This window comes from Staurois parvus, unplaced genomic scaffold, assembly GCF_062004578.1.
Source record: "Staurois parvus isolate SC_StPar_1 unplaced genomic scaffold, SC_StPar_1.0 ptg000455l, whole genome shotgun sequence".
Lineage (NCBI taxonomy): Eukaryota > Metazoa > Chordata > Amphibia > Anura > Ranidae > Staurois > Staurois parvus.
In genome coordinates, this window is record NW_028318251.1 from 505,677 (window position 1) to 628,041 (window position 122,365).

At 47.1% G+C, this 122,365-nt stretch overlaps 1 protein-coding gene across 1 annotated transcript; it reads right to left on the reverse strand.

Moving 5' to 3' along the window:
- Window positions 1-43,291: 43,291 nt before the first annotated feature.
- On the reverse strand, window positions 43,292-120,051 carry LOC149452916 (switch-associated protein 70-like; the record flags this gene model as incomplete). Its single annotated transcript, XM_089688817.1, has 11 exons — window positions 43,292-43,961; window positions 45,213-45,309; window positions 45,837-46,035; window positions 49,664-49,830; window positions 52,033-52,140; window positions 53,780-53,961; window positions 57,983-58,091; window positions 72,789-72,935; window positions 74,680-74,907; window positions 99,214-99,387; window positions 119,911-120,051. Coding segments are annotated over 11 exons (1,665 nt in total), but the record flags the coding sequence as incomplete, so codon positions are not given.
- Between the last annotated feature and the right edge of the window lie 2,314 nt (window positions 120,052-122,365).

Sequence of the window (122,365 nt, forward strand, 5' to 3'; positions counted from 1 at the left end):
GGCGCGCTGACCCATAATGCATTCCTTAATGACATGTGATCGCATTAGCCAATCAGCAGCCAGCCAGCCAGCCAGCACTGTGTAATGGTCGAGCTATAAATAGCGGCCATTTTAGAATTCTCCATTTGCCTCCAGTCATTCAACAGAGGCAGACCGCTCTGTATTAGGGACAGAGTTAGGGCCACAGAAACGTTACTTGGGGACAGAGAAACGTTACTTAGGGACAGAGAACCATTACTCAGGGACACAGAATTGTTAATGAGGGCCACAGAATCGTTACTTAGGGCCAAAGAAACGCTAGTTAGGGCCACAGAATTGTTACTCAGGGACAGACACAGAATTGTTACTGAGGGCCACAGAACTGTTACTTAGGGCCACAGAAACGTTATTAGGGCCACAGAATTGTTACTCAGGGACAGACAGAATTGTTACTGAGTGCCAGAGAATTGTTACTTAGGGCCACAGAAACGTTAGGGCCACAGAATTGTTACTCAGGGACAGACAGAATTGTTACTGAGGGCCAGAGAATTGTTACTTAGGGCCACAGAAACGTTAGTTAGGGCCACAGAATTGTTACTCAGGGACAGACACAGAATTGTTACAGAGGGCCACAGAACTGTTACTTAGGGCCACAGAAACGTTAGTTAGGGCCACAGAATTGTTACTCAGGGACAGACACAGAATTGTTACTGAGGGCCACAGAACTGTTACTTAGGGCCACAGAAACTTTATTAGGGCCACAGAATTGTTACTCAGGGACAGACAGAATTGTTACTGAGTGCCAGAGAATTGTTACTTAGGGCCACAGAAACGTTAGTTAGGGCCACAGAATTGTTACTCAGGGACAGACACAGAATTGTTACTGAGGGCCACAGAACTGTTACTTAGGGCCACAGAAACGTTAGTTAGGGCCACAGAATTGTTACTCAGGGACAGACAAAGAATTGTTACTGAGGGCCACAGAACTGTTACTTAGGGCCACAGAAACGTTAGGGCCACAGAATTGTTACTCAGGGACAGACACAGAATTGTTACTGAGGGCCACAGAATTGTTACTTAGGGCCACAGAAACGTTACTCAGGGACACAGAATTGTTACTGAGGGCCACAGAACTGTTACTTAGGGCCACAGAAACGTTAGTTAGGGCCACAGAATTGTTACTCAGGGACAGACACAGAATTGTTACTGAGGGCCACAGAATTGTTACTTAGGGCCACAGAAACGTTACTCAGGGACACAGAATTGTTACTGAGGGCCACAGAACCGTTACTTAGGGCCACAGAATTGTTACTCAGGGACAGACACAGAATTGTTACTCAGGGACACAGAATTGTTACTGAGGGCCACAGAACCGTTACTTAGGGCCACAGAAACGTTACTCAGGGACACAGAATTGTTACTGAGGGCCACATAACCGTTACTTAAGGCCACAGAAACGTTACTCAGGGACACAGAATTGTTACTGAGGGCTACATAACCGTTACTTAGGGCCACAGAATTGTTACTCAGGGACAGACACAGAATTGTTACTGAGGGACACAGAATTGTTACTGAGGGCCACAGAACCGTTACTTAGGGCCACAGAATTGTTACTCAGGGACACAGAATTGTTACTGAGGGCCACAGAACTGTTACTTAGGGCCACAGAATTGTTACTCGGACAGACACAGAATTGTTACTCAGGGACACAGAATTGTTACTGAGGGCCACAGAACCGTTACTTAGGGCCACAGAAACGTTAATCAGGGACACAGAATTGTTACTGAGGGCCACAGAACCGTTACTTAGGGCCACAGAATTGTTACTCAGGGACACAGAATTGTTACTGAGGGCCACAGAACTGTTACTGAGGGCCCTAGAATTGTTACTCGGACAGACACAGAATTGTTACTCAGGGACACAGAATTGTTACTGAGGGACACAGAACCGTTACTTACGGCCACATAAACGTTAATCAGGGACACAGAATTGTTACTGAGGGCCACAGAACCGTTACTTAGGGCCACAGAATTGTTACTCAGGGACAGACACAGAATTGTTACTGAGGGACACAGAATTGTTACTGAGGGCCACAGAACCGTTACTTAGGGCCACAGAAACGTTAATCAGGGACACAGAATTGTTACTGAGGGCCACAGAACCGTTACTTAGGGCCACGTAAACGTTAATCAGGGACAGACACAGAATTGTTACTGAGGGACACAGAATTATTACTGAGGGCCACAGAACCGTTACTTAGGGCCACAGAATTGTTACTCAGGGACACAGAATTGTTACAGAGGGCCACAGAACCGTTACTTAGGGCCACAGAATTGTTACTCAGGGACACAGAATTGTTACTGAGGGCCACAGAACTGTTACTTAGGGCCACAGAATTGTTACTCGGACAGACACAGAATTGTTACTCAGGGCCACAGAATTGTTACTGAGGGCCACAGAACCGCTATTAGGGCCACATAAACGTTAATCAGGGACACAGAATTGTTACTGAGGGCCACAGAACCGTTACTTAGGGCCACAGAATTGTTACTCAGGGACAGACACAGAATTGTTTCTTGAGGGACACAGAATTATTACTGAGGGCCACAGAACCGTTACTTAGTGCCACAGAAACGTTAATCAGGGACACAGAATTGTTACTGAGGGCCACAGAACCGTTACTTAGGGCCACATAAACGTTAATCAGGGACAGACACAGAATTGTTACTGAGGGACACAGAATTGTTACTGAGGGCCACAGAACCGTTACTTAGGGCCACAGAATTGTTACTCAGGGACACAGAATTGTTACTGAGGGCCACAGAACCGTTACTTAGGGCCACAGAATTGTTACTCAGGGACAGACACAGAATTGTTACTCAGGGACACAGAATTGTTACTCAGGGACACAGAATCGTTGAATTAAAGAGTATGTCAGACAACATGCAGAGGACTGGCAGAGGAGGCAATGTTTTAGGAGCGAGCAGACGTGGCAGCAGAGGAAGGGGTCGAGGCAGCACTATTCGCAGCCAGAGGCCAGTGCTCCCGGTGTCATCCAGCGGTCGTGTCTCCACCGACAACCCTGCCGTCATCGATTGGTTGGCTCGGTCGTCTTCCTCTTCCCAGGTCACCTCTGACACCTACAGCCAACGGTGGGTGGGTACGTCAGACACAACCGTTAGTTGGCATGGCCCGGGAGCAAGCCCACTGAAATCACGTGTCCTCTACCTGCCCCTGTCCTTTGCTGTTCCCTCACCAAGCGAAGTATCGCATGCTGTGGGCTCAGCCCCACTGTACAGTGAGGAAGAGCTAACAGAGGGCGGTCAGGAACGGGGGGAGACATCCGCCTTTTCAGCAGCCAGGCGAACAAGTACTGGCGAGGAGAGTGGCTCGGTAGCCGGTCTAGAGACAGGTCTGTCTCCTGACCCAGACGCAGTCGAGGGGGCTAGTAGTGAGGCGGAGACCCTACTTGATGATGAGGAGGTTGATCGCACTTGGCTGCCTCGTCGTCATCAGGTAATTTCTTCCGCATCATCAGGAGAAGAGGGTGCCAGCTTGGCAGCGAGCGAAACAGTCGGTGGGTTGCCCAGGAGGCAGCAGGGTCGCATCAGTGTCAGTGGAGCCAAACGGCCACGGAGTAGAGCACCAGCTCCACTGCAGCCTACCACCACGGCCAGTAGTGGTGCCGGTGCGCACGGAAGAAGTAGCAGTCAGCCAGTGAGGAGTAGCGGGGGCAAAGTTTCCTACTCGGTGGTGTGGCAATTTTTCGTCAAGCCGCCCGAGGAAGTAAACGTAGCCGTATGTCGACTATGTGGCCAGAAATGCAAGCGTGGCCAGGGGGCCCATGCTGGGACTACAGCGTTGCGTCAGCATATGCAGCGTCACCATTCGGTGGCCTGGGAAAACCGTGATAAAGATACGGCGGTTCTGCCTGCCCCAGCCCCCGCTCCGTTACTTGCTCCGTCACCCGACGTCGTCAATCGCCCTCTATCAGCCAGTCAAGGCTCCAACACCTCTGCTGAGGGGAGTTGTCGCTCGTTGCCATCTTCCGCTCGTTCAGATGCTCCTTCTCCTGCTACTCCTCTTCTCGGATTCCGTCAGCAGTCTTTCTTGGAATCCGTTTCCAAGAGACAACAGTTTGCGAGCACGCACCCGACGGTGCAAAAGCTGAACGTCCTCCTGTCCAAGTTGCTGGTGCTGCAGTCCCTCCCTTTCCAACTGGTGGACTCAGCACCTTTCCGAGAAATGATGGCTTGTGCCGCGCCGCGGTGGAGAGTGCCAAGCCGTCATTTCTTCGCCAAAAAGGCAGTGCCAGCCCTGCATTCACATGTAGAAGAGATGGTGGGCCAGTCTTTGAGCATGTCGGTCTCTGCCAAAGTGCACGGCAGCGCCGACGTGTGGAGCTGTAACTACGGTCAGGGACAGTACATGTCATTTACGGCACACTGGGTGAACGTGGTGCCGGCACAGCCGCACCAGCAACTTGGACAGGTCACGACGCTTTTGCCTCCACGTTTGCACGTCCTTGGTCCAGCAAAGATGTCCGACTCTACCACCTCTTCTTCCGCCGTGTCCTCAGCCGCCACCCCCGTGCCAAGTCCCATTACCCGACCGGCATATCACATGTGCAGGGCGCAACGGTGTCACGCTGTGCTGCACCTGGTATGCCTTGGCGAACGTAGTCACACAGGGGAGGAACTTCTGAGTGTAATGAACAGAGAAATCGACAGATGGCTGTCTCCGCGCAAACTGAAAATCGGAACCATGTTGACCGACAACGGAAAGAACATGGTGTCTGCTCTGCGTCAAGGAAGGTTGTGCCATGCGCCATGCATGGCTCACGTGTTCAATCTGGTTGTCAAGCGGTTCCTAAAATCCACCATCCCACTGCAAGACATCCTTAAAATGTCACGTAAACTTTGCATGCATTTCAGCCATTCCTACACCGCAAAGCACACCCTCATTGAGCTGCAGCGGCAGAACGGAATTCCACATCATCGCCTGATCTGCGACGTTGCAACAAGGTGGAATTCAACCCTACACATGTTAGACCGCCTTTACGAGCAGCGAAAGGCCATCACCGATTTCCTGATGTTACAAGTGGATAAAGGTACTCCCCTGTGTAACTTCGATGTCAGCCATTGGCAGCTCATGCGTGACACCTGCCGCTTGCTCAGGCCCTTTGAGGAGGCCACGCTATTCGTGAGTCGGCAGGACTATGGGATGAACGACGTCATTCCTCTGTTGCACGTCCTTGAACAAATGCTGTTAACAATGGCTGGTCAGGGTGCGGTAGACGTGGCGCACAGATCTCAACGCCACATGACCCCTGTGGGGCCAGGACAGGAAGAAGAGGAGGAGGTAGAGGAGGACATTTGTGCTCAGGAATTATTGAGTGAAATGGGTGGTTTTTCCACTCAGCGGACAGGAGTGGAGGAGCAGGAGCATCTGGGAGAGGAGGAGGAGGAGGAGACAGAGGACTCAGACGCACCGTGGCAGTATGCTGTGGAGATGGAGGCAGGGAGTCCCTCGCATTCCTTGGCGCAAATGGCCCATAGCATGCTCGGTTGCTTGCGTAGCGACAGGAGAATAATAACCATCAGACAGAGGGATGACTTTTGGCTGTCCACCTTGTTGGACCCTCGCTATCGTTCCAAAATGGTGGCCTTTTTCACACCTGCTGAGAGGGAGGCCAAAATTACGTACTATAAAAACCACCTATGTAGTCAGTTGGTCTCTGCCTTTGTGCGCCAACGTCCATCCTCAGACACTGTGGGCCCTGTGCACTCGCGTTCCGCTGCCATGGCAGCAGGGGAGGGGTGGGGTGGTAGGAGCAGTGGCAGCTCCACCAGCAGCGGCTGCCTCAGTCTGCAGTCGATGATGAGTAGCTTTCTTCACCAGCGCAGTGAGGAAACTACTAACCAGCCGCAGCAGCAGCAGCAGCATCAGGTGGACCTGGAGCAGGAGCTCAAACAACAGGCTTGGGCCTACTTGGACAGCACCCTGCCAACCGAGGTAGACAATCCCCTTGACTACTGGGCAACGAAACTTGACCTTTGGCCCCAACTAGCTGAATTTGCCCTTGAAAGGCTGTCATGCCCGGCCAGTAGCGTGGCATCGGAGCGCGTGTTTAGTGCGGCAGGAGGTATTGTAACTCCGCGGAGGACACGACTGTCCACCCAAAGTGTGGAGAGACTCACGTTTGTGAAAATGAATCAGGCGTGGATTAGTCTGGATTTCAAACCACCAGTTCCTGACACAACTGACTAAATCCGCCATGAATCATGCCACAAACATGTGCCACTTTCAGGTCTCCTCACACACTGCTGGTGTGTTCCATTTTTTGTCATAGGGTGCTGGCAGATTACGGGCCTCCCATTGCTGCTGTCTCCATCGCCACACTCTGCCATGTGCCACATTCAGGTCTCTTCACACTGCTGGTGTGTTGAATTTTTTGACATAGGGTGCTGGCAGATTACGGGCCTCCCATAGCTGCTGCCAGGCCCCTAATCTGCCATGGGCCCCTGTACCGCCTCCTCATGCTGCTGCCTGGTCCACAGTCTCTCATGCCATGTGCCACTTTCCGGTCTCCTCACACTGCTGGTGTGTTGAATTTTTTGACATAGGGTGCTGGCAGATTACGGGCCTCCCATAGCTGCTGCCAGGCCCCTAATCTGCCATGGGCCCCTATACCGCCTCCTCATGCTGCTGCCAAGTCCAGAGTCTGTCATGGGTCCCTGTACGGCCTCCCATTGCGGCTGTCTCCATCGCCACACTCTGCCATGTGCCACATTCAGGTCTCTTCACACTGCTGGTGTGTTGAATTTTTTGACATAGGGTGCTGGCAGATTACGGGCCTCCCATAGCTGCTGCCAGGCCCCTAATCTGCCATGGGCCCCTATATACCGCCTCCTCATGCTGCTGCCAAGTCCAGAGTCTGTCATGGGTCCCTGTACGGCCTCCCATTGCTGCTGTCTCCATCGCCACACTCTGCCATGTGCCACTTTCAGGTCTCCTCACACACTGCTGTTGTGTTCAATTTTTTGACATAGGGTGCTGGCAGATTACGGGCCTCCCATAGCTGCTGCAAGGCCCCTAATCTGCCATGGGCCCCTATACCGCCTCCTCATGCTGCTGCCAAGTCCAGAGTCTGTCATGGGTCCCTGTACGGCCTCCCATTGCTGCTGTCTCCATCGCCACACTCTGCCATGTGCCACATTCAGGTCTCTTCACACTGCTGGTGTGTTGAATTTTTTGACATAGGGTGCTGGCAGATTACGGGCCTCCCATAGCTGCTGCCAGGCCCCTAATCTGCCATGGGCCCCTATACCGCCTCCTCATGCTGCTGCCAAGTCCAGAGTCTGTCATGGGTCCCTGTACGGCCTCCCATTGCTGCTGTCTCCATCGCCACACTCTGCCATGTGCCACTTTCAGGTCTCCTCACACACTGCTGTTGTGTTCAATTTTTTGACATAGGGTGCTGGCAGATTACGGGCCTCCCATAGCTGCTGCCAGGCCCCTAATCTGCCATGGGCCCCTATACCGCCTCCTCATGCTGCTGCCAAGTCAAGAGTCTGTCATGGGTCCCTGTACGGCCTCCCATTGCTGCTGTCTCCATCGCCACACTCTGCCATGTGCCACATTCAGGTCTCTTCACACTGCTGGTGTGTTGAATTTTTTGACATAGGGTGCTGGCAGATTACGGGCCTCCCATAGCTGCTGCCAGGCCCCTAATCTGCCATGGGCCCCTATATACCACCTCCTCATGCTGCTGCCAAGTCCAGAGTCTGTCATGGGTCCCTGTACGGCCTCCCATTGCTGCTGTCTCCATCGCCACACTCTGCCATGTGCCACTTTCAGGTCTCCTCACACACTGCTGTTGTGTTCAATTTTTTGACATAGGGTGCTGGCAGATTACGGGCCTCCTATAGCTGCTGCCAGGCCCCTAATCTGCCATGGGCCCCTATACCGCCTCCTCATGCTGCTGCCAAGTCCAGAGTCTGTCATGGGTCCCTGTACGGCCTCCCATTGCTGCTGTCTCCATCGCCACACTCTGCCATGTGCCACATTCAGGTCTCTTCACACTGCTGGTGTGTTGAATTTTTTGACATAGGGTGCTGGCAGATTACGGGCCTCCCATAGCTGCTGCCAGGCCCCTAATCTGCCATGGGCCCCTATATACTGCCTCCTCATGCTGCTGCCAAGTCCAGAGTCTCTCATGGGTCCCTGTACGGCCTCCCATTGCTGCTGCCAGGAGGCAGCAGGGTCGCAGCAGTGTCAGTGGAGCCAAACGGCCACGGAGTAGAGCACCAGCTCCACTGCAGCCTACCACCACGGCCAGTAGTGGTGCCGGTGTGCACGGAGGAAGTAGCAGTCAGCCAGTGAGGAGTAGCGGGGGCAAAGTTTCCTACTCGGCGGTGTGGCAATTTTTCGTCAAGCCGCCCGAGGAAGTAAACGTAGCCGTATGTCGACTATGTGGCCAGAAAGTCAAGCGTGGCCAGGGGGCCCATGTTGGGACTACAGCGTTGCGTCAGCATATGCAGCGTCGCCATTCGGTGGCCTGGGAAAACCGTGATAAGGATACGGCGGTTCTGCCTTCCCCAGCCCAGGGTTCCATTTTGTCATAGGGTGCTGGCAGATTACAGGCCTCCCATAGGTGCCGCCAGGCCCCAAATCGGCCATGGGCCCCCGTACCGCCTGGTCACGCTGCTGCTGAGCGCACAGTGTGACCTGGGTCCCTGTACGGCCTCCCATTGCTCCCACTCTGCCATGTGTCACTTTGAGGTCTCCTCACACTCCTGCGGTTTTCCATTTTGTCATAGGTTGCTGTCAGATTACAGGCCTTCCATAGGTGCCACCAGGCCCCAAATCGGCCATGGGCCCCCGTACCGCCTGGTCACGCTGCTGCTGAGCCCACAGTGTGACCTGGGTCCCTGTACGGCCTCCCATTGCTCCCACTCTGCCATGTGCCACTTTGAGGTCTCCTCACACTCCTGCGGTTTTCCATTTTGTCATAGGTTGCTAGCAGATTACAGGCCTCCCATAGGTGCCGCCAGGCCCCAAATCGGCCATGGGCCCCCGTACCGCCTGGTCACGCTGCTGCTGGTCCCACAGTGTGACCTGGGTCCCTGTACGGCCTCCCATTGCTTCCACTCTGCCATGTGCCACTTTCAGGTCTCCTCACACTCCTGCGGTTTTCCATTTTGTCATAGGTTGCTGGCAGATTACAGGCCTTCCATAGGTGCCGCCAGGCCCCAAATCGGCCATGGGCCCCCGTACCGCCTGGTCACGCTGCTGCTGGTCCCACAGTGTGACCTGGGTCCCTGTACGGCCTCCCATTGCTCCCACTCTGCCATGTGCCACTTTGAGGTCTCCTCACACTCCTGCGGTTTTCCATTTTGTCATAGGTTGCTGGCAGATTACAGGCCTCCCATAGGTGCCGCCAGGCCCCAAATCGGCCATGGGCCCCCGTACCGCCTGGTCACGCTGCTGCTGAGCCCACAGTGTGACCTGGGTCCCTGTACCGCCTCCCATTGCTCCCACTCTGCCATGTGCCACTTTGAGGTCTCCTCACACTCCTGCGGTTTTCCATTTTGTCATAGGTTGCTGGCAGATTACAGGCCTTCCATAGGTGCCGCCAGGCCCCAAATCGGCCATGGGCCCCCGTACCGCCTGGTCACGCTGCTGCTGAGCCCACAGTGTGACCTGGGTCCCTGTACGGCCTCCCATTGCTCCCACTCTGCCATGTGCCACTTTGAGGTCTCCTCACACTCCTGCGGTTTTCCATTTTGTCATAGGTTGCTGGCAGATTACAGGCCTTCCATAGGTGCCACCAGGCCCCAATTCGGCCATGGGCCCCCGTACCGCCTGGTCACGCTGCTGCTGAGCCCACAGTGTGACCTGGGTCCCTGTACAGCCTCCCATTGCTCCCACTCTGCCATGTGCCACTTTCAGGTCTCCTCACACTCCTGCGGTTTTCCATTTTGTCATAGGTTGCTGGCAGATTACAGGCCTTCCATAGGTGCCGCCAGGCCCCAAATCGGTCATGGGCCCCCGTACCGCCTGGTCACGCTGCTGCTGCTCCCACAGTGTGACCTGGGTCCCTGTACGGCCTCCCATTGCTCCCACTCTGCCATGTGCCACTTTGAGGTCTCCTCACACTGCTGGTGTGTTCAATTTTTTGACATAGGGTGCTGGCAGATTACGGGCCTCCTATTGCTGCTGCCAGGCACGTAATCTGCCATGGGCCCCCGTACCGACTCCTCATGCTGTGACGTTGCAACAAGGTGGAATTCAACCCTACATATGTTAGACCGCCTTTACGAACAGCGAAAGGCCATCACAGATTTCCTGATGTTAAAAGCGGATAAAGGTACTCCCTGTGTAACTTAGATGTCAGCCATTGGCAGCTCATGCGTGACACCTGCGCTTGCTCAGGCCCTTTGAGGAGGCCACGCTATTCGTGATTCGGCAGGACTATGGGATGAACGAGGTCAAATCTGCCATGGGCCCCCGTACCGCCTGGTCACGCTGCTGCTGAGCCCACAGTGTGACCTGGGTCCCTGTACCGCCTCCCATTGCTCCCACTCTGCCATGTGCCACTTTGAGGTCTCCTCACACTGCTGGTGTGTTCAATTTTTTGACATAGGGTGCTGGCAGATTACGGGCCTCCCATTGCTGCTGCCAGGCACGTAATCTGCCATGGGCCCCCGTACCGACTCCTCATGCTGTGACGTTGCAACAAGGTGGAATTCAACCCTACATATGTTAGACCGCCTTTACGAACAGCGAAAGGCCATCACAGATTTCCTCATGTTAAAAGCGGATAAAGGTACTCCCTGTGTAACTTAGATGTCAGCCATTGGCAGCTCATGCGTGACACCTGCGCTTGCTCAGGCCCTTTGAGGAGGCCACGCTATTCGTGAGTCGGCAGGACTATGGGATGAACGAGGTCAAATCTGCCATGGGCCCCCGTACCGCCTGGTCACGCTGCTGCTGGTCCCACAGTGTGACCTGGGTCCCTGTACCGCCTCCCATTGCTCCCACTCTACCATGTGCCACTTTCAGGTCTCCTCACACTCCTGCTGGTTTCCATTTTGTCATAGGTTGCTGTATGGCCTCCCATTGCTGCTGCCTCCACCGCCACACTGTGGCTCCACACTCTGGTTTTGGCCCCGTGACTGACCAAATGAGTGAAGTGTGCGGTGATTCTAAGATCGACGGCACTCATCTGCATGTCATACTGACTGACAGTATTATTTCTCTTCCCCAGCAGACTCCAAGGGCATTTAAATTAAAGGTACAGTGTTCTGCACTAATATTAAGTCTCTCTGAAGCCTAGAAACACCCTTTTTTAAGTTAAATTCACAGCGAATATATTCGACTCGAATCGAATATTGTCCACGAATTCGCCGAATCAGTCGAATCGAATTTTTGAATACTTCGCTCATCTCTAATAAACATCCGTCTTAATCTCCCGTAGCGCAGACGGGTCATAAGTTGTCTATTTGAAGTGTGAATTACCCTGAGACAAAAGATCACATTATAGCAGTTGAATGAACTAGACCAATAAAAGTACTGATTATGATAGGTAGTCTAGAGAATTATAGTGGATGCTGCTCTAATGAGTAGGGATTACTCAAATAATGGGACTATGAAGCGTAGTACAATATATCATCTGAAGGCGTGCAGTTCTTCTGTGTCCGTAGCCGGGAAATGTACAGTCAGGTCCATAAATATTGGGACATCGACACAATTCTAACATTTTTAGCTCTATACACCACCACAATGGATTTGAGATGAAATGAACAAGATGTGCTTTAACTGCAGACTGTCAGCTTTAATTTGAGGGTATTTACATCCAAATCAGGTGAACGGTGTAGGAATTACAACAGTTTGCATATGTGCCTCCCACTTGTTAAGGGACCAAAAGTAATGGGACAATTGGCTTCTCAGCTGTTCCATGGCCAGGTGTGTGTTATTTACTCATTATCCCAATTACAGTGAGCAGATAAAAGGTCTAGAGTTCATTTCAAGTGTGCTATTTGCATTTGGAATCTGTTGCTGTCAACTCTCAAGATGAGATCCAAAGAGCTGTCACTATCAGTGAAGCAAGCCATCATTAGGCTGAAAAAACAAAATAAACCCATCAGAGAGATAGCAAAAACATTACGCGTGGCCAAAACAACTGTTTGGAACATTCTTAAAAAGAAGGAACACACCGGTGAGCTCAGCAACACCAAAAGACCCGGAAGACCACGGAAAACAACTGTGGTGGATGACCGAAGAATTCTTTCCCTGGTGAAGAAAACACCCTTCACAACAGTTGGCCAGATCAAGAACACTCTCCAGGAGGTGGGTGTATGTGTGTCAAAGTCAACAATCAAGAGAAGACTTCACCAGAGTGACTACAGAGGGTTCACCACAAGATGGAAACCATTGGTGAGCTTCAAAAGCAGGAAGGCCAGATTAGAGTTTGCCAAACGACATCTAAAAAAGCCTTCACAGTTCTGGAACAACATCCTATGGACAGATGAGACCAAGATCAACTTGTACCAGAGTGATGGGAAGAGAAGAGTATGGAGAAGGAAAGGAACTGCTCATGATCCTAAGCATACCACCTCATCAGTGAAGCATGGTGGTGGTAGTGTCATGGCGTGGGCATGTATGGCTGCCAATGGAACTGGTTCTCTTGTATTTATTGATGATGTGACTGCTGACAAAAGCAGCCGGATGAATTGTGAAGTGTTTCGGGCCATATTATCTGCTCATATTCAGCCAAATGCTTCAGAACTCATTGGACGCCGCTTCACAGTGCAGATGGACAATGACCCAAAGCAGACTGCAAAAGCAACCAAAGAGTTTTTTAAGGGAAAGAAGTGGAATGTTATGCAATGGCCAAGTCAATCACCTGACCTGAATTCGATTGAGCATGCATTTCACTTGCTGAAGACAAAACTGAAGGGAAAATGCCCCAAGAACAAGCAGGAACTGAAGACAGTTGCAGTAGAGGCCTGGCAGAGCATCACCAGGGGGATGAAACCCAGCGTCTGGTGATGTCTATGCGTTCCAGACTTCAGGTTGTAATTGACTGCAAAGGATTTGCAACCAAGTATTAAAAAGTGAAAGTTTGATTTATGATTATTATTCTGTCCCATTACTTTTGGTCCCTTAACAAGTGGGAGGCACATATGCAAACTGTTGTAATTCCTACACCGTTCACCTGATTTGGATGTAAATACCCTCAAATTAAAGCTGACAGTCTGCAGTTAAAGCACATCTTGTTCGTTTCATTTCAAATCCATTGTGGTGGTGTATAGAGCCAAAAATGTTAGAATTGTGTCAATGTCCCAATATTTATGGACCTGACTGTAGGGTTCTTATTGTGAAAGACAATCATACCTATATGTGAAAGGACACTCTGTCCCTCATAAAAGATATAGTTACTTGTAGAAGAAAAAGGTGTAAAGGAAAGAAGGAAAGGAAAAGAGAAAGGTGCATCAGGTGAAAAGAAGTGGGAAGAGTAGCATCATAGAGGGAAGGGGAGAAAAAAAAAAAAAGGGCAGGGGGGGGGGGGGTGGAGGGGGTCAAATAATAAATAGTGGCTGTTAACCAATCATATCATGGAGCATTATTTATGGTAACGTAGATTATACCTTTATGTAAGATATAGTCTGGGTAGACTAAGTCTATGGAGCAATTCTAGAGGTGAGAGCTCTAAAGGTTTTTTGTGTCCTTGGATCTTGTCTCATTCATTCATAGAAAGACGATAAATACTGATGTTTCCAACAAGCCCAAGTCTTCCTGCATCTCTCGGGGTGTTCTTTTGCCACTGAAATCGGTTATTTTATTTATTTGTCTTTTTATTTATTTATTACCATTTCTTAAATTTGTTTATTTTTGTTATTACATTTTTTAAAAATTATTTATTACTTTTTTTAGGAGCCCCATTGGGGGGCTTTGGTGAAAAGGACCCGATGTTCCACCTTTGGGACCGAGAAAGGAGATTGAGGACACGGTCCTCAATCTATATCTCCGCAGCCTCAGCTGCATAGAATGAATGAACGGGAATAGCTCTGTACAGAGTCGGTGGTCAGTACCAATCATTGGCTCTGCATTCAGAAAAGTAGGGGCCAGTAAATGACACATTTACCGGCCTCTTCGCCGACTCCAACCTGACAGATTCCCCGCCACAGCAGCAGGTGGGAGAGGGAAGGGGGGAACCCGCAGAGCTGCAGGAGCAGAGGGGGGAGTGTAGAGCATGAAGGGTGGAGAGAACGGGGGGGATAAGAGCACTGGGGTGGTGAGCAGAGGGTTCGGAGAGCACGGGGGGCCAAAGAGCACAAGGGGCAGAGAGCCACAGACATATGCAAGAGAGACATGTGCAAGAAAAGCATAAAGTCATGTGACCAAGTGCCAGTGCAAACTCAATGGTGTGCAAATATCTAAAGTGTCTTTTTGCCACCCCTGGGGCACCACTCCCAAGGGGTACATCACCGAGAAAACCTTGTGCCTCCTAACCCCTGGCCAGACAAATACAGCCTATCCCTACTTGTCACCATCAGAGCTTAATACCTTTCTGGTATGCTGCATGTCCAAGTGAAACATTCGTGTGTGCACCTGCCGCACCCCACAATGCACTTGTAGGGAACTGTTATTTTATACACTAGTTGTGGTTTGTTTACATTCATATACAGCCACTACCATAGAGGTCCCATTACAGACAAGTCCCTAGGTGTGCTTCCTGCCCCTGCAAGGAGGTCAAGAAACCCCAGGATGTTATATAGTTTGTTTTTCCAGGAAGTATCAGGCAGAGGGTGTCAGCCTGCCATGTGCTATGTATCTGGGGAGAACTGTATGGTGATTCTGTGATTAATGATCCAGATTAACAAGGCTGCTATCTATCTAGTTGTTACTGAAGCAGATTAGGTCTGCCTCTGTTATATTTCAACTTCTGTATTGGAACCCTAATATCTCTGTAAGAGAGAGATTTGTGGTTCATTATCATTATTCTATTTACACTGCAGAATCCTTATAGTTGTCTATATATATATATAGATCCGTGTTTTCACCTGCATAAGACTGTCAGGTGAACTTTCTGTTAATTGTAGTGTATCTTTGCAGCCTCTTTGATTAAAGCCATAGCACCCTTATTGGTCTGGATCTCTCTTTAGCTAGAATTAGCATAGGGAGCGTTGGATAGATTAGGCTAGAGGTAGGTTAGGCATCCGACGGCCACTTAGACAGATAGAGGCCCGGTTGCAGTGACAGCCCAGTTTAGGGATAGGGACTAAGAGTGAGGATAGATAGGGCATTTTATCCTTTTAGGTGATGCATCGCTGATCTTCAGACAAGCCGTGCAATCATCCGCATAGAACGTGTTACTTGGACGCCATCACAGCATCTAAAGTGGAAGCGTGCATCTTATTGACTCTCACCTCTCCAGGGGCCCCTGCACCCGGACTGCGCTATAACCCATGGTTGGAGGTATTCTGTATACCACATGCACATATACCCGGGTATAATTGCAACCTCCCAATTTATGGTAAATTGTAATTCCTGAATGTTATTCTTATGCATCCTGTTTTATGTGGCTGCTTTATATAAACTTTGCATTAATCTCATACAGGTGGGTGACATGTTTTCATGTTAGAAATATAAGCTGGGGGCATTAATACTGCTATGTATAGTTACTTTAAGTTGTCTACCTGTTACATTCCTAGAAAGGGGTGAGTCTCCTCAATTGCAGAATCCCTATTCTAGGTGGAGGCACTGCCATTTGTATTATCACAACCCCCTCTTCCATATAGCGAAGGCTCAGGATTGCCTACTCATATACAGGTTAGCGCCATAGCTTGTTTGGTGTGGGCCATTTCACATAACCCCCCCCAAAACAGGGCTACATTTGGAGGCACTGCTGAGAGCGAAGTGGGTTTAATAGTCAGTCATGGAGGAGCAACACGAAGAAAAGTGGCGCCCTCAACCTACTCTTAGAAGGAGGTACCTTCCCTCTGTCCCACAAAACGTCAGTGTAAAAGAAGAACAAATGCCAGTTAACTATTCTTATCAGGAAGATGTCAATATTCCACAATCTAATGAGAATGCTGTTGGCACTTTAAATCAACTGACTGAGATGCTAGCACAAGGGTTACAGGCGGCACATTATAGAAAGCTAAAAGTGTTCTCTGGTAATGTTCCTGTACCACAAGGAGAAGAAGCTTTCGAAGTTTGGAAAGAGCACACCCTTCAATGCTTGAAAGAATGGTCCTGCTCAGAGGAAGGCAAGCGTCAGCGTGTTATGGAAAGTCTGCGATCTCCAGCGGCAGAACTAATCCGCTTGTATCGAGATACCCATGAGGGGGTAAGTGCAACAGACTATATACAAGTACTGTCTGACCATTTTGAACCATACTATGACCTTGAACAGATGGTTGCTGACTATCGTATGACCCGTCAGAAAGAAGGAGAGAGTGTTTCCACTTTTATTAATCGATTGCAGTTACTGTTGTCACGTCTGGTGTATCACACTGCTATACATCCTGATGCAGTGAATTCAATGAGAACTAGTCAATTAGTACGGGGGTTGTTACCTCATCATCCTCTCGCACAGCTCCTCAAAGTGAAGTTATCTGATGATATTCTTCCTCTTCATGGACTAATGAAGTTAGTGAAGAAATTGGAAGCTGATATTCAGTTCAGCACCCCTAAGAAAGTGAAACAACCTTTTAAAGAGGACCTCCCTTCTCGTCCTGTTCAAAATGATCAACCTGAATTCACTTGGTCCAAGTCTTCCATTAACAAGCCCGTTGCATTACACAGAGGGAGAGACTCTAGAAGGTGCTTCAGGTGTGGTCAGACGGGCCATTCAGCTAGACAATGTAATGACGATTATGAGGGAACGGTGCAAAGTGTGTCATTCCCTGTACAAAAGCACAAAGGATGACTGAAATATTCAAAGATCAAAACAGCCTATCATAGGCTCCAAGTCCATTGTTAACGTTACTGTCAACGGACTTAAAACTTCAGCTTTGTTTGACACTGGGTCTCAAGTTACCCTTATCTATCGTTCCTTCTATCAGAAGCATTTGAGCAACACACCACTTCAATCTACTGGACAGATGAAGTTGTGGGGGTTGAACTCTAAGTCATACCCTGTTGATGGAAGCCTGCGCATAATTGTTACTGTACCTGGTTTAGAGGACAAAGGTTTTCCTCCCATGGAGATCACTGCACTTGTGTGTCCCGACACTGGGGACTCCAATGCCGCTCCTGTGATATTAGGTACTAATTGTAAAGCAGTACACTGTGCTTTTCAGAAGTTTCTTGAAGGAGGTCGAACTGCTTCTTTTGATCAAATTGAACTGTCTTCTGATCTTAAAGAGCTTTGTAATGTCCTCTCTGTTGGCTATCAACACGGAGTGGTGTATCACATCGGTAGGCATGCAGTGGAAATTCCTCCAGGGGGAGAGAGAATACTAAGGGTTGCTTCCAGCATTGCTCCTGAGCTACTTGGAGATGGCAGTTACATCCTTATGGAAACACCTGAAGAGATGATCAACAAAGAGGGGTGGCAGGTGATTCCTGAAAGGAAAGACTGGAGGGCCAGAGTGGACCTATCTACAGTTGTGACTGTGAGAAACTGTTCACCTTACCCCGTTGTAATTGATCCTTACCAAAAGGTAGCCCATTGCTATCCTGTCTTTGGTGTTAACCCCTATGCTGAAGTGTGCAAAGTGCAAGTTGAAGGTACCGCTCCTACTGTTGAATTTGATCTGACTGATCCAAACTTATCAGAGCTCTGGGTTCACAGATTGACACAGCAGTTATCAGGATTACCAGAAGTATTTTCTATGGATGAAATGGATGTAGGCTGTGCCAAAAGTGCTCAACACACTTTCAGGCTAACAGATGCCACTCCCTTCCGGGAAAGGCCCAGAAGGATAGCTCCAAAGGATGTTTTTTTTTTTAATTTAAATATTTATTTGTTTTCAAATGTAGCAATATAAATATCTCCAACACAAGATGTAATAAAATACAACATAACAAATTTCTTCTAAAAACACTTATTGCATATCATTTTCTCCCCTTAACCCCCATCCCTCAACCCCTCCTCCCTCCCATCCCTCTTCAATAAACCCCTAACATCTGTCCAATTCCCATCTTTATTCTTATTCACGGAGTAGCTTCTTTCCTCTTTGCTCTAAATTCCTCCCATTTCTTCCATTTTGTATAATAAACCTCCATCTTATCCTCCTGTATATAATACAGTTTCTCCATTCTAACAATCTGATCCACTCTGGCTATCCAATCATCTACCTCCGGTGCCTCCACTTTACGCCAGAACCTAGGTATCAATCCTTTAGCTGCATTTAAGTAGCACTCTATACCCATATTCTTAAATGTTTTCATTGATATTTCTGTGATATGAAAAAGGCATGTCTCAGGGTCCAAACCAATCTCAATTTCAGTGATATTCCTAATTTGATTTATAACCTTCCTCCAGTAAACTTGTATTTTTGGGCATCCCCACCACACGTGATACGTTGTGCCCTCCTCTCCACATTCTCGCCAACACCCAGGTTGTTTCTCACCACTCATTTTGTGCTCTACCCTAAGAGTGATATACCACCTACTTAAACATTTTTAGTTCAATTCCACCTCCCGCATGCTAACATTTCCATGTACCATTCTGTATATTTTTCTTTGTGTATGTTCCTCCCACTCCACCCCCAAATCCCTTTCCCATTTTTCTATATATCTTAATTTTACCTTACTATCTAAATCAGTAAGAATTTTATATGTTTTAGCAATGTTGTGTTTCCCATCACCTCGAACTTCAAAAAATTTCTCAAATAAATTCCAATCTTTTCTAATTCTAAGGGGCTTCGTCAATTTCGCCACGAATTGTTTTAATTGATTATACCTCCATATATCTATTTTAGTGAAAATCCCTCCCTCTTCCCTTTTCAAATCCTCTAGTGTTCTTAAGTTTACCCCCTCCATTACGTCTCTCAACTGAGCATCCTCTTTCTTAGTCCATTTACCCGTAATTTCCTCTTTACCTGGGGGGAAAAACTCTGAATTTCTTAATGGCATTAACAGTGAGTTAAAATCCCAATTCCTCTGTTTGTGCAATCTATCCCATTCTTTCAAAACAATCCTAGTGTATGGACTTGTGCTCTCAGCTAATTCTCTAAACTGTGTTGACACCCAAACAATCCCACTCAAATCTTTCCCACTAAGTGTATTTTCTATTGTGACCCAATTTTTACTCTTTATATTATGTTTCCAGTCAAAAATTCTTGATAGGATCACTGCTCTATAATATCTTTTGAGATCCGGCATTCCTACCCCACCCTTTTCTTTATTTCTACTAAGCACTTCATATGATACTCTAGGTTTTTTATTTTTCCATATATATCTTGTTACCATTTGCTTAATTGTTCTAAAGTATGTCCCTGGGAGTTTAATGGGAATCATTTGGAGTTTATACAAAACCTTAGGGAGAATTACCATTTTTATTAGGTTAATACGACCTAACCACGAAGGATTCCCTCCTCCGATTTTCTTCAATTCCTCCCTAATTTCATTTAGCAATGGTATATAATTTGCTTTATAGAGATTTTTCTGTGAAGAAGTAAGTTTTACTCCCAAATATTTTATTTCTCTATCTTTCCATATAAAGGGGAACTCTCTCTGTATCATTTCTTTTTCGCTCTTTGGAAGGTTTATATTTAATATCTCTGTTTTACTCGGATTAATTTTTAGGTTTGCCAATTCCCCATATTCCTTCAATGTTTTCATTAGGTTAGGAAACGTTATCCTAGGGTTACTGATATAGAACAGTAGGTCATCCGCAAATGCAGCAACCTTATGCTCTATCTTTCCTACATTAATTCCCTTTATATCTATATTTTTCCTGATTGTTAATAGCAAGGGTTCCAATGATAAAACAAACAACAATGGGGATAATGGGCAACCCTGTCTAGTTCCATTTGTCATTAGAAAAGGCTCTGATCTCTCTCCATTTACCATTATCATCGCGGACGGTCCTTCATACAGTCTTCCAATCCATCTCCTCATCCTGTTACCCAGTCCCAAGGCCTCTAGCGTATTCATCATAAAACTCCAATTAACCCTGTCAAACGCCTTCTCCGCGTCTATTGAGAGCAACAGTACTGGGTTTTTTCCCGTTCGACTTTTCTGAATAAGCATCAGGGATCTCAACCCATTATCTCGACCCTCCCTTCCTCTAACGAAACCCACCTGATCCCCATGTATCCAATCTGGCATCAGATCCTTCAACCTATTCGCTAAAACCTTTGCATACAACTTCGTATCTGTGTTCAGCAATGATATCGGTCTATAACTTGAGCACTGGGAGATATCTTTACCTTCCTTATGTATCAAAACCACCTGGGCCTGTAGGGATTCCTGTCTCATCTCCATCTCTCCTCCCAACGCATCCATATATCTCTTTAGTTTAGGTAATAGTAAGTCACTATATTTTTTATAGTATCTCGCGGTATACCCATCTGGGCCCGGACTTTTCCCAGATTTAAAGCTTTTTAATGCTATTTTTAGTTCTTCCTGTGAGATTTCAGATTCTAAGGAGTTTAATAAATCTTCGCTTACTTTTGGTAATCCTGCTTTTCTTAGATATTCTCTTCTTTTCTCCTCATTTACCTTTTTGTTCTTATCTGTAGGGTCGTTGGGGGCAATATTATATAGTTTACTATAGTAATCCTTGAAAACTTTTGCAATTTCTTTAGTTGAATGGACTAATTCTCCTCTGAAATTTCTTATTTTATCTATATAATTTCTATTTTTTTCCTTCCTCAGAGTTCTCATCAAATATTTACCCGGTCTATCTCCCCTCCTATATCTTTCTCCCGTGATCTTATGAAAAATTCTCGTTTTTTCTTCCTCCAATACTTTCTCTAATTCTTCCCTCTTTTTTTTCATTCTTTCTGCTATTTCTTTCGTTATATTACTTTTATATAGGAGTTCCAATTCAGCTATTTCCTTTAAAATCTCACTAATCATTTCTCTCCTTTCCTTTTTTTCTTAGCCCCAATCGCAATTAGGATTCCTCTAATGTATACTTTATGCGCCTCCCACACTGTAGCCCTTGACACATCTCCCGTTTCATTCTCCTCAAAAAATCTCCCTATCTCCTCCCTGATTTTCCGTTCAGTATCTTGATCCATGAGAAGTGCCTCGTTCAGCCTCCATGTCAGTCCTCCCGCCAACCTCCCTCCCCATCTTAATTTTAATGCAACGGGGGCATGATCCGAGAGGGTCATTACTTCTATCTTAACACTAGACAAATCTTCGATGAGACGATGATCTATCAATATATAATCTAATCTGGAGTATGTTTTATGAGTGTGTGAATAAAAGGTGTAGTCTCTATTTCTGTTATTTACTATTCTCCAGCTATCCACCAATTGGCTTTCTCTCATCACCTCCTTCAAAACTCTCATCGACTTATTTCCCTCTCTCGGCACTGTAGAAGTTGTGTCTATTTGTGCATCCATACATAGGTTGAAGTCTCCTGCCACTATTAAATATCCCTTAGAGAAATCCATCAATTTCTTCAGAACCCCTTTCAAAAACATCTCTGGTTTTCTGTTAGGGCAGTATATATTTGCTAGCGTACACTCAATATCTTGCAATTTGCCTTTCAAAAATAGAAACCTCCCATCCGGATCGGTATTCCTATCTTCTAATTCAAACCTAACATTTTTTGCAAATCCTATAGCCACCCCCTTCGCTCTCTTAATTGGAGAATCTGCATAATACCAAACCGGATGGTATCTAGATTTCAACTTAAGATTTTTTTTTAGCTCAAAATGCATTTCTTGCAAGAATACTACTGAGGCCGCTCTGTGCTGTAGTTCTCTAAATAACCTAAATCTTTTACTTGGGCAGTTCAGCCCATTTACATTGTGAGTTATAAACTGTATTTCCTCCATCTTTTGTTTATTTGTCATCTTTCTATTTTACCATCTCCTTTCCTCTTCCATTTCCCTCTATCTCTTCTTTTATGGCAGATGTCAGTTTTAAAAACCCCTCTCCCCCCTCCCCTTCCAATTCCCACCCTCCCTTCCACTTTAGGCCTATAACTTGCCTTCCCCCCTCCTCCTCCCTCCCACCCACCCATTTTAGGCTTGTAGTTTGCCTATAAATCTGTTGAGGATCTAAACCCTTCATAGATTTTATACCTTGGGGTTGAGCTCCTCCCATGGACGGCCTCTCCCACCTCCCACCCCCCCAGATGCCCCTTGTCTATTTCATAAACTCAAGATGATTCCACTAAGATGTACTTCCTTCGGGCGAACAGGAAGTAGGAAGAAAGAGAAAGAAAAAGGGAGAGAAAAAAAAAAAAAAAAAAATTTCCTCCTCTATCTTTCCCTCCCAATTAACTGCCAGTCTTCACTTACTCTGGCCCCACTATCTCCCATCTCCTCCTCCCAACCCGAAATTTCTATAGTTTGCAAATCAAGTCTATTACAAAAGTCTCTTAAATCCTCAGGAAATCTCAGGTAGGCTGTGACTCCATTCTTCCATCCGATTAGACACTCAGGAATACCCCATCTATAGTGCACATTTTGTTTTTTCATTTGCTCTAACAGGGGTTTCAAAGATCTTCTTCTCCTAAGTGTCTCTGTTGTCAAATCTGCAAATATCTGTACATTTATTTCTCCATATTTAATATTTGATCTTCCCTTAATCTTTCTCCATATCTCTTCTTTATCACACATCTTTTGGAATTGGACAATTATGTCTCTGGGTTTCTTTTCTCCATTTCCATTTCCATGTTGGATCCTTCCAATTCTAAAAACCTCTTCCAGATTCACCTGTTCTGTTTCTGGTCTATCTCTTATGGAGTTTAAGATTTTACAGATATAGTCTCTCACTTCCTCTTCCTTCACGGACTCCGGGATACCTTTTACCCTAAAGTTCTTCCTTCTTTCCCTGTTTTCCTGTACTTCCATCCTATACAACAGTCTTTTTTGCTCTTTCTTAATATCTTTTGTCCTTTTTTCTAAACCAGAGATAGATTGGGCGTGATTTTTAATTCTTTCCTCTGTCTCCTCCATCCGCAATAGTAGCTGCCCTAAATCACTCCGTATGATTGTCAGTTCTTGTTTTATTGTTTTTTCTAGACTTTTGAACATATCTGCCATCTTTTTCTTATTTGGTACCTGTACTTCACTTTCCAGATTTTTCCTCTCCACATTCTCTAATATTTGTTGGCTATTATGCTTTATTCCCAGGGAGAGTCTAGGGCTAGCTTCCAAGCTCATTTCCAGCTCTCTTTTATCACCGATATCTTGAGATCTTTCTGGGGTCACATTACCTTGAGACGTATATTTTTTTATCGTTTTTATATTTTTATCCCTACTTGGGACCCCTTTAACCCACTACTTTTAACATTTTTATTCTTCATCTCTTCTGTGGGTTTTATTCAATTAAATACAGGAACCACCTTGGTTTAACAGCTACAGACCAGGTATCTAGGTTTCAACATATGCTTATTTTTCACTTTCCCACTGTGCTCTCCTTTTTCTTGCAGGGCTGTTAGTTATTTTTATACTTATACTTAATCTTCCCCAGGGAGTCTACCCCTCTTTGAACATACAGTCACTATATAATTACAGCTTGCTAGGTCGTGCTGCTCACACTCACCCTCTAGTTGCTTTTCTTCTGGTGAGGCAGCCACGAGCCACCAGCTGCTATCTTCAGCTTCCCACTGCTCTCTTCAGGGGGACTCCTCTGGATCTTCTTCCTCAGACCCCTACTCCCCTGTGTACAAGCTCAACACACACGGGGAGCGGGTCATCCACCACACGAGTGTCCTCTCCTGCAGGTTTTGCATGTGGGGAGCAAGAGGGGGGGGGAGAGCGAGCCGGCGTCTTCACTCTCACTTCAGATACCGGCCGGCTTTCTCCCCTTCCCAGCAATGCCCCGCGGCTCTCCACGTGTCTATCCGCTTCGTGACTCCCCGCTCTCCCAGCAGCCCCGCACGCCAGTCCGGACCTCCTGCAGCAAGCCCCGCCGTCCAGCACACCCTCCTCTCTCCACTCCCGGGCCGCCGGACCCGCTCCAGAGCCGTCGCTCGTGGGTAAGTCCCCAGATCTCTCTTATGCTGGCATCTGGGGTGGTGTAGGTGATTCGGAGAGCACCCGCTCCGTGCTCTCCTACGCCGCCATGACAAGGCTCCCCCCCCCCCCCTCCGCTCCAAAGGATGTTGATGAGCTCAGACAGACCTTACATCAGATGAAAGATCAGGGGATCATTGCGGATAGTAAAAGTCCCTATGCTTCACCTATTGTTGTGGTAAGAAAGAAGTGTGGATCTATTCGCCTATGTGTGGACTATCGAACCCTGAATTGAAGGACAATACCTGATCAGTATACACTACCCAGGATAGAAGAGGCTTTGGAAGCTCTGAATGGAAATCAGTGGTTCACAGTTCTTGATTTGCGGTCAGGGTACTATCAGGTTCCAATGGCTCCTGAAGACCAAGAGAAAACAGCCTTCATATGTCCTTTGGGCTTCTATCAGTTTACAAGGCATAAGGGGTGCACCAGCAACATTTCAAAGATTAATGGAACGCGTTTTGGGTGATTTAGTGCCACGAGAGTGTCTCGTGTACCTCGATGACATTATTGTATTTGGAGCTTCATTGGAGGAACATAAAGAACATCTCATGCGAGTGTTGCATCGTCTAAAGGAGGAAGGGCTGAAGTTGTCTGCAGACAAGTGTAAGTTCTGCCGTTCATCTGTTACCTATGTAGGCCACATTGTTTCTGCTGAAGGAGTGGCCACAGATCCTGCCAAAGTTGAAGCAGTTGTGAATTGGCCACGACCTCAGAATATCACAGTTACGTTCATTCCCTGGATTCTGTGGTTATTACCGCAGATTTGTAGAAGGATATTCCAAAGTGGCCAAGTCCCTACATGACTTGTTGAAGACTGATTTGAGCAGTCAAGAAAAACAGAAGAAATCCACCAAAAATCCTTTTGGCGATAAGTGGACTTCAGCCTGTGAGGATGCCTTCATTCAGTTAAAGAAGAAGTTAACAGAGGCACCCGTTCTGGCCTATGCTAATGCTCGAAAGCCGTATGTTCTCCATGTAGATGCTAGCTTTGAAGGACTGGGTGGAGTGTTGCACCAGGAGTATCCAGCTGGGTTGCGACCCATCGCCTTCATCAGCCGAAGCCTCACAGTTAGCGAGCGCAATTACCCAATTCACAAGTTGGAATTCTTAGCTCTCAAATGGGCTATTGTCGATAAGTTACATGATTATCTTTATGGAGCAGCTTTCGAAGTAAGAACGGATAACAATCCTTTGACATATGTCTTAACCACAGCAAAACTAGATGCCACTGGACATCGCTGGTTGGCTGCCCTATCAAATTATCAATTCACCTTGAAATACAAACCTGGTCCAAAGAACATTGGTGCAGATGCGTTATCCAGACGCCCTGGGTTACCGCCTGTCTCTGAAGACAATGAATGGGAGGAAGTCCCTGGTCCTGGTGTTGGAGCACTATGTTCTATGGCTGCAGTAGTGGATGATAACGTGGCTTTCTCAGAGATGCGGCTCATAGACTCCATAGGAAGTGGACCTGATGCTGTACCAGACATGTTTGCTTACCCAGCAGCCCTAGGCTCATTTGAGAACTGTTCTATATCTCCTCAGCGGATGATTAAGAGACAAAAGGCTGACCCTTTGATTGGACCTTTATATAGAGCAGTTAGTATTAATGATCCAGAGATATTGAAGAAAACCTTGCCTGCTGAATGTAGCTCATTTCTGAGAGACTGGGATAAATTCAGGATTGAAAAGGGCCTACTCTACCGTGTGACTCTGTATCATGACCACCCCGGGATACGTCAACTGGTTCTCCCTTATTGTTTTCGAAAGATGGTTTTCAGAAGTCTACATGATCATCATGGTCATTTGGGGCCTGAGAAGACCTATGGCTTGATTCAGGACCGCTTTTATTGGCTCAGAATGAGAGAAACTGTGACTAGCCTTTGTAGAAGGTGCCTCCGTTGTCTGAGACGAAAAACCCTCCCAGTTCGAGCTGCCCCAATGGGACATTTACAGAGTTCAGGCCCCATGGATTTGGTCTGTATCAATTTTCTATGCATTGACAATGATTCAAGAGGAATTGGGAACGTGTTGGTAGTAACTGATCACTACACCCGGTATGCACAAGCTTTTCCTACCAAGGATCAAAAGGCAGTGACAGTCGCCAGAGTGCTTTGGGAGAAGTATTTCATCCACTATGGCTTACCCCACAGATTGCATTCGGATCAGGGAAGAGACTTTGAGAGCAGACTAGTTAAGGAATTACTTCAACTGCTCAACATCCATAAAAGCCGGACTACCCCTTATCACCCTGAAGGTGATGCTCTCCCTGAGAGATTTAACAGAACTTTGCTTGATATGTTAGGTACTCTACAGGTTGATGATAAACGCACTTGGAGTCGTAAAGTTGAAGCCATGGTTCATGCTTACAATAGCACAAGACATGAGACTACGGGATTCTCCCCTTATTTCTTAATGTTTGGAAGGGAGCCTAGACTGCCAATAGACCTCTTGCTAGGGGTCTCCACTGATGGTGTCGATCATCAAAGTCACTATCAGTATGTAGCTCGTCTGAAAGATACCCTTAAGTCAGCTTAACGTTTGGCTGAAGAAAATACTGCCAAGATAAATGAGGGGAACAAAAGGAGGTTTGATCGTCGTGTGAGATACAGAGAATTGAAACCTGGTGACCAGGTACTGCTTAGAAACTTGGGCCCTTCTGGGAAGCATAAATTAGCTGACCGATGGAGGAATGAGATTTTTACAGTGGTGAGCAAATTACCTGGAATTCCTGTGTACAAAATAAAGGGACCAGAAGGTAGAGTAAAAGCTTGGCATCGAAACCATTTGCTCCCTATTCCTCAAATCGCTGATGATGATGACTCAGAAGATACTGTGGGAAGGGACTCCCCACAACCTCAGGCTAACATTACAACTGACCCTCCTGACTCTAATGAGAGTGACTGGACTGTAGTTCCTGAGATTCAGAGCCCAACAGCTTCTGCTCTTCCAAGAGAGTCACTGAACCCTAGATCTCCAGAGTTTGTGCCTGAGTCAGTGAGTACGCCTAACCAAGGATCTAGTTCTACTCCACAATCAGTGCCATCTCTTCCCATGACACAAAGCCCTCATTCAGTACCTGAAAATCAGGGATTACCTCATAGGGAAGTGCGTAGAGGAGGAAGGGTTAGACATCCACCACCTGTTTTGACTTATGATACTTTGGGAGATCCCAGCATCATTTCTCAGCCCCATCTATACCATGCCTGGGTAGGGGCAGTATCTAATCTGGTCAATATGCTACCTGTATTTGCATCACCTGGCATGTATTTATACTAATCTGTTGTTTTCTTTAGCAAACCATTGTAATGGAGAGAGGACAACGTTGTGTACTTGAAATTGAATTTCTTTATTGTATATAATGTGAGCTTCCTTTGACGGGACGTAAAGGTTTCACCAGGGGGAGAGTGTAGGGAACTGTTATTTTATACACTAGTTGTGGTTTGTTTACATTCATATACAGCCACTACCATAGAGGTCCCATTACAGACAAGTCCCTAGGTGTGCTTCCTGCCCCTGCAAGGAGGTCAAGAAACCCCAGGATGTTATATAGTTTGTTTTTCCAGGAAGTATCAGGCAGAGGGTGTCAGCCTGCCATATGCTGTGTATCTGGGGAGAACTGTATGGGGATTCTGTGAGTAATGATCCAGATTAACAAGGCTGCTATCTATCTAGTTGTTAGTGAAGCAGATTAGGTCTGCCTCTGTTATATTTCAAGTTCTGTATTGGAACCCTAATATCTCTGTAAGAGAGAGAGTTGTGGTTCATTATCATTATTCTATTTACACTGCAGAATCCTTATAGTTGTCTATATATATATATAGATCAGTGTTTTCACCTGCATAAGACTGTCAGGTGAACTTTCTGTTAATTGTAGTGTATCTTTGCAGCCTCTTTGCTTAAAGCTATAACATCCTTATTGGTCTGGATCTCCTTTAGCTAGGATTAGCATAGGGAGCGTTGGATAGATTAGGCTAGAGGTAGGTTAGGCATCCGACGGCCACTTAGACAGATAGAGGCCCGGTTGCAGTGACAGCCCAGTTTAGGGATAGGGACTAAGAGTGAGGATAGATAGGGCATTTTATCCTTTTAGGTGATGCATCGCTGATCTTCAGACAAGCCGTGCAATCATCCGCATAGAACGTGTTACTTGGACGCCATCACAGCATCGAAAGTGGAAGCGTGCATCTTATTGACTCTCACCTCTCCAGGGGCCCCTGCAACCGGACTGCGCTATAACCCATGGTTGGAGGTATTCTGTATACTACATGCACATACAGTCAGGTCCATAAATATTGGGACATCAACACAATTCTAACATTTTTGGCTCTATACACCACCACAATGGATTTGAAATGAAACGAGCAAGATGTGCTTTAACTGGAGACTCTCAGCTTTAATTTGAGGGTATTTACATCCAAATCAGGTGAACGGTGTAGGAATTACAACAGTTTGCATATGTGCCTCCCACTTATTAAGGGGTCAAAAGTAATGGGACAATTGGCTTCTCAGCTCTTCCATGGCCAGGTGTGTGTTATTCCCTCATTATCCCAATTACAATGAGCAGATAAAAGGTCCAGAGTTCATTTCAAGTGTGCTATTTGCATTTGGAATCTGTTGCTGTCAACTCTCAAGATGAGATCCAAAGAGCTGTCACTATCAGTGAAGCAAGCCATCATTAGGCTGAAAAAACAAAACAAACCAATCAGAGAGATAGCAAAAACATTAGGCGGCCAAAACAACTGTTTGGAACATTCTTAAAAAGAAGGAACGCACCGGTGAGCTCAGCAACACCAAAAGACCCGGAAGACCACGGAAAACAACTGTGGTGGATGACCAAAGAATTCTTTCCCTGGTGAAGAAAATACCCTTCACAACAGTTGGCCGGATCAAGAACACTCTCCAGGAGGTAGGTGTATGTGTGTCAAAGTCAACAATCAAGAGAAGACTTCACCAGAGTGAATACAGAGGGTTCACCACAAGATGTAAACCATTGGTGAGCCTCAAAAACAGGAAGGCCAGATTAGAATTTGCCAAACGACATCTAAAAAAGCCTTCACAGTTCTGGAACAACATCCTATGGAGAGATGAGACCAAGATCAACTTGTACCAGAGTGATGGGAAGACAAGAGTATGGAGAAGGAACTGCTCATGATCCTAAGCAGACCACCTCATCAGTGAAGCATGGTGGTGGTAGTGTCATGGCGTGGGCATGTATGGCTGCCAATGGAACTGGTTCTCTTGTATTTATTGATGATGTGACTGCTGACAAAAGCAGCCGGATGAATTCTGAAGTGTTTCGGGAATATTATCTGCTCATATTCAGCCAAATTCTTCAGAACTCATTGGACGCTTCACAGTGCAGATGGACAATGACCCAAAGCATACTGCAAAAGCAACCAAAGCGTTTTTTAAGGGAAAGAAGTGGAATGTTCTGCAATGGCCAAGTCCATCACCTGACCTGAATCAGATTGAGCATTTCACTTGCTGAAGACAAAACTGAAGGGAAAATGCCCCAAGAACAAGCAGGAACTGAAGACAGTTGCAGTAGAGGCCTGGCAGAGCATCACCAGGGATGACACCCAGCGTCTGGTGATGTCTATGCGTTCCACACTTCAGGCTGTCATTGACTGCAAAGGATTTGCAACCAAGTATTAAAAAGTGAAAGTTTGATTTATGATTATTATTCTGTCCCATTACTTTTGGTTCCTTAACAAGTGGGAGGCACATATGCAAACTGTTGTAATTCCTACACCGTTCACCTGATTTGGATGTAAATAGCCTCAAATTAAAGCTGACAGTCTGCAGTTAAAGCACATCTTGTTCGTTTCATTTCAAATCCATTGTGGTGTATAGAGCCAAAAATGTTAGAATTGTGTAGATGTCCCAATATTTATGGACCTGACTGTATACCCGGGTATAATTGCAACCTCCCAATTTATGGTAAATTGTAATTCCTGAATGTTATTCTTATGCATCCTGTTTTATGTGGCTGCTTTATATAAACTTTGCATTAATCTCATACAGGTGTGGTGACATGTTTTCATGTTAGAAATATAAGCTGGGTGCATTAATACTGCTATGTATAGTTACTGTAAGTTGTCTACCTGTTACATTCCTAGAAAGGGGTGAGTCTCCTCAATTGCAGGATCCCTATTCTAGGTGGAGGCACTGCCATTTGTATTAACACAACCCCCTCTTCCATATAGCGAAGGCTCAGGATTGCCTACTCATATACAGGTTAGCGCCATAGCTTGTTTGGTGTGGGACATTTCACATAACCCCCCCCAAAACAGGGCTACACACTGCACCCTGACAAAGCATTGTGATTGGCCAAAGCAATGCACCTGACCACAGGTCAGGTGCCATGCTTTGGTCAATCACGGTGCATGATGATGTCACAAAGGGGCAGGTATGACCCCACCCCTTTGTGACGTCATGACAGTAATTAGGAACTGTCATCGGGTGTACAGCTGTCGGACATCCAGTAGCCAGCGTTGAGAGCAGAACGGGTTTCTTTTCCCTTTTTTTCGGTCGGCGGTGGCGGCGGGCATCGTGAATAACGTTGGATCTACTTCGGGGGACATTTTGCTGATTTTTGTTTTTAATAAAGGACTTGTCAAAGACTGTCTGCTGTCACTTTTTACACTACACTTTTTTTTAATAATGAATAGCTGTACATTGCTTTGGTCAATCACAGCGCATGATGGCGTCACAAGGTGCGGGGGACCCGGGGGAACCAGATCCTGGTCACTGTGATAGCCTGAGATTAACTATCACAGTGAATATTCACCTTATTATTATTATTATACAGTATTTATATAGCGCCAAAAGGTTTGCTCATCGCTGTACAATATAGTGGGGGACAGAACATGAGACAATACAGTAACAATACATGAGGGGTTCGAGGGCCCTGGTCTTTCGAGCTTACAATCTAGGAGGGAGGGGATAGTGGTACAGGAGGAAGTGGCTGTGGGGGATGGAGTGGTGGGAGGAGAGAAGGAGATCAGCTGTTAGGTGAGGGCGGGGTAGGCTTCCCTGAAGAGATGGGTTTTCAGGGTGCACCTAAAGGTGAGGAGAGTAGGTGACAGTCTGATGGATTGGGGTAGGGAGTTCCAGAGGATGGGGGAAGTCCTGGAGGTGGGCATGGGAGGAGGAGACCAGGGAGCTAGAGAGTAGGAGGTCTTGTGAGGAGCGAAGAGTACGGGTTAGGTGGTATTTGGGTATCAGGTCGGTGAGGTAGTTTGGGGCAGCGTAATGAATGGCTTTGTATGTCTGTGTTAGTAGTTTGAATTTAATGCGTTGGGCAATCGGGAGCCAGTGGAGGGAATGACAGAGGGGGGTGGAGGACACTGAGTGGAGGCCAGTGGAGGGATGGGCAGAGGGGGGTGGAGGACACTGAGTGGAGGCCAGTGGAGGGAATGACAGAGGGGGGTGGAGGACACTGAGTGGAGGCCAGTGGAGGGAATGACAGAGGGGGGTGGAGGACACTGAGTGGAGTCCAGTGGAGGGAATGACAGAGAGGGGTGGAGGACACTGAGTGGAGGCCAGTGGAGGGAATGACAGAGGGGGGTGGCAGATGCGGAGCGTTTGGTGAGGTGGATGAGTCTGGCCGCTGAGTTCAGGATTGACAGGAGCGGGGATAGTCTGTGATGAGGTAGGCCGGTGAGGAGGGAGTTGCAGTAGTCCAGACGTGGGATAATAAGGGAGTGAACGAGTTGTTTAGTAGTGTCTGGGGTTAGGAACAAACGTATCTTGGAGATGTTGTGGAGGTGGAGCCTGCTTGAATTTGCCAGCGATTGGACATGGGGTTGGAAGGACAGATTGGAGAGTGACAGCTAGTGACCCTATAGCCTGACCTTGTGGTGTTACTCCTCTGGGAAGAGGTATGGTAACACTGTATAGAAATGCCCGTAGAAAAAAGAAAGAAGAAATGGCGCAGGGCATACATGACTAGGCCCAGAGTGGGGAAGGAGGAACAGAAAGGGTTAAGGCAGATCCAAGGGGTTTGTTTTGATAGTGGGGGTATTTGGTTGGTGGAAGGTTGAGAGTAGGTGGGGTTTCCTGCACCTTAGGGTGGGGAGTTTCAGTGAGGGGGCGTCAGTTGAGCTGGAAGTCAGGAGTGAGAGCTTCCCTCCTGCCCACCCTGTTTTTGGTGAGTATTGGGTCCCTCCAGGTAAAGGGGGGTTATGTTGGTTCCTGGGTGGTTGTAGATCTTTGGAGGCGGTTCTTATCTTGGAAGGTAAAAACAATGGTGTGGGACCCATCGGTGGTATGGGATGCCCGGGGACATTTCCAGTTAACCAAGGTTTAACTGGAAGGTGGTGGTGCTGCACTGCGGACGGGATGGTTGTCTCCGAGCTGGTTGGTTGCGGCTGGAGGCCTAGTGTATATGGTTGTCCGCAGGTGCATTTCGGATTGTTTGGGGTGCCTTCGAAGACCAACAACAATTCTTTGGGTTTCTGTTATAAGGAATGGTTGGTGTATTTAAATTTGTGTTGTTAATAAACGGCCATGTTGGCCATTTACTCCAAAAATTGGTGACATGTGTTTTGTAAGTATAATGGGTTAAGGGGAAAGGGGGGTTTGTACGGAACGGTCATGGTGGTAATGGGGAGTGGACAAGCCTATCTCTGGTGCAATAGTCATGCTCTGGTAACAGTGTGTTAAAAAAAAATTGTAAAAGAAAAATGTTTTTATAAAATTATTACTATTTTTTAACCTACTGTCACCAGTCATGTCCTGACATTTGGGGGGATTTGTACTGTCCATCAGTGATGATCCCGGGCTTGGTGGTTCCCAGCCCACAGCAGTCATTCCTGTGTACATTCAGCACGTGGAACGCCTGGTCCTGGATCATCGATCTTGAAATTGCACAAGACGAATCTTTCTGTGGAAACGATGAACGTAATAATGAGGAATGAAGCCGGCTGTCCTAGGATGGGTCAGGCTGACAAATCTTTCTATGCTGAAGCTGTCAAGGCATTAATTACACGCTGGGATAAATGTAGCAGGGGAGTATTTAAAAAAAATGAATGCAGTTTCCACTCCATTAAATTTGTTCTTTCATTATATAAACTCAAAAGTCCCGGTTTGACTTGAACGCCCCTCGTTAGGTGAACAATATTGTACTATTGACAAGCAGAGGATAGCAGGCACCTTTAGGCCAATACAGAAAAGAAATGGCGCAGTATTAAAAACACAAACGCCTCCATCCAGATTACCAGATCTATTTGTACCCTGTTCTGTTACAAGAGACTTTAACAAATAACACGTGTGTTCATTTTCAGGAGATAACCCAATTTATAGAGAAGATGGAACAAGCTTTTTATTAACTGAATCTGTAATATTTATGGAACAAACCTGACCGGGATCTTCGATGTACAACAAATCCCGTGCTGGAGTCCTGGACACATCATAGACTATAAAGTTGGATTGTGAAAAACATTTTGTTATTTGTGGTTTGGCGTTACTACCCATTAGCTGACACTCGGATTGCTACACACGGCCAAAAACACTTCATTTAAGAACACCGGGCCTGTGTAGTGCGCTCTGTCCTTCTGCCCCATTGTTGGTCCTCATTATAACTCGCTGGCACTTGTAGCTATAATTGCTGCTGTAAAAAAAACAAAAATAACAATTTGTCCGACACAGCCACCCCTCTGCCCAAGTATACCACGTCCTCTGCCACCCCTCTGTCCAAGTATACCACATCCACCGCCACCCCTCTGTCCAAGTATACCACGTCCACCGCCACCCCTCTGTCCAAGTATACCACATCCACCGCCACTCCTCGGTCCAAGTATACTACGTCCTCCGCCACCCCTCTGTCCAAATATACCACATCCACAGCCACCCCTCTGTCCAAGTATACCACATCCACGTCCACCCCTCTGTCCAAGTATACCACATCCTCTGCCACCCTTTTGTCCAAGTATACCTCATCCTCTGCCACCCCTCTGTCCAAGTATACCACGTCCTCCACCACCCCTCTGTCCAAGTACCACGTCCACCGCCACTCCTCTGTCCAAGTATACCACATCCTCTGCCACCCCTCTGTCCAAATATACCACATCCACGTCCAAGGTTTTGCTCACCTCCTCATAAAAAGAAATCAGATTAGTTAGACAACTTCTGTCTTTCATGATTCCATGCTGTCTGTTGCTTAAAATATTTCTTTCCAGCAAGAACTCATCTATGTGGTCTGCTATTAACTACTTGCCGACCGCAGATAGCTGAATGACGGCTGCACTGCCGCCGGCCAGTTCTGGGAGGGCGTCATATGACGTCCCCCCAGAACGCGCTCTCCTGCTCGCCCCCGAGGGCGCGCACCCGGTGATCTCCATGATCGCTGTGTCCTACAGACACAGCTGATCACGTGATGTGGTAAAAGGCCAATCACAGCGGCCTTTTGCCACGTGATCAACCGTGTCCAATGACACGCTGATTACAGGGAAATGCAATTGCCGGTTGTCGGCTGCACTTTCCTCACGCTGTCAGAGCACGAGAAAAGTACTGCAGAGAACCGGCAGTTGTCAGAGCGGGGATCGGCACCGATTATCGGGGCACTGATGATCAGTGCCCCGATGATCGGTGCCCAGCAGTGCCACCCACAAGTTCCGCCCACCTGTGCCCAGCAGTGCACCCACCTGTGCCACCCAGCAGTGCACCCACCTGTGCCACCCTGCAGTGTCACACACCTGTGCCCAGAAGTGCCACCTACCTGTGCCCACCAGTGCCCATCAGTGCTGCCAGTCAGTGCCACCAGTCAGTGCCCAGCGGTTGTGCCAGTCAGTGCCCAGCGGTTGTGCCAGTCAGTGCCACCTATCTGTGCTGTCTATCAGTACCCATCATCAGTGTCGCCTATCCATGACACCTCAGTGCTGCCTATCTCTGCCATCTCATTAGTGCTGCCTATCAGTGCTGCCTATCCGTGACACCTCATTAGTGCTGCCTATCAGTGCTGCCTATCCGTGACACCTCAGTGCTGCCTATCAGTGCCGCCGATCTGTGCCATCTCATTAGTGCTGCCTATCAGTGCCCTTCAGTGTTGCCTATCAGTGCCGCCTATCAGTGCCCATCAGTGCTGCCTCATCAACGCACATCAGTGAAGGAGAAAAATTACCTGTTTGAAAAATTTTATAATAGAAACAAAGAAACTTTTTTTTTTCTTAAATTGTTTGCACTTTTTTTGTTTATAGCGCAAAAAGTAAAGCGCCCAGCGGGGAGTAAATACCACCAAAAGAAATCTCTATTTGTGAGAAAAAAATGATAACAATTTCATATGGGTACAATGTTGCATGACCGCGCAATTGTCAATCAAAGTGCGACAGCGCTGAAAGCTGAAAATTGGCCTGGTAAGGAAGGGGTATAAGTGCCTGGTAGGCAAGTGGTTAAACTCTCCAGTATCTTCCCAACTATACATTTGTTTAAATTTATTTATATATTTTAAAAATATTTTTTTCAATATAGGCACCACATTGGCCTTACGCCAATGCAGTGGTACTATGCCAGTCATTAAAGAGTGGGTGTGTGCCATCCGGTCCAGGGGCTTTATTCATCTTTATTCTATCTAAGTGTTTTTGGATCATATCAGTTGTGAGCCAATGTGGATCATCTGGAGCTGTGTCAGTACCACCCCCCATTATGGACAAGAGCCCCCCCATGCTCCTTTGTATACACAGAGCTGAAGAAGGGATTTAATAAATTTGCCTTCTCTTTGGCCCCAGTCACCCCCTCTAGATGATTTTGTAATATATATTTGAAGAATTTTTGGGGTTGGTTCTGCTATCCTTTGCAATCTGTCATTCGTTTTCAATTGTTGGGGCCTTGACTTCCTTTTTATATATTCTTTGTAATGTGTAAACGATGATCGCGTTCCTTCATTTTTATATTTAATAAAAGCTCTTTTCTTATTATTTATAGCTTTTTTAACTTTGGCCGTAAGCCACATAGGTTTGGTTTGTTAGCCTTTTAAACGTGTTGCCCGTAGGAACATACTTTACAGAGTGTTCACATACAGGTTTATATAAGAACTCCTATTTCTGTGTTGTGTTCATTGATGCCAATATTCCCTCCCAGTCTTGGAGAGCAGCTCTCAGCCTTGGAAAATTAGCTCTCTTAAAATTGAGCGTTTTTATTTTTCCCGTATATGCTTGATATGTACAGCTAACAATAAATGAAACCATGTTATGGTCGCTGCTATCCTGATGTTCTTTTATATGGATATTCGTAATAAGCTCTGCATGGTTTTAGATTACAAAAAATGGCCGCTGCCCCAGTCTATAACTGGCCTTCACAGCAAAGAGCACATGGAAATGCGACGCATGTCAAGCAACAGAAGAGAAAAATTCCCAGCTCAACTTGCCAACCAGCCTTCAAACAAATCGAATTAACATGTCTAACAGTATGTGTTAAAAACGTGGGTTTAGTTAGCACAGATTTGCAAATACATGTGTAAGCTACAGAGCCGCGTCATGGCAACCCGATATTCTGTAGTTCCTAAGGCTGGCCATACATTATACTATTTTTTTGAGAATTTTGTTTTAGATTTACCAAAAACCATATAATATGAGGTCAAACCTAAACACTATCAATTGTATCCAATTAGGCAGGCCCTTGCACTACATAGTTGAAGGTAAATCTAAAGGAAATTGGACAGAAAATTGTATAGTGTATGGCCAGCCTAGCTCTGCAAATTTTCAGAGCCTACAAAGTATAGGTACAGGAGTGCACTGGACACCCAGCATGCAGCACAATGGCAGCTAAGGTGTCCAGAGCGCCCCCTAACCAACAATTCAACAGTACAAATAATGGCCACTGCCCCAAGCTATAACTGGCCTTAAAATCAAGGAGCACATGGAAGGGCGATGCATGTCAAACAACAAAAGAGAAAAATTCCAAGCTCAACTTGCCAAACAGCCTGCAAACAAACCGAATGCTATAGTCCAGTATATACGGCAGTGTAAAGTGCAGTGGGGGGAGTGCTCCTATAGTCCAGTATATACGGCAGTGTATAGGATAGTGGTGGGGGTGCTCCTATACTCCAGTATATAAGGCAGTGTATAGGATAGAGGTGGGAGTGCTCCTATAGTCCAGTATATAAGGCAGTGTATAGGATAGTGGTGGGAGTGCTCCTATAGTCCAGTATATACGGCAGTGTATAGTATAGTGGTGGGAGTGCTCCTATACTCCAGTATATAAGGCAGTGTACAGGACAGTGGTGGGAGTGCTACTCTACTCCACTATATACACGGGTGTGTAATGTACAGTGGTGGGAATGCTCCTATAGTCCAATATATATGGCAGGGTACTGTACAGTGGTGGGAGTGCTCCCGTAGTCTACTATATCAGGCAGCATACAGTACAGTTTTGGGAGTGCTCCTATATCCCAGTATATACGGCAGTATAGCGTACCATGGTGAGAGTGCTCCTATAGTCCAGTAAATAGGGCAGTGTAAAGGACAGTGGAGGGAGTGCTACTATACTCCAGTTTATACAGCAGTGTACAGTATAGTGGTGGCAGTGCTCCTATAGTCCAGTATATACGGCAGTGTACAGGACAATGGTGGGAGTGCTCCTATAGTCCAGTATTTACGGCAGCGTACAAGACAGTGGTGGGGGTGCTCCTATACTCCAATATATATGGTAGTGTACAAGACAGAGGTGGGAGTGCTGCTATACTCCAGTATACACAGCAGTGTAAAGGACAGTGATGGGAGTGCTCCTATACTACAGTATATACGGCAGTGTAGAAGACAGTGGTTGGAGTGCTCCTATACTCCAAAATATATGGTAGCGTACAAGAGAGTGGTGGGAGTGCTCCTATACTCCAATATATACGGTAGTGTACAAAACAGTGGTTGGAGTGCTCCTATACTCCAATATATATGGCAGTGTACAAGACAGTGGTGGGAGTGCTCTTATACTTCAGTATATACGGCAATGTAAAAGACAGTGGAGAGCGTGCTCCTATTCGCCAATATATACGGCAGTGTACAAGACAGTGGTGGGAGTGCTCCTATACTCCAGTATATACAAGACAGTGGTGGAAGTGTTCCTATACTACAGTATATACGGCAGTGTAAAGGACAGTGGTGGGAGTGCTCCTATACTACAGTATATACGGCTTCGTACAGGCCAGTGGTGGGAGTGCTCCTATACTACAGTATATACGGCTTCGTACAGGCCAGTGGTGGGAGTGTTCCTATACTACAGTATATACGGCTTCGTACAGGCCAGTGGTGGGAGTGCTCCTATACTACGGTATATACGGCTTCGTACAGGACAGTGGTGGGAGTGCTCCTATACTCCAGTATATACAGCATTCTACAGGACAGTGGTGGGAGTGCTCTTTTAGTCCAGTATATACGGCAGTGTACAGGACAGTGGTGGGATAGCTCCTATAGTCCAGTATATACGGCAGTGTACAGGACAGTGGTGGGATAGCTCCTATAGTCCAGTATATACGGCAGTGTACAGGACAGTGGTGGGAGTGCTCCTATAGTCCAGTATATACGGCAGTGTACAGGACAGTGGTGGGAGTGCTCCTATATTCCAGTATATACGGCAGTGTACAATACAGTGGTGGGAGTGCTCCTATAGTCCAGTATATACGGCAGTGTACAATACAGTGGTGGGAGTGCTCCTATAGTCCAGTATATACGGCAGTGTACAGGACAGTGGTGGGATAGCTCCTATAGTCCAGTATATACGGCAGTGTACAGGACAGTGGTGGGAGTGCTCCTATAGTCCAGTATATACGGCAGTGTACAGGACAGTGGTGGGAGTGCTCCTATATTCCAGTATATACGGCAGTGTACAGGACAGTGGTGGAAGTGCTCCTATAGTCCAGTATATACGGCAGTGTACAGGACAGTGGTGGGAGTGCTCCTATAGTCCAGTATATACGGCAGTGTACAGGACAGGGGGGGGAGTGCTCCTATAGTCCAGTATATACGGCAGTGTACAGGACAGTGGTGGGAGTGCTCCTATAGTCCAGTATATACGGCAGTGTACAGGACAGTGGTGGGAGTGCTCCTATAGTCCAGTATATACGGCAGTGTACAGGACAGTGGTGGGAGTGCTCCTATAGTCCAGTATATACTGCAGTGTACAGGACAGTGGTGGGAGTGCTCCTATAGTCCAGTATATACTGCAGTGTACAGGACAGTGGTGGGAGTGCTCCTATAGTCCAGTATATACTGCAGTGTACAGGACAGTGGTGGGAGTGCTCCTATAGTCCAGTATATACGGCAGTGTACAGGACAGTGGTGGGAGTGCTCCTATAGTCCAGTATATATGGCAGTGTACAGGACAGTGGTGGGAGTGCTCCTATATTCCAGTATATACGGCAGTGTACAATACAGTGGTGGGAGTGCTCCTATAGTCCAGTATATACGGCAGTGTACAATACAGTGGTGGGAGTGCTCCTATAGTCCAGTATATACGGCAGTGTACAATACAGTGGTGGGAGTGCTCCTATAGTCCAGTATATACTGCAGTGTACAGGACAGTGGTGGGAGTGCTCCTATAGTCCAGTATATATGGCAGTGTACAGGACAGTGGTGGGAGTGCTCCTATACTCCAGTATATACAGCATTCTACAGGACAGTGGTGGGAGTGCTCCTATACTCCAGTATATACGGCAGTGTACAGGACAGTGGTGGGAGTGCTCCTATAGTCCAGTATATACGGCAGTGTACAATACAGGCTCTCGGTGGTGTCTCTGGTACTGGCACAGCTGCTTATATCTGCCTTGAGAATCTCACAAGAAGGAAGTTTCTCATTCTAGCCCTTAACAATGTCATTAGTTGGTGGTAAAGCAGCACAAAGCGCTTTGACTTTCCTCATCACGGCGTTTGGTTGTTGTATTTTGTTGCCTTTTACATGAGAGTGACTTTATTTGGAGAGCAGCCTTCAGGATTTGTTCCTTTGTTCAGCAGGCTTGGACCCAAGTGGTAGTTGTGTGGAAGTGTCACAGCGGAACGCCCCGGGACGACACTTGTATGGTTTACCGCACAGGAGTCATTCCTATGAATTATGAATGTATTCAGTATAGTGAGTGATTGTGATATGCAGAGTGAGGTCACGGATAATGTTCGGGTAGAAATCTTTCTTCAGTAATCTGATATTCTGGATGTAAAGGGGCAATACAACCCAATTATCGCCCCGTATATTTTATAACTTTTGGTCAGATGTGACATTGCTGAATTGTACGTATTTCAAACAGAACATGTTGGTGGTGATCGAGATCTCATGGATCTTCCAATTAGCCATAAGGCAATGGACATTGAAAATTCCTCCAATGATGATGTCTCCGTCCAGAACATATTCATGGTGATACAATCTGGAGGGCGCAAGATTTTGGTAAAGTAGAGACAATAGAAGAGTAAAACGCTATACAAGGCATAAGAGCGCACAACATGACTTTCACAGATTTCCATTGACAGATACGTGTCCACATCTGCAAAAGATGCAAAGACTGGAGAACCTTGTGTAGATGTGGACACGTTGTATCTGTGAATGTAAAAGACTGGAGAACCTTGTGTAGATGTGGACACGTTGTATCTGTGAATGTAGAAGACTGGAGAACCTTCTGAAGATGTGGACATGTTGGATCTGTGAATGTAAAAGACTTGAGAACCTCACGTTAATGTGACCATGTTGTATCTGTCTATGTAGAAAACTGGAGAACCTTGTGTAGATGTGGACACGTATCTGTGAATGTAAAAGACTGGAGAACCTTGTGTAGATGTGGACACGTTGTATCTGTGAATGTAGAAGACTGGAGAACCTTGTGTAGATGTGGACACGTATCTGTGAATGTAAAAGACTGGAGAACCTTGTGTAGATGTGGACACGTTGTATCTGTGAATGTAGAAGACTGGAGAACCTTCTGAAGATGTGGACACGTTGTATCTGTGAATGTAAAAGACTGGAGAACCTTGTGTAGATGTGGACACGTTGTATCTGTGAATGTAAAAGACTGGAGAACCTTGTGTAGATGTGGACACATATCTGTGAATGTAGAAGACTGGAGAACCTTGTGTAGATGTGGACACATATCTGTGAATGTAGAAGACTGGAGAACCTCACGTTGATGTGACCATGTTGTATTTGTCAATGTAAAAGACTGGAGAACCTTCTGAAGATGTGGACATGTATCTGTGAATGTAAAAGACTGGAGAACCTCATGTTGATGTGATCATGTTGTATCTGTCAATGTAAAAGACTGAAGAAGCTTGTGTAGAAGTAAACACGTTGTATCTGTGAATGTAGAAGACTGGAGAACCTTGTATACATGTGGACATATTGTATCTGTCAGTGTAAAAGACTGGAGAACCTTGTGTAGATGTGGACAAGTTGTGCCCAGACTAGTCCAACCATATGGGAGAAGACAGGCTGACAGCTACCCATGTAACCTCATCCTCCAGCACACTATCTGCCCGGAGGGGCTCTGCTCAGCTTCGGCTACCTTCTCTGTTATCTGCCATCACTGCAGATGCCTGCCATGAGGGATCTGCCAATATGCCTGGGGCTGCTGAGCCCTGTGGTCCCACAACACACAGCCTGCTGCATGGCTAGGAACGACACAGACAGCTAGCAAGGTGTGGGAGAGTGCTTCTGTCCTGATGCCATAATACCGCTACAAACCTGTGTCCTGGAACCTTCCTCATGTGGGGAAATTGCTGGGGCTGTCAATCATCCCTGAAGATACCAACCAGGGACTCGGCCAAGAATGGACTCTTTCCTGTTCAGGTGTGTTGGGCAGCCACAACCCTGTAGTTAGGGACTAGGAATGTTAGGAAAAGACTGCACTTTATGCTGAACAGTTATCTTACATTACTCATGTAAAAGGTTTAAAGCTTTGTCATGCCTGGTCTGAAGCTACTTAAAGGGGTGCATGGTGGTAATGGAATGCAGAAGAACGTTTCAGCCAGACAGTGAGAGAGGTACCGGCAGGGTTGATGGGTCTCATGTGTAGTGAGGGGAATGGTTCAGAGCCTACCCTCTGAGCGGTTGTTGCCCCAGCAGCCAGGACTGGACCTGCATGACGGAGTTATTTATGCGTGCTCATGGGGTGCATGCTGGTTCCCGGCGGGACCCGCTCTGTCAATGGCTTGCATGGCAGAGGATGTTGAATGGAACTAGTAAGTGGAAAGAAAAGGAAAACCCATTGATTGTTTGCATGGCAGAGGATGGTGAATGGAACTCGAAAGTGGAAAGAAAAAAAAAACATTGATGGCTTGAATGGCAGAGGATGGTAAATGGAACTCATAAGTGGAGAGAAAAAAAACATCAAAGGCTTGCATGGGAGAGGATGGTGGATGGAACTTGTAAGCAGAGAGGAAAAAAACCCATGGATGGCTTGCACGGCAGAGGATGGTGAATGGAACTCATAAATGGAGAGAAAAAAAAAAATTATCAATGGCTTGCATGGCAAAGGATAGTAAAAGGAACTTGTAAGTGGAAAGAAAAAACAATAGATGGTTTACATGGCAGGGGACTGTAAATGGAACTCTTAAGTGGAAAGGAAAAACCCATTAATTGCTTGGATGACAGAGGATGGTGAATGGAACTTGTAAGTGGAGAGAAAAAAAAAACAAAAAAAAAAACTATCAATGGCTCGCATGGCAGAGGATGGTGAATGAAACTCGTAAATACAAAGAAAAAAAACATCATTGGCGTTCATGGCAGAGGATTCTGAATGGAACTCATAAGTAGAAAGAAAAGACCCATCCATGGCTTGCATGGCACAGGATGGTGAATAGGCCTCGTAAGTGGAGAGAAAAAAAATCTATCAATGGTCTGCATGGCAGAGGATACTAAAAGGAACTCATAAGTGTAAAGAAAAACCCATCGATGTCTCGCATGGCAGAGGATGGTGAATGGAACTTGTAAGTAGAAAAAAAAAACCCCATTGATGGCTCAGATGGCAAAGGATGGTGACTGGAACTCGTAAATAGAAAGAAAAATCCCATCCATGGCTTGCATGGCAGAGGATGGTGGATGGAACTCGTCAGAGGAGAGAAAAAACCCCATCAATGGCTTATGTGACAGAGATGCCTACACCACGCAAGCCATTGGTGGGTTTTATTCTCTCTACTTACAGAAAAAGGAAACAAAAAACTTTACAAATGTTTAATTTTTGCAAATTACTTTTTATGTAACAGTTGTTGAGACATACCCAACTCTCTGAATGGGTCCAACAACATACCTCTACTCCTATTGTCACATGAGACTCATTTCACAAATATTTCTATCTCACGTTCCAGTTTCAAATAAAAAAAATGAACATAGGAAAGTATGAACATGTCCCAAAATTGCAACGCCAAAAATGAAACGGATTCCCCGGCCTATTCTAGGACATATAATCGTTAAAGGGTTTAGTATGGACATCTGTTCTGTCCTGGACACGACTCGCCATCCGTAGGATCATCCTTTTGGGTTGTTAGATGTTTATCCAGCAGGTTCTTCTTGTTTTTGTTGGAAGTTCTTTCTCGTTTTTGAAAAGTCTAGAAGTTCTTCGGATTACAGTAGCTCACCGGTGTTTTGTTATCTCCCTTTTTGAAGTAGACACAACTTGGGAATACAAAATAAAAAATATTTCAAATAACGCACGCACAAACTCTCCCGCTGTTGCAAGCTGATTTTGGGGCCGCGGTCCTATCTGGTGGTCCACGTTTGGACGGACGCTCTAGTCCGCGCTGGTGTTCTTCTTTTCTTGCCAGTTCTTCTCTCTCTCCTCAAGTTCACCTTGGGTGAAAGAAGCCGGTCCCCAGTTTGTGATGAACACGGGATTTTTAGAACCTGAAAAGGTGACAGGATTTCAAGAATGCATCAATGTATTTAGATGAACAGCAATCCAGATATTCCCAGATGGAATGAGAACGGGTCAGGGCTCTCAAATCTGGAATTTCAGAGTTTGGTGGATATCAGAGATTATAACCCCCTGAAAATTAAATGGCTCAGTGATCTCTGTACAGCGCTGCGGTATATGTCAGAGCTATATAAATGTATCATAATAGTGTGTGACTGTGGGGGAGGGGACATTAGAGTGTAAGCTCCTCTGGTACAGAGACTGATGTGACTGTGGGGGAGGGGACATTAGAGTGTAAGCTCCTTTGGTACAGAAACTGATGTGACTGTGGGGGAGGGGACATTAGAGGGTAAGCTCCTCTGGTACAGAGACTGATGTGACTGTGGGGGAGAAGACATTAGAGTGTAAGCTCCTCTGGTACAGAGACTGATGTGACTGTGGGGAGGGGACATTAGAGTGTAAGCTCCTCTGGTACAGAGACTGATGTGACTGTGGGGGTGGGGACATTAGAGTGTAAGCTCCTCTGGTACAGAGACTGATGTGACTGGGGGGAGGGGACATTAGAGCTTAAGCTCCTCTGGTACAGAGACTGATGTGACTGTGGGGGAGGGGACATTAGAGTGTAAGCTCCTCTGGTACAGAGACCGATGGGACTGTGGGGGAGGGGACATTAGAGTGTAAGCTCCTCTGGTGCAGAGACCGATGGGACTGTGGGGGAGGGGACATTAGAGTGTAAGCTCCTCTGGTACAAAGACTGATGGGACTGTGGGGGCGGGACATTAGAATGTAAGCTCTTTTGGTACAGAGAATGATGTGACTGTGGGGGAGGGGACATTAGAGTGTAAGCCCCTCTGATACAAAGACTAATGTGACTGTGGGGGAGGGGACATTAGAGCGTAAGCTCCTCTGGTACAGAGACTGATGTGACTGGGGGGAGGGAACATTAGAGCGTAAGCTCCTCTGGTACAGAGACTGATGTGACTGGGGGGAGGGGACATTAGAGCGTAAGCTCCTCTGGTACAGAGACTGATGGGACCGGCTCAGTGATCTCTGTACAGCGCAGCGGTATATGTCAGAGCTATATACATGTATAATAACAGTAGCGTGTGATTGGTCTGGGGACAATAAAGTGTAAGAAACTATCATGACTCTAAATACTATGGAGACGTATTTTTCTATATAACTGAATAAAAGAGAATGTCTTTTTCCGGCCACATTGTAGCACAGCAGTTATTCCATACCTGGCTGTATCAGTCGGATTAGGCCTTCATGTTGCGCCACTTTGTCCTTCCAGCTCCTTGTCTTACTCGTCGCAACTTCCAGATTATCTTTAATTTGCTGTCATGGAATAAAAGAAATGTGAATTTTAGTTGTAAAGTGGCATTGTACATTCCAAACATAACAAATGTATAAGATGGTGAACTAAAGTCAGTAAACATTTCATAGATATGGATTCCTGACATTTCAGAATGCTATCAGCCTGGCAATCACTTTTATTTAGTTTTTGATATTACAGAGAGTGGACTAAATCTCTGCCAGATTGTATTGGTGAACATGGCTGCGGGGGGACAATTTCCTCTCATTTCCTGTGTGGCTGCTGAGACAGGAAGTTTAGGGAAATGTCCCAAAAAGTAACAGACAACAGTAGAACCTGGCAGAGGCTCTAACCCTTTCCTGCTGAATCTGAAACTAAACAAAAATTGGCTTAACCTCTACTTTAATTGGGGGCAACCTTAAACTTGAGTCAACAGAAAACACAGATACAGGTCCTGAACCTCATCAGAGTTTAGGGATGGAATCTTGAATGGATCTAGGTTGACCCCAGGTTGACAGGCCCACGCCTACAATGGATCGCTCCCAGTCACCTGGTATTGCTCCAGGGCTGCCATCCTCTCCTTCTCCAGCTGTTCCAGTTGCTGCATAGCCTCCTCTAGCGCTATCTCCTTCATCTCCCGGATAGTCTCCAGTTCCTTCTTCTCAGCTTCCGTCATCTTGATAGCAAGCTCCTGCTCCTGGTGGAGTTTCTCCAGCATGGCTCGCTTGGCTGCTTCCTCTTCCAGGAGTCTGGAAATTACACAGGTATATAGTCAACGAAGACATGAAAATACTCAGGTCTGTTTAGCCCAACCGTTCACAAATTGCAGGTTGTCATCCAGAGGTAGGCCTAACCCCAGCCCCATACATACACATGCCCCCCATACTAACTTTGTCTCTCACCCCATACATGCACATGCCCTCCAATACTAACTACTGTCTCGAAAAAACTCTTCTTTCTCGAATTCAAGAATAACAAGCATTCAGGCCAAACATTTACAGATGCTTTCTTATACCAAGTTGCCAGAATTCATTACAACTTCAGACTAAAGCAGGTCTAAATTCGTAAAGTAAACCAAAGGCCATACTCATACTATTAGATCTTTCTGCAAGCTTTGATACAGTTATCCACCTGTTCCTTCCACTTCTTCCTCGAAAAAGCCACTTTTTTAAAACTCAAAATCTCTGCTCTTTCCTGGTTCTCCTCCTGCCTATTTAAGTGCTCCTTCAGTGTCACCTACAACTTTATCCTCTCCTCATCCTCCTTCTGTAGAGGTCCCCAAAGGCTCTGTACTTGGATACCTTCTATCCTCCTCCCTTTATCAGTTGACTACACCTCCCTTGGTCAGTTGATAACCTTCCATGGCTTCCAATGAAATCTCTATGCAGATGACACCCGAACCTATCTCTCTACTTCTCAGCCCACAACCTACTACTCTACCTCCTCTCCTCCTCTTGTCGTAGGGGTCCCCCAGGTTTTGTCCTTGAACCGCTTCTACTACCTATCTACACTTTTAGGCGATCCCTGAAAATCCATCTAAACTTCTTGTCTTGTGATTGTACTACCTTCCATGATTGTAGCCATATTAGTGTACTTGGAAGGCCTAAATTCATAAAGTAAACCAAAGGCTATACTCATACCATTAGATCTTTCTGCAAGCTTTGATACAGTTGGCCACCTGCTCCTCCTCGAAAAATCCACTTCTTTAAACCTCAAAATCTCTGCTCTTTCCCAGTTCTCCTCCTGCCTATTTAAGTGCTCCTTCAGTGTCACCTACAACTTTATCCTCTCCTCATCCTCCTTCTGTAGAGGTCCTCCAAGGCTCTGTACCTCCTATCATCCTCCCATGGTCAGTTGATAACCTTCCATAGCTTCCAATGCAATCTCTATGCAGATGACACCCAAACCTATCTCTACTTCTCAGCTCACAACCTACTACTCTACCTCCTCCTCTCCTCTTCCCGTAGGGATTCCCCAGGTTTTGTACTTGAACAGCTTCTACTCCCTATCTACACTTTTGGCCAATCACTGAAAATCCATCTAAACTTCTTGTCTTGTGATACCTTCCATCATGTCTGAGGTGATTGTAGCCATATTCGTGTACTTGGAAGGCCTAAATTCATAAAGTAAACCAAAGGCTATACTCATATAATTAGACTTTTCTGCAAGCTTTGGTACAGTTGGCCATCTGCTTCTCTTCAAAAATTCCACTTCTTTGACCTCAAAATCTCAGTTTTTTCCTGGTTCTCCTTCTGCCTATTTAAGTGCTCCTTTGGTGTCACCTACAACTTTATCCTCTCCTCATTCTCCTTCTGTGGAGGTCCCCAAAGGCTTTGTACTCCCTTGGTCAGCTGACTACACCTCTTCTTTTGGTCAGTAGATAGCCTTTCATAGCTTCCAATACAATCTTTATGCTGAAGACAACAAAACTATCTCTTTACTCTTTGTAGTACTACCTTCTACTGTGTTTGAGGGGATTGTAGCCATATTAGTGCACTTGCAAGGCCTAGATTTTTAAAGTAAACCAAAGGCCCTACTCATGCTATAAGACCTTTCTACTAGCTTTGATACATTTGGCCACCTGCTTCTCCTCGAAAAGCTCCACTACTTTGACCTCAAAAACCCTGCCCTTTCCTGGTTCTCCTCTTGCCTATCTAGGTGCTCCTACAATGTTGCCTACTTTATCCCCTTCTCTCTTATCCTGATCCTCTTTCTGTGGGGGCCCTCTAAGGCTTTGTCCTAGGACACCTTCTATTCTCTATCTACACCTCCTCCCTCGGTCAGTTGACTGCACCTCCTCTTTTGGTCAGTTGATAGCCATTCATAGCTTCCAATACCATCTCTATGCTGGAAACACCCAAACCTATCTCTTTACTCCTCAGCTCACAACCTACAACTCTACCTCCTCCTTTCCTCTTCCTCTTCCCATAGGTGTCCCCAAGGCTCTGTCCTTGGACACCTTCTTTTCTCTATCTACATCTCCTCCCTTGGTCAGTTTTATAACCTTTCATAGCTTCCAATAACATGTCTATGCTGATGACACCCAAACCTATCTCTCTACTCTTTAGCTCACAACCTACAACTCTACCTCCTCCTCTCGTCTTCCTTTTTCTGTAGGGGGTCCCCCAGGTTCTGTCCTTAAACCACTTCTATTCTTTATCTACACTTCCTCCCTTGGTCAGTTGATAACAGTTCATAGTTTCTAATACCATCTCTATGCTGACAGCACCCAAACCTATCTCTCTACTCCTTGGCTCACAACCTACAACTCTACCTCCCCCTCCCCTCTTCCATTTTCCATAGGGGTCCCCAAGGTTCTGTCCTCGGCCACCTTCTTTTCTCTAGCTGCATTTCCTCCCTTAGTCAGTTGATAACTTTTCATAGCTTTCAATGACATCTCTAGGCTGACGACACCCAAACCTCTCTACTCCTCAACTCACAACCTACATCTCTACCTCCTCCTCCTCTCCTCCTTTTCCCATAGGGGTGCCCCAGGCTCTGTCCTCAGACCACTTCTGTTCTCGATCTACACCTCCTCCTATGGTCAGTTGGTAACCTCCAATTGCTTCCAATACCTTCTCTATGATCTCTGCTCTCTCTACTCCTCACATTACCTTTTCAGTCTCCTTAATCCCTCTCTGATAATTCTCTGCCAATTCCTCCACAAATTTTCTCACCCAACCAGGGGCGGACTGACAACTCATGGGGCCCCCGGGCAATAGGGGATCATGGGGACCCTGTGTACTCGCCCACACCCAAAAAAGCCTATGAAAAAGCCAATGAAAGGTACCAGGGGCATCTCATGGGGCCCCCTACTGACCCCGGGCACTGCACCCAACACATACAATTCAAAATCCTAACAAAAACATACAAGGCTGTCCACTGCTGTCCGATGTTCTGAAATATATCACCAACCCTATCTCAGAATAACACCCAAACTGACCTCCTGTTCTCTAGCTCCCTTGTCACCTCCTCCTCCATACTCACTTCCAGGACGTCTCGAGCCCTTTCCAACCTATGGAACCCTCTACCCCAATCAGTCCAACTATCTCCCACTCCCTGAAAACTCTTCTAACCTTCTTGTTTTGTAACTGTACCACCTTCCATCATGCTTGAGGTGACTGTGGCCATCTTAGTGCACTTCCAACACAACGACTTGCACTAACAGTCAGATTTTCAGGACAAGTATTTGGGGTATTTGGGGAATTTCTGGCATGGCATGGTCAGCGGGTATTTTTTTTGCAGTTATTGAAATATAACAAAATGCTTTAAATAATACATAAAGCGGAACACAGGAGAAAGAAGGAAAGGAGAGAGACGCTCCTCTTTAGGGTTTACACACTTCAGTCCTTTTTTGGTTTTATTCGGCGCCCTCACCTGGCCTGTAAGAGCCGCGCACTCTCCTCTTCAAGTCGAGCTTGTTTCTCATCATCTAGCGCCTCCTGCAGTCGATGATACATTTGTTCCAGCTCTCGCACCCTCTTCAAATACTGCTCTAATTCTGAGGACTTCTGTGCTACCTGTTCTTCCATTTGTTGCCGAATCTACGGATAGACGAATAATAGATAGAGGTTCATTCTTTGCAACCTGCTGATCCGGGTTCTGAGCCATTTCAGGATAGAGAAAGGCTAAAAAGAAGACTACCTGCAATGTATTCAATAAGTATTGTAACCTGTGGTGGACACTGGGTATGCTACACACGCCCAAAAGTACACAAGGTATGTGTAGCACACCCTGTGCTCCTGCCCCACTGCCCCCCCCCTTGCACTTGCCTGCCAGCAATTCACACCTTTCAAAATGACTGTCATTAGTTGTGTTCTAAGTGCTTCTGCTGTAATAGCTGCTGCTGCCAAAAAACAGCCACCTGACAATGTATTGTTTAGGCGTGAGATAGAAAGACACAAAGTAGTTATAAACATTGATGAGAGAGAAGATAGATACAAAGTAACATTGTTTATAAACATTGATCAGACGGGAGATAGAGAGATACAAAGTAACAATGTTTATAAACATAGATCAGATGGGAGATAGAGAGATACAAAGTAACATTGTTTATAAACATCGATCAGATGAGAGATACAAAGTAACATTGTTTATAAACATCGATCAGATGGGAGATGGAGATACAAAGTAACATTGTTTATAAACATCGATCAGACAGGAGATAGAGAGATACAAAGTAACATTGTTTATAAACATTGATCAGACAGGAAATAGAGAGATACAAAGTAACATTGTTTATAAACATCGATCAGACGGGAGATAGAGAGATACAAAGTAACATTGTTTATAAACATCGATCAGACGGGAGATAGAGAGATACAAAGTAACATTGTTTATAAACATCGATCAGACGGGGGATGGAGAGATACAAAGTAACATTGTTTATAAACATCGATAAGACCGGAGATAGAAAGATACAAAGTAACATTGTTTATAAACATTTGGTTTGTGTTGAGCAAATCCACATCGAACATGCCAAGTGCACGCCTGTGAAATCACAAAAAAAAAACTATGGTACCCAAAATTCTCCATAGGTGATGCTTTAAATCCTTGACAGGTTATAATTTTAGAATGAACTGTGATTTATGGCCCTGGAATTATTGCTCTCACTCTAACATTTGTGACGATACCTCATGTGTGGTGCAATTGATTGATTTTATTTATTTATTACAGGTACTTATATAGCGCCATCAATTTACACAGCACTTTTAGATACCCGCATGGAAGAAAAATATATTTTAAATATATTTTAAAAATATTCTTCCCAAATATATTGGCATATATTTGAAATACTACAATTTTGGCCGTATTCAATATATATATATATACTGTATGTTGAAATGCGCTTTTTATATATTACACACTATATAAAAAATATTTTTAAAAATATACTCTTCAGATTTTTTTTAACATATAAAAAAGTAATTTTAACATACATATTTGTAAATGCATTCCAATAAATGTATTTTTAAAGACATACCGTATATCTGAAAATTTATTTTTACAAATATTTTTCATATATTTTGTAATATATAAAAAACGCATTTCAACATATTATATATATATATATATATATATATATATATTTTTTTTTTTTTTTTTAAATATATTGAATACGGCCAAAATTGTAGTATTTCAAATATATATGTCCACATATTTGGGTAGAATATTTTAAAAATATATTTAAAATATATTTTTCTTCCATGTGGGTATATACTGTATTTTGTATTCCCATCAGTCCCCGCCCCCGAGGGGTGTACAATCTAAGGTCCCTAACTCACATTCATACATACACATACTAGGGACAATGTAGACAGGAGCCAATTAACCTACCAGCATGTCTTTGTAGTGTGGGAGGAAACCAGAGTACCAGGAGGAAACCCACGCAGGCACAGGGAGAACATGCAAACTCCAGTCAGGTGGTGCCGTGGTTGGGATTCCAACCAACAACCCGAGTACTGCCAGGCAGAAGTGCTAACCACTCAGCCCCTGTGCTGCCCATAATTGATGCTTACATACATGTTTCTGTACACTGTACTTTATTGGGGTGTATGGAGGTATTATTTATTTATGCTTTTTTTATTTTTGTTATTATATTTATTTATTTTGTATCTTTTTTTTTTTTTTGCACACGGTAGCCTGCATTTATTATCGAGTAAATTCAAGTTGCGGTCCCATGTGAACTGCTTCAGTTCTGCCGGACGGGAACGTATATTATAGAATGTTCACCTTCCAGTAATTACCATTTGCTCCCGTTCCAGCTCCTCTCTGAAGCGATCCTGTAACTCCATGTGCGTCTCGTGGCGTTTTTTCTCCTCTTGGGTGGCCCGGGCAGCGGCTTCCCTTAGTTGCTGCCCAAAGAAAAAAAAAAACACAGATCTAGAACGTATATACATTCTAAAGAAACAATATTGTATTCTAGAAAGAAAGCAGTTTATACCGTATTTATGTTAGTTTAAAAAAAGTGCATCGCTTACAATGTGAATAATAACTACAATTATATAAATCAACAAAAAAAAAACCTCTATGATACAAATGATCGAATTCAGGTGCAGAAAAACGGGGTGCAAAAGTCATGGAATGTGATAACAATCGTCAATCGCAGGAAATGTTCTTGTACATCCCAGTGCAGCCTTTTCCACCCCACGAGATGTGAAATGTCCTTGGGTGCAATCATAAACGTCTGCCCACTTCCAAGATGGCCGCGAGCATCCGCGCATGCCTGGTGACGTCCGGCCTAGCTGGGTCGAGAAAGGGCGGACGTCACCACGCATGCGCAGACGTCACCACGCATGCACGGACATCACCACCCCTGGGGTCCCTGCAGACACTAATTTGTGATTCCTGTTTTGTACCTTTATAGCAGTGATCTCTAGCAGTCTCTTGTAATAGGTTTCCAGTCTATGACTGTTTCCTGAAGCATGTCCCCAGTCTTCAACAACTCCTAGAACATGCTCAGTCTCTGAAAGTCACCTACAGCATGTTCATAGTCACTGATAATCTCCTGTATTATGTCTGCAGTCTCTGACTGTCTCCTGTACCATGTCTGCAGTCTCTAACCATCTCCTGTACCATGTCTGCAGTATCTGACTGTCTCCTGTACTATGTCTGCAGTCTCTGACCATCTCCTGTACTGTGTCCGCAGTCTCTGGTCATCTCCTGTACTATGTCAGCTGTCTCTGACCATCTCCTGTACTATGTCAGCTGTCTCTGACCATCTCCTGTACTATGTCCGCAGTCTCTGGTCATCTCCTGTACTATGCCCGCAGTCTCTGACCATCTCCTGTACTATGTCTGCAGTCTCTGGTCATCTCTTGTACTATGTCTGCAGTCTCTGACCATCTCCTGTACTATGTCCGCAGTCTCTGACCATCTCTTGTACTACGTCTGCAGTCTCTAACCGTCTCCTGTACTATGTCCGCAGTCTCTGATCATCTCCTGTACTGTGTCCGCAGTCTCTGGTCATCTCCTGTACTGTGTCCGCAGTCTCTGGTCATCTCCTGTACTATGTCTGCAGTCTCTGACCATCTCCTGCACTGTGTCTGCAGTCTCTGGTCATCTCCTGTACTGTGTCTGCAGTCTCTGACCATCTCCTGTACTATGTCCGCAGTCTCTGACCATCTCCTGTACTGTGTCTGCAGTCTCTGACCATCCCATGTACCATGTCTGCAGTCTCTGAGCACGCATTGTTTGGTCCTCATATCAAGCTGATTTTTATATTGGCCCGGAGATGCCAATGAAAGCTGCAGATTTCAAAAAACCTGAAAGGCCTTTAAAAGGACGCTGACATGTTAAAGGTTACTTTAGAGGTCGGGTTCTTCTATCTGCTGTAAAATAATAGGATACCATTGAGGGGAAAAATTATTTTTTTTATGCATTGGCAAACGTGGGGCGAGTTCTGGACCAATGTGACGGTCAACTTTCCAATAATGACTTCTCCTGATCCCCCCACCTGGTATAGGTAACCAGTTATCTCTGCCCCACCCTCACCATCCTCATCATCTCCAGCTCCTGGTGCTTTGTCTCGTTGGACATCTGGAGGTCTTTCATCTTCTGCTGTAGCTCTTCCTGCTCTGCCTGTAGTTTTTGCCGAATCGCCTTTCGTTTCTGCCGTGCGTCCTTGTGTGGGGAGGGGATCCCCATCTTTCGGAGATTCACCACCGTCTGGATGGCTGTAGAGGAACACAACGCAGATCTTACAGGTAGGCAGAGAAGACAGAAAGATGGTAGCTTCTACTGCACGCTTCTTTTGAAGGTTCATGCTCTGGGGATGTCACCTGCAAATTACAGGACCTGGAGCAAGCAGTGCATTTTGTGACCTCCAACTCCTCCTTGGCACATGCTTGTTCCTGTAATAACAGCCCCCCCAGGCTTCAAAAAGGCCCTGAAATACATTGTGTGACCTAAGGTCCTGCCTGACCACTACAACAATATGAGCTTGACCATCCTGAGTCAAATCCATGGCCAATAATGTAGACTCACCCCTCGTCCTCATGGCTTTAATGGCCTCCATGTTTCTTGGAAGGTTTTACACAAGATTTTGGAGGGTGTCTGTGTGGGCCCCTGACTGTCACAGTTATATGAGTTTGTTGGACATCCTATTTCAGGGCCATTATTTTCGGGTTGCCCCCCCTTCCTCCACGGTCATTAATGTGGAGTTGCCCCACTCCCTCCATGGTCATTAATATGGGGTTGTCCTTCTCCCTCTATGGCCAATAATATGGAGTTGCCCTTCTCTCTTTATGACCAATAATATAGAGTTGCCCCTCTCCCTCTATGGCCAATAATATGGAGTTGCCCCACTCCGTCCATGGCCATTAATATGGAGTTGCCCCCCTCCCTGCATGGCCATTAATGTGGAGTTACCCCACTCCCTGCATGGCCATTAATGTGAGGTTGCCCCACTCCCTTCATGGCCATGAAAATGGAGTTGCCCCACTCCCTGCATGGCCATTAATATGGAGTTGCCCCACTCCCTGCATGGCCATTAATATGGAGTTGCCCCACTCCCTGCATGGCCATTAATATGGAGTTGCCCCACTTCCTGCATGGTCATTAATATGGAGTTGCTCTCCTCCCTCTATGGCCATTAATATGGAGTTGCCCCACTTCCTGCATGGCCATTAATATGGAGTTGCCCCACTCCCTGCATGGCCATTAATGTGGAGTTACCCCACTCCCTGCATGGCTATTAATGTGAGGTTAGCCCACTCCCTTCATGGCCATTAATATGGAGTTGCCCCACTCCCTGCATGGCCATTAATATGGAGTTGCCCCACTTCCTGCACGGCCATTAATATGGAGTTACCCCACTCCCTGCATGGCCATTAATATGGAGTTGCCCCACTCCCTGCATGGCCATTAATATGGAGTTGCCCCACTTCCTGCATGGTCATTAATATGGAGTTGCTCTCCTCCCTCTATGGCCATTAATATGGAGTTGGCCCACTTCCTGCCTGGTCTTTAATGTGAAGTTGCCCCACTCCCTCCATGACCAATAATATGGAGTTGCCTCCCCCTGTTGAGGTTATAACATCCTCCACTCTTCCTGGAGGGCCTTCTACAAGATTTTGGAGGGTGTCTGTGGGAATTTGTGTCCATTTGTGAGGTCAGGGACTGACACTGGATGAGAAGAGCCGGCTCACACCTTGGGCCCCATGTTGGGTGCCAAACAAAAAAGACTTGGCTTACAGTCAGTGTTGTAATTCATCCTTTAGGTGTTCAGTAGGTTGAGGTCGGGGATCTGTTTATGACACTCAAGTTCCTCCCCCAACCTGAACAGACCAAATCTTTACTGAGATGGCTTTGTACACAGGAAAGGAAGGTGTGAAAATCACGGAGTTCCACTTTAAATGACATTGCTGTCTAGTACTTCTGTTATGACCCCCTGTGCTCTCTCCTGGCCCCCCTGTCCTCTCTTCTGGCCCCCTCGTGCTCTCTCCTGGCCCCCCCGTGCTCTCTCCTGGTCCCCCCCGTGCTCTCTCCTGGTCCCTCCGTGCTCTCTCCTGGCCCCCCTGTCCTCTCTCCTGGCCCCTCTGTGCTCTCTCCTGGCCCCCCTGTCCTCTCTCCTGGCCCCTCTGTGCTCTCTCCTGGCCCCTCTGTGCTCTCTCCTGGCCCCTCTCCTGGTCCCTCTGTGCTCTCTCCTGGTCCCTCTGTGCTCTCTCCTGCTCCCTCTGTGCGCTCTCCTGGTCCCTCTGTGCGCTCTCCTGGTCCCTCTGTGCGCTCTCCTGTCCCTCTGTGCGCTCTCCTGGTCCCTCTGTGCTCTCCCCTGGTCCCCCTGTGCTCTCCCCTGGTCCCTCTGTGCTCTCTCCTGGCCCCTCTGTGCTCTCTCCTGGCCCCCCTGTGCTCTCTCCTGGCCCCCCTGTGCTCTCTCCTGGTCCCCCTGTGCTCTCTCCTGGCCCCTCTGTGCTCTCTCCTGGTCCCTCTGTGCGCTCTCCTGGTCCCTCTGTGCGCTCTCCTGGTCCCTCTGTGCTCTCTCCTGGTCCCTCTGTGCTCTCTCCTGGTCCCTCTGTGCTCTCTCCTGGCCCCCCTGTGCTCTCCCCTGGTCCCCTGTGCTCTCCCCTGGTCCCTCTGTGCTCTCTCCTGGCCCCTCTGTGCTCTCTCCTGGCCCCCTGTGCTCTCTCCTGGCCCCCCTGTGCTCTCTCCTGATCCCCCTGTGCTCTCTCCTGGTCCCCCTGTGCTCTCTCCTGGCCCCCCTGTGCTCTCTCCTGCCCCCCTGTGCTCTCTCCTGATCCCTCTGTGCTCTCTCCTGGTCCCTCTGTGCTCTCTCCTGGCCCCTCTGTGCTCTCTCCTGCCCCCCTGTGCTCTCTCCTGATCCCTCTGTGCTCTCTCCTGATCCCTCTGTGCTCTCTCCTGATCCCTCTGTGCTCTCTCCTGCCCCCGTGCTCTCTCCTGGCCCCCCTGTGCTCTCTCCTGCCCCCCTGTGCTCTCTCTTGATCCCTCTGTGCTCTCTCCTGCCCCCCTGTGCTCTCTCCTGATCCCTCTGTCCTCTCTCCTGGCCCCTCTGTGCTCTCTCCTGATCCCTCTGTGCTCTCTCCTGGCCCCTCTGTGCTCTCTCCTGCCCCCCTGTGCTCTCTCCTGATCCCTCTGTGCTCTCTCCTGCCCCCTGTGCTCTCTCCTGATCCCTCTGTGCTCTCTCCTGGCCCCTCTGTGTGCTCTCTTGGTCCCTCTGTGCTCTCTCCTGGTCCCTCTGTGCTCTCTCCTGGCCCCCCTGTGCTCTCTCCTGCCCCCCTGTGCTCTCTCCTGATCCCTCTGTGCTCTCTCCTGCCCCCCCTGTGCTCTCTCCTGATCCCTCTGTGCTCTCTCCTGGTCCCTCTGTGCTCTCTCCTGGCCCCCCTGTCCTCTCTCCCGGTCCCTCTGTGCTCTCTCCTGGCTTCCCTCTTCCCCCCCCCCGCAGCTCTCCCGCCGGCTGCTACAGGAGATCTGTCAAGATGTAGCATGGGGAAAGGACCAGTAAATATGTCATTTACTGGTCTCCTCCTTGTCTGAATGGACAGTCAGTGATCGGAACCAATCACTGACTCTGTTCATTCATAACTGAAGTGTAGTAAACTGTGTTTTGATGCTTCATTTTATGAATGAATGGGAAGATGTATACAGAGCTAATTCCGTCCATTCATTCTGTGCTGCTGAGGCTGCAGAGATGGATGGGCTGTGTCCTCAATCTCCTTTCTCTGTCTCAAAGGTGAGATGTCAGGGATCTGTTTAGACTCCTGATATCCTACCAAAGCCCCCATCGGGGCTCCTAAAAAAAAAAATTGTAAAAAAAAAATAAATAAATAAAATCATTAAAAATAAATAAATATATAATAGTAAAAAAAAAAAATGGTATAAGAAAAAAAACTACTGACACCAGTAGGGGAACCTCAGGGGTCGCAAAGGTCTTACAACCGAGCCACCAGACTCCAAGGGAAGGGCTCCCGGGCTCTGTCTAAAATGCCCGTCCGGGCCTGATAACGGGACCCGGGGAAATAAATAATCTTGAAGATGTCTTCCACTTTTATAAAACAACAAATACTTAAATCTTCGGTGGATGGAGATTATTTATAAATGGATGGGGGTTGTCTTGTGCACAACCTTTGTAAGGTGCCGCAGTGTTTGTCAGTACCGGCACGTAGGTACTCATGGGCACCCCGGGAACTGCACACCCGCACCTTTATAAATGGGTTCCCCATCGAATGATTTGTAACTCACCCTGAATCCACTCCTGTTTCTTCTTTTTATCAGAGGCGCTGATTTCATAACTCTTCTCTACGCATTTCACAAGGAAAAGGCACTTCTTCCCGTCTCTGTCCGCTAGAGACTGAAAACAAAAGAATACAGAGTCAGCTAGAAGTAAACACTTCCTCAGTCACTTTATGGCTCCGCCCCCTACCCATCTCCGAGCGCCGACCCTTGGCTCCACCCCCTACCCATCTCCGAGCGCCGACCCTTGGTTCCACCCCCTACCCATCTCCGAGCGCCGACCCTTGGTTCCACCCCCTACCCATCTCCGAGCGCCGACCCTTGGTTCCACCCCCTACCCACCTTCCAGCCAGCCGCAATAGACCCCCCCAGCAACAATAAACTCCTGCAACAAAAAAACACCCCAGCAAAAATTGATCTCCCAGCTGCCAGCATCAATAGACCCTTCCCTCAATAGTAGATCCCTTCCAGCAACAAATGACCCCCCCCAGCAAAATAAGCCCCCCTCCAGCAACAATAGATCACCATCTGCAATACTAGACCTCCCCAGCAGCAATAGACTGCCACGTGAAAAGAGATCCCCTCCAGCAACAATAGATCTCCCCGGCAGCAATAGACTGCTACGAAAAATATATCCCCTCCAGCAACAATGGATCCCCCGGCAGCCAGCATCAACAGACCCTTCCCTCAATAGTAGATCCCTTCCAGCAACAATTGACCTCCCCCCAGCAAAGTAAGCCCCCTCCAGCAACAACAGATCCCCATCAGCAGCAATAGACTTCCCCAGCAGCAATAGACTGCCACGTAGAATTAGATCCCCTACAGCAACAATAGATCCCCCAGCAGCAAGCATCAATAGACCCTTCCCTCAATAGTAGATCCCTTACAGCAACAATTTACCTCCCCCCAGCAAAGTAAGCCCCCCCTCCAGCAACAACTGATCCCCATCAGCAACAACAGACCTCCCCAGCAGCAATAGACTGCTACGCAAAAAGAGATCCCCTCCAGCAACAATAGATCCCCCCAGCCAGCAGCAATGGACCCTTCCCTCAATGGTAGATTTCTTCAAAAAACAATTGACCCCACAGCAAAGTAAGCTCCACTTCAGCAACAATAGATCCCCATGACCAACACTAAACCTCCCCAGCAGCAATAGACTGCCATGTAAAAAGAGATCCTCTCCAGCAACAATAGATTCCCCAAGCAGCCAGCGTCAATAGACCCCCCTACAAAGTAAGCCCCCTCCAAAAACAATAGATCCCCATCATCAACACTAGACCTCCTCAGCAGCAATAGACGGCCATGAAAAAATAGATCCTATCCAGCAACAATAGATCTCCCAGCAGTCAGCATAATTAGACCCTTCCCTCAATAGTAGATCTCTTCCAGCAACAATTGACCTCTCCCTAGCAAAGTAAGCACCCCTCCAGCAACAATAGATCCCCATCAGCAGCAATACACCTCCCCAGAAGCAATAGACTGCCATGTAAAAAGAGATCCCCTCCAGCAACAATAGATCCCCCAGCAGTCAGCATCAATAGACCCTCCAGCACCCCTTGCCATTATGTACAGTACCTTGAGTATGTGCCCCCACACTCCTTTTGGGAATATATATATACACACACACAACACAACACACATTCAGATAGATTTTTATCCAGTACATCCATTGCCCATGAATGTACCAAATCAAATGTTCCTCTATAGGTCATAAAAAAAAGAAAAAAAGAATGGCTTTGGAAAATACCCCATTATGGCCACTAGATGGCATGGAGGATCACGACAGATAAATATGTATTTCCGATGTCATCCTGCAATATTCTCTGACACCGCTCTTTATGAATAAATAACAATTGACCTGTACAGGAACTAGCCCGAGGACATTCGGTTATGACCTATTCACAAAGACAGAGCGCACCCTTGGTCTCCATTGACAAAAAGCAGCGCTGCAACAACACTGCAACTGCAGCCAATGAGGAGGCAGCAGAACACAGAGACAAGCAGCAGAGGGCGCTGTCACGACTCGCGGTCGCCGCCACCAACAGGCGACAATCGCACAGCCGCGACTAACAGTAGTACGTCACGCCCACGGCGTCAGACCCCAGACCTTCTCACCAAACTCGTGACCGAAGGGCCGGCCGATCCAAAACCGCGGTGTGACGCGCGTAACAAGGCCCCACCCAGCTGCACCCTACACAGCGATTGCCCAGCTAATGGACTACAATCGGTGCCTGCAGCCTGGATGCGCTTGTTACTGGGTCAGGTTAGTTACGCAACTAACCCTTCTACTGCCACCACCACTTTTGTCGGAGACTGGGAAACTCCCGTTACTAAATATACACTATAATGATTGAAATATTGATCTATATAGCACGGCCCGCGGACCTGTTATACAGAGATATAACCACAGTAGCGTCTCTTCAAAGGCAGGGATTCGTGAATTGCAAGTAAGCGCTTAGAAACAGTTTAACACTTTCAGAAAGAAAGATTTATTACTAAAAGCGTTGGATGCAAAATAAATATGTACAAAGAGATATCACAAAAATATATATATGTATATATAGACACAGCAAACATAGAATAGCGAGAAAATACAGGGTAAGTTACTTGCCTTGCCTGGTTTTAGCAAATTCAAGTAGTGAGCAGAAAGCTTCTTTGATCTCCCCTTGTTACGATGTTGCTGGGAGATCCCTGTGTGTGTGTGTGTGTGTGTGTGACAAACTCTAACTCTCTTAAAAGGGTTCCTCTCAGGGGCAGGGAGGGGGGCTCTGACTACACGTTTTGGGAGTAGTCATTGGGGAACTCTAAACTAACTACAACTCATCCCCCATGATATGAAACATACAGTGCAGTTTTCTTATCTTGATTAAGATGGGGGAGGAAATACTTACAACCTTTATGACTGCTGGACGCAGGATGTCTTAACCTGGTTGACCCACACCATTTGCCAGGAGATAAAGTCTGCCTACAGGAATGCAGGGGGGATGTGAGGATTCCAGGAAGACCTCAAATACACAGACAGAACACGAAAACCAGGGTTGAGGGGGAACTCCGCTCCAATTCTGATGAGCAAGTTTGCCACAGGCGCCACCAACCAAGTATCTATAGACAAGTGTCCTGATATATAGAGTACACTTAGATGGTGGCGCCCTCTGCTGCTGATTCCTGGATGTGTATTGGGTGACTGAGGACCTGATATAGGAGCGGCAACAACCATCCAATGGGGGCCGTCAGGGAATAAAAAGCTATTTTATATCTACATACAGCCGTGGCCAAAAATCTTGTCTCCCCCCCCCCCCCCCCCCCCCCCCCCGGCATTTCTGTCAGATATCGCACCACTTCACCCAGAAAGTTGCTGCAATGACAAATGTTTTGGCGTTCTCATGTTTATTTCCTGTGTTTGTATTGATATGACATAAAAAAGCGGAGTAACAAAAAGTCAAATCTGACCCATTCCACCCAAAATGGACAAAAGTATTGGCACCTTCTCAAAATTGTAGGAAATAATTACATTCCAGGTTTGTGATGGAGAAACTAAATGTATTCTCTAGAGAAGAGGAGATGATATGATCTCCATGTATAATACATAAGGGGGGGATATGATCTCCATGTATAATACATAAGGGGGGGATGTGATCTCCATGTATAATACATAAGGGGGGATATGATCTCCATGTATAATACATAAGGGGGGATATGATCTCCATGTATAATACATAAGGGGGATATGATCTCCATGTATAATACATAAGGGGGGATATGATCACCATGGATAATACATAAGGGGGGGGATATGATCTCCATGTATATTACATAAGGGGGGATATGATCTCCATGTATAATACATAAGGGGGGGATGTGATCTCCATGTATAATACATAAGGGGGGGATATGATCTCCATGTATAATACATAAGGGGGGATATGATCTCCATGTATAATACATAAGGGGGGATATGATCTCCATGTATAATACATAAGGGGGATATGATCTCCATGTATAATACATAAGGGGGGATATGATCTCCATGTATAATACATAAGGGGGGATAAGATCACCATGTATAATACATAAGGGGGGGATATGATCACCATGTATAATACATAAGGGGGGGGGGGATATGATCTCCATGTATAATAGTATAACACACAGACCTAGGACGTCCGGCGAGAAGGACGTGCGTCGGCGAGCTCCTGCTCCCCTGGCCCCAATCCGCTGCCATCTGGGCAGCAGCGGACCCTAACGGGGGCCCCACGATCCTTCAGTCCCTGCTCATCAGCCAGGTAAGGCCACTGGACCTTTTTCCCGGACCTCCGGGACTTGCGGCCTACCCGGCACCCGAAGCCGCGGCCTCGATTTCTGGCGCGGCCGACCCGGATCGCCGGGCATCAGCCCAGGCCGCCGCTGCTCTGTTCCCCGGTCCCCGCCGATCAGCCAGCCTCCCCAGGGCCCCCCTCACTGGCCCTGGGTCCATCCCGACCACCGGGTACCAGCTCGCCCGGAGCAGCCACGTGCTCATCAGCTCCGGTGCCCCCGCGCCCGATCCGCTGCCATCCGGGCCCCTGAGCCTGCTGCCGATGTCCCCACCAACTCCTTGAAGGGGACACAGACACTCCGTCCCTCCAGCGGAGCTCCGGCGGTCCGAAGCGGCTTGAGGCCTACCACGGCACCCGAAGCCGCGGTGTTTCCTGCCGGCCGTGGCTGGAATCGCAGCGGGACGCCTCCGCTCCTCCGGGGAAGCTACCACCACCACCAACGGTCCTCCTAACATAGGAGGGATCCACCTCCACCCCGACGCTCCAGGACATCAGGTACTCCACCAGGGGCACCCACTACCCATCAGGGAGCCCAACCACCATCCCACCGCCAGCCACCAGGGACACACTCAGGGATCCCACCATCCACCGGAAACCCTAACCACCAGGGACCCTTAACCACTATCCCTCCAGGGATCGCTACTAACCCACCAGGGATAGCACGGCCACCATCCCACCAGGGATCCCCTGCCCTCCACCCCACCTGGGACTACCAGCCACCTCCCACGGCGTTTCGGACACTGCTTCGCCATCCCTGACCAGCACCCCCCCACCCACCCCGAACCCTTCCTGCACCCCGCTCACCCCAACATGCCGCCCGCGCTCCTCCTCCTCGTCCTCCTCTCCTCCGTCCCTAAAACTGCCTTCCTCTACCCACCCACCCCCGCTAAGCAGCTCTATATCGCCCCCTCACTTCTCCCCTCTCCCCACTATGGCACCCACCACCTCCTCCTGCTACTCCACTTCCCCGCTGACCCACTTGCCAGCACTTTCAGACCCAAGCGCTCCTACACCTCCCGTTCCCACGCCACCTTCCTCACCCTCCTCCTTCTCATATCAGCTGGGGACATCTCCCCAAACCCTGGCCCCTCACCACCTCACCCGCCCCTAGAGCCCCCCCTGCTCACACCAGCCGACGCGACCCCCTCAACCTCATACATGTACCCCTCCTCCCCATATCTATCCCCCCTCTCTCGGTTGCACTCCTGAATGCCCGTTCGGTCTGCAATAAGCTTACCGCCATCCATGACCTCTTCATCTCCCGCTCCCTCAACCTCCTAGCAGTCACCGAAACTTGGGTACAGGCCACCGACTCCACCTCCCCTGCGGCACTCACTCATGGAGGTCTCATCTGGACCCATTCACCAAGACTGAGCGATCGCAGAGGTGGTGGTGTCGGCCTGCTCCTATCACCGCTGAGCACCTTCCAGGTCCTCCCTAACCCCCCCTCCCTAACCTTCTCCTCCTTCGAGGCTCACTGCATCCGACTCTTCTCACCCACCCCCCTAAGGATCGCAGTGATCTACAGACCTCCCGGATCCATAGCCCGCTTCCTGGATGACTTCGCCGCCTGGCTCCCCTTCTTCCTCTCCTCTGAGCTACCGACCATCATCCTCGGGGACTTCAACATCCCCATCAACGACAACACCCCAGCTACCTCCCAACTCCTCCACCTAACCTCCTCCTTCGCACTCACACAGCACACTCAATCCTCCACCCACTTCGGAGGGAACACCCTGGACCTTGTCTTCTCCCACCTCTGTACCCTCAACCAGTTCTCGAACACCCCCTTCCCTCTCTCCGACCACCACCTCATCACCTTCTCCATCTCCCCTTCCCCCAACTCCCCCCCTCAAAAACGCCAAACCATCACCAGCCGCAACCTCCGCAACCTGAACCCGGCCCCCCTCCACTCTGCCGCCGACTGCCTACACGACAGCATCCTCTCACTGTCATGTCCTGACATAGCCACCACCTTGTACAATGACTCACTGTCAGCTGCCCTAGACTCTCTGGCACCCCTTACCACACGCATCATCAAACCCAGACCGCTTCAACCCTGGCAGACCGACAGCACTAAACGCCTCAAACGTCGCAGTCGCGCACTGGAGAGACTATGGCGCAAAACCAGATCCCCTCACGCATTCTCCCTCTACAAATCTGCATTTCTTATCTACACCTCCTCCCTCCACGCCGCCAAGCAGGCCTACTTTGTTAACCTAATAAACACCCTCTCCTCCTCCCCCCGCCGACTCTTCTCCACCTTCAACTCCCTGCTCTCCCCCCCCCCTCCTCCACTCAGTACCTCTCTCACCGCCCACGAGATTGCCACCCATTTCCACAACAAGATTGACGCTATCCGTAAGGACATCGTCAACTTGCAATCTACCTCCCCACCTAGCCTCCTCGCCCCCGTCACCCCTTCATCTCCCCCCTCCTCTGCCCTCACAACCGCACTGCCCCCCTCCTCTCCCAATGCCCCGCCCACCATAACCCCCCCCGCACTGCACTCCCTCAGCCCTGTCACTACTGAGGAAGTCGCCAAAGTCCTCTCAAAAGCCCGCCTCACTACCTGCCCCCTGGACCCTATCCCCTCTCAACTCCTCCGGTCACCCCCCTCTTCCCTCATCCGCTCCCTCACCCACATCTTCAATCTCTCCCTCTCTACTGGCGTATTCCCCTCCCCCCTAAAGCATGCGCATATCACCCCCATCCTCAAAAAGCCCTCCCTGGATCCCGCGGACCCCAACAACCTCAGACCCATCTCCCTGCTGCCACTCACCTCCAAGCTCCTTGAACGCATAGTCTACGATCGCCTAAGCGCCCACCTTACAGACAATAACCTCCTTGACCCTCTACAGTCCGGCTTCCGTCCCCTACACTCCACTGAAACTGCCCTCCTCAAAATCACTAACGACCTACTCAACGCCAAAGCCAAGGGCGACTACTCTGTCCTCCTTCTCCTGGACCTCTCTGTGGCCTTCGACACAGTTGACCACCCCCTCCTCCTTAATAAACTACTCTCCCTTGGCATCGGAGATACTGCTCTCTCCTGGTTCTCATCCTACCTATCCCGACGCTCCTTCAGTGTCACCTACAATGGTGCCACCTCCCCCTCCCTCCCCCTCTCTATGGGGTCCCCCAGGGCTCTGTCCTTGGACCCCTTCTCTTCTCCATCTACACCTCCTCCCTGGGCAAACTCATACAATCTCACGGCTTCAACTATCACCTCTATGCTGACGACACCCAAATCTACCTCTCCACCCCTCACCTCACCCCCACTATCTCCGCCCGCATCACTCACCTCCTAAATGACATCTCAGACTGGATGTCGCTACATTTCCTCAAGCTCAACCCCTCCAAAACCGAGCTTCTCGTCTTCCCCCCTGCCAACACCCCCCCCCCCCCATCCTATCCATCATCACCAACAACTCCACTATCACTCCCGCCCCGCAAGCCAAAGTCCTTGGCGTCATTCTTGACGCGAACCTCTCCCTCCAACCACATGTCAAATCACTCACAAACACATGCAGGCTCCATCTTCGTAACATTGCCAAGATACGTACCTTCCTTACCCCAGACACCACTAAACTACTCGTACACTCCCTCATCATCTCACGCCTTGACTACTGCAACTCCCTCCTCACTGGCCTACCCAAGTGCAGGCTCTCCCCGCTCCAGACCATCCTGAACTCAGCTGCCAGACTCATCCACCTCACCACCCGCTCCACCTCTGCCACCCCCCTCTGCCTCTCCCTCCACTGGCTCCACCCCCCTCTGCCTATCCCTCCACTGGCTCCACCCCCCTCTGCCTCTCCCTCCACTGGCTCCCGATTGCCCAACGCATCAAATTTAAACTCCTAACCCTGACCTACAAAGCCGTTCACAACACTGCCCCTGACTACCTCACCAACCTGATCACCAAGTACCACCCTACCCGTACCCTTCGCTCCTCACAGGACCTCCTTCTATCCTGCTCCCTGGTCTCCTCCTCCCATGCACGACTGCAGGACTTCTCCAGGTCCTCCCCCATCCTCTGGAACTCACTGCCCCAATCCATCAGACTGTCGCCTTCCCTATTCACGTTCAGGCGCTCCCTCAAAACCCATCTCTTCAGGGAAGCCTACCCCACCCTCACCTAACGGCCATCCTCCCTCATTCCTCCCACCACTTCATCCCCCTCAGCCACTTCCTACTGTACCTTTACCCCCTCCCTCCTAGATTGTAAGCTCGTAAGAGTAGGGCCCTCTTACCCCTCGTACGTTGTTTGTTGTTGTTGTACTGTGCCATGTATTGTCCCCCCTATTGTACAGCGCTGAGCAAACCCTTTGGCGCTATATAAACTCGTAGTAATAATAATAATAATACATAAGGGGGGTATGATCTCCATGTATAATACATAAGGGGGGGTATGATCTCCATGTATAATACATAAGGGGGGGTATGATCTCCATGTATAATACATAAGGGGGATATGATCTCCATGTATAATACAAAAGGGGGGGATATGATCTCCATGTATAATACAAAAGGGGGGGATATGATCTCCATGTATAATACATAAGGGGGGGATATGATCTCAATGTATAATACATAAGGGGGGGTATGATCTCCATGTATAATACATAAGGGGGGATATGATCTCCATGTATAATACATAAGGGGGGGTATGATCTCCATGTATAATACATAAGGGGGGATATGATCTCCATGTATAATACATAAGGGGGGATATGATCTCCATGTATAATACATAAGGGGGGGTATGATCTCCATGTATAATACATAAGGGGGATATAATCTCCATGTATAATACAAAAGGGGGGGATATGATCTCCATGTATAATACATAAGGGGGGGATATGATCTCAATGTATAATACATAAGGGGGGGTATGATCTCCATGTATAATACATAAGGGGGGATATGATCTCCATGTATAATACATAAGGGGGGGGTATGATCTCCATGTATAATACATAAGGGGGATATAATCTCCATGTATAATACAAAAGGGGGGGATATGATCTCCATGTATAATACATAAGGGGGGATATGATCTCAATGTATAATACATAAGGGGGGGTATGATCTCCATGTATAATACATAAGGGGGGGTATGATCTCCATGTATAATACATAAGGGGGGATATGATCTCCATGTATAATACATAAGGGGGGGTATGATCTCCATGTATAATACATAAGGGGGGATATGATCTCCATGTATAATACATAAGGGGGGATATGATCTCCATGTATAATACATAAGGGGGGGTATGATCTCCATGTATAATACATAAGGGGGATATAATCTCCATGTATAATACAAAAGGGGGGGATATGATCTCCATGTATAATACATAAGGGGGGGATATGATCTCAATGTATAATACATAAGGGGGGGTATGATCTCCATGTATAATACATAAGGGGGGATATGATCTCCATGTATAATACATAAGGGGGGATATGATCTCCATGTATAATACATAAGGGGGGGATATGATCTCCATGTATAATACATAAGGGGGATATGATCTCCATGTATAATACAAGGGGGGGATATGATCTCCATGTATAATACATAAGGGGGATATGATCACCATGTATAATACATAAGGGGGGGATATGATCTCCATGTATAATACATAAGGGGGGATATGATCTCCATGTATAATACATAAGGGGGGATATGATCTCCATGTATAAAACATAAGGGGGGATATGATCTCCATGTATAATACATAAGGGGGGATATGATCTCCATGTATAATACATAAGGGGGATATGATCACCATGTATAATACATAAGGGGGATATGATCTCCATGTATAATACATAAGGGGGGGATATGATCTCCATGTATAATACATAAGGGGGAATATGATCTCCATGTATAATACATAAGGGGGGATATGATCTCCATGTATAATACATAAGGAGGGGATATGATCTCCATGTATAATACATAAGGGGGGATATGATCACCATGTATAATACATAAGGGGGGATATGATCTCCATGTATAATACATAAGGGGGAATATGATCTCCATGTATAATACATAAGGGGGAATATGATCTCCATGTATAATACATAAGGGGGGATATGATCTCCATGTATAATACATAAGGGGGGATATGATCTCCATGTATAATACATAAGGGGGGGCTATGACCTCCATGTATAATACATAAGGGGGGGATATGATCTCAATGTATAATACATAAGGGGGGGTATGATCTCCATGTATAATACATAAGGGGGGATATGATCTCCATGTATAATACATAAGGGGGGGATATGATCTCCATGTATAATACATAAGGGGGGATATGATCTCCATGTATAATACATAAGGGGGGATATGATCTCCATGTATAATACATAAGGGGGGATATGATCTCCATGTATAATACATAAGGGGGGGATATGATCTCCATGTATAATACATAAGGGGGGATATGATCTCCATGTATAATACATAAGGGGGGATATGATATCCATGTATAATACATAAGGGGGGATATGATCTCCATGTATAATACATAAGGGGGGATATTATCTCCATGTATAATACATAAGGGGGGATATGATCTCCATGTATAATACTTAAGGGGAGATATGATCTCCATGTATAATACATAAGGGGGGGATATGATCTCCATGTATAATACATAAGGGGGGGATATGATCTCCATGTATAATACATAAGGGGGATATGATCTCCATGTATAATACAAGGGGGGGATATGATCTCCATGTATAATACATAAGGGGGATATGATCTCCATGTATAAAACATAAGGGGGATATGATCTCCATGTATAAAACATAAGGGGAATATGATCTCCATGTATAATACATAAGGGGGGATATGATCTCCATGTATAATACATAAGGGGGGATATGACCTCCATGTATAATACATAAGGGGGATGTGATCTCCATGTATAATACATAAGGGGGATGTGATCTCCATGTATATTACATTAGGGGGGATATGATCTCCATGTATAATACATAAGGGAGGATATGATCTCCATGTATAATACATAAGGGGGGATATGATCACCATGTATAATACATAAGGGGGGATATGATCTCCATCTATAATACATAAGGGGGGATATGATCTCCATGTATAATACATAAGGGGGGGATATAATCTCCATGTATAATACATAAGGGGGGATATGATCTCCATGTATAATACATAAGGGGGATATGATCCCCATGTATAATACATAAGGGGGATATGATCCCCATGTATAATACATAAGGGGGGATATGATCCCCATGTATAATACATAAGGGGGGGATATGATCTCCATGTATAATACATAAGGGGGGATAGGATCACCATGTATAATACATAAGGGGGGATATGATCTCCATGTATAATACATAAGGGGGGATATGATCTCCATGTATAATACATAAGGGGGGATATGATCTCCATGTATAATACATAAGGGGGATATGATCTCCATGTATAATACATAAGGGGGGGATATGATCTCCATGTATAATACATAAGGGGGGGATATGATCTCCATGTATAATACATAAGGGGGGATATGATCTCCATGTATAATACATAAGGGGGGATAGGATCACCATGTATAATACATAAGGGGGGATATGATCTCCATGTATAATACATAAGGGGGGATATGATCACCATGTATAATACATAAGGGGGGATATGATCTCCATGTATAATACATAAGGGGGGATATGATCTCCATGTATAATACATAAGGGGGGGATATGATCTCCATGTATAATACATAAGGGGGGATATGATCTCCATGTATAATACATAAGGGGGGATATGATCTCCATGTATAATACATAAGGGGGATATGATCCCCATGTATAATACATAAGGGGGGATAGGATCCCCATGTATAATACATAAGGGGGGATAGGATCACCATGTATAATACATAAGGGGGGATATGATCTCCATGTATAATACATAAGGGGGGATATGATCCCCATGTATAATACATAAGGGGGGATATGATCTTCATGTATAATACATAATGGGGATATGATATCCATGTATAATACATAAGGGGGGATATGATCCCCATGTATAATACATAAGGGGGGATATGATATCCATGTATAATACATAAGGGGGGATATGATATCCATGTATAATACATAAGGGGGGATATGATCTCCATGTATAATACATAAGGGGGGATATGATCTCCATGTATAATACATAAGGGGGGATATGATCCCCATGTATAATACATAAGGGGGGATATGATCTCCATGTATAATACATAAGGGGGGATATGATCACCATGTATAATACATAAGGGGGATATGATCTCCATGTATAATACATAAGGGGGATATGATATCCATGTATAATACATAAGGGGGGATATGATCACCATGTATAATACATAAGGGGGATATGATCACCATGTATAATACATAAGGGGGATATGATATCCATGTATAATACATAAGGGGGGATATGATCTCCATGTATAATACATAAGGGGGATATGATCTCCATGTATAATACATAAGGGGGGATATGATCTCCATGTATAATATATAAGGGGGGGATATGATCTCCATGTATAATACATAAGGGGGGGATATGATCTCCATGTATAATACATAAGGGGGATATGATCACCATGTATAATACATAAGGGGGGATATGATCTCCATGTATAATACATAAGGGGGGATATGATCTCCATGTATAATACATAAGGGGGATATGATCTCCATGTATAATACATAAGGGGGGATATGATCTCCATGTATAATACATAAGGGGGGATATGATCACCATGTATAATACATAAGGGGGGGATATGATCTCCATGTATAATGCATAAGGGGGGGTATGATCACCATGTATAATACATAAGGGGGGATATGATCTCCATGTATAATACCTAAGGGGGATATGATCTCCATGTATAATACATAAGGGGGGATATGATCTCCATGTATAATACATAAGGGGGGATATGATCTCCATGTATAATACATAAGGGGGGATATGATCTCCATGTATAATACATAAGGGGGGATATGATCTCCATGTATAATACATAAGGGGGGGATATGATCTCTATGTATGCTTTCTGAAATACATCAATGAGAAAACATACCGCATTTTTGCCACTAGATGGTGCTGATGACCATAGAAATGAATCTATTACAGGTAATACGGGAACATTTGTCCAGCCGGCAGGAAGACGATTTATAAAAAGACCCCTAAATATTTCCCTTAACAATTCCTCGGTGTAATGTAATCTTCAGGGCCGATTCACACTATAGAAATGCAGTCCACATGCGCGTTTTTGACGCATTCTAGTTAATTTCCCCCTCTCTCTCTTTTTCAATTTAAATAGGGACATGTGCATTCCAGTGCATTTTTGGTGTGTTTTACCGCGTTCCAGTGCAGTTCTGTGCAGAAAAAAAGGAAAGCTGCTCCACTTTTTTTTCTGCATCTGGAACTGCGAGCACTGATGTGAACTATGACACTGACAACCATATCGCAAGAAAAAAAGCACCTGAACACATGTTGTGTAAACTGGCTCTTAATGCAGGCCATAGACGGGACGAAAACCAGCCGTTTTTTGGAAAAAAAAAAAAAAAAACGAAAAAAATCGGTCGTTCAATAGGCTGACGTTTCCACCAACGGTAAAAAAAAAAAAAATCGGACGATTTTTGTCCCGTCTACGGCCGGCAGTTAATGACTTCTGTCCCTGCAGAGAGCTCCGCTATTAGATTGGACATGAAAGTATTGCGGTTACAACATTGTATCCATTTGTATCCATTTCGGATACAGATGTTTTTATTCGGATAAAAAATAGATACATTGTTGCAACTGCAATACTTTCATGTCAGATATAATAGTGGACTGGAATTCTTATTTTTCTTCTCTTCTTCTTCTCCTTTTTCTTCTTCCTTTTCTCCTCCTTCTCCTTCTTCCAGGTCACGGCTCATGCGCAGATTTTATATCAGTAAAACGATTGGCCAATTTGCCCATCATTGCCGGGAAAATCGGCCGATTGCCAAAATTGGCAGATTTTTTTCCAACTTTACCAATAACAAAAGTGCCAAAATCCTAAAAAACGGCCGACCAATTAACACACTAACAGTGCGAAAATCGGCTGATTTTTTTCTTTCGACCTCGACCCGTCTATGGCCGGCATAAGTATATAACAAAAAGCCAAAAGGTATTTTTTGGCAAGGGAAACGCCGGGGCGGTGTTTGTTGTTGTTGTTTTTTGAGGTTTTTTTGCTGGCTGTGTCCCTACAGAGGAGGTTTACCTGTATTTACTAACAGGGACACACAAAAATAAACACGTATGTCTAGTAGTGTAGGGGAGGTAGGAGTGTGCTTTCTTTTTTTGTTTTTCTTTTATGTTTTTCATTTCTGTCCATGCCTTCCTTATTATTCTCTGCAGTGCTGTTTGAAGGGAAAGGTGATGGCCGTATTACCTCCACGCAGCAGTTTGAATCCAGGATGACGTCTCCCTTTTTGTCCTTTAGATCCTCGCTGACATAATAGGACAGGACGTTCGGTTTCAGGACGAACCAGCGCTCCGTCCAGTTTTTCCTCTTGTGGCCTTTCTTCCACAGATAGCCCTGCAGAGACAACCAACATGGCTTTAGCACCCACCATCCCGGGCAGGAGATTCAGAGCAAAGAAAACGAGAAATTCCAGCAAATATATAAGGACGGCTCTGTGATATCACCTCAGCAGGGGCGGACTGACAACTCTTGGGGCCCCCGGGCAATAGGGGATCATGGGGCCCCTGTGGCCCCGCACACTCAAACCACACCCAAAAAAGTCTATGAAAGGTACCAGAGGCATCTCATGGGGCCCCCTACTGATCCCGGGCCCTCGAGCAGTGCCTGAGTGCCCAAATGGTCAGTCCGCCCCTGCGCCTCAGTAATGCTGTCAGTCCCGAGCACACTGACAGGACGAATATGAACGAACTACCTGTGGACACTCGAAGAACTTACTCCAAGTACACAGAGCCTGAGTGGCACATCCTGTCCTTCTACCCCGCTGTTCAGTCGCAGGCAAGTCCTGGCTGTCAAAATGACAGCCAGGAGTCACTCTGTAAATACAGAAGTTGTAATAGCTGCTGCACAGCACAGACCATGTGACACAGTGTTTGTAAACATTGTTCATCTGCCTGAACGAGAGATACAAAGTAACATTGTTTATAAATATTGATCAAACGAGACATAAAGAGATATAAAATAACATTGTTTATAAACATCAAACGGAATAGAGATACAAAGTAACATTGTTTATAAACATTGATCAGACGGGAGATAGAGAGATACAAAGTAACATTGTTTATAAACATCGATCAGATGGGAGGTAGAGAGATACAAAGTAACATTGTTTATAAACATCGATCAGATGGGAGATTGAGAGATACAAAGTAACATTGTTTATAAACATCGATCAGACGGGAGATAGAGAGATACAAAGTAACATTGTTTATAAACATCGATCAGACGGGAGATAGAGAGATACAAAGTAACATTGTGTATGAACATTGATTAGACCAGAGATAGAGATACAAAGTAACATTGTTTATAAACATCGATCAGACGGGGGATAGAGAGATACAAAGTAACATTGTTTATAAACATCGATCAGACGGGAAATAGAGAGATACAAAGTAACATTGTTTATAAACATCGATCAGATGGGAGATAGAGAGATACAAAGTAACATTGTTTATAAACATCGATCAGAAAAGAATAGAACAGAAAAATAAAAAAAAGGAGTAGAATAAAATGGAATAGAAAATAAAAAAACAGAATAGAATAAAATAGAAAGAATATAGCTGTCTTCAGAAATTTGAATTTTGAAAATAGTTTATAAAAGAATAGAATAGAGAATAAAGGAACAGAATAGAAGAGAATATAATAGATTTGAACAGAATAGAATAAAATAGAAAAAATATAACTGTCTTCCGAACTTCGAATTTCAAATGGAATAGAACCAGCTGAATGAATTTGGATCGATTCAAAATTTTCAATTCGAACTCGATTCAAATAGTTTGAATCAACTGGAAAAATTTAAATCTGGTCGAAAATGAATAAATAAACCGAAATTAGTAACTTAACAAATTGATCCGCAATTAAACTAAACAAAAGTTTTCGTTTTGTACCCGTCTACTGCTTGCATCAGGACTGAGGGCTCTTGAGAGGAGTGCTGAGGCAGGCTGCTGCGATGTGTTCAGAAAGCTATGTACAGCACCCCTGCCGGCCCCTCCCACCAGCCATGATCTGGCCGCATTGCATAGAGAAGCACAGAGACACAGTGATGACATCAGTGGGTCTAAAATAGGTTGAGTTTCCTTACCTGTTTGAGAACATCGAGCACGAGCTCACTGAAGACTTCGTTGATGGCCATGGACACGGTGGTGAAGTCGGTGCCTTTACTGAACTGCCCGCTTCCAATCAGATCGATGAGCTCCCAGATGGACAGACCACTCGGCTTATTGTGGAGGCCGATTTTATAGTCTTCAAACAGAGCCTGCTGCCAGCCGCTGCCCATCGCCTCCGCCAGTTTCTTCAGAAAATACTCCATCTGAAAAGAGACATCGAATATTGAAAGCAGTTCTAAAAGGGTTTTCAAATGCCTCACTACCGGCATCTGCCCACCACCATCCCTGAACACTTACCTGGCTCCGGCGCCATCCTGCCTGCAGCGCAGCTCCCCTCACTTTTTGCTTTTACAGGAGGCACCGAGGGCAGCAGGGACCATAGGTTCCCGCTACTGTCAGTCAAATCCTGCGAGGAGGGAGTGGGGGCGTGGTCAAGCTGGGCTGTGTGTCTATATAGATGCACACAGCCCGGCTCATGAGGTCCTTAGAACGGGACTCGATAAGAAGGAGGAGCATACAGCGCTGGTGGGGGACTTACAGAGGAGGAGGTAAGTGACCTCACAGACTAGGTAAGTATTGTACCTTTTTTATTCCTTTAGAGTCTCTATATTGGACGTCAGATTTATGTGTTTGTGATAAATGTAAAATGCTGTGTGATGTGTCCGTTATTTCCTCGCCCTAAGATCAACACTCTCCCCGTGACAACGACTTCATCGACTTTCTGAAGTTCAAGCCAAGCTATGTCAATCCCTTTTCTTCAGAACAACTGACATGTTTCAAGGGACAAGCCCTCTTTTTAAGATCCCTAATGCGTTTCAAGGGACAAGCCCTCTTCTTCTAAACAGCTGACAGGTTTCAAGGGACAAGCCCTCTTCTTCAGACCATCTGACACGTTTCAAGGGACAAGCCCTCTTCTTCAGACCATCTGACACGTTTCAAGGGACAAACCCTCTTCTTCAGTGCTCTGAGAAAGAGGGCCTATCCCTTTAAATGAGTCAGCTGGCAAGTCTGCCACCGATTCTTGTAGCCATTGACTGTTAACTCTGGAAAGCCTCCAAAGAAGGAAGAAGAACCATTCACCATATTAAAAGCCTCGTAACAATTCACTGTGTCATCCAAACTGACCACTCCATCTAAGGTACAGACCCGTCTAAGGTACAGACCATTCAAAGGTACAGACCCATCAAAGGTACAGACCCATCAAAGGTACAGACCCATCAAAGGTACAGACCCCTCTAAGGTACAGACCCCTCTAAGGTACAGACCCATCTAAGGTACAGACCCATCTAAGGTACAGACCCCTCTAAGGTACAGACCCCTCTAAGGTACAGACCCCTCTAAGGTACAGACCCCTCTAAGGTACAGACCCCTCTAAGGTACAGACCCATCTAAAGGTACAGACCATCTAAGGTACAGACCCTTCCAAGGTACAGACCCATCTAAGGTACAGACCATCTAAGGTACAGACCTCTCTAAGGAACAGACCCATCTAAGGTACAGACCATCTAAGGTACAGACCCCTCTAAGGTACAGACCCATCTAAGGTACAGACCCATCTAAGGTACAGACCCATCTAAGGTACAGACCATCTAAGGTACAGACCCCTCTAAGGTACAGACCCATCTAAGGTACAGACCATCTAAGGTACAGACCCATCTAAGGTATAAGACCCATCTAAGGTACAGACCCCTCTAAGGTACAGACCCCTCTAAGGTACAGACCCATCTAAGGTACAGACCCATCTAAGGTACAGACCCTCTAACGCATTTCACTTGGTCAGGAGCTTACCCATGGGGGAAGTCACTACTCTATGAGTCCTTGACCAAGTGAAATGCACTAGGGGGTCTTCCCTCTCGCCCACCCCTTGTCCCGGCCCTGATTACATCCACATCAATACTTTACAATACCAATACCAGTGAGATTATCCTACGGGTCCAGCGCTACTTTTCCACTTTCCTCTACTATTTATATTGGATTGATATGGGGAAGTCCTTATGTTTTTTTTCTTTTTTCTCTACAACTTTTTGGGATGTAGGTGGGCCGTGCGTAACAATATTTGTAATGGTTTTGCACAGAGCAGCCCTGATCCTCCTCTTCTCGGGTCCCCCCGCTGACTCTCCTGGCTCCTCCCCACTGCTGAGTGCCCCCATAGCAAGCCGCTTGCTATAGGACTACTTGTGCATGCTCACTCCTGAGCTGGCTCAATGTGTCCATAGACACACAGAGCACTGCTCAGCCCCCTCCTCACTGGCTGTGAATGACAGCTATGGGAGCCAATGGCTGAGGAGAGAACCGAGGGAGCCACTGCTCTTGTGCACATTGCTGGATCAAGATCAGGCTCAGGTTGGGGGCATAGAAAGCATGAAGGTAAAAAAACCTTCAGCCTTTGCAACCACTTTAAATTAACCAGACCAAAAACCAGTGGGAAATTCCTCATAATTGTGCAACAGATACGGCCAGAGACATGACCACAAATTGTAAACACGAGAGGTGATGAAAGACGACTGAGAGAGGGGAAAGCGCTGCTTCAGCATCTTTGTCAATGAAGGCCATTTCCTCAGATTTTGTGGATTCTTCAGCAGACAGATCTCATGATGAAGACCACGCGGGACCTTCCTCTCCTCCCCTTCTATTATTTATAAGATCAAGCCCCTAGGCATGCAGACTGCTTCTACAAACATTGGTGGAAGAATGGGTCGCTCTCAGGAGCTCAGTGACTCCAAGCGTGGTCCCGTGATAGGTGGCCACCTGGGCAATAAGTCCATCCGGGACATTTCCTGGCTACTAAATATTCCACGCTCAACTGTTAGTGGGATTATAACAAAGTGGAAGCAACTGGGAACAACAGCCACTCAGCCACCAAGTGGTAGGCCACGTCACATGACAGGGGTCAGCGCATGCTGAAGCGCACAGTGCGCAGAAGTCACCAACTTTCTGCAGAGTCAATAGCTAAAGACCTCCAAACTTGGTGTGGCCTTCAGATGAGCCCAACAACAGTGCGTAGAGAGCCTCATGGAATGGGTTTCCATGGCCGAGCAGCTGCATCCAAGCCTTCCATCACCAAGTGCAATGCAAAGCGTCGGATGCCATGGTGTAAAGCACGCCGCCACTGGACTCTAGAGCAGAGGAGAAGTGTTCTCTGGAGAGACCAATCACGCTTCTCTGTCTGGCAATCCAATGGGTGTGTCTGGGTTTTGCAATTGCCAGGAGAATGGTACTTGTCTGACTGCATTGTGCCAAGTGTGAAGTTTGGTGGAGGGGGGATTATGGAGTGGGGTTGTTTTTCAGGGGTTGGGCTTGGCCCCCTAGTTCCAGTGAAGAGAACTCTTAAGGCACCAAGACCTTTTGGACAATTTCATGCTCCCAACTTTGTGGGAAGAGTTTGGGGATGGCCCCTTCCTGTTCCAACATGACTGCGCACCAGTGCACAAAGCAAGGTCCATACAGACATGGAGGTGACGAAAGACAACAGCGAGAGGGGAAAGCGCTGCTTCAGCATCTTTGTCAATGAAGGCCATTTCATTGTCAGACAGATCTCATGAAGAAGACAGATAAACACGGGTCCTTCCTCTCCTCCCCTTCCGTTATTTACAGAATAGAACAAGTGTATCATCCGAGGCCGGAGAACGGCTCAGATTGTGTCTGAGGAGTGATAGCACTAGAGTCAACCTGCAGACAATGTAAGTTCCTTTACCTGTGGTCAGGTATGATACCTGGTACACACACTAAAGGACCCCGCCATCAACAGCTATTGATATAAATACTACCAAAGATACAAAGATACACATACAAAATGCTTATTAGGACCATGAAAAATATTAAGTATTAAAAACATTTTAAAAAGAAAAAAGACCCTTGTTCCATTATTGCACCACCATTATTATTCCACCATTATTGTTTCCTATAGTAAAAGATTCCGGGAGTCTCACTTAAAGTGGAACTTTAGTCAGGAACTTAGGTGCTTCTAGATCACTTCAGGCTGGCCCCTTATGCAGGTATAAAACATTACAAACAAGTGCCTATACTGTTTACAGTCCAGTAATACACGGCCTCACCCTGCTCTGCACATGCTCAGTTGCTCTCTATTCTCGGCACTGTGCCTAAAATCAGAGCCACTAGAGGCCAACCAGCTGACAGCTTTAAAGGAAAAGTTCACCTTTGGGAACATGTAAGATGGTTGAACTGGATCAGGGGCGAACTGACCATTTGGGAACTCAGGCACCGCCTGAGGGCCCGGGGTCAGAAAGGGGCCCCATGAGTGCCCCTGGTACCTTTCATAGGCTTTTTTGGGTGTGGTATGAGTGTGGGCGAGGACACAGGGGCCCCATGATCCCCTATTGCCTGGGGGCCCCATGAGTTGTCAGTCCGCCCCTGGATGGACTTTTGTCTTTTTTCAGCCAGACTAACTATGTAACTATGTATGTACATGTTCCACCTGTTTTTAGGGTGGAACGTATAATATGTCTCCATAGCTGCAGCCACACTTGAAATCACTGAGCTCCTGAGAGCGACCCATTCTTTCACCAATGTTTGCAGAAGCCGTCTGCATGCCTAGGGGCTTGATTGTATACACCTGTGTCCATGGAGGGGATTGGAACACCTGAATCACATGATCTGGAGGGGATTGGAACACCTGAATCACATGATCGGGAGGGGATTGGAACATCTGAATCACATGATCGGGAGGGGATTGGAACACCTGAATCCCATGATCGGGAGGGGATTGGAACACCTGAATCCCATGATTGGGAGGGGATTGGAACACCTGAATCACATGATATGGAGGGGATTGGAGCACCTGAATCACATGATTGGGAGGGGATTGGAACACCTGAATCACATGATTGGGAGGGGATTGGAACACCTGAATCACATGATTGGGAGGGGATTGGAACACCTGAATCACATGATTGGGAGGGGAACACCTGAATCACATGATTGGGAGGGGATCGGAACACCTGAATCACATGATATGGAGGGGATTGGAACACCTGAATCCAAGGATTTGGAGGGCTGGCCCAACACTTTTGGCAATATATAGATATATATACACACAATATTGCCTCCTCCTCCTCCTATTAGGTGGCATATACCATATAGGACTTCTTGGACAGGATTGTCTAAGCCACGCTCCTCTGAGGAAGTCCCTCAATGGATGAAACGCGTCCGGACAGTTTCCTATTTCAGTGACAATTCAAATTTTAGAGATTCATTGAAAGTTGCGCAAATGTACTAAAAGCTTCCAGCTTGGCTTACATGTATCCTGTTGTGAAGTTGGCTCTTTGGGTTGTGTGACCTCACAATGTAGATAGGAGATCTCTTTACTAACTGCCATATTGCGGGTGCAACATGAAAATGTAGTTTCTACAGTTCCTTCCCTTAAACGTTTTATTTAATACATACACTATTTTGACAAAAGTATTGAGCCCGCCCTCCAAATCATTGGATTCAGGTGTTCCGATCCCGTCCATGGCCACAGGTGTATCAGATCAAGCACCTAGGAGTCTCTAGAGCAGTGGAGACGTGTTCTCTGGAGGGACCAATCACGCTTCCCTGTCTGGCAATCCGATGGATGTGTCTGGGTTTGGCGGTTGGCTGGAGAACGGTACTTGCCTGACTGCACTGTGCCAAGTGTAAAGTTTGGTGGAGGGGGGATTATGGTGTGGGGTTGTTTTTCAGGGGTTGGACTTGGCCCCCTAGTTCCAGTGAAGGGAACTCTTAAGGCGACATTTTGGACAATTTCATGCTCCCAACTTTGTGGGAGGAGTTTGGAGATGGCCCCTTCCTGTTCCAACATGACTGCCCACCAGTGCACAAGGCAAGGTCCATAAAGACATGGAGGAGCCAGTTTGGGGTGGAGGAACTTGACTGTCCTGCACAGAGTCCTGACCTCAACCCCATAGAACACCTTTGGGATGAATTAGAGCGAAGACTGCGAGCCAGGCCCCTCCTCCCCACGACATCAGTGCCTGACCTGACAAATGTGCTTCTGGAAGAATGGTCCAACCTTCCCATAGACACCCTCCTAAACCTTGTGGACGGCCTTCCCAGAAGCGTTGAAGCTGTTATAGCTGCAAAGGGTGGGGCCAACTCAATATTGAACCCTACGGACTAAGACTGGGAGGGGCCATTAAAGGTCATGTGTGTGGAAAGGGCGGGGCCAACTCAATATTGAACCCTACGGACTAAGACTGGGAGGACATTAGAGGTCATGTGTGTGGAAAGGGCGGTGTGAGGGACCGCCGGGCGGCACCACTAGCACTCCACTGGTCAGGCGTGCCCAGAGCGCGGAGTCTAAGCCCCAGGGTACTTGTTCACCAGGGCCCCTGATGGTGGGGATGGACTTGTAGTACCCCGAGACCAGGTCGCCTCTACTGAGCACACCTGTCAGTGGTAGGGGTGTTCGCCAGGGGCTCCAACCAGGGAGAGCCAGATGTGAGGAGGTCGGGTGACCCCGATGGGATGGATGGATGGATGGCTGAGCAAGTGCGTAGTCAGACAGGCCGAGTCGGTAATGTAGAGGACGGTAGGGTACAAGGGAGCAGGCAGAGAATCATCGGGTCACACGCCAGGTCAGCAACAGGAGGTCAGATCTAATGAGGGGCATCCAGGGAGAGAGGTCAGGCAAGCAAGGGTCTGGGCAGGAGAAATCAGCAGGTCAATAAACAATCCGGGTCAATAAACTTACTAGGCACAGGTTCAGAATCACAGGATACAGGTAAGACCAGAAGGCAACGAAATGACAGCTCAGGGACCTTTAAATATCCCGCCCTGCGCTGCCATTGGTGCCCAGCGGGCGGCCGCGGCTTCTACTGCGCATGCGCGAACTCAAACGCCGCGGCCGGCCCGGACCTAGTGCCCGTGTACAGGGTGGAGCAGTGCGCCTGCGCCGGGACCATCGCGGCAGGGATCGAGGAGATCCCTGACAGGCGGGCCCAACTCAATACTGAACCCTACGGACCAAGACTGGGAGGACATTAAAGGTCATGTGTGTGGAAAGGCCAGCGGCCCAATACTACAGGCAATATAGTGTATATATATTACAGGAGCCAATCAGGACAGACTGTTCGTTCTGTGTTTTGCATACAGTATATTGAGGACACGTTTCTAGAGGTTCTCTCTCTATAAGTTTCTGTCTGCTCTTATCTGATCTTTATGTAACGAAGATCTGAAGAAAAGAGGAAACCAATGAAGAGGAAACAGATGGGAATACGGGTTACATCAGCCCGATACCAAACTGAAGACGTGTCAGAGCGCCAGCTGAGTCAGGGTGGCAGTTAGTAACCGATCATCGGAGTGTAATTACAGATCTCTTACTTTAAAGAGTAACTCCACTTTTGTGGAGAACCCCCCCCCCCCCCGAGTGATCTATGTACATTGCAGGGATTTTAGCAAACTTTGTTGCCGAGTCCTTCCTTTTGTTATTCTGAAGAAATAGCTGTGTGCTCCCATGTGCAAAGTCAATGGGAATGGGAGTGACTTCATTATTATCAAGCAGTTGTTGCACTTACAGGGTTCTAATGAGGAAAGTGGCGGGGTCTGCATCCCTTCAGAAGTAATCAACCCTTGGGGAGTATCTCACCAAAACTGAATATTTTTGTAGCAGAGGATGCCTAAAATCTGACTTTTATCTTAGTGCAGGCTTCTGGGAAAATCAGAAAGCCAATCACACAAGTGATGGGGATATGGGAGCTCAATGGTGGGGTTATGGGAACCCAATGATGACATTATGGGAACCCTACAAATTGGGTATGGTAACCCAATGATGGGGTTCTGGGAACCCAATGATTGTATTATAGGAAACCAACAATGGCGTTATGGGAACCCAACAATGGGATTATGGGAACTCAATGACAGGGTTATGGGAACTCAACAATGGGGTTATGAGATCTCAAGGATGGGGTTACGGGAAACCAATGATGGATTTAAGGAAACCCTACAAGTTGGGTATAGTAACCCAATGATGGGGTTCCGGGAACCCAATGATGGTGTTATGGGATCCCAGCAATGGTGTTATGGGAACCCAACAAAGTCATTATGAGAACCCAACGATGGGATTATGGGAACTCAATGACAGGGTTATGGGAACTCGACCATGCCATTATGGGAACCCAACAATGGGGTTATGAGAACTCAAGGATGGGGTTACGGGAAACGAATGATGGAATTGAGAAAACCCTACAAACTGGGTATAGTAACCCAATGATGGGGTTCTGGGAACCCAATGATGGCATTATGGGAACCCAATGATGGTATTATGGGAACCCAACAATGGCGTTATGGGAACCAAACAATGGCGTTATGGGAACCCAACAATGTGATTATGGGAACTCAATGACAGGGTTATGGGAACTCAACCATGACATTATGGGAACCCAACAATGGGGTTATGAGAACTCAAGGGTGGGGTTACGGGAAACCAATGATGGAATTAAGGAAACCCTACAAATTGGGTATGGTAACCTAGTGATGGGGTTCTGGGAACCCAACGATGGGCTTATGGGAACTCAATGACAGGGTTATGGGAACTCAACCATGACATTATGGGAACCCAACAACGGGGTTATGAGAACTCAAGGGTGGGGTTACGGGAAACCAATGATGGAATTAAGGAAACCCTACAACTTGGGTATGGTAACCCAGTGATGGGGTTCTGGGAACCCAATGATGGCATTATGGGTATGGGCATTATTAATAATAACGGCAGATGAAACGGGCTGCGGGGTACACACCACGGGACCGAAGGACAGGTAAGTGGCTGCTATTTAAAGGTCAGCAGCTACAGTTTTTGTAGATGCTGACTTTTGACAGGGTAAGTGGAACTCTGCTTTAAGGAAACCCTACAAATTGGGTATGGTAACCTAATGATGGGGATCTGGGAACCCAATTTTTGGGTTATCTCTAAATAATTAAGGGAAATTTAAACAGGTTTCTCCGCATTATTGAACCTAAAATCACTGAGAATCTACCAGACATGTTGCAGCTTCTAATGCACATTGTGAGAAGCTCACAGTGTGCAGTGAAATCAGAGTAAGCCGTTTCAGTCCAGGGGAGGAGCCGGTACAATGGTGCAAGACTGAAGTAAAGGCCGGAGTTTAGGTTTAATAACCCCAGTTCTAACATGTGATGGGTCCAACACCGGGACATATATATCTATGAATAAATTGAACACCAGAAATGGAGGTTACCCTATCCACCTGAGAGGAGCCAGTTCAGGACCAGACCCGAGGCAGCTCTAGACTAGGGATGAGTGAAATTGATCTCTGTCACCCTGCTCTCTCCTCCTATCAGAGTATGCCATGCACTGCCACACCAATGATTAGCTACTAATTATGCTTCTCCCTCCCCTTCTCTGAGCTTTGCTGTACAGGGACTGCCAGAGGCTGATACCAAGTCCCATTTATGTACTGCACACGGCTTCTACTTATATTTAATAATTGTATTATTGATCACAGAGGCGCATCATGTCTTTTATATCTACCTGGAGTTCAGCTTTAAGTCATTTTTGTTCCTGTACTATCCACTGGAAAAGATAAAAATTACTATATCCTTCCTAACTTTCCTAACCCCGGAAACCACAAAGCAGCTCATCCACTCCCTCATCATATCACGACTCGACTACTGCAACTCCCTCCTCACTGGCCTGCCTCACCACAGGCTATCCCCGCTTCAGTCCATCCTGAATACGGCTGCCAGACTCATTCACCTTTCCAACCGCTCTGTTTCCGCCACCCCCCCTCTGCCCATCCCTCCACTGACCTCCACCCCCCTCTGCCAATCCCTCCACTCAGTGTCCTCCACCCCCCCTCTGCCAATCCCTCCACTCAGTGTCCTCCACCCCCCTCTGCCAATCCCTCCACTGGCTTCCGATTGCCCAACGGATCAAATTCAAAATCCTAACACTCACGTACAAAGCCGTCCACCATACTGCCCCGAACTACATCACTGACCTAATATCCAAGTACCACCCAACACGCACACTCCGCTCCTCACAAGACCTCCTTCTCTTTAGTTCCCTGGTCTCCTCCTCCCATGCCCGCCTCCAGGACTTCTCCAGGGCATCACCTATCCTCTGGAACTCCCTACCCCAATCCATCAGACTATCACCTACCCTCCTCACCTTTAGGCGCACCCTGAAAACCCATCTCTTCAGGGAAGCCTATCCCACCCCCTGCTAATTGCCGACCTCCTCCACTCTTCCTACCACTCCATCCCCCACAGCTATTTCCTCCTGTGCCACCATCCCCCCCTCCTAGATTGTAAGCTCCAAGGAGCAGGGCCCTCGATCCCCTCATGTATCACATTGTATTGTTATTGTTCTGTCACATGTACTGTCTCCCATTGTAATGTACAGCGCTGAGCGAACTGTTGGCGCTTTATAAATACTGTATAATAATAATATCCTTTACTAAATAATTGAATGGCAATATTAAATGCTTATATGCTAATGTTGGGTTCTCTATATAACAGGTTGGCCTATTCGAATAAATGGTTAGCACTTCCGCCTGGCAGTACTCGGTTCGTTGGGTCAAATCCCAACCAACTGCCTGGAGTTTGCATGTTCTCCTTGTGCCTGTGTGGGTTTCCTCCCACACTCCAAAGACATGCTGTTAAGTTAATTGGCTTCTGTCTAAATTAGCCCTAGAATGTGAGTTAGGGACCTTAGATTGTACACTCCTCGGGGGCGGGGACTGATGTGAATGTACAATATGTATGTAAGGTGCTGCATAAATCAACGGCGCTATACAAGTACCTGTAATCAGGGCCATGGATAAGGGCGTACCACCAGTCCTCCTGTACGGGGCCCTGGCCAGCAGGGGGGGGGCCCAGGCAGCTGGGTAAATCGTATGTGCGTTAGGAGGGTGATCGGCACGGTGGGACTGCAATTACTGGAACCGATCCCCTGTATGGCTGTCTCTGCAGCAGCTGAAGACTGGTTTCTTCTCCTCTCCCTCCCGCTGGTGTTCAGCTGCTGCAGAAGAAACTATACAGGAGACCGATTCCAGTATTTACCCCTGCAGTGCACCCATCATCCTCCCTGTGCCCCATACAGTTCCCCATGTTTCTAGATTGTAAGCTGGAAAGAGCAGGGCCCTCGATCCCCTCATGTTTTGCATTGTATTGGTATTGTTCTGTCACATGTTCTGTCCCCCTCTGTAATGTACAGCGCTGAGCCAACTATTGGCGCTTTATAAATACTGTATAATAATAATAATAATGTTGCCCAGGGCCCTCTACGTGTGCCTCCACACACCCCCCCCTCCCCAGTGCTCTTGGGTTCAATCAGCATGGCGAGGGCCAATGACTGGAACCTATCCCCTTTATAGCTCTCTCTGCAGCAGCTACATACATATACGGGAAAAGTTCAGCTTTCCCTCAGTGGGAGGTCGTTGAATACTTTTAAATTTCTCTCTGAATACATTCGTACATCCAGTGGAGAAGGTGTCCATGTCATGGAATGTCTCCTCCGGCAGATTGATGGGAAGTCCAGGAAAGGGAATGAGGGAGAAGAATACAGAAATAAGAGACAATAGCCCATTGTAGAGTCACAATACAGAACGACCTTTCATCGATCGTTTTCCAGCACAACAGAATATAAAACTTTATTTTGTAACTTGAGATGCTATTTTTAGCAATTGTATTTAAACAAATCAGATCGGTGCTGCTCCCTACAGACATAAGACACGGCTCAGCAGATTTTTATCTTTCATTCAAACACCTTTCTAAAAATAGTAACAATTTTATCTGCAGGAAGAATCACTTGTTCACAAAATGTAAATATGAAAGGATCAGATACACTATATTGCCAAAAGTACTGTCCCCGCCCTCCCAATCATGTGATTCAGGTGTTCCAATCCCCTCCCTATCATGGGATTCAGGTGTTCCAATCCCTACCATATCATGTGATTCAGGTGTTCCAATCCCTACCATATCATGTGATACAGGTGTTCCAATCCCCTCCCAATCATGTGATACAGGTGTTCCAATCCCCTCCCAATCATGTGATTCAGGTGTTCCAATCCCCTCCCAATCATGTGATTCAGGTGTTCCAATCCCCTCCCAATCATGTGATTCAGGTGTTCCAATCCCCTCCCAATCATGTGATTCAGGTGTTCCAATCCCCTCCAAATCATGTGATTCAGGTGTTCCAATCCCCTCCATGGACACAGGTGTATACAATCAAGCCCCTAGGCATGCAGACGGCTTCTACAAACATTGGTGAAAGAATGGGTCGCTCTCAGGAGCTCAGTGACTCCAAGCGTGGTCCCGTGATAGGTGGTCACCTGGGCAATAAGTCCATCCGTGACATTTCCTGGCTACTAAATATTCCACGCTCAACTGTTAGTGGGATTATAACAAAGTGGAAGCAACTGGGAACAACAGCCACTCAGCCACCAAGTGGTAGGCCACGTCACATGACAGGGCGGGGTCAGCGCATGCTGAAGCGCACAGTGCGCAGAAGTCACCAACTGTCTGCAGAGTCAATAGCTAAAGACCTCCAAACTTGGTGTGGCCTTCAGATGAGCCCAACAACAGTGCGTAGAGAGCTTCATGGAATGGGTTTCCATGGCCGAGCAGCTGCATCCAAGCCTTCCATCACAAAGTGCAATGCAAAGTGTCGGATGCTGTGGTGTAAAGCACGCCGCCACTGGACTATGGAGCAGAGGAGACGTGTTCTCTGGAGGGACCAATCACGCTTCTCTGTCTGGCAATCCAATGGACGTGTCTGGCTTTGGCAGTTGCCAGAACGGTACTTGCCTGACTGCATTGTGCCAAGTGTAAAGTTTGGTGGAGAGGGGATTATGGTGTGGGGGGTGTTTTTCAGGGGGTGGGCTTGGCCCCCTAGTTCCAGTGAAGGAAACTCTTAAGGCGACATTTTGAACAACTTTGTGGGAAGAGTTTGGGGATGGCCCCTTCCTGTTCCAACATGACTGCCCACCAGTGCACAAAGCAAGGTCCATAAAGACATGGAGGAGCCAGTTTGGGGTGGAGGAACTTGACTGTCCTGCACAGAGTCCTGACCTCAACCCCATAGAACACCTTTGGGATGAATTAGAGCGGAGACTGCGAGCCAGGCCTCCTCCCCCGACATCAGTGCCTGACCAATCACGCTTCTCTGTCTGGCCATCTGATGGACTTGCTGTGATGGATGACACACACACATAGACCTTGCACTTCGGTGTAGACAAACGTTTCCATGGAGAGTTCAGTTCTGCTTTAATAGTGCAGCGGTATGACAGGAGGATCCCCTTCTCTAGTTCATGAACTTTTATTTCACATGCAACATACATAGATATATGACACTTGTATGTACTGGAGTCCAAAGTCTACCTTCCTTCAGGCTGAGGAGCTCAACTATGAGGAAAGATACACAAATACATCGATGGTCCATATAGTGAACTCGGTGTAGTTATTCCCCCTGAGGTCATCACAGTGGACAAGGGGGGCTCTTTACGTCTGGAGGAAAAGAGATTTAATCTCTAAACATGGAAAGGTTTCTTCACAGTAAGAGCTGAGAATGTGGAATAGACTCCCTCAACCACATGGAAGAAAAATATATTTTAACTGGAGGACACAGCGGGTACTGGATCGCGGTGCTGCGTGCTCCCAGGGAGCGTGCACAAGCAGGGGGCGGGGAGGCCGTTTATATACAACGGCCGGACGGGAGGTGGTTAAGGATGCCTTCTGCATTCCCTTTTTGCATTCAGGGATACTGAACAACTTCCCCTCCCGATCAATATCAATGCGTCTTGGTGTATTATTAGATGGTTGTTCTTTTGTACAAATGACCGTTTGTTCTTCATATCTCACTTCCTTTATTTCCTATCCGTAAGTCAAAAATTAGGAAAAGACCCCTTTAATTAAAAATTAAAGTGATTCTAAACCATAAATATTTTTACTTTAATACATTCATAGTTACATAGTTAGTCTGGCTGAAAAAAGACAAAAGTTCAACCATAGAAAATAAAGTTATAATCCTACACCCAGTTGATCCAGAAGAAGGCAAAAACCCAGCAAAGCACGATCCAATCTGCTCCTGCAGGGAAAAAAATCCTTCCTGACCCCCCCCAAGAGGCAATCGGATATTCCCTGGATCAACTTTCCCTATAAATATTCTATCCAGTTATATTCTGTGTATCCAAGAAAGGATCCAGGACTTTCCTACAGCAATCCACTGAGCTGGCCACAACCAACTCTGGAGGGAGTCTATTCCACATTCTCACAGCTCTTACTGTGAAGAAACCTTTCTGTGTTTGGAGATTACATTTCTTTTCCTCCAGATGTAAAGAGCGCCCCCTTGTCCTCTGTGATGACCTCAGGGTGACTAACTACACAGAGTTCACTATATTTGTATAAACACGTATTAATAGTTCATGACACTAGTAAAGTTTTCGTAAAACAGAAGAAGATATTCACTCATTCCATCATTAATCCCAAAAATAAGAGGATTTGTCCTAATTTCAGTGGGTGGAGCCAGACAAATCATGGCGGCTTTATGCCCCAAGAGCCAGGTGCCAATTAAGAACCTCTTGTGTGTGTGGCAGATACAGTTGTAACACCCTCCTAGGCAGCTAGGGGGAGCTAGAATCCAGTTGCTAGCTAGGAGGGCTGAGTAGCAGCCTGGGTGTGATAGCTAGCAGGGGTCAAACAGAGGCTCTGCAGACCAGCTTTCTGGAACTTCCCCCCGCACTAGAACTTTAGAGAAAGATCTAGAACACAGCTGTCAAACTGGCCCCGAGGGTACAGGTTTACTCACTCAGTCCGCTGTGAGCAGATGGGTTGCTACCAGGCTTTCTAGCTTAGCTGCTCTTTCCCTGCTACACAGGCGGTCCTCTCTCTGGGGGCCAAATACTGAATGTGGTTACTGAGGAGTTGCGCTCTGTTCCCAGACCCTTGGGCATCCCATACATCCCTTTCCCCATCCAAGTTCAATCCCCTAATAAAACTTTAAAACAAGCTCAAGGACTGGTTGCTGTCTCCTGTATGCAAGTCTGTATGAAAAATGTGTGTTGCCTGGCTGTGAAGGACTATAGACGGACCCAAATTTCAGCAACTTGTAGTTTCACAACTGCTGGAGTGCCGCCCGTTTGACACCCCTGGTCTAGAAGCAGTGGGCGGAAGGGAGGAGTGGCTGGTCTGTACTCAGAGGATGGCTTTGATGGCTGAGAGCATCCAATACAGCCAATATATTTCAGGGGGAAAAAAAAGCCTCTCTCTTCTTCAGGGCTTCACGACAGAATGCACTAAGGGATCGGTGGCTGAGGCTAGACGAGGGAGCGGTGGCTGAGGCTAGAGGAGGACTAACATCTCCTGAGAGCACTAAAGACAACTAATATTTCATCAACATCAACTACTCAAGCCTGGAAGGATGGGGAGACTTCCCCCCCAAATATGTTTGCTGTATTTGATGCTCTTAACTAGTGATCTCCACGCTGGGGCCGGATGTGGCCCTTTGCTTGTCTTTATCTGGCCTTGGGCACTATTCCTTACACTGATAAGACATACTATTCTGCCAACTGATACCAACGAAATTGGTCACCATTTCACCCACTGACACCAATGATGGGGCACTATTCCTCCCACTGACACCAACAATGAGGCGCTGTTCCTCCCACTGGCAGCAACGATGGGGCGCTATTCCTCCCGCTGACACGAATGACGGGGCGCTATTCCTCCCGCTGACACGAATGACGGGGCGCTATTCCTCCCGCTGACACGAATGACGGGACGCTATTCCTCCCGCTGATACCAATGACGGGGCGCTATTCCCCCCGCTGATACCAATGACGGGGCGCTATTCCTCCCGCTGACACGAATGACGGGGCGCTATTCCTCCCGCTGACACGAATGACGGGGCGCTATTCCTCCCACTGACACCAATAACGGGGCGCTATTCCTCCCACTGACACCAGTGATGGGACACTATTCCTCCCACTGACACCAATGATGGGGCACTATTCCTCCCCACTGACACCAATGATGGGGCACTATTCCCCCCACTGATACCAATGATGGGGCACTATTCCTCCCACTGATACCAATGATGGGGCACTATTCCTCCCACTGATACCAATGATGGGGCACTATTCCCCCCACTGATACCAATGATGGGGCACTATTCCCCCCACTAATACCAATGACGGGGCACTATTCCTCCCACTGACACCAATGACGGGGCGCTATTCCTCCCCCTGACACCAATGACGGGACACTATTCCCCCCACTGACACCAATGACGGGACGCTATTCCTCCCACTGACACCAATGACGGGACGCTATTCCTCCCACTGACACCAATGATGGGGCGCTATTCCTCCCACTGACACCAATGATGGGGCACGAATACTCCCCCAAATACTGAATGTGGCAATGTTTACTCCTTCTGATGCCAGGAAAATATCCACTCCAGCTGGACACAGTCCAGCCTCCCTAAAGTCTGAAGGACAATAAACTGGCCCTGTGTTTAGAAAGTTTGGAGACCCCTGCTCTTAACCACGGCCCATGTACAAAAACGGCCAGACGGGAGCGGTGCAGGAGCGGGGGGCTATTTATAAAACGGCACCCGTACTACCTGCCTGTGCGTGCTCCCTGGGATCCGGTGCCCGCTGTGTCCGGAGGACACCTATCGCTGTATGGGACCTCTCTGTGAGGTCCCGATTCATGTGATCCCTGGTTGGCCAATCAGTGATCACATGAACAGTAGTAAACAAGATGTCACTTCTGACATCATTGTTTACTACGTGTGAAATCTGTGAATGATCACAGAGGTCACATGGTACAGGGCCATTCACAACAGCCTTGAACCAGGTGACAAGCTGTGACCAATCACAGCTCTCACAGTATTTCTCAATGGCTGCAGGAATGCAGCCAGAGAGAAGGAGAAATGATTGTACAGCCTTTATGGGTATAAAGCAATCAGTGTAAAAAAAAAAAAAACTTCATCACCCCCCACAAGTAGTACAGTGTCACTATGGTAACCCTATAGTGCTAGGGTGACAGTATGTAAAAAGAAAAAAAAAAAATGTAAAAAAAAAAAAAAAAAAAAGTAGAAAATTATAATTTTTGGTTATAAACTAATTTGGGTTAATTTTTTTTTACTAAAAAGATAGATGAATACATTTTGGCCGAGATTTATGAAGAAAGATCATTTGCAAACTTTTATACGAAAAACACTTTTATTTTTTCATTGATATAGCAAAAAAATAAAAATCCCAGCGGTGAATAAATACCACCAAAATAAAGCTTTATAGGTCTCAAAAAAATGCTAAAAAAATTCATATGGGTGCAGTGTTGCATGACCGCGCAATTGTCATTCAAAGTGTGATAGTGCTGAAAGCTGAAAATTGGCCTGGACTGGAAGGGGTGAAAGTGTCCGGACTGGAAGGGGGTGAAAGTGTCCGGACTGGAAGGGGGTGAAAGTGTCCGGACTGGAAGGGGGTGAAAGTGTCCGGACTGGAAGGGGGTGAAAGTGTCCGCAGTGGAAGGGGGTGAAAGTGTCCGCACTGGAAGGGAGGGGGGGGGGGGGGGGGGGAGTGTCCGGACTGGAAGGGGGTGAAAAGTGTCCGCAGTGGAAGGGGGGAAAAGTGTCCGCACTGGAAGGGGGGGAAAAGTGTCCGCACTGGAAGGGGGGGAAAAGTGTCCGCACTGGAAGGGGGGGAAAAGTGTCCGCACTGGAAGGGGGGGAAAAGTGTCCGCACTGGAAGGGGGGGAAAAGTGTCCGCACTGGAAGGGGGGGAAAAGTGTCCGCACTGGAAGGGGGGGGGGAAGTGTCCGCACTGGAAGGGGGTGAAAAGTGTCCGCAGTGGAAGGGGGGAAAAGTGTCCGCACTGGAAGGGGGGGAAAGTGTCCGCACTGGAAGGGGGGGAAAGTGTCCGCACTGGAAGGGAGGGGGGGGGGGGGGGAAGTGTCCGCACTGGAAGGGGGTGAAAAGTGTCCGCAGTGGAAGGGGGGAAAAAAGTGTCCGCAGTGGAAGGGGGGAAAAAAGTGTCCGCAGTGGAAGGGGGGAAAAAAGTGTCCGCAGTGGAAGGGGGGAAAAAAGTGTCCGCAGTGGAAGGGGGGAAAAAAGTGTCCGCAGTGGAAGGGGGGGGGAAAGTGTCCGCACTGGAAGGGGGGGGGAAAAGTGTCCGCACTGGAAGGGGGGGGGAAAAGTGTCCGCACTGGAAGGGGGGGGAAAAGTGTCCGCACTGGAAGGGGGGGGAAAAGTGTCCGCACTGGAAGGGGGGGGAAAAGTGTCCGCACTGGAAGGGGGGGGAAAGTGTCCGCAGTGGAAGGGGGGAAAAAGTGTCCGCAGTGGAAGGGGGGAAAAAGTGTCCGCAGTGGAAGGGGGGGAAAAGTGTCCGCACTGGAAGGGGGGGAAAGTGTCCGCACTGGAAGGGGGGGAAAGTGTCCGCACTGGAAGGGGGGGAAAGTGTCCGCACTGGAAGGGGGGGAGTGTCCGGACTGGAAAAGGGGCCGGGGGGGGGGGGGGGTTTGGGAAGTGTCCGGACTGGAAGGGGGTGAAAGTGTCTGCAGTGGAAGGGGGTGAAAGTGTCCGGACTGGAAGGAGGGGGGGGAGTGTCCGGACTTGAAGTGGTTAAACATTAAATGATTCAAAAAGTCCTTCAAGTGAGATGAACTTTTATACTTTTATACCCGGCCTATATACAGTAGTGAAGGTGGATATACCATAAACACCACATCCCCATATAAACATGTCAACACACAAAGAGAACACAATACCAGGCACTCCTCCGAACACATCCAAGGTATCACTGTCATGTAAGGAGAATAGTTTGAGCTGAAGACCACACTGGACTGATTACAACGGTCACTGGTAGTTATAAGGGGGGTTTCATGGGGGTTTAGTGGTGCTAATCCCCTTTTGGAGGTTTAGGCTGCTACCTTACAGATACGACAGAGCAAAGACAATACATGAATGAGGAAGGAGGGGCAGAAGAATTGTTGTGTGGGGTCTTCTCTTAGAGTAGTACTCTTTATCTCCAAAGATCTTTCTGGCTTGCACAATATAGGTTTTCCAGGTCTTATGCCACCTCTCTCGTCTGCACTCTGCCAATTCAATTGTCCTCTTTTAGCCTTTTTGGTTCTTCATGTTCTTGTCTACTTAGGTGGTTGTTTGTGTGCCTCAAGTAATTGGACAGTTGTGACCAAGGTCTGGAAGGTAGAGGGGAATTTTCCCTCATGGGGTAACCTTTGAATTTGGCTTGGACGTCGTGGATATCTACAGTAACTAGATAGGATGTAATGCTCTTGTAGGGGACGGGTCAGTTGTATTGGGGTGACTTTGTAATCCATTGTAGTTTGAGTTCCTTGTCTGCATGATATCTCTGGAGGGCGAGTTTCCTTATGTAGTTTTGTAGATCTATAAATAGTTTAAATTGCTTGGTTTGGTTATGAGGCAGAAATTGAGACCTTTTCTAAGAAGTGTCTCCTCAGTTGAAAGTTTTTAAGTGGATCTACTGTTTCCTGTGTTCTTGTTGTGGTTTCTTGTTGTTTCTTTTTCTAGTTCCTCCTCTGTATCCCCTACGGTGGTGTCGGTGTGTTGACATTTAGAGCTCTGAAGAAGTGTGTGATTTTCTGGGGTTTTGGGTTTTGAATTGGAGGGTGTATCATGATTGTGGTGGAGCTAGTCGAAATGATCTAAAAAAAAATGGATGGAGGACATAGTTGTGGATTGGGAATGGTTGGATGGGGGAGAAGACAGGCCATCAACGATGGTTTCTAGTAGAGTTACGGTGATTAGTGGGGAGGGATCCTTATCACTTTCCTGTCTACTTAGATTGTTGGTTGTGTGTCTCAAGTAGTTGGTCAGTCTGTTAAGATCAGCTGTGACCAAGGTCTTGGCTTTGAAGTCCATCGTTATACAACTAGATAGGATGTCAATCTCTTCTGGGGGCATTTGAGTTGTTTTGGAGGGTGTATCGTGATTGTGGTGGAGCTTGTAGAAGATCTAAAAAATGGATGGAGGACATAGTTGTGGACTGGGAATGGTAGGATGAGTGAGAAGATGAGCCGTCAGTGATTGTTTCTAATGGAGTAATGGTGATTGGTGTGCAGGGGTCCTTCTCACCTTCTGTCCTGACAGGTTTAGGAATGTGATCTTTGTGTTCCCCATAGGGAAGATCAAAAAAATAGGTAAAGGACATAGTTGTGCATTGGGAATGGTTAGATGGGGGAGAATACAGGCCGTCGGTGATTGTTTCTAGTGGAGTTATGGTGATTGGTGAGGAGAAGTCCTTATCTTCTGGTCTGACGGGGTTAGGAATTTGATCTGTGTGTTTCCCATAGGGATGATCAGAAAAATGGATGGAGGACATAGTTGTGGATTGGGAATGGTTAGATGGGGGAGACGTTACGGTGATTGGTGAGCAAGGGCCCTTCTCACTTTCTGGTCTGACAGGGTTAGGAATTTGATCTTTGTGTTCCCCGTAGGGAAGGTCATAAAAATGGATGGAGGACATAGTTGTGGCATGGGAATGGTTAGATGGGGGAGAAGACAGGCCATCGGTGATTGTTTCTAGTGGAGTTACGATGATTGATGAGGAAGAGTCATTATCTTCTGGTCTGACGGGGTTAGGAATTTGATCTTTGTGTTCCCTGTAGGGAAGATCAGAAAAATGGATGGTGGACATAGTTGTGGATTGGGAATGGTTCAATGGGGGAGAATACAGGCCGACAATGATTGTTTCTAGTAGAGTTACGGAGATTGGTGGGGAGGGGTCCTTATCACTTTCCTGTCTACTTAGATTGTTGGTTGTGTGTCTCAAGCAGTTGAACAGTCTGTTAAGATCAGCTGTGACCAAGATCTGGAAGGTGGAGTTGAAGTTGCCCTTGTGTTGTGCGGGGTAACATTCAGATTTGGCTTTGAAGTTCATCGTTCTACAACTAGATAGGATGTCAATCTCTTCTGGGGGACATTTGAATTGTTTTGAAGAGTGTATCGTGAGTGTGGTGGAGCAGGTAGGAAGATCTAAAAAATGGATGGAGGATATAATTGTGGACTGGGAATGGTTGGATGAGGGAGAAGATAAGCAATCGGTGATTGGTGTGCAGGGGTCCTTCTCACCTTCTGCCATGACAGGGTTAGGAATGTGATCTTTGTGTTCCCCATAGGGAAGATCACAAATATAGATGGACATAGTTGTGGACTGGGAATGGTTGGATGAGGGAGAAGATGAGCTGTCAGTGATTGTTTCTAATGGAGTAATGGTGATTGGTGTGCAGGGGTCCTCACTTTCTGGTCTGACAGGGTTAGTTATTTGACCCTTGTGTTCCCCACAGGGAAGATCACAAAAATAGATGGACATAGTTGTGGATTGGGAATGGTTAGATAGGGGAGAAGACAGGTCGTTGTGATTGTTTCTAGTGGAGTTACAGTGATTGGTGAGGAAGAGTCCTTATCTTCTGGTCTGACAGGGTTAGGAATTTGATCTTTGTGTTCCCCATAGGGAAGGTCATAAAAATGGATGGAGGACATAGTTGTGGATTGGGAATGGTTAGATGGGGGAGATGACAGGCCGTCAATGATGGTTTTTAGTAGAGTTACGGTGATTGGTGTGGAGGGATCCTTATCACTTTCCTGTCTACGTAGATTGTTGGTTGTGTGTCTCAAGTAGTTGGTCAGTCTGTTAAGATCAGCTGTGACCAAGGTCTTAGCTTTGAAGTCCATCGTTATACAACTAGATAGGATGTCAATCTCTTCTGGGGGACATTTGAGTTGTTTTGGAGGGTGTATCGTGATTGTGGTGGAGCTTGTAAGAAGATCTAACAAATGGATAGAGGACATGGTTGTGGACTGGGAATGGTAGGATGAGGGAGAAGATGAGCCGTCAGTGATTGTTTCTAATGGAGTAATGGTGATTGGTGTGCAGCGGTCCTTCTCACCTTCTGTCCTGACAGGGTTAGGAATGTGATCTTTGTGTTCCCCATAGGGAAGATCAAAAAAATAGGTGAAGGACATAGTTGTGCATTGGGATTGGTTAGATGGGGGAGAATACAGGCCGTCGGTGATTGTTTCTAGTGGAGTTATGGTGATTAGTGAGGAGAAGTCCTTATCTTCTGGTCTGACGGGGTTAGGAATTTGAGCTGTGTGTTCCCCATAGGGATGATCAGAAAAATGGATGGAGGACATAGTTGTGGATTGGGAATAGTTAGATGGGGAAGACGTTACGGTGATTGGTGAGCAAGGGCCCTTCTCACTTTCTGGTCTGACAGGGTTAGGAATTTGATCTTTGTGCTCCCCATAGGGAAACCAAGTCCTCATGGCAAAATTATGGTGTTTAGAATCTGCCCAGTGTGCTGGGATTCTGCGGTTTGCAAATGTTCTGGTCGTATTTCTATACAAAATCTTCATGTTGACTATATTCTTTTTAAAAGTTCTTATCTGATCATCCTTACACTTTCTCAATCATATATACACCTTTTTTATTTAGATTTACCCCGTTTCTAGATACCTATACTTAGCATACCTACTGCAGATACTCATTGTACACCTTTATGGTCATATTTCAGCCCTAAAGAAGGGGGAGGCAATACCCCCGAAGCGCGTTGGTTCAAGTTGTACGTTTTTATACTTTCAATAAGCGATTGTGTTTTCCCATCAAGGGTCGCATTATTCCGGACACCAGGCGCTCCTCCTTCCTCAAACATATAAGGAGAATGGAACTGTATGACCATATAGATCCAGGGCCACATTTGGAGGCCAATGCCTTGAGTTGGAAAGGGGAAAGGGGGCAAGGAGACGCACAAAAGGAAAAATGTATTCTTTGTGTAAATGTTATAATTTTTTGTTGCCTCGTATGACCAACTCTGCATCTTTATGGGTATAACCAGAGCCGTGGATAAGGAGGTACCATCAGCCTTCCTGCACGGGGCCCAGACCAGCAAGGGGCCCAGGCAGCTGGGAGAACCACATGTGGGCGGGGGGTACTCGGCATGGCGGGGGCTAATAACTGGAACCGATCCCCTCTTTCAGCTGCTGCAGAGAAAGCCATACAGGGAAGCGGTTCCGGTAATTGCCCCCCCATCACCCTCCCTGTGCACCCTACCTTTCCCCCTGCTGCCCAGGCCCCCGTGTGCCTACTCCCCCTCGGCTTCCCTCCTCTCCTTCCCACCGAAGCCGCAAGCACATCATAGGATTCTTCAGGATGGAGAGTGGGGGAAGGGTCCGGTAATTATATCACATTTACCAGCCCCTTTCCTGAATGAACACAATAAGTGATCGGTTCCAATCTGGCTTTCAGCTACTGCAAAGAGAGCCATACAGGGGAGCGGTTCCAGTAATTGCCCCCTGCTGCACCCATCACCCTCCCTGTGCACCATACCTTTCCCCCTGCTGCCCAGGCCCCCCTGTGCGCCTACTCCCTGTGGCTTCCCTCCTCTCCTTCCCGCCGCAGCTGCAAGCACACCATAGGATCCTTCAGGATGGAGAGTGGGAGATGGGTCCGATAAATATGTCACATTTACCAGCCCCATCCTTTCCTGAATGAACACAATGAGTGATTGGTATGCTGTGTTCATTCATAACTGAAGCATAGCAAACTGGGTTTTTTTTGGGGGGGGGGGTAGCTGTCAGGTTGGCTGTATGGGGCCCCATGGTTTCTAACAGCAGCCTTGGGTAAAACCTATGAGGGAAGGGTGCAGAAGATGCAGAGAGGAGTCCCTCACAAGACTCTCTGAAGTTCTTCTACCCACAACATCCTCTTCCTTCTCTTCAGTCTTTCGATTAGCAGACTGCAGGGTGTGACAGGAGTCACTTTAGGTGGGGGGCCCATGGAACACAGCTCACTTCGGAGGGGTGGGGAGACCCCTATCTCAGCTCCCCATATCCCTCTTATGTGTAAGTCACCCTGTGCCTGTTAGGGGTACAGGGTGATCTGTCCTAATATTGGGGTGGGGGGGTTGTTCATTGTTTAATGCCATGTGGTTGCATCCCATTGTTCTATTGTGTGTCTTGCTTGGGAGCAAACTATTATGGGATGTGTTTGTGTATTGGCTTGGCGGGGGATAGTGTCTGCTGATGTGTCTCTTGTTGCTAGATGTGATTTGCCCCGCCCTGTGTCACTATGCAGGGAGGGGGGCGGTTCCCTTGAATGTATATATCTTGTACCTGTGTTAAAATAAAGGAGTTTATTTCCTGGTTTCCTTCCAAGTCTGGTGTCGTCTGGTCTTGTATGGTCAGCGGTGGTGTCTGTGGTCGATGTTCGGACAGGGAAGCGGTATTATAACGGAAGTACCCAAGTGCAGTCGGGGTCCGGTTCTGTTACACAGGATCTAACAGGAGCTCATAACCGAACTGCCTCTTACAACACTCTGATTTGAATTTCTGCAACCATGTTAGGTCAGGATCAGGGGCAAAGGGGTGGAGCTTAAAGAAAAAATGGTGGAGGCCCATCAAATAATGAAATTATTTCCTCAAGCATTAAAGCAGCACTCCTGAAACAACCCTGATGATGGCGCTATTTATAAAATGAACCCGGTAAGCACCCCCGGGGGCAGCCTGCGGCACTCACCTCTTCAGGAACGATGGTGAGTGGGTACTTGTCATCGGACAGGAAATTAAAGATGCACCACACCTTGAAGGCGCTGTCCTCACTGATACACAGGGGACCTCTGACCAGATGCTTCTTGGCGCACAGAGTCCAGCACATCCTATAGAACTCCACCTTGTCGAAGTCTCCCTGAACCTGAGGAATACAATGGAGAAAAAAAAAACCTCATGAATCCAATTATTGGAAAGACTTTCAGGTCAGGTGGGTCTACGCTTTACACAGCGCACAGTATTAATTATAAAGTGATACAAAAGTGATACAAACTGGATTGTATCCAAAGAGTATTCTCCTATTTTTGGATGATTCTTCTTTTTTTTTTTTTTCTTCCCGTTGGGAGTAGATAGAGGGCGAGGCAGCCATCTTGGGGACACTCAGACTATCATACTAGGGCCAATGTAGGGAGAAGCCAATTAACCTTCCAGCAAGTCTTTGGAGTGCAGGCACAAGGAGGAGATGCAAACTCCATGCAGATTTTAGTCTCCGGCCTCATTCGCACAGGCATTTCCATCCTTCCACCCATGTGAAGGGCCATCTTCATCGGCAGTCGGTTCAGTTCAATACACTAGAAAAACACATGCGGCCCAGACTTTTAAAGGACACGTATGGAGAAAGTTGTTGTCTAGCACAGAGGGAAAGAAAAAAAAAAAAAAAAAACTTTAGCAACAAACATAATATACTTACCTGCTCTCTGTGGTGGTTTTGCACCAAGCAGCCCCAATCCTCCTCTTCTCGGGTCCTCCCCCCCTGCTGAGTGCCCCCATAGCATGCCGCTTGCTCTGGGGGCACTCATGCAGGCTAGCTCCAGAGCCCTGTTCTGTGAGTCTGTTGACCGCCCAGCCTCGCCCCCTGCTACATTCTCACTGGCTCCAATGCCTCCCACTGCTGTCTCTGAGCCAATGAGGAAAGAGAGGTGGGAGAGACGCTGCTCTTGTGCACATCCTCCGCTAGCGCTCCTGGCTCCCCCCCCCCCTTCCTGAAAGCCCCCATAGCATGCCTCTTGCTCTGGGGGCACTCGTGCAGGCTAGCTCCAGAGCCCTGTTCTGTGAGTCCATTGACAGCCCAGCCTCACCCCCTGATCCATTCTCATTGGTTCCATTGGCTCCTGCTGTCTCTGAACCAATGAGGAGGGAGAGAGGCTGGAGAGACACTGCTCTTGTGCACATCCTCCGCTGGCGCTCCTGGCTCCTCCCCCCCCCCCCCCCGAGTGCCCCCATAGCATGCCGCTTGCTCTGGGGGCACTCATGCAGGCTAGCTCCAGAGCCCTGTTCTGCGAGTCCGTTGACAGACCAGCCTCGCACCTTGCTCCATTCTCATAGGCTCCAATGGCTCCCGATGCGGTCTCTGAGCCAATGAGGATGGAGAGAGATGGGAGAGACGCTGCTCTTGCGCACATCCTCCGCCAGCGCTCCTGGCTCCTTCCCCCCAGCTGAGTGCCCCCATAGCATGTCGCTTGCTTTGGGGGCACTTGTGTTGTCTCTGGACCAATGGGGAAGGAGAGAGGCGGGAGAGACGCTGCTCTTGTGCACATCATTGGATCTAGATCGGGTTCAGGTAAGTAATGGGAAGACTGGGGGGGGGGGGGAGAGAAAGCTGCACACAAGAGGTTTCCTACTTTCATGCATAGAATGCATGAAGGGTAAAAAAAAACTTCATGCACCCTGGGGGGCAATTAAATAACGCTGGTAGCCTTAGCTGTGTAAAGTCACGTTAAAAATGCTTTTCAGCGGATTTTAGCATTTTTTGCATTAGCGTTTGGCCGCATTTTTCTACATTTGCATTTTTTTTTTTTTACAAAAAATTTTTGCTCAAACAAAAAAAAAAAAAAAAAGTACAAAAAACACCAGTTTGCTGCGTTTTTCAGCATTAGAGTCTTTTTGACCATGTAAAGTCATGTTAAAAATGTGAGTTTTTCAGCTTTTTTTAGCGTTTTTGCATTAGCATATAGCATCATTTTGCCACATTTTCCCATGATTAGCGCGGTTTTCCCAGATTTGTGGTTTTTAGGATTTTTTAGAGGTTTTTTTTTTATTCAAAAAAACCTCCAAAACCGCCGGTGTGCTGCGTTTTACCGCGTTAGAGCATTTTTACAGCTAAAAGCCCTCACGCACACGGGACGTTTTGATAATGCTGGTAACGTTAGCTATGTAAAGTCAGTTTTTCAGCTTTTTTGCATTAGAGTTTAGCTGCGTTTGCGGTTTTAAAGTTTTTTTTTTTGACCAGAACAATAAATTGGGGGGTCAAAAAAAGTCCAAAAACACTGGTTTGCTACATTTTTCAGCATTAGAACGTTTTTACAGCTAAAAAACTCCTCTATAAATCCTCTAGTCCAGGGTTTCTTTCCCACCAAAAAAACGTTGATTCCAGTCTATGTGTGCATGGACACAGGATAACATGCTGGGGGGGGTTTACTGGCTGTAGAGAAAAAAAACAAAAACGCCAAAAGCCAGAAACAGCCGCTGTAAAAACGTCCCGTGGGCACAAGGACTTAGAAACACTTTAATAACAGATAAACATGCATAGCGTCTCATCAGTCAGTCTTATGTCCATATAAGCACAGTGGCTGAGTGGTTAGCACTTCCGCCTGGCAGTACTCGGGTCGTTGGTTCAAATCCCAACCATGGCACCACCTGCCTAGAGTTTGCATGTTCTCCCTGTGCCTGCGTGGGCTTCCTCCCACACTCCAAAGATAGGTTAATTGACCCTAGTATGTATGAATGAGTCTGGGACCTTAGATTGTAAGCACCTTGGGGGTGGGTACTAATGTGAATGTACAATATATATGTAGAGTGCTGTGTAAATTGTTGGCGCTATATAAATACCTGAAATAAATAATTGGTCAATAACTTGGTTCATATTTAAATTATACATCATTCTTTTTAAAAAGATGACAAAATCCACAGGAAAAGGCTCAACGAGTTTTGAACGCTTGTCTTCCTCAGGGGCACAGGTAGGTAGTATCTGCTACTGGTTTGGGTTCAGATCCCAGTTTAGACAAAGGAGTCATGACTCCTCCATCAGAAGCCCAGGTTCCAATCAGACAAAGTGAGCCTCGAAGCCGGCAGCTGCTGTATAGTCCCTTAGCTAAAAGATGACAATTCACAGGAAATGGCTCAACGAGTTTCGAATGCTTGTCTTCCTCAGGACCACAGGTAGATAGTATCTGCTACTGCTAGTGGTTTGGGTTCAGATCCCAGTCCGGACAAGGAGCCATGATGCCTCCATCAGATGCCCAGGTTCCAATCAGACAAAGTGAGCCTCGAAGCCGGCAGCTGCTGTATATAACCTTGGCTAAAAGATGACAATTCACAAGAAATGGCTCAACGAGTTTCGAACGCTTGTCTTCCTCAGGACCACAGGTAGATCGTATCTGCTAGTGGTGTGGGTACAGATCCCAGTCCGGACAAGGAGCCATGACGCCTCCTTTATCAGAAGCCCAGGTTCCAATCAAAGTGAGCCTCGAAGCCGGCAGCTGCTGTATAGTCCCTTAGCTAAAAGACGACAAAACTCACAGGAAATGGCTCAACGAGTTTCGAACGCTTGTCTTCCTCAGGACCACAGGTAGATCGTATCTGCTACTGCTAGTGGTGTGGGTACAGATCCCAGTCCGGACAAGGAGCCATGACTCTTCCTTCAGGTTCAAATCAGAAAAAAGTGAGCCTTGAGCCGGCATCGGCTGTATAGTCTCTTAGCGAACACATAGTGCTCAACAGAACCATTTTCATGTATTACATGTTTTTTTAGAAGGTCAAAAATAGCATAGTAACAATACAATACAGCTGAAACTGAAAAAACATTCCAAAAACTATTTTTGTTTCTATGTACACATAAAATGTATTAGGTAACTGGAGAGTACCTTTAAGTGGACTATAAACAGCCGGTAATCTTTGTCTGGAGGGTAAACACAGCTTGGCAACGACTACCGTCAAGTCTGGGTGTAGTCTCGCGTCTATTTTTACTTTGGGAAAATCCCACACTTAGCTCAACGTTTTACAAGAAGAAACGCCGAGACAATAAACACAGACCTCCCCGGCGCGGGACCTCTACTGAAAATGTCCAAATCATTTCGGTATCCTATACCTGGCTGTGTCTCGGGACGGATTCTTTTATTGCGTTTTATATTTTCAGCATTTATTTAATGCTAGTTTTTTTTTTTTATATATAGCATTACAAAGTACATTAAACCATTTACATCTGTCCCCATACCCCACTGGGACTCGGTGTTTATTGTTCCCGCCATATTCATATACAAGATAGGGGCAATTTGGTGAAAATAGGCCAGTTAACCGGCTAGTATGTTATTTGTGGGGGGGAATTGGAGCAAATCAAACCTCATGGGAACATTGTCCTCAATGGGCCCTGAACTAAAACACAGACACCATCCTGCCCCATGAATTAGACAAGCTTCCCACAGGAATAGCAGATACAAGGAGGCACATTCTCCAAAACAAAGAAACCACCACTGGTCCTGACTAAGCACTACATATAAAATGTCCAGAAGGGAAGGAAATTGGAGCAACACAAACTCCATGGGAGCATTGTCATTGGTGGGTCCAGGGAAAAACATGGCCACCATGCTGCCACATGTATTGGACATGCTCCCTACAAGAAGAGCAGAGAGAAAGAGGAACAATCTCCAACACAAAGCAACCACCACTGGTCCTGCCTAAGCACGGTCTACATCTAAAATGGCCAGAAGGAAAGGAAATTGGAGAAACAAACACTCCATGGGAGCATTGTCATTGGTGGGTCCAGGGAAAACCGCGGCCATTATGCTGCCACATGTATTGGACATGCTTCCTACAAGAAGAGCAGAGAGAAGGAGGAACAATCTCCGACACAAAGCAACCACCACTGGTCCTGCCTAAGCACGGTCTACATCTTACATGGCCAGAAGGGAAAGAAATTGGAGCGACCCAACACAAACTCCATTGAAACATTGTTATTGGTGGGCCCTAGGTGAAACACATAGCCTCTATGCTGCCCCATGTATTGGAAGAGCAGAGACAAGGAGAAAAATTCTCCAAAACAAAGCAACCACCACTGGGCCAGCCTAAGCACCATCCACATTTTAAATGGCCAGAAGGAAAAGGATTTGGCGCAAACCAACAAAAACTCTATAGTAGCATTGTCCTTGATGGGCCCCAAGCTAAATACATAGATATCATGCTGCTCCATGTATTGGACATGTTCCCTACAAGGGAAAGAGCAAAGACAAGGAGGAACCTTGTCCAACACAAATCAATCACCACCAGCCCTGCCTAAGCACCGTCTACATCTTAGAAGGCCAGAAGGGGAAGAAATTGGAGCGACCCAACACAACCTCCATTGAAACATTGTTATTGATGATCCAGATGCTGCCCCATGTATTGGAAGAGCTTCCAACAAGAAGAGAAGACAATTATTGCTCTCACACCAGCATGCAGGCCAATATGTGACATTTTCATACGTAGGCACCCCAATGGGTTTTTGTATGTGGATGCCCATTAGGTGAAGCAGGTTCAACTATTTTTTTTTTTTGGGGGGGGGGGGGTTAAGTGCTTTGGTGTAAAGTTATTTTTTGACAATTTGTTTTCCAAAAAAATTACTTATATCTCATAGGGGACAAAAAATCCCTTTAATAATGCCTTTGTGATAGATTTTGTATTCAGCCATCAGGGGTCTTTATATCCCTGATATCTCATCTGCCCTCCATTGGAGATAATGGAGTGCAGATCACAAATTCACCTTAAAAAGGAAGTAACGTTATACGTCTCTGGGTTCTGTACAGCTTGGGGAGAACAAACACACCTTCACTGGTCACCCTCCTCTCCATCCACCATGCCGGCCCCAGGCCCACAAGTGGGACTGTGAAACCCATGGAGGGAAGCATGGCGGGGAAAGTTGTGGACGGGGGACACTTCTGAGGGGTCAGAGAAAATCGATCTGATGGCTGTACCTCAATTTCACCAAAAATTGAAAAGTCAGCTTGTGACACATACACACACCGGCCACTTTATTAGGTCCACCTTGCTAGTCCTAGTTGGACCTTCTTTTGCCTTCATTCTTGGTGGCATAGATTCAACAAGGTGTTGGAAAAATTGCTCAGAGATTTTGGTCCATATTGTCATGATAGCAGATTTGTTGGCTGCACATCCATGAACCATTGATACAAGGCAGGATGGATCCACCACACCATGACACCACCACCACCAGCCTGAACCATTGATACAAGGCAGGATGGATCCACCACAACATGACACCACCACCAGCCTGAACCATTGATACAAGGCAGGATGGATCCACCACACCATGACACCACCACCACCAGCCTGAACCATTGATACAAGGCAGGATGGATCCATCACACCATGACACCACCACCACCAGCCTGAACCATTGATACAAGGCAGGATGGATCCCCCACACCATGACACCATCACCATCAGCCTGAACCGTTGATACAAAGCAGGATGGATCCACCACACCATGACACCACCAGCCTGAACCGTTATACAAGGCAGGATGGATCCACCACACCATGACACCACCAGCCTGAACCGTTATACAAGGCAGGATGGATCCACCACACCATGACACCACCACCAGCCTGAACCATTGATACAAGGCAGGATGGATCTATGCTTTCATGTGGTTTACGCCAATTTCTGACCCTACCATTTGAATGTTGCAGCTGAAATCCAGACTCATCAGACCAGGCAACGTTCTTCCAATCTTCTGCTTTCTAATTTTGGTGAGCCTAAGCGAATTGTAGCCTCTGTTTCCAGTTCTTAGCTGACGGGAGTGGCACCTGGTATGGTCTTCTGCTGCTGTAGCCCATCTGCTTCAAGGTTTGACATCTTGTGTGTGCAGAGACGGTATTTTGCATATCTTGGTTGAAATGAGGGGTTATTTGAGTTCCTGTTGCCTTTTTATCATCTATAACCAGTCTGCTCATTTTCCTCTGACTTCAACAAGGCATTTTCCTCCACACAACTGCCATTTACTGGATATTTTCTCCTTTTAAGACCATTCTCTGTAAACACTATAGATGGTTGTGTGTGAAAACCCTGTAGAGGAGAATTTTTTTTAAAACACTCGGAGCCGTCCATCTGGCACCAACAACCATGTTACGTTCAAAGTCACTTAAATCCCCTCTCTTCCCCATTCTGATGCTCAGTTTGAACGTCAGCAAGTCGTCTTCACCACGTTTAGATGCCCAAATGCACTGAGTTGCTGCCATGTGATTGGCCGATTAGCAATTTGCGTTACCAAGCAATTGAGCAGGTGGACCTAATAAAGTGGCCGATGAATGTACATAACCCCACGCCCCCCCATGTGGCTGTATTACTTCTCATCTCGGAGTAGACCAGCCAAATGTCCTTGGAGCTGCAATATGTTACCGATGAAGCTACACACAACAATATTTCAGGTTGGGAATGTTGAAATGCATGTAGTTTACTGATGCAAAGACCGGGGTGGGGAGTGTTCCTCATTTTCAGAAGTCCACTCATCCTATAAAGAAACATGAAGATCTCATTTGTATGCGGTCTGCAAACCTCCAATTCAATGGCCCATGTCATTAAAATTCCACATACCTATTAATAATGCGGAGAACGAGTATATCTGCGTCCATCTGCAAGGCTGGGGAGGGGATTCATACCGGAAAATAAATCTCAAAATGTTGCTCCTCAAAGGGCTGCCTATAAAAATTGAGATATTTGTGTGGAATAGCGGAATACGGGGTGGTAAGAAAATTTTAAAAAGAACTTTTATTGCCCTTCCAACACAGGTTTTGAACGCGCAGATTTTATTCCGGGCTCCGTGCCAAGGTGCCTCCAACGTACAATACGCTCAGTGTTGACCAAAAGCTCATTTCCTTTCTCCAAAATCAATAATTCATTTGCATCTGTGACAAGGAAGAGCTTTCTTCAACAGCTTGGCAAGAATCTCCGGCTCCCCCAGCAAAAACATGGGCTTTCACCACCGACCTGACACACATTCCGTAGCCACGGTGAGCCGGTTGCTTTTGGCTACTGCAGGCATGGACAAGGACGTCAAAGCATCTTCAGACTGCCAGAAATCCTGCACTGTGTCCCCGTGTGGTAGAAATACACTATATTGCCCCAAGTATTGGGCCCGCCCTCCATATCACGTGATTCAGGCGTTCCCAATCCCCTCCATATCACGTGGTTCAGGCGTTCCCAATCCCCTCCATATCACGTGGTTCAGGCGTTCCCAATCCCCTCCATATCACGTGGTTCAGGCGTTCCCAATCCCCTCCATATCACGTGGTTCAGGCGTTCCCAATCCCCTCCAGATCACGTGGTTCAGGCGTTCCCAATCCCCTCCAGATCACGTGGTTCAGGCGTTCCCAATCCCCTCCAGATCACGTGGTTCAGGCGTTCCCAATCCCCTCCAGATCACGTGGTTCAGGCGTTCCCAATCCCCTCCAGATCACGTGGTTCAGGTGTTCCAATCCCCTCCAGATCATGTGATTCAGGTGTTCCAATCCCCTCCATATCATGTGATTCAGGTGTCCCAATCCCCTCCATGGACACAGGTGTATACAATCAAGCCCCTAGGCATGCAGACGGCTTCTACAAACATTGGTGAAAGAATGGGTCGCTCTCAGGAGCTCAGTGACTCCAAGCGTGGTCCCGTGATAGGTGGTCACCTGTGCAATAAGTCCATCCGTGACATTTCCTGGCTACTAAATATTCCACGCTCAACTGTTAGTGGGATTATAACAAAGTGGAAGCCACTGGGAACAACAGCCACTCACATGACAGGGCGGGGTCAGCGCATGCTGAAGCGCACAGTGCGCAGAAGTCACCAACTGTCTGCAGAGTCAATAGCTAAAGACCTCCAAACTTGGTGTGGCCTTCAGATGAGCCCAACAACAGTGCGTAGAGAGCTTCATGGAATGGGTTTCCATGGTCGAGCAGCTGCATCCAAGCCTTCCATCACCAAGGGGGACTCATAAGGTGGACTCTGCTGTAAGTGGGAATGTAAGGGGGGACTCTGATAGGGACCCTTATGTAAGGGGAGACGTTAATGGGTCATCTGATATAAGGGGCGACTCCTAAGGCAGACTGATATAAAGAGAGGCTCTGATGGTGGACTCTGATGTAAGGGGGCCCCTAATGGGAACCCCTGATAGGGACACTAATGTGAGGGGAGACATTAATGGGTCATCTGATATAAGGGCGGACTCCTAAAGCAGACTATGACGTAAGGGGGCTCTGAGGGGGGACCTGATGTAAGGGGTGACTATAATATAAAGTGGGACTCATAAGGTGGACTCTGATGTAAGGGGGCCCCTAATGGGAACTCTGGTGTAGGGGGGAAGGGGGGGGGGGGGGGGGGGGACGGTGTCAACCCGTATAGGTTGCAGATCCATCCTGCGAGGATTGTCAGCATGCAACCTACACGAAAAGAAAAGCCGACAATCCCCGCAGAATGGGTTGAATCTGCGAATTGGGGAGCATAATGTATCCATTATACTCAATCCGCAGATCCGATCCATTCTGCGGGGATCGCCGGAGGGGATGTCACCGAGTGTTATCGCACCGGGTGACACCAACCCTAGGGACGCCCCTGAATATAGGGTACTGAAGTTTCTTGGGGTGTCACAGATGCACACAATTTCAAGTCTTGACATGTTGGGTAGCCAGGGGCGGACTGACAACTCATGGGGCCCCCGGGCAATAGGGGATCATGGGGCCCCTGTGTCATCGCCCACACCCAAAAAAGCCTATGAGGAGGAAAAAAGGTACCAGGGGCATCTCATGGGGCCCCCTACTGACCCCGGGCAGTGCCCAAGTACTCGAATGGTCAGTCCGCCCCTGTGGGTAGCTTTTTACCTCATCTTTTTTATTTGACCAAAATAATGGGAAATATGCTGCATTTGTGTGCCATAAAATAACTGTAGTTTAAAAAACAAAAAAAAAAAAAAAAAAAGACAACTCCCTCTATTTTATTCTCCAGGGTGTCTGATTTCAGAAAATGTAAAATGTTTGGGGAGTTTAAATAATCTTCATGCCTAGAACGATTTTGTTTAAAAAAAAAAGAAAAAAAAATTCCGAGGCTAAAGTGGTGAAGTTCATTGACTAAAAAGGTGAGAATTCAGTTTGCAGAGTGAACATGTTTTACTACATCAGCCCCAAAGTATGTACGGCTCAAGGCAGAAACAGGGAAAAGGCTACGCTGGAAGGAGAACAGGTTTGTCCGGGGTTCAAGGTTCAGCTTTTTGTGTCCCAGCGTGGCCCCAGGGAAACCCAGGGAAATTCTGCAGCAAACCCAGATGGGATGGATCAGAGCTCAGCCTCCCTGCCACATCAGCACCCACTGCTCTGTACAGCAAGGTATGGTGGGCCACTCCAACAAGACCCCTCAGAATAGATTGGGGGGAAAATGAAGCATTTTCTATTTGTACTTATACACCTATTAGAGGGGGGGGGGGGGTCCAGGCATTTTGTTTTACAAAAAAATATATAAAAAAGGGCCAAAAAAAAAGCCCCAAATTCTGCAGCGGAGGAGAGGAGGGGTGGATGGGAGGCAGCACGCCCTGGAGGGTGAAGTTCTGCTTTAACCTCCAGCATTGGTGTCAGCGGACGGATTAATACCCTCCATCAGTAATATCAGTGACAACAATTAAACCCCCAGAATTGGTGTCAGTGGACTGAATAACCACCTCCGTCAGTAATCACTATTAAACCTCCAGGATTGGTGTCAGCGGACTGATTAATACTTCATCAGATACTTCATATCATTAATATCAGTGACAACAATTAATCCTCCAGCATTGGTGTCACCGGACTGAATAATACCCTCCATCAGTAATATCAGTCACAACAACCAAATCCCCAGCATTGGTGTCAGTGGACTGAATAATAACCTCCGTCAGTAATCACTATTAAACCCCCAGCATTGGTGTCAGTGGACCTGCCAAAACCCTTTGAGAGGCTGAAAGCTGCTGCAGCTGGACGGTGCATGAAAGGAGAACCGCGGGGCGCAGACTAAGTGCAGTAGTAAAAACAACGATTTTATTAGACACAACGATCAGCAACTCACAAGAAAATGGAGTTCACGTCCTCATCACCCGTCTGATCCCGGATGGGGGTGTAGTCTCAGCGTGGTAAAGCTCAGGAATATTCAGAAGCGTCCATCCACCGCGGTAACCAGCTTGGAACGCAGATAGCACCAGACCGGAAGTGATGTCACCGGGAGGACGGTAGGAGGGGCGTAACGCGTTTCAAAGCTTCTGCTTCTTCCTCAGCGGCCAGGGACAGGGTACACCTGTGCGAGACTGAAGGGGAGGAGCCGGGACACCTGTGCAAGACTGAAGGGGAGGAGCCGGGACACCTGTGCAAGACTGAAGGGGAGGAGCCGGGACACCTGTGCAAGACTGAAGGGGAGGAGCCGGGACACCTGTGCAAGACTGAAGGGGAGGAGCCGGGACACCTGTGCAAGACTGAAGGGGAGGAGCCGGGACACCTGTGCAAGACTGAAGGGGAGGAGCCGGGACACCTGTGCAAGACTGAAGGGGAGGTGTGCTAGGAGTGGCGATTTGGGGGGGGATTTGTGTTGGGAGGGAGAAGTAATATAACAAAAACAAAAAAAAAAAAAGTTCTAGAGAAAAATCAATAAACCAGTCAAACTAAACACTTCTAAAAGTTATTCCCCCCCCCCATGCAATTTCACTCTCAGATTTCACAGGACCCCCTCCCCCCTATACTGCCCCCATCATTACACAGGACCCTCTCCCCATACTACCCCCATCATTACACTGGAACACAGGGCCCCCTCCCCCATACTACCCCCATCATTACACAGGACCCCCTCCCCTATACTACCTTCATCATTACAACCCCCATCATTGTACAGGACCCCCTACACCATACTACCCCCATCATTACAACCCCTATCATTACACAGGACCCTCACCCCCATAGTACCCCATCATTACACAAGACCCTCACCCCCATACTACCCCATCATTACACATAACCCCCTCCCCCATACTACCCCATCATTACACATAACCCCCTCCCCCATACTAGACCCATCATTACAACTCCCAGCATTACATAGGACCCCCTCCCCCATACTAACCCCATCATTAAACAGGAGCCCTCCTGATGTCAGGCGAACACCAGACACACCCTGTCGAACCCCCTGGCGAAGAAGTTCTTCAGCGGGCCGATGGTCTGCGGCTTGTTGGCCATGGTGAAGGAGTGCCTGGAACTGGCAGGCGCTCTCCCCAGACAAGGTTTACCTTACTGAGCTGGCCAATCACCACACAGGCTGCAGACATTACCCCCAACCAATCACCAGCGCCCCCAACATTCAATTCTGCCCTCATCTCCTGAGTGACAGCCAAATCCATTTATCAACTATTTGTGAGCCGCGCGGGCTCAAGGGACAGCTCAGCTACTTTGGGCCCTGCAACAATGATTGGACGTGGGGCAGCTGCCCCTTTTGCCCCACATTAAAGATGGCCCTGGTACTTGGATGAGTCTTCAGCATTCTAGAAGTCCTACTGGATGGGACTATCTCCTCCCAGCTCTACCATGACTGGGATAAATGAGAACATGGTCACCATGAACAGCAGGACCTGTCCATGTGGTCGGAGTCTACAGAAGAGTTTCCTTGTGTCACACCACCAGAGACTTGCCGACGCGGCCTAACTTTCCGAAGACTTTGTCTGCTCACATGACACGCGGTTGGATTAGGCGGTGAAGTTCCTCCGGTTATTTTTGGAACAATAAAAAGATCCTCTCTGGAAATCCTTTGTGATGAAGGAAGATGTGAACACCGGACTGTCTGAGGGACTCTGAATCCACACAGCCAACTGACATTGAGGAGGCACCTCCCAGAGGGCGCCACCAAAAGAGGCTGCTGAGGGCGCTGGGGGGGGTCATTATGAGAAATTTATTTTTCTAGTTCTGTATATAATGAAAACAAGTAGCAGTTGGTCAGTTGGGGGGTAGAAAAGTTAACCCCCCCCCAGAGCAGGGGCGGACTGACAACTCATGGGGCCCCCGGCAATAGGGGATCATGGGGCCCGTGTCCTCACCCACACTCAAAAGCTTATGAAAAGGTACCAGGGGCATCTCATGGGGCCCCCTACTGACCCTGGGCCCTTGGGCAGTGCCCAAGAGTCCGAATGGTCAGTCTGCCCCAGAGCAACCACAGCACACTGGCTGTGCACCCAAAGGGCGCGCGCTCTCACCAAATATGTATTTTTCAATGGCACACTAATATGCAGCCGCTCTGCCTCAAGGCCCAGACGCCAAGAGGCCACATATTTGCGTGTGTTCGGTGTCAAGAGGTTAAAGAAGAGCTCCACCCACAAGGGGAAGCTCCGCCTTAAGGCTTTGTCCCGCAAGCTGTCACAACCGGGTGCCCACACTAAGGATGTTGGCACCACGGAGAGAAGACGGCCGGTGAAACCAGCCGTGGTGAGGACACTGCTGGACCGAGGAACAGGTAAGTGGCTGTATTTTAAAATTCAGTTTTTGTAGCTGCAGTCTTTTATTTTTTTTATTCAACTGGAACTCTGGAGCTTTAAGAAACAGTTTAAAATCCAGTGTTTGGTGGAATGACTGTTAAAAATGGCTGTAAACCCTTCCATATACCCATGGAAGTGCCCAGCCTCAACAAATCTTCCTACATAAGTTGTACCTGTTTACCTGCGACCCTCTCACCTCTACCACCCTTCAAAGAGCAGAATTTACGCAACATTTCTGCACTTCAGAAGGCAGGGGGTGAGGATCTGATGTCGCACACTGCGCAGCATAGAGTGGAGTGTAATCTGAGATCTGAGTGGAGGGAAAGGACGCACACCCTCCCTCTACAGAGTCTCATCAGGAAACATGCACAACCAGGGGCGGACTGACAACTCAAGGGGCCCCCTGGGCAACAGGGGATCATGGGGCCAGTGTCCTCACCCACACTCAAAAAAGCCTATGAAAAAGGTACCAGGGGTATCTCATGGGGCCCCCTACTGACCTCAGGCAGTGCCCGGGAGCCCAAATGGTCAGTCCGCCCCTGTGCACAGCTGAGACTTTCAATCGCCTGCTGTGTGCTGGGGAGGGGCATCTCCTAGCATAGCCGTCGGCATAAGCAGAATGAGAGAGGAGACCTAAATCACACTCAGCGGTTTGGATTGAGACAAGTACACACTGTAGAGGGGTATGCTTTGCTCATTTTTCATTTTAGAGGTTCACAACCACTTTAAATCATTATTAGCTTGACGGTGTTGTAACTTTATACATATACAGAAAGCAATATGACAGGGCAAATCTAAGAGGGGTGGATGGGGGAGGGGAGGGGTGGGGGGGGGGGGGTCTACCAGCCACAAAAAAAGTTCCCCCTCAGTGATGTACATATAGTGGAGCTTGATTACCCCAATACCATGTGGTTCCAGTTGATGTCACTGCTGTGAGTGTGATGACCTCATAGTCTGTTGTAAAAATGACGTCATGATGCTAACTGGACCCTAGTAGGGAAATACAACGGTCACAGAGTGGCCAAAATGTTTACAGAGAAACACCACCAGTTGCTCGGCCATCTCTACACATTTAAAGGTTCATCGTGTTTGAGAATTTTCGGCCACAAATCAAGACTCCATAACATCTCCTAACTGCCCGGCCAATAGGATTCTGGCACAGAAATGGTTTATTTTGGACACAATGTGTTATCTTTGTATAAACATCAATTAAAAATGCTATAAAAAGTATCATTGTCACTTCCTCTTTTGGAGTAACACTACCTGGACAGAGACTCTGAGGTTACTTTTTATAGCCTCGGGCTGAGAATCAAGGAAAGGAAATACAAAATTCAGATTTCTATGAATGTGGACAAATGTTACGGACGTGAAGAAATCCGGCTGATGATTAGGTGAGAATTCATTATCAAGATGGCGCGCGTACTGCGCATGCGCGGGCGGCCAATTACCGATCTAATGATCTACACTTTAAATAGATATGACGCATGGCACTGGCATGACGGCCAGCCTTTCCGAAGAAGTGCTGCAGCACGAAACGCGTTAGGGCCATTACGCCTTGTCGCCGTCACCTAACATAGGTCCGGCGGCCATCTTTTAAATTGTGAATGGTCAGTATACCGTTTTTGTGCACCTTTACTGCTTTTATTCTCATACCACGTGGATTTATAAATTGAATCATTTTTAAACTACTACACTACGGGCCGTTCTTTGGTTGGCTCCCCAGTGAGCTAACGTTCACTTCCAGAGCCCATTTTAGAGGATACAGGAGCCAAACCACATGTGGTACCAACCCAGAGGAGGGAGCTGTTCCAGTGATAGCTGACAAGCATCCACCCATCCATTAAGGAGACCTCTGCCTGGATTCCATCCACACACACCAAGGGAGACGTCTCTATAGCTGCTTACCATCCAGAGGGAGGAGAGTCTGTGAAAATGGCCCAACTCATCCATCCCATCCAGAGAGGGGGACCTCTGGTCAGACTGATTATATGCGTATTTAAAGATACGCATCTGGTGAGTGCGTATTTTTACTATTTATTGGCACGTCACCGGAATTTGAAGTCACCATCAACTCCTGTATCAAACACTTTATCACAAACTGTCACTAATTTTTAATATAGTTTTATATTATTAGACTTGGGAATATATATTTTTAAGCGCTGCACTTTACAGGATATACTATACACGATTTACAAAGCGTCAAACCGTTTGTTGTAGAGATTATTTTTAAACCATTTGGGAAATTCTTTTGCAGAGTGGTTCCAAAGTTTTCCTTTCACTTCATATGTCCCAGGATGCCGCAGGACCAGTTACGCTGTGCCACGTGAACTCACGCATGCGTAATGGAGACCCAGCTGTAATTCCTCTGGAAGTCACAGCCTGCTCCCATATCCAAAATGGTGGTGCCAGGGACTCGCAGCAATAAGAACAGGCTGCGGGAAAACAGCACTAGACTCCAGGAACCTGATATCTAAAGGTTCTACTGAGGTTCCTCTTTAATTGAGGTCAAAATTGTCCCAACAAGGTGGCATGGCAGCTGTAAAAGGTATGCTCCCAATAGAATGGAACTGCATGCAAAAATACCTACCTTAGTTCCAATGGTCCAAAGCTCTCTCCAGTGCCGGCATTCTCTCCCTTGGCTTCTTCTAGGTGCTGGTCTTCTAACACCTTGACTGGTCAGTGGATGTCCAAGAGCGCAGTCATCCTGGCACACAGGCAGTGCGCGCTCTACAGGAGATAGCGAACAGAGAGGTGCATTTTATTGCAGAGGAGACATTGCTTGTCTCTTTTGCAATGAAGAGCCCGCCTGTTCACAGTTTTTTATTTTTCTATTTCAAAACTTTTATTAAAGAAGTTTTTGTTTTTATAATACATGATACGCCCACGCAAGGGGCAGAGCGGAACAATAGCATACATAAGCAGATACAAATCAGCAGTGTCAGCACCTGTGGTAGTGAGCCCTTGTAGATAGTCAACTTGGGGTTCCCCAGGGCGCGGAGTCTAAGCCCCAGCCTGCTTCTTCACCAGAGCCCCTTATGGTGGGGATGGACGTGCAGCAAGCTGGGACCAGGTCGCGGCCCCCAGGTACGCCCAGCTGAGAATGAGGAGACCGCTCGTGGGAGCAGAGTACAATGGGAGGAGACAAAACGGAAATCTGATGGACTAGCCGAGGTCAGGACAGGTGGAAAACAAGCACAGTCAGAGAACGAAGCCGGGATCGGTACACAAGTAGTCAATGCAGGATACAGGCAATAGCAACACACAGGAGCTCAGACAACTAGGAAGTTGCTCAGGCAAAGTGGCCTAGACTGAGCATGTCTTATATAGGCAGGCAAACAAGGAGGCGGGACAGGAAGTGATGGAAGGGAAAGAAATAAATCCCAGAGAACAGCAGACGATGCCCATAGGTGAGCACAGACAAAACACACATGTGAAAGGGATCAGGAACAGCGCTGCAGCAAGGAAGTAAGAATACACAAACAAGAAACTGCAGGCCAACTTGTGACAAGCAGGGTGTATTAGCCAAATAATGACACCAAGGAGGGATGGCAAAAAGCCGAACCAAACAGTAGCAGCAGCAATCCATCCAATCCATTACCGAAAAAAAAAAAAAAAAAAAAAAAAAAAAAAAAAAAAAAAAAAAGGAAAAATCCCTACCGAGAAGTATCAACTCAGAACATATGGGAAATAAACCCAAACTAATAAAAAAGAAAAAGAAAAAAAAAAAAAAGTATAAGAACGTCGAAAGAAAGAAAGGGAGAAAAATTCAGGGAGAAAACATGGAAGAAAGGAAGACTAGAAAAATCACGGATCCAGGGCCAGCACAGGCAACGACTATAAGAGGCCATAGCTAGTAGGAGGCAGGGAATAACGTATCCAAGGTTCCCAAACCTTAAGGAATCTCGGATGAGAATCTTGAAGAACGGTAGACATCTGTTCATTGATCAGCATAGAATTCATCAGGGTCTTCACCCCCCGAAAGACAACCGAAGGGGTTCTCCAAGCTTGAGCTATAGCACGTTTGGCCAAAATGAATAGGTAGGATGCCAATTTGTGCTGAGACTTATACAGACCCGAAATTGGGCAATGCAGGAGGGCCACTCTTGCATCCTTACGGACCGTAATATGAACCAACGTTAGCAGCAAACCAAGAACCCTAGACCAGAAGCCCATCAATAGCGGGCAGGACCACCAGATGTGCAAGACGTCCCCATGTAGACCACAGTGCTGGAAACACCGATCTCCACCAGTCGGATTAAAGAGAGCAGTGCGAGGCGGGACAGTTTTTTATTTTTCAACTTTAGTTCAACATTGAACACAAAACTCAAGGGTCAAAAATTACCTGCCAAGTAGTGCCAACCTGGTTTTATCTTGGGGCACCTGGCTGTTCCGGCAAATAAACGCCTTTTGTTACTGGGATTGTAGGAATAGCCCAGAATGTGATTCTGAAAAAATTTAATCATTCTGTTCCCACGGCTCCAAACGCCACCCTCTGTACTTCCCAGGGAGGATGGCATCATAGATCAGAATCATGCCAGAATGTAATTTAATGCCTCCTTAAGGCAGCATGAAAAGCCTAATGAATTTGGTTGCACTTGGAGATTTACTGCACAGTTTCTTGGATGGCACCAACGTCTCACTGATTGGTTTTCCTCATGGTCTGCATTTCCTCTTAAAAATTCAAACCACTTTCTTCTCCTTTACAATTTTTTACATGAGATTAATCATAGAAAAGCAAAGTAAAATGACAAAAATCAACATTAAAAAGTGGTTTTCTGTTATGATTGAATGGCATCAAAAACTTTAGTGGAACGGCAATGGGTGCCTTCACAGCCCCTGTGTCACGGTCGGAGCTCAGGGTCAGAGACCAGTAACTATAGCAGCAGACCAACCAACAGGATAGGTAAACAAGCAGGTCACCCTGGGAAATGACGCAAGCTCACCCTAGGTGCGGGGTCTAAGCACTAACTGGTATTCACCAGAGCTCCTGATGGTGGAGATGGGTTTTGCTGCGTCTTAGTACCAGGTCGCAGTTCTCAGGATCTCCCCACAAGGAAGTGAGCAAGCCAGGATCCAGTAACAGATATGGCAGGTAGAGATCTAGCAGAAGCGTAGTCAGTAAAACAAGCCAGGGGTCGGTAACCAGTGATAGCAGGTTGGGATGAGGCAGAATCATAGTCAAGGAACAAGCCAAAGGCCGGTAGCAAAGATATGGACGGCAGCAGGAGAGACAAGAGCGAGATACTGGAGAAGGCACAATAATCTGGCAAACAGGACATGCAGAGACATGGCTTAAATCAGGAAGTTCATAGGAGGAACAAGGAGTTCAGCAGAAAACAAGGCAGGATTGTCCAATTAACTACTACTACTACTACTACTAATTGTCCAAAAAACTTGACGCATTTCCGGTTTCTATTCCGTACGTCTGACGTCACTTCCAGGGAGTGGAGCGCACGCTGAGCGGTGCGTTCCAGCGGCCATCTTTTGGGATCTGTATATGCGGTGTCTCTGTAGAGCTTCTGCTGTAACCTGGAGCTGTGATGTGAGATTCCATGGGAGGTTGCCTTGCATCTACTGTTCATCTGAAAGAAGCTGGTCCTAATAAATATGCCTTTTTAAAGTGAATTTAATGTGAGTGGCCTTAATCCTTGATTTCACTTATGAATGGTGTCTTACAATATTACACTATCTGAGATTTTTTCTCCCTGGTCGGATGGTGGAGCCTATGCTGGAGAGGAGGATTCCTATAGAGTGGATACGAAAGAGGGTTTAGGATCCCATAAATTCCTAAGAGGCGTTTTATTCACCTATATCTGGTGAGTGCATTTGATATTGGTTTTCACGGGTGGAAGGTGGAAGTTCCTTTATAATAGAAGAAGAATTTGAAAAATATTTATTTTTGCACAAATATTTTTTGAACTTTGGTTTATCTTAATGGACTTCACTATTGATCAATTTTTCATTTATGTTTGCACTTTGTATATTGATTTTATTTAGAGGTCTATGTTTGCGCTGTTTTTTCTTTATTTTTTCAGGATTGTCCAATTGATCGGGCAGAGTGATGTCCAACATCTCAGATAGTTCAGTGAGAAGCGTTACTGCCAGACACAGCCAAGGCCCCAGGTTCAAGTCCAGGCCTTGACACCCTGTGCCCGCTGTGGAGAATAAAGGGCAACTGTGGGTTATTTCATTGAGACAATGACTGATGTAACGGGAGGTCACAGCACTGGGGAGACCCATCACTTACTGTCATTCCGCCTCCTTCCTCTTTGCCAGTGCAGAAGCTAAGATGAGACACAGGAGTGCCTAGGCACAATCACATACCAGGAAGTGCTATTTGTCCGTAGGAATTCCAGAAAAAAAAAAGGGAAATTTCCAAGATACTGATTTGGCACTTCTAAATGTTCCCTATAGCAAAGTCTTCAATTTTGGGTCTACTTCAAAGCCAACATATTTCAGGGAAAGATAACAATGATGTTTTTTTAATAAAACTGAATGATCTCAAATACTTTAGTGGAATGGCAATGGGTGCCATCACATCCCCTGTGCCTACCGCGGAGAATGAAGGGAAACCTCAGATTGTTGTTGAGACAATGACTGATGTTACAAGAGGTCACAGCACTGGCGAGACTCATCACTTATGATTCCAAAGTGGTCACCTCTTTCTCCTCACTCTGCCTCCTTCCTCCTTGCCAGTGCATTAACTAGGATGAGACACAGAAATGCCTAGGCACACTCGCATACCAGGAAGTGCTATTTTTTTCAGGAGGAATTGCAGAACTTTTCAAGATACTGATTGGGCACAATTTCTAAATGTTCCCTATAACATAGAAAATCTTCACTTTTGAGTTTAGGTCTACTTCAAAGCCAACATCTTTCAGGGAAAGATACAAATTATGTTTTCTATTAAGATTGAATAGTATCAAAAACTTTAGTGGAACGGCGATGGGTGCCGTCACATCCCCTGTGCCTGCTGTGGAGAACAAAGGGCAACTGCAGGTCTTTAATGAGACCATGACTGATGAATCTACAGAGCAGAAACTGGCAAGGATCGGATGGTACAGAGATGACTTAGAAGGCATTATATGTTTCAGTCACTGAAATGTAAATTTTAAATCCCTTTGTTGGTTCCCAGAGATAATAACTAGATAGAGGACTAGTCTTACCTTGTCCAGAATGAATTTATTGAGGTAGGGCATGTAGCCCTGGTTAGACACTGGACCTTCGTCATCGTCTCTAAAGTGTTCTTCCAGGGCCACTGGATCATGAGGAACATTCAGCAGCGTGCAGAGGTTGTGTGAGAGGACCTGCAAGGACACAGAGAGGAGAATTTCATTACCTTTTTCACCTTTGTTTGGATAAAACTACAGATAAACAATGCAACTACAAAATTTCCAACTGGTTCCCAACTTATCCGAGCCTTCCCCAGTCCCAGGACTCATTCAGCACTGGAGTCCTCGACTGGATTTCTCTTAATGACGTTTACCACATTGAGCATCTGTGGAGGTTCTCTCAGAAGCCAAATATTATTCAATATACAATATATTGCCAAAGTATGGGGCCCGCCGGCCTTTCCACGCACATGACCTTTAATGGCCTCCCAGTCTTAGTCCGTAGGGTTCAATATTGAGTTGGCCTCGCCCTTTGCAGCTATAACAGCTTCAACTCTTCTGGGAAGGCCATCCACAAGGTTTAGGAGGGTGTCTATGGGAAGGTTGGACCATTCTTCCAGAAGCACATTTGTCAGGTCAGGCACTGATGTCGGGGGGGGAGGCCTGGCTCGCAGTCTCCGCTCTAATTCATCCCAAAGGTGTTCTATGGGGTTGAGGTCAGGACTCTGTGCAGGACAGTCAAGTTCCTCCACCCCAAACTGGCTCCTCCATGTCTTTATGGACCTTGCTTTGTGCACTGGTGGGCAATCATGTTGGAACAGGAAGGGGCCATTCCCAAACTCTTCCCACAAAGTTGGGAGCATAAAATTGTCCAAATTGTCACCTTAAGAGTTCCCTTCACTGGAACTAGGGGGCCAAGCCCAACCCCTGAAAAAACAGCCCAACAACAAAATTCCCCCCTCCACCAAACTGTACACTTGGCACAATGCAGTCAGGCAAGTACCGTTCTCCTGGCCACCACCAAACCCAGACATGTCCATCAGATTGCCAGAGAAGCGGGATTGGTCACTCCAGAGAACACGTCTCTACTGCTCTAGAGTCCAGTGGCGGCGTGCTTTACACCACGGCATCCGACACTTTGCATTGCACTTGGTGATGGAAGGCTTGGATGCAGCTGCTCGGCCATGGAAACCCATTCCATGAAGCTCTCTACGCACTGTTGTTGGGCTCATCTGAAGGCCACACCAAGTTTGGAGGTCTTTAGCTATTGACTCTGCAGACATTTGGTGACTTCTGCACACTGTGCGCTTCAGCATGCGCTGACCCCGCCCTGTCATGTGACGTGGCCTACCACTTGGTGGCTGAGTGGCTGTTGTTCCCAGTTGCTTCCACTTTGTTATAGTCCCACTAACAGTTGAGCGTGGAATATTTAGTAGCCAGGAAATGTCACGGATGGACTTATTGCACAGGTGGCCACCTATCACGGGACCACGCTTGGAGTCACTGAGCTCCTGAGAGCGACCCATTCTTTCACCAATGTTTGTAGAAGCCGTCTGCATGCCTAGGGGCTTGATTGTATACACCTGTGTCCATGGAGGGGATTGGAACACCTGAATCACATGATATGGAGGGATTAGAACACCTGAATCACATGACTGGGAGGGGATTGGAACGCCTGAATCACATGACTGGGAGGGGATTGGAACGCCTGCATCACATGACTGGGAGGGGATTGGAACGCCTGCATCACATGACTGGGAGGGGATTGGAACGCCTGCATCACATGACTGGGAGGGGATTGGAACGCCTGCATCACATGACTGGGAGGGGATTGGAACGCCTGCATCACATGACTGGGAGGGGATTGGAACGCCTGCATCACATGACTGGGAGGGGATTGGAACGCCTGCATCACATGACTGGGAGGGGATTGGAACGCCTGCATCACATGATCTGGAGGGAGGAGCCAATACTTTTGGCAATATAGTGTATATACACTTCCAAAGCATTTTCCTGCACTTACCATTCTGTGATCTCATTAAAGCTGACTGCAAGGCAAAAGAGATCATTTACTATAAATATATCCTTCAAAGGCCACAACGGATACAAATCCACTTTGTGTGATCCAAATGCTTCTCCTTGGCCAGGGAGTCTCAGCCCATGACATGGAGTCTGGGGCACGTGCCCTCCCCCTCCCCCCTTTGTCCCAGGTCAGATGAAAGTTATAGACCAGGGACAGTCAGGCTTAGGGGGAAAGGGCTAGATCCTCCCCAGCCTGACTGTGCCTGGCCCGCCCCTTTGAAGTCCAATGAATGAAAGAGATGGGGCCAGAGACAGTCCATGGCACTGAGCCCGGGGCACGTGTTCCTTCTGTCCCCCCTTCCCCTATGTTGCTCTGATGAAAGGGGCGGGCCAGGGACAGTCAGCTTTGGGAGAAAAGGGCTAGATCCACCCCAGCCTGACTGTGCCTGTCCTGCCCCTTTGAAGTCCAATGAATGAAAGGGGGAGG